The 116,435-nt window shown below is 45.8% G+C and overlaps 24 non-coding genes across 24 annotated transcripts; all 24 read right to left on the bottom strand.

The window, feature by feature from the left end:
• Nucleotides 1-4,854: 4,854 nt before the first annotated feature.
• TRNAL-CAG (transfer RNA leucine (anticodon CAG)) lies at nucleotides 4,855-4,937 on the bottom strand. The gene has a single exon. It is a non-coding gene; the product is annotated as a tRNA-Leu (tRNA).
• Nucleotides 4,938-6,068: 1,131 nt separating this feature from the next.
• Nucleotides 6,069-6,151, bottom strand: TRNAL-CAG (transfer RNA leucine (anticodon CAG)). Its single transcript has one exon. It is a non-coding gene; the product is annotated as a tRNA-Leu (tRNA).
• Nucleotides 6,152-8,497: 2,346 nt separating this feature from the next.
• TRNAL-CAG (transfer RNA leucine (anticodon CAG)) lies at nucleotides 8,498-8,580 on the bottom strand. Its single transcript has one exon. It is a non-coding gene; the product is annotated as a tRNA-Leu (tRNA).
• Nucleotides 8,581-14,565: 5,985 nt separating this feature from the next.
• On the bottom strand, nucleotides 14,566-14,648 carry TRNAL-CAG (transfer RNA leucine (anticodon CAG)). The gene has a single exon. It is a non-coding gene; the product is annotated as a tRNA-Leu (tRNA).
• Nucleotides 14,649-15,779: 1,131 nt separating this feature from the next.
• Nucleotides 15,780-15,862, bottom strand: TRNAL-CAG (transfer RNA leucine (anticodon CAG)). The gene has a single exon. It is a non-coding gene; the product is annotated as a tRNA-Leu (tRNA).
• A 3,562-nt stretch (nucleotides 15,863-19,424) lies between these two features.
• Nucleotides 19,425-19,507, bottom strand: TRNAL-CAG (transfer RNA leucine (anticodon CAG)). The gene has a single exon. It is a non-coding gene; the product is annotated as a tRNA-Leu (tRNA).
• Nucleotides 19,508-21,853: 2,346 nt separating this feature from the next.
• Nucleotides 21,854-21,936, bottom strand: TRNAL-CAG (transfer RNA leucine (anticodon CAG)). The gene has a single exon. It is a non-coding gene; the product is annotated as a tRNA-Leu (tRNA).
• A 1,131-nt stretch (nucleotides 21,937-23,067) lies between these two features.
• TRNAL-CAG (transfer RNA leucine (anticodon CAG)) lies at nucleotides 23,068-23,150 on the bottom strand. The gene has a single exon. It is a non-coding gene; the product is annotated as a tRNA-Leu (tRNA).
• A 2,346-nt stretch (nucleotides 23,151-25,496) lies between these two features.
• TRNAL-CAG (transfer RNA leucine (anticodon CAG)) lies at nucleotides 25,497-25,579 on the bottom strand. Its single transcript has one exon. It is a non-coding gene; the product is annotated as a tRNA-Leu (tRNA).
• Nucleotides 25,580-29,137: 3,558 nt separating this feature from the next.
• TRNAL-CAG (transfer RNA leucine (anticodon CAG)) lies at nucleotides 29,138-29,220 on the bottom strand. The gene has a single exon. It is a non-coding gene; the product is annotated as a tRNA-Leu (tRNA).
• Nucleotides 29,221-32,782: 3,562 nt separating this feature from the next.
• On the bottom strand, nucleotides 32,783-32,865 carry TRNAL-CAG (transfer RNA leucine (anticodon CAG)). Its single transcript has one exon. It is a non-coding gene; the product is annotated as a tRNA-Leu (tRNA).
• Nucleotides 32,866-33,999: 1,134 nt separating this feature from the next.
• TRNAL-CAG (transfer RNA leucine (anticodon CAG)) lies at nucleotides 34,000-34,082 on the bottom strand. Its single transcript has one exon. It is a non-coding gene; the product is annotated as a tRNA-Leu (tRNA).
• Nucleotides 34,083-38,853: 4,771 nt separating this feature from the next.
• On the bottom strand, nucleotides 38,854-38,936 carry TRNAL-CAG (transfer RNA leucine (anticodon CAG)). The gene has a single exon. It is a non-coding gene; the product is annotated as a tRNA-Leu (tRNA).
• A 2,348-nt stretch (nucleotides 38,937-41,284) lies between these two features.
• TRNAL-CAG (transfer RNA leucine (anticodon CAG)) lies at nucleotides 41,285-41,367 on the bottom strand. The gene has a single exon. It is a non-coding gene; the product is annotated as a tRNA-Leu (tRNA).
• Nucleotides 41,368-53,415: 12,048 nt separating this feature from the next.
• On the bottom strand, nucleotides 53,416-53,498 carry TRNAL-CAG (transfer RNA leucine (anticodon CAG)). The gene has a single exon. It is a non-coding gene; the product is annotated as a tRNA-Leu (tRNA).
• A 2,344-nt stretch (nucleotides 53,499-55,842) lies between these two features.
• Nucleotides 55,843-55,925, bottom strand: TRNAL-CAG (transfer RNA leucine (anticodon CAG)). Its single transcript has one exon. It is a non-coding gene; the product is annotated as a tRNA-Leu (tRNA).
• Nucleotides 55,926-66,763: 10,838 nt separating this feature from the next.
• Nucleotides 66,764-66,846, bottom strand: TRNAL-UAG (transfer RNA leucine (anticodon UAG)). The gene has a single exon. It is a non-coding gene; the product is annotated as a tRNA-Leu (tRNA).
• Nucleotides 66,847-86,179: 19,333 nt separating this feature from the next.
• Nucleotides 86,180-86,262, bottom strand: TRNAL-CAG (transfer RNA leucine (anticodon CAG)). Its single transcript has one exon. It is a non-coding gene; the product is annotated as a tRNA-Leu (tRNA).
• A 5,975-nt stretch (nucleotides 86,263-92,237) lies between these two features.
• TRNAL-CAG (transfer RNA leucine (anticodon CAG)) lies at nucleotides 92,238-92,320 on the bottom strand. Its single transcript has one exon. It is a non-coding gene; the product is annotated as a tRNA-Leu (tRNA).
• Nucleotides 92,321-97,090: 4,770 nt separating this feature from the next.
• Nucleotides 97,091-97,173, bottom strand: TRNAL-GAG (transfer RNA leucine (anticodon GAG)). The gene has a single exon. It is a non-coding gene; the product is annotated as a tRNA-Leu (tRNA).
• Nucleotides 97,174-99,521: 2,348 nt separating this feature from the next.
• TRNAL-UAG (transfer RNA leucine (anticodon UAG)) lies at nucleotides 99,522-99,604 on the bottom strand. Its single transcript has one exon. It is a non-coding gene; the product is annotated as a tRNA-Leu (tRNA).
• Nucleotides 99,605-110,454: 10,850 nt separating this feature from the next.
• TRNAL-CAG (transfer RNA leucine (anticodon CAG)) lies at nucleotides 110,455-110,537 on the bottom strand. The gene has a single exon. It is a non-coding gene; the product is annotated as a tRNA-Leu (tRNA).
• Nucleotides 110,538-111,668: 1,131 nt separating this feature from the next.
• On the bottom strand, nucleotides 111,669-111,751 carry TRNAL-CAG (transfer RNA leucine (anticodon CAG)). The gene has a single exon. It is a non-coding gene; the product is annotated as a tRNA-Leu (tRNA).
• Nucleotides 111,752-115,312: 3,561 nt separating this feature from the next.
• On the bottom strand, nucleotides 115,313-115,395 carry TRNAL-CAG (transfer RNA leucine (anticodon CAG)). The gene has a single exon. It is a non-coding gene; the product is annotated as a tRNA-Leu (tRNA).
• Nucleotides 115,396-116,435: the final 1,040 nt, after the last annotated feature.

Raw genomic sequence — 116,435 nt, 5'->3', positions numbered from 1 at the left:
TCGCAAAAGACACTTGTCAGAAGGGGGATTCAAACCCACGCCTCCAACGGAGACTGCGCCCTGAACGCAGCGCCTTAGACCACTCGGCCATCCTGACACTCTTGACACTGCACTGATGGCTCAATTTCCAGCTTATAAACCAAAATGAGTGCCATGTACTGAGTGAATGTTGTTTAATGTCCTCTGTATTTTCAATTCCAGACCTTCCTGCTCAGGGAAACAGTGGGATCTGAAGCTGATGAAGGAGAGAGGATGGATCATTCTGACAGTGAATCCGGTGGTGACTGCTACTAATTCTCAATCATCGACTACTTGGGGTGTGGACATGCAGAAGTTTGAGCCAGTGCACATGGCCGGTGGTGACTGCTACTAATTCTCAATCATCTACTACAAGGGGTGTGGACATGCAGAATTTGGATCCAGTTCAAGATTCAGATCAGGAGGTGCCTGGCTCCATACCAATCAACTCAGTGCCTCTGAGACAAGGACTTGAACGGTACAGTTTGAGTCCTCGACCGCCATGCTCAACGCGGCTGCAAGGATTCGGGGTGGATTGACTGAATGTGGCATTTCTTGTTGTGTACTATTCTTGTATACTGGATTAGTATAGTATCTTTTTTTGAGCAGCTATGTTTGTTTTGTATTGGTTAAGGAGAAATGTTGTGTTCGTCATGGGCACGCCTATGATGCACACCAAGGGAGGTAGGGAGTGTTAGTCTCCCCCGAGTTTTGGAGTTGGATGGTAGGCGCGGTGACGTGGAACCGGAGAGAATAAAAGGTCAGGGAAGGTGTTCCTCGTGGCCAATGACTCTATATTATTCTCTGTGTATTTATTAAAACTTATCTGCGAAACAGGCACCGTGTGTGCACGATGCAACACACCCCTCCCATGCCCTGAATACAGAAGTTAAAAACCAGCTGTGATTGGGATGCAGGGGACCCTGGTGCCACTGAACCTTCTGCACTGTGAACCTGCTGAACTATTAACAGCTGCGCTCTTGATATGTAGGGTCGAAACCTTTATCTCTGCCCCTCTATCACGATTTGTTGAAGATGCTGTGATTTCCCGCTTTACCGATTTACTGCGATTTAGCCAACTTCAGGAAATTAGTACAAGCAACGGACAATAGATCTTATCGATAATTTACAGAAACTGTTGACATTGTTTTTGATTTGAGTGCTTGGAAAAAAAAAGTCCAAAAATGTATCCACCTCGCAAAAGACACTTGTCAGAAGTGGGATTCGAACCCACGTCTCCAAAGGAGACTGCGACCTGAACGCAGTGCCTTAGACCACTTGCCATCCTTACACTCTTAACACTGCACTGATGGCTCAATTTCCAGCTTATAAACCAAAATGAGTGCCATGTACTGAGTGAATTTTGTTTAATGTCCTCTGTATTTTCAATTCCAGACCTTCCTGCTCAGGGAAACAGTGGGATCTGAAGCTGATGAAGGAGAGAGTGACAGTGAATCCGGTGGTGACTGCTACTAATACGCAATCATCGACTACGTGGGGTGTGGACATGCAGAAGTTTGAGCCAGTGCACATGGCCGGTGGTGACTGCTACTAATTCTCAATCATCTACTACAAGGGGTGTGGACATGCAGAATTTGGAGCCAGTTCAAGATTCAGATCAGGAGGTGCCTGGCTCCATACCAATCAACTCAGTGCCTCTGAGACAAGGACTTGAACAGTACAGTTTGAGTCCTCGACCGCCATGCTCAACGCGGCTGCAAGGATTCGGGGTGGATTGACTGAATGTGTAATTTATTGTTGTGTACTATTCTTGTATACTGGATTAGTATAGTATCTTTTTTTTGAGCAGCTATGTTTGTTTTGTATTGGTTAAGGAGAAATGTTGTGTTCGTCATGGGCACGCCTATGATGCACACCAAGGGAGGTAGGGAGTGTTAGTCTCCCCAACTTTTGGAGTTGGATGGTAGGCGCGGTGACGTGGAACCGGAGAGAATAAAAGGTCAGGGAAGGTGTTCCTCGTGGCCAATGACTCTATATTATTCTCTGTGTATTTATTAAAACTTATCTGCGAAAGAGGCACCGTGTGTGCACGATGCAACACACCCCTCCCATGCCCTGAATACAGAAGTTAAAAACCAGCTGTGATTGGGACGCAGGGGACCCTGGTACCACTGAACCTTCTGCACTGTGAACCTGCTGAACTATTGACAGCTGCGCTCTTGATATGTAGGGTCGAAACCTTTATCTCTGCCCCTCTATCACGATTTGTTGAAGATGCTGTGATTTCCCGCTTTACCGATTTACTGCGATTTAGCCAGCTTCAGGAAATTAGTGCAAGCAACGGACAATAGATCTTATCGATAATTTACAGAAACTGTTGACATTGTTTTTGATACGGGTGCTTGGAAAAAAAAAGTAAAAAAATGTATCCACCTCGCAAAAGAGACTTGTCAGAAGTGGTATTCGAACCCACACCTCCAAAGGAGCCTGCGATCTGAACGCAGCGCCTTAGACCACTCGGCCATCCTGACACTCTTAACACTGCACTTGTGGCTCAATTTCCAGCTTATAAACCAAAATGAGTGCCATATACTGAGTGAATTTTGTTTAATGTCCTCTGTATTTTCAATTCCAGACCTTCCTGCTCAGGGAAACAGTGGGATCTGAAGCTGATGAAGGAGAGAGGATGGATCATCATGACAGTGAATCCGGTGGTGACTGCTACTAATTCGCAATCATCGACTACTTGCGGTGTGGACATGCAGAAGTTTGAGCCAGTGCACATGGCCGGTGGTGACTGCTACTAATTCTCAATCATCTACTACAAGGGGTGTGGACATGCAGAATTTGGAGCCAGTTCAAGATTCAGATCAGGAGGTGCCTGGCTCCATACCAATCAACTCAGTGCCTCTGAGACAAGGACTTGAACGGTACTGTTTGAGTCCTCGACCGCCATGCTCAACGCGGCTGCAAGGATTCGGGGTGGATTGACTGAATGTGGCATTTCTTGTTGTGTACTATTCTTGTATACTGGATTAGTATAGTATCTTTTTTTTGAGCAGCTATGTTTGTTTTGTATTGGTTAAGGAGAAATGTTGTGTTCGTCATGGGCACGCCTATGATGCACACCAAGGGAGGTAGGGAGTGTTAGTCTCCCCCAACTTTTGGAGTTCGATGGTAGGCGTGGTGACGTGGAACCGGAGAGAATAAAAGGTCAGGGAAGGTGTTCCTCGAGGCCAATGACTCTATATTATTCTCTGTGTATTTATTAAAACTTATCTACGAAACAGGCACCGTGTGTGCACGATGCAAAACACCCCTCCCATGCCCTGAATACAGAAGTTAAAAACCAGCTGTGATTGGGACGCAGGGGACCCTGGTGCCACTGAACCTTCTGCACTGTGAACCTGCTGAACTATTGACAGCTGCGCTCTTGATATGTAGGGTCGAAACCTTTATCTCTGACCCTCTATAACGATTTGTTGAAGATGCTGTGATTTCCCGCTTTACCGATTTACTGCGATTTAGCCAACTTCAGGAAATTAGTGCAAGCAACGGACAATAGATCTTTTCGATAATTTACAGAAACTGTTGACATTGTTTTTGATGCGGGTGCTTGGAAAAAAAAAGTCCAAAAATGTATCCACCTCGCAAAAGACACTTGTCAGAAGGGGGATTCAAACCCACGTCTCCAAAGGAGACTGCGACCTGAACGCAGCGCCTTAGACCACTCACCATCCTGACACTCTTAACACTGCACTGATGGCTAAATTTCCAGCTTATAAACCAAAATGAGTGCCATGTACTGAGTGAATTTCGTTTAATGTCCTCTGTATTTTCAATTCCAGACCTTCCTGCTCAGGGAAACAGTGGGATCTGAAGCTGATGAAGGAGAGAGGATGGATCATCCTGACAGTGAATCCGGTGGTGACTGCTACTAATTCGCAATCATCGACTACTTGGGGTGTGGACATGCAGAAGTTTGAGCCAGTGCACATGGCCGGTGGTGACTGCTACTAATTCTCAATCATCTACTACAAGGGGTGTGGACATGCAGAATTTGGAGCCAGTTCAAGATTCAGATCAGGAGGTGCCTGGCTCCATACCAATCAACTCAGTGCCTCTGAGACAAGGACTTGAACGGTACAGTTTGAGTCCTCGACCGCCATGCTCAACGCGGCTGCAAGGATTCGGGGTGGATTGACTGAATGTGGCATTTCTTGTTGTGTACTATTCTTGTATACTGGATTAGTATAGTATCTTTTTTTTTAGCAGCTATGTTTGTTTTGTATTGGTTAAGGAGAAATGTTGTGTTCGTCATGGGCACGCCTATGATGCACACCAAGGGAGGTAGGGAGTGTTAGTCTCCCCCAACTTTTGGAGTTGGATGGTAGGCGCGGTGACGTGGAACCGGAGAGAATAAAAGGTCAGGGAAGGTGTTCCTCGTGGCCAATGACTCTATATTATTCTCTGTGTATTTATTAAAACTTATCTGCGAAAGAGGCACCGTGTGTGCACGATGCAACACACCCCTCCCATGCCCTGAATACAGAAGTTAAAAACCAGCTGTGATTGGGACACAGGGGACCCTGGTGCCACTGAACCTTCTGCACTGTGAACCTGCTGAACTATTGACAGCTGCGCTCTTGATATGTAGGGTCGAAACCTTTATCTCTGCCCCTCTATCACGATTTGTTGAAGATGCTGTGATTTCCCGCTTTACCGATTTACTGCGATTTAGCCAACTTCAGGAAATTAGTGCAAGCAACGGACAATAGATCTTATCGATAATTTACAGAAACTGTTGACATTGTTTTTGATACGGGTGCTTGGAAAAAAAAAGTCAAAAAATTTATCCACCTCGCAAAAGACACTTGTCAAAAGTGGGATTCGAACCCACGCCTCCAAAGGAGACTGCGACCTGAACGCAGCGCCTTAGACCACTCGGCCATCCTGACACTTGTAACACTGCACTGATGGCTCAATTTCCAGCTTATAAACCAAAATGAGTGCCATGTACAGAGTGAATGTTATTTAATGTCCTCTGTATTTTCAATTCCAAACCTTCCTGCTCAGGGAAACAGTGGGATCTGAAGCTGATGAAGGAGAGAGGATGGATCATCCTGACAGTGGATCCGGTGGTGACTGCTACTAATTCTCAATCATCTACTACATGGGGTGTGGACTTGCAGAATTTTGAGCCAGTGCATATGGCCGGTGGTGACTGCTACTAATTCTCAATCATCTACTACAGGGGGTGTGGACATGCAGAATTTGGAGCCAGTTCAAGATTCAGATCAGGAGGTGCCTGGCTCCATACCAATCAACTCAGTGCCTCTGAGACAAGGACTTGAACGGTACAGTTTGAGTCCTCGACCGCCATGCTCAACGCGGCTGCAAGGATTCGGGGTGGATTGACTGAATGTGGTATTTATTGTTGTGTACTATTCTTGTATACTGGTTTAGTATAGTATCTTTTTTTTGAGCAGCTGTGTTTGTTTTGTATTGGTTAAGGAGAAATGTTGTGTTCGTCATGGGCACGCCTATGATGCACACCAAGGGAGGTAGGGAGTGTTAGTCTCCCCCGAGTTTTGGAGTTGGATGGTAGGCGCGGTGACGTGGAACCGGAGAGAATAAAAGGTCAGGGAAGGTGTTCCTCGTGGCCAATGACTCTATATTATTCTCTGTGTATTTATTAAAACTTATCTGCGAAACAGGCACCGTGTGTGCACGATGCAACACACCCCTCCCATGCCCTGAATACAGAAGTTAAAAACCAGCTGTGATTGGGACGCAGGGGACCCTGGTGCCACTGAACCTTCTGCACTGTGAACCTGCTGAACTATTGACAGCTGCGCTCTTGATATGTAGGGTCGAAATCTTTATCTCTGCCTCTCTATTACGATTTGTTGAAGATGCTGTGATTTCCCGCTTTACCGATTTACTGCGATTTAGCCAACTTCAGGAAATTAGTGCAAGCAACGGACAATAGATCTTATCGATAATTTACAGAAACTGTTGACATTGTTTTTGATACGGGTGCTTGGAAAAAAAAAGTAAAAAAATGTATCCACCTCGCAAAAGACACTTGTCAGAAGTGGGATTCGAACCCACGCCACCAAAGGAGACTGCGACCTGAACGCAGCGCCTTAGACCACTCGGCCATCCTGACACTCTTGACATTGCACTGATGGCTCAATTTCCAGCTTATAAACCAAAATGAGTGCCATGTACTGAGTGAATTTCGTTTAATGTCCTCTGTATTTTCAATTCCAGACCTTCCTGCTCATTGAAACAGTGGGATATGAAGCTGATGAAGGAGAGAGGATGGATCATCCTGACAGTGAATCCGGTGGTGACTGCTACTAATTCGCAATCATCGACTACTTGGGGTGTGGACATGCAGAAGTTTGAACCAGTGCACATGGCCGGTGGTGACTGCTACCAATTCTCAATCATCTACTACAAGGGGTGTGGACATGCAGAATTTGGAGCCAGTTCAAGATTCAGATCAGGAGGTGCCTGGCTCCATACCAATCAACTCAGTGCCTCTGAGACAAGGACTTGAACGGTACAGTTTGAGTCCTCGACCGCCATGCTCAACGCGGCTGCAAGGATTCGGGGTGGATTGACTGAATGTGGCATTTCTTGTTGTGTACTATTCTTGTATACTGGATTAGTATAGTATCTTTTTTTTGAGCAGCTATGTTTGTTTTGTATTGGTTAAGGAGAAATCTTGTGTTCGTCATGGGCACGCCTATGATGCACACCAAGGGAGGTAGGGAGTGTTAGTCTCCCCCAACTTTTGGAGTTGGATGGTAGGCGCGGTGACGTGGAACCGGAGAGAATAAAAGGTCAGGGAAGGTGTTCCTCGTGGCCAATGACTCTATATTATTCTCTGTGTATTTATTAAAACTTATCTGCGAAAGAGGCACCGTGTGTGCACGATGCAACACACCCCTCCCATGCCCTGAATACAGAAGTTAAAAACCAGCTGTGATTGGGACGCAGGGGACCCTGGTGCCACTGAACCTTCTGCACTGTGAACCTGCTGAACTATTGACAGCTGCGCTCTTGATATGTAGGGTCGAAACCTTTATCTCTGCCCCTCTATCACGATTTGTTGAAGATGCTGTGATTTCCCGCTTTACCGATTTACTGCGATTTAGCCAACTTCAGGAAATTAGTGCAAGCAACGGACAATAGATCTTATCGATAATTTACAGAAACTGTTGACATTGTTTTTGATACGGGTGCTTGGAAAAAAAAAGTCCAAAAATGTATCCACCTCGCAAAAGTCACTTGTCAGAAGTGGTATTCGAACCCACGCCTCCAAAGGAGACTGCGACCTGAACGCAGTGACTTAGACCACTCGGCCATCCTGACACTCTTAACACTGCACTGATGGCTCAATTTCCAGCTTATAAACCAAAATGAGTGCCATGTACTGAGTGAATTTTGTTTAATGTCCTCTGTATTTTCAATTCCAGACCTTCCTGCTCAGGGAAACAGTGGGATCTGAAGCTGATGAAGGAGAGAGGATGGATCATCATGACAGTGAATCCGGTGGTGACTGCTACTAATTCGCAATCATCGACTACTTGGGGTGTGGACATGCAGAAGTTTGAGCCAGTGCACATGGCCGGTGGTGACTGCTACTAATTCTCAATCATCTACTACAAGGGGTGTGGACATGCAGAATTTGGAGCCAGTTCAAGATTCAGATCAGGAGGTGCCTGGCTCCATACCAATCAACTCAGTGCCTCTGAGACAAGGACTTGAACGGTACAGTTTGAGATCCTCGACCGCCATGCTCAACGCGGCTGCAAGGATTCGGGGTGGATTGACTGAATGTGGCATTTCTTGTTGTGTACTATTCTTGTATACTGGATTAGTATAGTATCTTTTTTTTGAGCAGCTATGTTTGTTTTGTATTGGTTAAGGAGAAATGTTGTGTTCGTCATGGGCACGCCTATGATGCACACCAAGGGAGGTAGGGAGTGTTAGTCTCCCCCAACTTTTGGAGTTGGATGGTAGGCGCGGTGACGTGGAACCGGAGAGAATAAAAGGTCAGGGAAGGTGTTCCTCGAGGCCAATGACTCTATATTATTCTCTGTGTATTTATTAAAACTAATCTGCGAAACAGGCACCGTGTGTGCACGATGCAACACACCCCTCCCATGCCCTAAATACAGAAGTTAAAAACCAGCTGTGATTGGGACGCAGGGGACCCTGGTGCCACTGAACCTTCTGCACTGTGAACCTGCTGAACTATTGACAGCTGCCTTCTTGATATGTAGGGTCGAAACCTTTATCTCTGCCCCTCTATCACGATTTGTTGAAGATGCTGTGATTTCCCGCTTTACCGATTTACTGCGATTTAGCCAACTTCAGGAAATTAGTGCAAGCAACGGACAATAGATCTTATCGATAATTTACAGAAACTGTTGACATTGTTTTTGATACGGGTGCTTGGAAAACAAAAGTCAAAAAATGTATCCACCTCGCAAAAGACACTTGTCAGAAGTGGGAATCGAACCCACGCCTCCAAAGGAGACTGCGACCTGAACGCAGCGCCTTAGACCACTCGGCCATCCTGACACTCTTAACACTGCACTGATGGCTCAATTTCCAGCTTATAAACCAAAATGAGTGCCATGTACTGAGTGAATGTTGTTTAATGTCCTCTGTATTTTCAATTCCAGACCTTCCTGCTCAGGGAAACAGTGGGATCTGAAGCTGATGAAGGAGAGAGGATGGATCATCCTGACAGTGAATCCGGTGGTGACTTCTACTAATTCTCAATCATCAACTACATGGGGTGTTGACATGCAGAAGTTTGAGCCAGTGCACATGGCCGGTGGTGACTGCTACTAATTCTCAATCATCTACTACAAGGGGTGTGGACATGCAGAATTTGGAGCCAGTTCAAGATTCAGATCAGGAGGTGCCTGGCTCCATACCAATCAACTCAGTGCCTCTGAGACAAGGACTTGAACGGTACAGTTTGAGTCCTCGACCGCCATGCTCAACGCGGCTGCAAGGATTCGGGGTGGATTGACTGAATGTGGCATTTCTTGTTGTGTACTATTCTTGTATACTGGATTAGTATAGTATCTTTTTTTTGAGCAGCTATGTTTGTTTTGTATTGGTTAAGGAGAAATGTTGTGTTCGTCATGGGCACGCCTATGATGCACACCAAGGGAGGTAGGGAGTGTTAGTCTCCCCCGAGTTTTGGAGTTGGATGCTAGGCGCTGTGACGTGGAACCGGAGAGAATAAAAGGTCAGGGAAGGTGTTCCTCGTGGCCAATGACTCTATATTATTCTCTGTGTATTTATTAAAACTTATTTGCGAAACAGGCACTGTGTGTGCACGATGCAACACACCCCTCCCATGCCCAGAATAAAGAAGTTAAAAACCAGCTGTGATTGGGATGCAGGGGACCCTGGTGCCACTGAACCTTCTGCACTGTGAACCTGCTGAACTATTGACGGCTGTGCTTTTGATATGTAGGGTCGAAACCTTTATCTCGGCCCCTCTATCACGATTTGTTGAAGATGCTGTGATTTCCTGCTTTACCGATTTACTGCGATTTAGCCAACTTCAGGCAATTAGTGCAAGCAACGGACAATAGATCTTATCGATAATTTACAGAAACTGTTGACATTGTTTTTGATAAGGGTGCTTGGAAAAAAAAGTCCAAAAATGAATCCACCTCGTAAAGACACTTGTTAGAAGAGGAGTTTGAACACACGTCTCCAAGGGAGACTGTGACCTGAATGCAGCACCTTAGACCACCCGGCCATCCTGACACTCTTGACACCAGATTGATGGCTCAATTTCCAGCTTATAAACCAAAATGAGTGCCATGTACTGAGTGAATGTTATTTAATGTCCTCTGTATTTTCAATTCCAGACCTTCCTGCTCAGGGAAACAGTGGGATCTGAAGCTGATGAAGGAGAGAGGATGGATCATCCTGACAGTGGACCCTGTGGTGACTGCTACAAATTCTCAATCATCTACTACATGGGGTGTGGACTTGCAGAATTTTGAGCCAGTGCATATGGCCGGTGGTGACTGCTACTAATTCTCAATCATCTACTACAGGGGGTGTGGACATGCAGAATTTGAAGCCAGTTCAAGATTCAGATCAGGAGGTGCCTGGCTCCATACCAATCAACTCAGTGCCTCTAAGACAAGGACTTGAACGGTACAGTTTGAGTCCTCGACCGCCATGCTCAACGTGGCTGCAAGGATTCGGGGTGGATTGACTGAATGTGGTATTTATTGTTGTGTACTATTCTTGTATACTGGATTAGTATAGTATCTTTTTTTTGAGCAGCAATGTTTGTTTTGTATTGGTTAAGGAGAAATGTTGTATTCGTCATGGGCACGCCCATGATGCACACCAAGGGAGGTAGGGAGTGTTAGTCTCCCCTGAGTTTTGGAGTTGGATGTTAGGTGCGGTGATGTAGAATCGGAGAGAATAAAAGGTAGGGGAAGGTGTTCCTAGTGGCCAAAGACTCCATATTATTCTTTGTGTATTTATTAAAACTTCTCTGCAAAACAGGCACTGTGTGTGCACGACGCAACACCCCCACCCCTCCCATCCCATGAATACAGAAGTTAAAAACCAGCTCTGATTGGGATGCAGGGGACCCTGGTGCCACTGAACCTTCTGCACTGTGAACCTGCTGAACTATTGACAGCTGCGCTTTTGATATGTAGGGTCGAAACCTTTATCTCTGCCCCTCTATCACGATTTGTTGAAGATGCTGTGATTTCCTGCTTTACCGATTTACTGCGATTTAGCCAACTTCAGGCAATTAGTGCAAGCAACGGAAAATAGATCTTATCGATAATTTACAGAAACTGTTGACATTGTTTTTGATACGGTGCTTGGGAAAAAAAAGTCCAAAAATGCATCCACCTCGCAAAATACACTTGTCAGAAGTGGGATATGAATCCACACCTCCAAGGGAGGCTGCGACCTGAACGCAGCGCCTTAGACCACTCGGCCATCCTGACACTCTACACACCTCGCTCAGGGCTCAATTTCGAGCGTATAAACCAAAATGAGTGCCATGTACTGAGTGAATGTTGTTTAATGTCCTCTGTATTTTCAATTCCAGACCTTCCTGCTCAGGGAAACAGTGGGATCTGAAGCTGATGAAGGAGAGAGGATGGATCATCCTGACAGTGGATCCGGTGGTGACTGCTACTAATTCTCAATCATCTACTACATGGGGTGTGGACATGCTGAATTTTGAGCCAGTGCACATGGCCGGTGGTGACTGCTACTAATTCTCAATCATCTACTACAGGGGGTGTGGACATGCAGAATTTGGAGCCAGTTCAAGATTCAGATCAGGAGGTGCCTGGCTCCATACCAATCAACTCAGTGCCTCTGAGACAAGGACTTGAACGGTACAGTTTGAGTCCTCGACCGCCATGCTCAACGCGGCTGCAAGGATTCGGGGTGGATTGACTGAATGTGGCATTTCTTGTTGTGTACTATTCTTGTATACTGGATTAGTATAGTATCTTTTTTTTGAGCAGCTATGTTTGTTTTGTATTGGTTAAGGAGAAATGTTGTGTTCGTCATGGGCACGCCTATGATGCACACCAAGGGAGGTAGGGAGTGTTAGTCTCCCCCGAGTTTTGGAGTTGGATGGTAGGCGCGGTGACGTGGAACCGGAGAGAATAAAAGGTCAGGGAAGGTGTTCCTCGTGGCCAATGACTCTATATTATTCTCTGTGTATTTATTAAAACTTAATGCGAAACAGGCACCGAGTGTGCACGATGCAACAAACCCCTCCCATGCCCTGAATACAGAAGTTAAAAACCAGCTGTGATTGGGACGCAGGGGACCCTGGTGCCACTGAACCTTCTGCACTGTGAACCTGCTGAACTATTGACAGCTGCGCTCTTGATATGTAGGGTCGAAACCTTTATCTCTGCCCCTCTATCACGATTTGTTGAAGATGCTGTGATTTCCCGCTTTACCGATTTACTGCGATTTAGCCAACTTCAGAAAATTAGTGCAAGCAACGGACAATAGATCTTATAGATAATTTACAGAAACTGTTGACATTGTTTTTGATACGGGTGCTTGGAAAAAAAAAGTCCAAAAATGTATCCACCTCGCAAAAGACACTTGTCAGAAGTGGGATTCGAACCCACGCCTCCAAAGGAGACTGCGACCTGAACGCAGCGCCTTAGACCACTCGCCATCCTGACACTCTTAACACTGCACTGATGGCTCAATTTCCAGCTTATAAACCAAAATGAGTGCCATGTACTGAGTGAATTTTGTTTAATGTCCTCTGTATTTTCAATTCCAGACCTTCCTGCTCAGGGAAACAGTGGGATCTGAAGCTGATGAAGGAGAGAGGATGGATCATCCTGACAGTGAATCCGGTGGTGACTGCTACTAATTCGCAATCATCGACTACTTGGGGTGTGGACATGCAGAAGTTTGAGCCAGTGCACATGGCCGGTGGTGACTGCTACTAATTCTCAATCATCTACTACAAGGGGTGTGGACATGCAGAATTTGGAGCCAGTTCAAGATTCAGATCAGGAGGTGCCTGGCTCCATACCAATCAACTCAGTGCCTCTGAGACAAGGACTTGAACGGTACAGTTTGAGTCCTCGACCGCCATGCTCAACGCGGCTGCAAGGATTCAGGGTGGATTGACTGAATGTGGCATTTCTTTTTGTGTACTATTCTTGTATACTGGATTAGTATAGTATCTTTTTTTTGAGCAGCTATGTTTGTTTTGTATTGGTTAAGGAGAAATGTTGTGTTCGTCATGGGCACGCCTATTATGCACACCAAGGGAGGTAGGGAGTATTAGTCTCCCCAACTTTTGGAGTTGGATGGTAGGCGCGGTGACGTGGAACCGGAGAGAATAAAAGGTCAGGGAAGGTGTTCCTCGTGGCCAATGACTCTATATTATTCTCTGTGTATTTATTAAAACTTATCTGCGAAACAGGCACCGTGTGTGCACGATGCAACACACCCCTCCCATGCCCTGAATACAGAAGTTAAAAACCAGCTGTGATTGGGACGCAGGGGACCCTGGTGCCACTGAACCTTCTGCACTGTGAACCTGCTGAACTATTGACAGCTGCGCTCTTGATATGTAGGGTCGAAACCTTTATCTCTGCCCCTCTATCACGATTTGTTGAAGATGCTGTGATTTCCCGCTTTACCGATTTACTGCGATTTAGCCAACTTCAGGAAATTAGTGCAAGCAACGGACAATAGATCTTATTGATAATTTACAGAAACTGTTGACATTGTTTTTGATACGGGTGCTTGGAAAAAAAAAGTCCAAAAATGTATCCACCTCGCAAAAGACACTTGTCAGAAGTAGGATTCGAACCCACGCCTCCAAAGGAGACTGCGACCTGAACGCAGTGCTTTAGACCACTCGGCCATCCTGACACTATTAACACTGCACTGATGGCTCAATTTCCAGCTTATAAACCAAAATGAGTGCCATGTACTGAGTGAATTTTGTTTAATGTCCTCTGTATTTTCAATTCCAGACCTTCCTGCTCAGGGAAACAGTGGGATCTGAAGCTGATGAAGGAGAGAGGATGGATCATCCTGACAGTGAATCCGGTGGTGACTGCTACTAATTCGCAATCATCGACTACTTGGGGTGTGGACATGCAGAAGTTTGAGCCAGTGCACATGGCCGGTGGTGACTGCTACTAATTCTCAATCATCTACTACAAGGGGTGTGGACATGCAGAATTTGGAGCCAGTTCAAGATTCAGATCAGGAGGTGCCTGGCTCCATACCAATCAACTCAGTGCCTTTGAGACAAGGACTTGAACGGTACAGTTTGAGTCCTCGACTGCCATGCTCAACGCAGCTGCAAGGATTCGGGGTGGATTGACTGAATGTGGCATTTCTTGTTGTGTACTATTCTTGTATACTGGATTAGTATAGTATCTTTTTTTTGAGCAGCTATGTTTGTTTTGTATTGGTTAAGGAGAAATGTTGTGTTCGTCATGGGCACGCCTATGATGCACACCAAGGGAGGTAGGGAGTGTTAGTCTCCCCCAACTTTTGAAGTTGGATGGTAGGCGCAGTGACGTGGAACCGGAGAGAATAAAAGGTAAGGGAAGGTGTTCCTCGTGGCCAATGACTCTATATTATTCTCTGTGTATTTATTAAAACTTATCTGCAAAACAGGCACCGTGTGTGCACGATGCAACACACCCCTCCCATGCCCTGAATACAGAAGTTAAAAACCAGCTGTGATTGGGACGCAGGGGACCCTGGTGCCACTGAACCTTCTGCACTGTGAACCTGCTGAACTATTGACAGCTGCGCTCTTGATATGTAGGGTCGAAACCTTTATCTCTGCCCCTCTATCACGATTTGTTGAAGATGCTGTGATTTCCCGCTTTACCGATTTACTGCGATTTAGCCAACTTCAGGAAATTAGTGCAAGCAACGGACAATAGATCTTATCGATAATTTACAGAAACTGTTGACATTGTTTTTGATACGGGTGCTTGGAAAAAAAAAGTCCAAAAATGTATCCACCTCGCAAAAGACACTTGTCAGAAGTGGGATTCGAACCCACGCCTCCAAAGGAGACTGCGACCTGAACGCAGCGCCTTAGACCACTCGGCCATCCTGACACTTGTAACACTGCACTGATGGCTCAATTTCCAGCTTATAAACCAAAATGAGTGCCATGTACTGAGTGAATGTTATTTAATGTCCTCTGTATTTTCAATTCCAGACCTTCCTGCTCAGGGAAACAGTGGGATCTGAAGCTGATGAAGGAGAGAGGATGGATCATCCTGACAGTGGATCCGGTGGTGACTGCTACTAATTCTCAATCATCTACTACATGGGGTGTGGACTTGCAGAATTTTGAGCCAGTGCATATGGCCGGTGGTGACTGCTACTAATTCTCAATCATCTACTACAGGGGGTGTGGACATGCAGAATTTGGAGCCAGTTCAAGATTCAGATCAGGAGGTGCCTGGCTCCATACCAATCAACTCAGTGCCTCTGAGACAAGGACTTGAACGGTACAGTTTGAGTCCTCGACCGCCATGCTCAACGCGGCTGCAAGGATTCGGGGTGGATTGACTGAATGTGGTATTTATTGTTGTGTACTATTCTTGTATACTGGTTTAGTATAGTATCTTTTTTTTGAGCAGCTATGTTTGTTTTGTATTGGTTAAGGAGAAATGTTGTGTTCGTCATGGGCACGCCTATGATGCACACCAAGGGAGGTAGGTAGTGTTAGTCTCCCCCGAGTTTTGGAGTTGGATGGTAGGCGCGGTGACGTGGAACCGGAGAGAATAAAAGGTCAGGGAAGGTGTTCCTCGTGGCCAATGACTCTATATTATTCTCTGTGTATTTAATAAAACTTATCTGCGAAACAGGCACCGTGTGTGCACGATGCAACACACCCCTCCCATGCCCTGAATACAGAAGTTAAAAACCAGTTGTGATTGGGACGCAGGGGACCCTGGTGCCACTGAACCTTCTGCACTGTGAACCTGCTGAACTATTGACAGCTGCGCTCTTGATATGTAGGGTCGAAACCTTTATCTCTGCCCCTCTATCACGATTTGTTGAAGATGCTGTGATTTCCCGCTTTACCGATTTACTGCGATTTAGCCAACTTCAGGAAATTAGTGCAAGCAACGGACAATAGATCTTATCGATAATTTACAGAAACTGTTGACATTGTTTTTGATACAGGTGCTTGGAAAAAAAAAGTCCAAAAATGTATCCACCTCGCAAATGACACTTGTCAGAAGTGGGATTCGAACCCACGCCTCCAAAGGAGACTGCGACCTGAACGCAGCACCTTAGACCACTCGGCCATCCTGACACTCTTGACACCGCACTGATGGCTCAATTTCCAGCTTATAAACCAAAATGAGTGCCATGTACTGAGTGAATGTTGTTTAATGTCCTCTGTATTTTTAATTCCAGACCTTCCTGCTCAGGGAAACAGTGGCATCTGAAGCTGATGAAGGAGAGAGGATGGATCATCCTGACAGTGGATCCGGTGGTGACTGCTACTAATTCTCAATCATCTACTACATGGGGTGTGGACTTGCAGAATTTTGAGCCAGTGCATATGGCCAGTGGTGACTGCTACTAATTCTCAATCATCTACTACAGGGGGTGTGGACATGCAGAATTTGGAGCCAGTTCAAGATTCAGATCAGGAGGTGCCTGGCTCCATACCAATCAACTCAGTGCCTCTGAGACAAGGACTTGAACGGTACAGTTTGAGTCCTCGACCGCCATGCTCAACGCGGCTGCAAGGATTCGGGGTGGATTGACTGAATGTGGTATTTATTGTTGTGTACTATTCTTGTATACTGGATTAGTATAGTATCTTTTTTTTGAGCAGCTATGTTTGTTTTTTACTGGTTAAGGAGAAATGTTGTGTTCATCATGGGCACGCCCATGATGCACACCAAGGGAGGTAGGGAGTGTTAGTCTCCCCCGAGTTTTGGAGTTGGATGGTAGGTGCGGTGATGTGGAATCGGAGAGAATAAAAGGTAGGGGAAGGTGTTCCTCGTGGCTAAAGACTCCATATTATTCTTTGTGTATTTATTCAAACTTCTCTGCAAAACAGGCACTGTGTGTGCAAGACGCAACTTCCCCACCCCTCCGATCCCCTGAATACAGAATTTAAAAACCAGCTGTGATTGGGACGCAGGGGACCCTGGTGCCACTAAACCTTCGGCACTGTGAACGTGCTGAACTATTGACAGCTGCGCTTTTGATATGTACGGTCGAAACCTTTATCTCGGCCCCTCTACCACGATTTGTTAAAGATGCTGTGATTTCCTGCTTTACCGATTTATTGCGATTTAGCCAACTTCAGGCAATTAGTGCAAGCAACGGAAAATAGATCTTATCGATAATTTACAGAAACTGTTGACATTGTTTTTGATACGGTGCTTGGGAAAAAAAAGTCCAAAAATGTATCCACCTCGCAAAATACACTTGTCAGAAGTGGGATTTGAACCCACAACTCCAAGGGAGGCTGCGACTTGAACGCAGCACCTTAGACCACTCAGCCATCCTGACACTCTTCACACCTCCCTCATGGCTCAATTTCGAGCGTATAAACCAAAATGAGTGCCATGTACCGAGTGAATGTTGTTTAATGTGCTCTGTATTTTCAATTCCAGACCTTCCTGCTCAGGGAAACAGTGGGATCTGAAGCTGATGAAGGAGAGAGGATGGATCATATTGACAGTGGATCCGGTGGTGACTGCTACTAATTCTCAATCATCTACTACATGGGGTGTGGACATGCTGAATTTTGAGCCAGTGCACATGGCCGGTGGTGACTGCTACTAATTCTCAATCATCTACTACAGGGGGAGTGGACATGCAGAATTTGGAGCCAGTTCAAGATTCAGATCAGGAGGTGCCTGGCTCCATACCAATCAACTCAGTGCCTCTGAGACAAGGACTTGAACGGTACAGTTTGAGTCCTCGACCGCCATGCTCAACGCGGCTGCAAGGATTCGGGGTGGATTGACTGAATGTGGCATTTCTTGTTGTGTACTATTCTTGTATACTGGTTTAGTATAGTATCTTTTTTTTGAGCAGCTATGTTTGTTTTGTATTGGTTAAGGAGAAATGTTGTGTTCGTCATGGGCACGCCTATGATGCACACCAAGGGAGGTAGGGAGTGTTAGTTTCCCCCGAGTTTTGGAGTTGGATGGTAGGTGCGGTGACATGGAACCGGAGAGAATAAAAGGTCAGGGAAGGTGTTCCTCGTGGCCAATGACTCTATATTATTCTCTGTGTATTTATTAAAACTTATCTGTGAAACAGGCACTGTGTGTGCACGATGCAACACACCCCTCCCATGCCCTGAATACAGAAGTTAAAAACCAGCTGTGATTGGGATGCAGGGGACCCTGGTGCCACTGAACGTTCTGCCCTGTGAACCTGCTGAACTATTGACAGCTGTGCTTTTGATATGTAGGGTCGAAACCTTTATGTCGGCCCCTCTATCACGATTTGTTGAAGATGCTGTGATTTCCTGCTTTACCGATTTACTGCGATTTAGCCAACTTCAGGCAATTAGTGCAAGCAACGGACAATAGATCTTATCGATAATTTACAGAAACAGTTGACATTGTTTTTGATAAGGGTGCTTGAAAAAAAAAAGTCCAAAAATGTATCCACCTCGCAAAAGACACTGGTCAGAAGTGGGGTTGGAACCCACATTTCCAAGGGAGACTGTGACCTGACTGCAGCACCTTAGACCACCTGGCCATCCTGACACTCTTGACACCAGACTGGTGGCTCAATTTCCAGCTTATAAACCAAAATGAGTGCCATGTACTGAGAGAATGTTATTTAATGTTCTCTGTATTTTCAATTCCAGACCTTCCTGCTCAGGGAAACAGTGGGATCTGAAGCTGATAAAGGAGAGAGGATGGATCATCCTGACAGTGGACCCTGTGGTGACTGCTACTAATTCTCAATCATCTACTACATGGGGTGTGGACTTGCAGAATTTTGAGCCAGTGCATATGGCTGGTGGTGACTGCTACTAATTCTCAATCATCTACTACAGGGGGTGTGGACATGCAGAATTTGGAGCCAGTTCAAGATTCAGATCAGGAGGTGCCTGGCTCCATACCAATCAACTCAGTGCCTCTGAGACAAGGACTTGAACGGTACAGTTTGAGTCCTCGACCGCCATGCTCAACGCGGCTGCAAGGATTCGGGGTGGATTGACTGAATGTGGTATTTATTGTTGTGTACTATTCTTGTATACTGGATTAGTATAGTATCTTTTTTTTGAGCAGCTATGTTTGTTTTGTATTGGATAAGGAGAAATGTTGTGTTTGTCATGGTCACGCCCATGATGCACACCAAGGGAGGTAGGGAGTGTTAGTCTCCCCCGAGTTTTGGAGTTGGATGGTAGGTGCGGTGATGTGGAATCGGAGAGAATAAAAGGTAGGGGAAGGTGTTCCTCGTGGCCGAAGACTCCATATTATTCTTTGTGTATTTATTAAAACGTCTCTGCAAAACAGGCACTGTGTGTGCACGATGCAACACACCCCTCCCATGCCCTGAATACAGAAGTTAAAAACCAGCTGTGATTGGGACGCAGGGGACCCTGGTGCCACTGAACCTTCTGCACTGTGAACCTGCTGAACTATTGACAGCTGCGCTCTTGATATGTAGGGTCGAAACCTTTATCTCTGCCCCTCTATCACAATTTGTTGAAGATGCTGTGATTTCCCGCTTTACCGATTTACTGCGATTTAGCCAACTTCAGGAAATTAGTGCAAGCAACGGACAATAGATCTTATCGATAATTTACAGAAACTGTTGACATTGTTTTTGATACGGGTGCTTGGAAAAAAAAAGTCCAAAAATGTATCCACCTCGCAAAAGACACTTGTCAGAAGTGGGATTCGAACCCACGCCTCCAAAGGAGACTGCAACCTGAACGCAGCGCCTTAGACCACTCGGCCATCCTGACACTCTTGACACTGCCCTGATGGCTCAATTTCCAGCTTATAAACCAAAATGAGTGCCATGTACTGAGTGAATGTTGTTTAATGTCCTCTGTATTTTCAATTCCAGACCTTCCTGCTCAGGGAAACAGTGGGATCTGAAGCTGATGAAGGAGAGAGGATGGATCATCCTGACAGTGAATCCGGTGGTGACTGCTACTAATTCGCAATCATCGACTACTTGGGGTGTGGACATGCAGAAGTTTGAGCCAGTGCACATGGCCGGTGGTGACTGCTACTAATTCTCAATCATCTACTACAAGGGGTGTGGACATGCAGAATTTGGAGCCAGTTCAAGATTCAGATCAGGAGGTGCCTGGCTCCATACCAATCAACTCAGTGCCTCTGAGACAAGGACTTGAACGGTACAGTTTGAGTCCTCGACCGCCATGCTCAACGCGGCTGCAAGGATTCGGGGTGGATTGACTGAATGTGGCATTTCTTGTTGTGTACTATTCTTGTATACTGGATTAGTATAGTATCTTTTTTTTGAGCAGCTATGTTTGTTTTGTATTGGTTAAGGAGAAATGTTGTGTTCGTCATGGGCACGCCTATGATGCACACCAAGGGAGGTAGGGAGTGTTAGTCTCCCCCGAGTTTTGGAGTTGGATGGTAGGTGCGGTGACATGGAACCGGAGAGAATAAAAGGTCAGGGAAGGTGTTCCTCGTGGCCAATGACTCTATATTATTCTCTGTGTATTTATTCAAACTTATTTGCGAAACAGGCACTTTGTGTGCACAATGCAACAAACCCCTCCCATGCCCTGAATACAGAAGTTAAAAACCAGCTGTGATTGGGACGCAGGGGACCCTGGTGCCACTGAACCTTCTGCACTGTGAACCTGCTGAACTATTGACAGCTGTGCTTTTGATATGTAGGGTCGAAACCTTTATCTCGGCCCCTCTATCACGATTTGTTGAAGATGCTGTGATTTCCTGCTTTACCGATTTACTGCGATTTAGCAAACTTCAGGCAATTAGTGCAAGCAACGGACAATAGATCTTATCGATAATTTACAGAAACTGTTGACATTGTTTTTGATAAGGGTGCTTGGAAAAAAAAAAGTCCAAAAATGTATCCACCTCGCAAAAGACACTTGTGAGAAGTGGGGTTTGAACCCATGTCTCCAAGGGAGACTGTGACCTGAACGCAGCACCTTAGACCACCCGGCCATCCTGACACTCTTGACACCAGACTGATGGCTCAATTTCCAGCTTATAAACCAAAATGAGTGACATGTACTGAGTGAATGTTATTTAATGTCCTCTGTATTTTCAATTCCAGACCTTCCTGCTCAGGGAAACAGTGGGATCTGAAGCTGATGAAGGAGAGAGGATGGATCATCCTGACAGTGAATCCGGTGGTGACTGCTACTAATTCTCAATCATCTACTACATGGGGTGTGGACATGCTGAATTTTGAGCCAGTGCACATGGCCGGTGGTGACTGCTACTAATTCTCAATCATCTACTACAAGGGGTGTGGACATGCAGAATTTGGAGCCAGTTCAAGATTCAGATCAGGAGGTGCCTGGCTCCATACCAATCAACCCAGTGCCTCTGAGACAAGGACTTGAACGGTACAGTTTGAGTCCTCGACCGCCATGCTCAACGCGGCTGCAAGGATTCGGGGTGGATTGACTGAATGTGGCATTTCTTGTTGTGTACTATTCTTGTATACTGGTTTAGTATAGTATCTTTTTTTTGAGCAGCTATGTTTGTTTTGTATTGGTTAAGGAGAAATGTTGTGTTCGTCATGGGCACTCCTATGATGCACACCAAGGGAGGTAGGGAGTGTTAGTCTCCCCCGAGTTTTGGAGTTGGATGGTAGGCGCGGTGACGTGGAACCGGAGAGAATAAAAGGTCAGGGAAGGTGTTCCTCGTGGCCAATGACTCTATATTATTCTCTGTGTATTTATTAAAACTTATCTGCGAAACAGGCACCGTGTGTGCACGATGCAACACACCCCTCCCATGCCCTGAATACAGAAGTTAAAAACCAGCTGTGATTGGGACGCAGGGGACCCTGGTGCCACTGAACCTTCTGCACTGTGAACCTGCTGAACTATTGACAGCTGCGCTCTTGATATGTAGGGTCGAAACCTTTATCTCTGCCCCTCTATCACGATTTGTTGAAGATGCTGTGATTTCCCGCTTTACTGATTTACTGCGATTTAGCCAACTTCAGGAAATTAGTGCAAGCAACGGACAAAAGATCTTATCGATAATTTACAGAAACTGTTGACATTGTTTTTGATACGGGTGCTTGTGAAAAAAAAGTCAAAAAATGTGTCCGCCTCGCAAAAGACACTTGTCAGAAGTGGGATTCGAACCCACGCCTCCAAAGGAGACTGCGATCTGAACGCAGCGCCTTAGACCACTCGGCCATCCTGACACTTGTACCACTGCACTGATGGCTCAATTTCCAGCTTATAAACCAAAATGAGTGCCATGTACTGAGTGAATGTTATTTAATGTCCTCTGTATTTTCAATTCCAGACCTTCCTGCTCAGGGAAACAGTGGGATCTGAAGCTGATGAAGGAGAGAGGATGGATCATCCTGACAGTGGATCCGGTGGTGACTGCTACTAATTCTCAATCATCTACTACATGGGGTGTGGACTTGCAGAATTTTGAGCCTGTGCATATGGCCGGTGGTGACTGCTACTAATTCTCAATCATCTACTACAGGGGGTGTGGACATGCAGAATTTGGAGCCAGTTCAAGATTCAGATCAGGAGGTGCCTGGCTCCATACCAATCAACTCCGTGCCTCTGAGACAAGGACTTGAACGGTACAGTTTGAGTCCTCGACAGCCATGCTCAACGCGGCTGCAAGGATTCGGGCTGGATTGACTGAATGTGGCATTTCTTGTTGTGTACTATTCTTGTATACTGGTTTAGTATAGTATCTTTTTTTTGAGCAGCTATGTTTGTTTTGTATTGGTTAAGGAGAAATGTTGTGTTCGTCATGGGCACACCTATGATGCACACCAAGGGAGGTAGGGAGTGTTAGTCTCCCCCGAGTTTTGGAGTTGGATGGTAGGCGCGGTGACGTGGAACCGGAGAGAATAAAAGGTCAGGGAAGGTGTTCCTCGTGGCCAATGACTCTATATTATTCTCTGTGTATTTATTAAAACTTATCTGCGAAACAGGCACTGTGTGTGCACGATGCAACACACCCCTCCCATGCCCTGAATACAGAAGTTAAAAACCAGCTGTGATTGGGACGCAGGGGACCCTGGTGCCACTGAACCTTCTGCACTGTGAACCTGCTGAACTATTGACAGCTGCGCTCTTGATATGTAGGGTCGAAACCTTTATCTCTGCCCCTCTATCATGATTTGTTGAAGATGCTGTGATTTCCCGCTTTACCGATTTACTGCGATTTAGCCAACTTCAGGAAATTAGTGCAAGCAACGGACAATAGATCTTATCGATAATTTACAGAAACTGTTGACATTGTTTTTGATACGGGTGCTTGGAAAAAAAAAGTCCAAAAATGTATCCACCTCGCAAAAGACACTTGTCAGAAGTGGGATTCGAACCCACGCTTCCAAAGGAGACTGCGACCTGAACGCAGCGCCTTAGACCACTCGGCCATCCTGACACTCTTGACACTGCACTGATGGCTCAATTTCCAGCTTATAAACCAAAATGAGTGCCATGTACTGAGTGAATGTTGTTTAATGTCCTCTGTATTTTCAATTCCAGACCTTCCTGCTCAGGGAAACAGTGGGATCTGAAGCTGATGAAGGAGAGAGGATGGATCATCCTGACAGTGAATCCGGTAGTGACTGCTACTAATTCGCAGTCATCGACTACTTGGGGTGTGGACATGCAGAAGTTTGAGCCAGTGCACATGGCCGGTGGTGACTGCTACTAATTCTCAATCATCTACTACAAGGGGTGTGGACATGCAGAATTTGGAGCCAGTTCAAGATTCAGATCAGGAGGTGCCTGGCTCCATACCAATCAACTCAGTGCCTCTGAGACAAGGACTTGAACGGTACAGTTTGAGTCCTCGACCGCCATGCTCAACGCGGCTGCAAGGATTCGGGGTGGATTGACTGAATGTGGCATTTCTTGTTGTGTACTATTCTTGTATACTGGATTAGTATAATATCTTTTTTTTGAGCAGCTATATTTGTTTTGTATTGGTTAAGGAGAAATGTTGTGTTCGTCATGGGCACGCCTATGATGCACACCAAGGGAGGTAGGGAGTGTTAGTCTCCCCCGAGTTTTGGAGTTGGATGGTAGGCGCGGTGACGTGGAACCGGAGAGAATAAAAGGTCAGGGAAGGTGTTCCTCGTGGCCAATGACTCTATATTATTCTCTGTGTATTTATTAAAACTTATCTGCGAAACAGGCACCGTGTGTGCACGATGCAACACACCCCTCCCATGCCTTGAATACAGAAGTTAAAAACCAGCTGTGATTGGGACGCAGGGGACCCTGGTGCCACTGAACCTTCTGCACTGTGAACCTGCTGAACTATTGACAGCTGCGCTCTTGATATGTAGGGTCGAAACCTTTATCTCTGCCCCTCTATCACGATTTGTTGAAGATGCTGTGATTTCCCGCTTTACCGATTTACTGCGATTTAGCCAACTTCAGGAAATTAGTGCAAGCAACGGACAATAGATCTTATCGATAATTTACAGAAACTGTTGACATTGTTTTTGATACGGGTGCTTGGAAAAAAAAAGTCCAAAAATGTATCCACCTCGCAAAAGACACTTGTCAGAAGTGGGATTCGAACCCACGCCTCGAAAGGAGACTGAGACCTGAACGCAGCGCCTTAGACCACTTGGCCATCCTGACACTCTTCACACTGCACTGATGGCTCAATTTCCAGCTTATAAACCAAAATGAGTGCCATGTACTGAGTGAATGTTGTTTAATGTCCTCTGTATTTTCAATTCCAGACCTTCCTGCTCAGGCAAACAGTGGGATCTGAAGCTGATGAAGGAGAGAGGATGGATCATCCTGACAGTGAATCCGGTGGTGACTGCTACTAATTCTCAATCATCGACTACATGGGGTGTGGACATGCTGAATTTTGAGCCAGTGCACATGGCCGGTGGTGACTGCTACTAATTCTCAATCATCTACTACAAGGGGTGTGGACATGAAGAATTTGGAGCCAGTTCAAGATTCAGATCAAGAGGTGCCTGGCTCCATACCAATCAACTCAGTGACTCTGAGACAAGGACTTGAACGGTACAGTTTGAGTCCTTGACCGCCATGCTCAACGCGGCTGCAAGGATTCGGGGTGGATTGACTGAATGTGGCATTTCTTGTTGTGTACTATTCTTGTATACTGGATTAGTATAGTATCTTTTTTTTGAGCAGCTATGTTTGCTTTGTATTGGTTAAGGAGAAATGTTGTGTTCGTAATGGGCACGCCTATGATGCACACCAAGGGAGGTAGGGAGTGTTAGTCTCCCCTGAGTTTTGGAGTTGGATGGTAGGCGCGGTGACGTGGAACCGGAGAGAATAAAAGGTCAGGGAAGGTGTTCCTCGTGGCCAATGACTCTATATTATTCTCTGTGTATTTATTAAAACTTATCTGCGAAACAGGCACCGTGTGTGCACGATGCAACACACCCCTCCCATGCCCTGAATACAGAAGTTAAAAACCAACTGTGATTGGGACGCAGGGGACCCTGGTGCCACTGAACCTTCTGCACTGTGAACCTGCTGAACTATTGACAGCTGCGCTCTTGATATGTAGGGTCGAAACCTTTATCTCTGCCCCTCTATCACGATTTGTTGAAGATGCTGTGATTTCCCGCTTTACCGATTTACTGCGATTTAGCCAACTTCAGGAAATTAGTGCAAGCAACGGACAATAGATCTTATCGATAATTTACAGAAACTGTTGACATTGTTTTTGATAAGGGTGCTTGGAAAAAAAAAAGTCCAAAAATGTATCCACCTCGCAAAAGACACTTGTCAGAAGTGGGATTCGAACCCACGCCTCCAAAGGAGACTGCAACCTGAACGCAGCGCCTTACACCACTCGGCCATCCTGACACTCTTGACACTGCACTGATGGCTCAATTTCCAGCTTATAAACCAAAATGAGTGCCATGTACTGAGTGAATGTTGTTTAATGTCCTCTGTATTTTCAATTCCAGACCTTCCTGCTCAGGGAAACAGTGGGATCTGAAGCTGATGAAGGAGAGAGGATGGATCATCCTGACAGTGAATCCGGTAGTGACTGCTACTAATTCGCAGTCATTGACTACTTGGGATGTGGACATGCAGAAGTTTGAGCCAGTGCACATGGCCGGTGGTGACTGCTACTAATTCTCAATCATCTACTACAAGGGGTGTGGACATGCAGAATTTGGAGCCAGTTCAAGATTCAGATCAGGAGGTGCCTGGCTCCATACCAATCAACTCAGTGCCTCTGAGACAAGTACTTGAACGCTACAGTTTGAGTCCTCGACCACCATGCTCAACGCGGCTGCAAGGATTCGGGGTGGATTGACTGAATGTGGCATTTCTTGTTGTGTACTATTCTTGTATACTGGATTAGTATAGTATCTTTTTTTTGAGCAGCTATATTTGTTTTGTATTGGTTAAGGAGAAATGTTGTGTTCGTCATGGGCACGCCTATGATGCACACCAAGGGAGGTAGGGAGTGTTAGTCTCCCCCGAGTTTTGGAGTTGGATGGTAGGCGCGGTGACGTGGAACCGGAGAGAATAAAAGGTCAGGGAAGGTGTTCCTCGTGGCCAATGACTCTATATTATTCTCTGTGTATTTATTAAAACTTATCTGCGAAACAGGCACCGTGTGTGCACGATGCAACACACCCCTCCCATGCCCTGAATACAGAAGTTAAAAACCAGCTGTGATTGGGACGCAGGGGACCCTGGTGCCACTGAACCTTCTGCACTGTGAACCTGCTGAACTATTGACAGCTGCGCTCTTGATATGTAGGGTCGAAACCTTTATCTCTGCCCCTCTATCACGATTTGTTGAAGATGCTGTGATTTCCCGCTTTACCGATTTACTGCGATTTAGCCAACTTCAGGAAATTAGTGCAAGCAACGGACAATAGATCTTATCGATAATTTACAGAAACTGTTGACATTGTTTTTGATACGGGTGCTTGGAAAAAAAAAGTCCAAAAATGTATCCACCTCGCAAAAGACACTTGTCAGAAGTGGGATTCGAACCCACGCCTCGAAAGGAGACTGAGACCTGAACGCAGCACCTTAGACCACTTGGCCATCCTGACACTCTTGACACTGCACTGATGGCTCAATTTCCAGCTTATAAACCAAAATGAGTGCCATGTACTGAGTGAATGTTGTTTAATGTCCTCTGTATTTTCAATTCCAGACCTTCCTGCTCAGGCAAACAGTGGGATCTGAAGCTGATGAAGGAGAGAGGATGGATCATCCTGACAGTGAATCCGGTGGTGACTGCTACTAATTCTCAATCATCGACTACATGGGGTGTGGACATGCTGAATTTTGAGCCAGTGCACATGGCCGGTGGTGACTGCTACTAATTCTCAATCATCTACTACAAGGGGTGTGGACATGAAGAATTTGGAGCCAGTTCAAGATTCAGATCAAGAGGTGCCTGGCTCCATACCAATCAACTCAGTGCCTCTGAGACAAGGACTTGAACGGTACAGTTTGAGTCCTTGACCGCCATGCTCAACGCGGCTGCAAGGATTCGGGGTGGATTGACTGAATGTGGCATTTCTTGTTGTGTACTATTCTTGTATACTGGATTAGTATAGTATCTTTTTTTTGAGCAGCTATGTTTGTTTTGTATTGGTTAAGGAGAAATGTTGTGTTCGTAATGGGCACGCCTATGATGCACACCAAGGGAGGTAGGGAGTGTTAGTCTCCCCTGAGTTTTGGAGTTGGATGGTAGGCGCGGTGACGTGGAACCAGAGAGAATAAAAGGTCAGGGAAGGTGTTCCTCGTGGCCAATGACTCTATATTATTCTCTGTGTATTTATTAAAACTTATCTGCGAAACAGGCACCGTGTGTGCACGATGCAACACACCCCTCCCATGCCCTGAATACAGAAGTTAAAAACCAACTGTGATTGGGACGCAGGGGACCCTGGTGCCACTGAACCTTCTGCACTGTGAACCTGCTGAACTATTGACAGCTGCGCTCTTGATATGTAGGGTCGAAACCTTTATCTCTGCCCCTCTATCACGATTTGTTGAAGATGCTGTGATTTCCCGCTTTACCGATTTACTGCGATTTAGCCAACTTCAGGAAATTAGTGCAAGCAACGGACAATAGATCTTATCGATAATTTACAGAAACTGTTGACATTGTTTTTGATACGGGTGCTTGGAAAAAAAAAAGTCCAAAAATGTATCCACCTCGCAAAAGACACTTGTCAGAAGTGGGATTCGAACCCACGCCTCCAAAGGAGACTGCAACCTGAACACAGAGCCTTAGTCCACTCGCCCATCCTGACACTCTTGACACTGCACTGATGGCTCAATTTCCAGCTTATAAACCAAAATGAGTGCCATGTACTGAGTGAATGTTGTTTAATGTCCTCTGTATTTTCAATTCCAGACCTTCCTGCTCAGGGAAACAGTGGGATCTGAAGCTGATGAAGGAGAGAGGATGGATCATCCTGACAGTGAATCCGGTGGTGACTGCTACTAATTCGCAGTCATCGACTACTTGGGGTGTGGACATGCAGAAGTTTGAGCCAGTGCACATGGCCGGTGGTGACTGCTACTAATTCTCAATAATCTACTACAAGGGGTGTGGACATGCAGAATTTGGAGCCAGTTCAAGATTCAGATCAGGAGGTGCCTGGCTCCATACCAATCAACTCAGTGCCTCTGAGACAAGGACTTGAACGGTACAGTTTGAGTCCTCGACCGCCATGCTCAACGCGGCTGCAAGGATTCGGGGTGGATTGACTGAATGTGGCATTTCTTGTTGTGTACTATTCTTGTATACTGGATTAGTATAGTATCTTTTTTTTGAGCAGCTATGTTTGTTTTGTATTGGTTAAGGAGAAATGTTGTGTTCGTCATGGGCACGCCTATGATGCACACCAAGGGAGGTAGGGAGTGTTAGTCTCCCCCGAGTTTTGGAGTTGGATGGTAGGCGCGGTGACGTGGAACCGGAGAGAATAAAAGGTCAGGGAAGGTGTTCCTCGTGGCCAATGACTCTATATTATTCTCTGTGTATTTATTAAAACTTATCGGCGAAACAGGCACCGTGTGTGCACGATGCAACACACCCCTCCCATGCCCTGAATACAGAAGTTAAAAACCAGCTGTGATTGGGACACAGGGGACCCTGGTGCCACTGAACCTTCTGCACTGTGATCCTGCTGAACTATTGACAGCAGTGCTTTTGATATGTAGGGTCGAAACCTTTATCTCGGCCCCTCTATCACGATTTGTTGAAGATGCTGTGATTTCCTGCTTTACCGATTTACTGCGATTTAGCCAACTTCAGGCAATTAGTGCAAGCAACGGAAAATAGATCTTATCGATAATTTACAGAAACTGTTGACATTGTTTTGATACGGTGCTTGGGAAAAAAAATTCCAAAAATGTATCCACCTCGCAAAATACACTTGTCAGAAGTGGGATTTGAACCCACACCTCCAAGGGAGGCTGCGACCTGAACGCAGCACCTTAGACCACTCGGCCATCCTGACACTCTTGACACTGCACTGATGGCTCAATTTCCAGCTTAGAAACCAAAATGAGTGCCATGTACTGAGTGAATGTTGTTTAATGTCCTCTGTATTTTCAATTCCAGACCTTCCTGCTCAGGGAAACAGTGGGATCTGAAGCTGATGAAGGAGAGAGGATGGATCATCCTGACAGTGGATCCGATGGTGACTGCTACTAATTCTCAATCATCTACTACATGGGGTGTGGACATGCTGAATTTTGAGCCAGTGCACATGGCCGGTGGTGACTGCTACTAATTCTCAATCATCTACTACAGGGGGTGTGGACATGCAGAATTTGGAGCCAGTTCAAGATTCAGATCAGGAGGTGCCTGGCTCCATACCAATCAACTCAGTGCCTCTGAGACAAGGACTTGAACGGTACAGTTTGAGTCCTCGACTGCCATGCTCAACGCGGCTGCAAGGATTCAGGGTGGATTGACTGAATGTGGCATTTCTTGTTGTGTACTATTCTTGTATACTGGTTTAGTATAGTATCTTTTTTTTGAGCAGCTATGTTTGTTTTGTATTGGTTAAGGAGAAATGTTGTGTTCGTCATGGGCACGCCTATGATGCACACCAAGGGAGGTAGGGAGTGTTAGTCTCCCCCAAGTTTTGGAGTTGGATGGTAGGCGCGGTGACGTGGAACCGGAGAGAATAAAAGGTCATGGAAGGTGTTCCTCGTGGCCAATGACTCTATATTATTCTCTGTGTATTTATTAAAACTTATCTGCGAAATAGGCACCATGTGTGCACGATGCAACACACCCCTCCCGTGCCCTGAATACAGAAGTTAAAAACCAGCTGTGATTGGGACGCAGGGGACCCTGGTGCCAATGAACCTTCTGCACTGTGAACCTGCTGAACTATTGACAGCTGTGCTTTTGATATGTAGGGTCGAAACCTTTATCTCGGCCCCTCTATCACGATTTGTTGAAGATGCTGTGATTTCCTGCTTTACCGATTTACTGCGATTTAGCCAACTTCAGGCAATTAGTGCAAGCAACGGACAATAGATCTTATCGATAATTTACAGAAACTGTTCACATTGTTTTTGATAAGGGTGCTTGGAAAAAAAAAGTCCAAAAATGTATCCAGGTCGCAAAAGACACTTGTCAGAGGAGGGGTTTGAACCCACATCTCCAAGGGAGATTGTGACCTGAATGGAGCACCTTGGACCACGCGGCCATCCTGACACTCTTGACACCAGACTGATGGCTCAATTTCCAGCTTATAAACCAAAATGAGTGCCATGTACTGAGTGAATGTTATTTAATGTCCTCTGTATTTTCAATTCCAGACCTTCCTGCTCAGGGAAACAGTGGGATCTGAAGCTGATGAAGGAGAGAGGATGGATCATCCTGACAGTGGACCCTGTGGTGACTGCTACTAATTCTCAATCATCTACTACATGGGGTGTGGACTTGCAGAATTTTGAGCCAGTGCATATGGCCGGTGGTGACTGCTACTAATTCTCAATCATCTACTACAGGGGGTGTGGACATGCAGAATTTGGAGCCAGTTCAAGATTCAGATCAGGAGGTGCCTGGCTCCATACCAATCAACTCAGTGCCTCTGAGACAAGGACTTGAACTGTACAGTTTGAGTCCTCGACCGCCATGCTCTACGCGGCTGCAAGGATTCGGGGTGGATTGACTGAATGTGGTATTTATTGTTGTGTACTATTCTTGTATACTGGATTAGTATAGTATCTTTTTTTTGAGCAGCTATGTTTGTTTTGTATTGGTTAAGGCGAAATGTTGTGTTCGTCATGGGCACGCCCATGATGCACACCAAGGGAGGTAGGGAGTGTTAGTCTCCCCCGAGTTTTGGAGTTGGATGGTAGGTGCGGTGATGTGGAATCAGAGAGAATAAAAGGTAGGGGAAGGTGTTCCTCGTGGCTAAAGACTCCATATTATTCTTTGTGTATTTATTAAAACCTCTCTGCAAAACAGGCACTGTGTGTGCACGACGCAACACCCCCACCCCTCCCATCCCCTGAATACAGAAGTTAAAAACCAGCTGTGATTGGGACGCAGGGGACCCTGGTGCCACTGAACCTTCTGCACTGTGAACCTGCTGAACTATTGACTGCTGCGCTTTTGATATGTAGGGTCGAAACCTTTATCTTGGCCCCTCTATCACGATTTGTTGAAGATGCTGTGATTTCCTGCTTTACCGATTTACTGCGATTTAGCCAACTTCAGGCAATTAGTGCAAGCAACGGAAAATAGATCTTATCGATAATTTACAGAAACTGTTGACATTGTTTTTGATACGGTGCTTGGGAAAAAAAAGTACAAAAATGTATCCACCTCGCAAAATACACTTGTCAGAAGTGGGATTTGAACCCACACCTTCAAGGGAGGCTGTGACCTGAACGCAGCACCTTAGACCACTCGGCCATCCTGACACTCTTCACACCTCCCTCATGGCTCAATTTCGAGCATATAAACCAAAATGAGTGCCATGTACTGAGTGAATGTTGTTTAATGTCCTCTGTATTTTCAATTCCAGACCTTCCTGCTCAGGGAAACAGTGGGATCTGAAGCTGATGAAGGAGAGAGGATGGATCATCCTGACAGTAAATCCGGTGGTGACTGCTACTAATTCTCAATCATCGACTACATGGGGTGTGGACATGCTGAATTTTGAGCCAGTGCACATGGTCGGTGGTGACTGCTACTAATTCTCAATCATCTACTACAGGGGGTGTGGACATGCAGAATTTGGAGCCAGTTCAAGATTCAGATCAGGAGGTGCCTGGCTCCAAACCAATCAACTCAGTGCCTCTGAGACAAGGACTTGAACGGTACAGTTTGAGTCCTCGACCGCCATGCTCAACGCGGCTGCAAGGATTCGGGGTGGATTGACTGAATGTGGCATTTCTTGTTGTGTGTTATTCTTGTATACTGGATTAGTATAGTATCTTTTTTTTGAGCAGCTATGTTTGTTTTGTATTGGTTAAGGAGAAATGTTGTGTTCGTCATGGGCACGCCTATGATGCACACCAAGGGAGGTAGGGAGTGTTAGTCTCCCCGAGTTTTGGAGTTGGATGGTAGGCGCGGTGACGTGGAACCGGAGAGAATAAAAGGTCAGGGAAGGTGTTCCTCGTGGCCAATGACTCTATATTATTCTCTGTATATTTATTAAAACTTATCTGCGAAACAGGCACCGTGTGTGCACGATGCAACACACCCCTCCCATGCCCTGAATACAGAAGTTAAAAACCAGCTGTGATTGGGACGCAGGGGACCATGGTGCCACTGAACCTTCTGCACTGTGAACCTGCTGAACTATTGACAGCTGCGCTCTTGATATGTAGGGTCGAAACCTTCATCTCTGCCCCTCTATCACGATTTGTTGAAGATGCTGTGATTTCCCGCTTTACCGATTTACTGCGATTTAGCCAACTTCAGGAAATTAGTGCAAGCAACGGACAATAGATCTTATTGATAATTTACAGAAACTGTTGACATTGTTTTTGATGCGGGTGCTTGGAAAAAAAAGAGTCCAAAAATATATCCACCTCGCAAAAGACACTTGTCAGAAGTGGGATTCGAACCCACGCCTCCAAAGGAGACTGCGACCTGAACGCAGCGCCTTAGACCACTCGGCAATCCTGACACTCTTGACACTGCACTGATGGCTCAATTTACAGCTTATAAACCAAAATGAGTGCCATGTACTGAGTGAATGTTGTTTAATGTCCTCTGTATTTTCAATTCCAGACCTTCCTGCTCAGGGAAACAGTGGGATCTGAAGCTGATGAAGGAGAGAGGATGGATCATCCTGACAGTGGATCCGGTGGTGACTGCTACTAATTCTCAATCATCTATTACATGGGGTGTGGACATGCTCAATTTTGAGCCAGTGCACATGGCCGGTGGTGACTGCTACTAATTCTCAATCATCTACTACAGGGGGTGTGGACATGCAGAATTTGGAGCCAGTTCAAGATTCAGATCAGGAGGTGCCTGGCTCCATACCAATCAACTCAGTGCCTCTGAGACAAGGACTTGAACGGTACAGTTTGAGTCCTCGACCGCCATGCTCAACGCGGCTGCAAGGATTCGGGGTGGATTGAATGAATGTGGCATTTCTTGTTGTGTACTATTCTTGTATACTGGTTTAGTATAGTATCTTTTTTTTTAGCAGCTATGTTTGATTTGTATTGGTTAAGGAGAAATGTTGTGTTCGTCATGGGCACGCCCATGATGCACACCAAGGGAGGTAGGGAGTGTTAGTCTCCCCCGAGTTTTGGAGTTGGATGGTAGGTGCGGTGATGTGGAATCGGAGAGAATAAAAGGTAGGGGAAGGTGTTCCTCGTGGCCAAAGACTCCATATTATTCTTTGTGTATTTATTAAAACTTCTCTGCAAAACAGGCACTGTGTGTGCACGACGCAACACCCCCACCCCTCCCATCCCCTGAATACAGAAGTTAAAAACCAGGTCTGATTGGGACGCAGGGGACCCTGGTGCCACTGAACCTTCTGCACTGTGAACCTGCTGAACTATTGACAGCTGCGCTTTTGATATGTAGGGTCGAAACCTTTATCTCGGCCCCTCTATCACGATTTGTTGAAGATGCTGTGATTTCCTGCTTTACCGATTTACTGCGATTTAGCCAACTTCAGGCAATTAGTGCAAGCAACGGAAAATAGATCTTATCGATAATTTACAGAAACTGTTGACATTGTTTTTGATACGGTGCTAGGGAAAAAAAAGTCCAAAAATGTATCCACCTCGTAAAATACACTTGTCAGAAGTGGGATTTGAACCCACACCTCCAAGGGAGGCTGCGACCTGAACGCAGCGCCTTAGACCACTCGGCCATCCTGACACTCTTCACACTTTGCTCATGGCTCAATTTCGAGCATATAAACCAAAATGAGTGCCATGTACTGAGTGAATGTTATTTAATGTCCTCTGTATTTTCAATTCCAGACCTTCCTGCTCAGGGAAACAGTGGGATCTGAAGCTGATGAAGGAGAGGATGGATCATCCTGACAGTGGATCCGGTGGTGACTGCTACTAATTCTCAATCATCTACTACATGGGGTGTGGACATGCTGAATTTTGAGCCAGTGCACATGGCCGGTGGTGACAGCTACTAATTCTCAATCATCTACTACAGGGGGTGTGGACATGCAGAATTTGGAGCCAGTTCAAGATTCAGATCAGGAGGTGCCTGGCTCCATACCAATCAACTCAGTGCCTCTGAGACAAGGACTTGAACGGTACAGTTTGAGTCCTCGACCGCCATGCTCAACGCGGCTGCACGGATTCGGTGTGGATTGACTGAATGTGGCATTTCTTGTTGTGTACTATTCTTGTATACTGGTTTAGTATAGTATCTTTTTTTTTAGCAGCTATGTTTGTTTTGTATTGGTTAAGGAGAAATGTTGTGTTCGTCATGGGCACGCCTATGATGCACACCAAGGGAGGTAGGGAGTGTTAGTCTCCCCCGAGTTTTGGAGTTGGATGGTAGGCGCGGTGACGTGGAACCGGAGAGAATAAAAGGTCAGGGAAGGTGTTCCTCGTGGCCAATGACTCTATATTATTCTCTGTGTATTTATTAAAACTTATTTGCGAAACAGGCACTGTGTGTGCACGATGCAACACACCCCTCCCATGCCCAGAATACAGAAGTTAAAAACCAGCTGTGATTGGGACGCAGGCGACCCTGGTGCCACTGAACCTTCTGCACTGTGAACCTGCTGAACTATGGACAGCTGTGCATTTGATATGTAGGGTCGAAACCTTTATCTCGGCCCCTCTATCACGATTTGTTGAAGATGCTGTGATTTCCTGCTTTACCGATTTACTGCGATTTAGCCAACTTCAGGCAATTAGTGCAAGCAACGGACAATAGATCTTATCGATAATTTACAGAAACTGTTAACATTGTTTTTGATAAGGGTGCTTGGAAAAAAAAGTCCAAAAATGTATCCACCTCGCAAAGACACTTGTCAGAAGAGGGGTTTGAACCCATGTCTCCAAGGGAGACTGTGACCTGAATGCAGCACCTTAGACCACCCGGCCATCCTGACACTCTTGACACCAGACTGATGGCTCAATTTCCAGCTTATAAACCAAACTGAGTGCCATGTACTGAGTGAATGTTATTTAATGTCCTCTGTATTTTCATTTCCAGACCTTCCTGCTCAGGGAAACAGTGGGATCTGAAGCTGATGAAGGAGAGAGGATGGATCATCCTGACAGTGGACCCTGTGGTGACTGCTACTAATTCTCAATCATCTACTACATGGGGTGTGGACTTGCAGAATTTTGAGCCAGTGCATATGGCCGGTGGTGACTGCTACTAATTCTCAATCATCTACTACAGGGGGTGTGGACATGCAGAATTTGGAGCCAGTTCAAGATTCAGATCAGGAGGTGCCTGGCTCCATACCAATCAACTCAGTGCCTCTGAGACAAGGACTTGAACGGTACAGTTTGAGTCCTCGACCGCCATGCTCAACGCGGCTGCAAGGATTCGGGGTGGATTGACTGAATGTGGTATTTATTGTTGTGTACTATTTTTGTATACTGGTTTAGTATAGTATCTTTTTTTTGAGCAGCTATGTTTGTTTTGTATTGGTTAAGGAGAAATGTTGTGTTCGTCATGGGCACGCCCATGATGCACACCAAGGGAGGTAGGGAGTGTTAGTCTCCCCCGAGTTTTGGAGTTGGATGGTAGGTGCGGTGATGTGGAATCGGAGAGAATAAAAGGTAGGGGAAGGTGTTCCTCGTGGCCAAAGACTCCATATTATTCTTTGTGTATTTATTAAAACTTCTCTGCAAAACAGGCACTGTGTGTGCACGACGCAACACCCCCACCCCTCCCATCCCCTGAATACAGAAGCTAAAAACCAGGTCTGATTGGGACGCAGGGGACCCTGGTGCCACTGAACCTTCTGCACTGTGAACCTGCTGAACTATTGACAGCTGCGCTTTTGATATGTAGGGTCGAAACCTTTATCTCGGCCCCTCTATCACGATTTGTTGAAGATGCTGTGATTTCCTGCTTTACCGATTTACTGCGATTTAGCCAACTTCAGGCAATTAGTGCAAGCAACGGAAAATAGATCTTATCGATAATTTACAGAAACTGTTGACATTGTTTTTGATACGGTGCTTGGGAAAAAAAAGTCCAAAAATGTATCCACCTCGCAAAATACACTTGCCAGAAGTGGGATTTGAACCCACACCTCCAAGGGAGGCTGCGACCTGAACGCAGCGCCTTAGACCTCTCGGCCATCCTGACACTCTTCACACTTTGCTCATGGCTCAATTTCGAGCGTATAAACCAAAATGAGTGCCATGTACTGAGTGAATGTTATTTAATGTCCTCTGTATTTTCAATTCCAGACCTTCCTGCTCAGGGAAACAGTGGGATCTGAAGCTGATGAAGGAGAGGATGGATCATCCTGACAGTGGATCCGGTGGTGACTGCTACTAATTCTCAATCATCTACTACATGGAGTGTGGACATGCTGAATTTTGAGCCAGTGCACATGGCCGGTGGTGACTGCTACTAATACTCAATCATCTACTACAGGGGGTGTGGACATGTAGAATTTGGAGCCAGTTCAAGATTCAGATCAGGAGGTGCCTGGCTCCATACCAATCAACTCAGTGCCTCTGAGACAAGGACTTGAACGGTACAGTTTGAGTCCTCGACCGCCATGCTCAACGCGGCTGCAAGGATTCGGGGTGTATTGACTGAATGTGGCATTTCTTGTTGTGTACTATTCTTGTATACTGGTTTAGTATAGTATCTTTTTTTTTAGCAGCTATGTTTGTTTTGTATTGGTTAAGGAGAAATGTTGTGTTCGTCATGGGCACGCCTATGATGCACACCAAGGGAGGTAGGGAGTGTTAGTCTCCCCCGAGTTTTGGAGTTGGATGGTAGGCGCGGTGACGTGGAACTGGAGAGAATAAAAGGTCAGGGAAGGTGTTCCTCGTGGCCAATGACTCTATATTATTCTCTGTGTATTTATTAAAACTTATTTGCGAAACAGGCACTGTGTGTGCACGATGCAACACACCCCTCCCATGCCCAGAATACAGAAGTTAAAAACCAGCTGTGATTGGGACTCAGGCGACCCTGGTGCCACTGAACCTTCTGCACTGTGAACCTGCTGAACTATGGACAGCTGTGCTTTTGATATGTAGGGTCGAAACCTTTATCTCGGCCCCTCTATCACGATTTGTTGAAGATGCTGTGATTTCCTGCTTTACCGATTTACTGCGATTTAGCCAACTTCAGGCAATTAGTGCAACCAACGGCCAATAGATCTTATCGATAATTTACAGAAACTCTTGACATTGTTTTTGATAAGGGTGCTTGGAAAAAAAAGTCCAAAAATGTATCCACCTCGCAAAGACACTTGTCAGAAGAGGGGTTTGAACCCACGTCTCCAAGGGAGACTGTGACCTGAATGCAGCACCTTAGACCACCCGGCCATCCTGACACTCTTGACACCAGACTGATGGCTCAATTTCCAGCTTATAAACCAAAATGAGTGCCATGTACTGAGTGAATGTTATTTAATGTCCTCTGTATTTTCATTTCCAGACCTTCCTGCTCAGGGAAACAGTGGGATCTGAAGCTGATGAAGGAGAGAGGATGGATCATCCTGACAGTGGACCCTGTGGTGACTGCTACTAATTCTCAATCATCTACTACATGGGGTGTGGACTTGCAGAATTTTGAGCCAGTGCATATGGCCGGTGGTGACTGCTACTAATTCTCAATCATCTACTACAGGGGGTGTGGACATGCAGAATTTGGAGCCAGTTCAAGATTCAGATCAGGAGGTGCCTGGCTCCATACCAATCAACTCAGTGCCTCTGAGACAAGGACTTGAACGGTACAGTTTGAGTCCTCGACCGCCATGCTCAACGCGGCTGCAAGGATTCGGGGTGGATTGACTGAATGTGGTATTTATTGTTGTGTACTATTCTTGTATACTGGATTAGTATAGTATCTTTTTTTTGAGCAGCTATGTTTGTTTTGTATTGGTTAAGGAGAAATGTTGTGTTCGTCATGGGCACGCCCATGATGCACACCAAGGGAGGTAGGGAGTGTTAGTCTCCCCCGAGTTTTGGAGTTGGATGGTAGGTGCGGTGATTTGGAATCGGAGAGAATAAAAGGTAGGGGAAGGTGTTCCTCGTGGCCAAAGACTCCATATTATTCTTTGTGTATTTATTAAAACTTCTCTGCAAAACAGGCACTGTGTGTGCACGACGCAACACCCCCACCCCTCCCATCCCCTGAATACAGAAGTTAAAAACCAGCTCTGATTGGGACGCAGGGGACCCTGGTGCCACTGAACCTTCTGCACTGTGAACCTGCTGAACTATTGACAGCTGCGCTTTTGATATGTAGGGTCGAAACCTTTATCTCGGCCCCTCTATCACGATTTGTTGAAGATGCTGTGATTTCCTGCTTTACCGATTTACTGCGATTTAGCCAACTTCAGGCAATTAGTGCAAGCAACGGAAAATAGATCTTATCGATAATTTACAGAAACTGTTGACATTGTTTTTGATACGGTGCTTGGGAAAAAAAAGTCCAAAAATGTATCCACCTCGCAAAATACACTTGTCAGAAGTGGGATTTGAACCCACACCTCCAAGGGAGGCTGCGACCTGAACGCAGCACCTTAGACCACTCGGCCATCCTGACACTCTTGACACTGCACTGATGGCTCAATTTCCAGCTTATAAACCAAAATGAGTGCCCTGTACTGAGTGAATGTTGTTTAATGTCCTCTGTATTTTCAATTCCAGACCTTCCTGCTCAGGGAAACAGTGGGATCTGAAGCTGATGAAGGAGAGAGGATGGATCATCCTGACAGTGAATCCGGTGGTGACTGCTACTAATTCGCAATCATCGACTACTTGGGGTGTGGACATGCAGAAGTTTGAGCCAGTGCACATGGCTGGTGGTGACTGCAACTAATTCTCAATCATCTACTACAAGGGGTGTGGACATGCAGAATTTGGAGCCAGTTCAAGATTCAGATCAGGAGGTGCCTGGCTCCATACCAATCAACTCAGTGCCTCTGAGACAAGGACTTGAACGGTACAGTTTGAGTCCTCGACCGCCATGCTCAACGCGGCTGCAAGGATTCGGGGTGGATTGACTGAATGTGGCATTTCTTGTTGTGTACTATTCTTGTATACTGGATTAGTATAGTATCTTTTTTTTGAGCAGCTATGTTTGTTTTGTATTGGTTAAGGAGAAATGTTGTGTTTGTCATGGGCACGCCTATGATGCACACCAAGGGAGGTAGGGAGTGTTAGTCTCCCCCGAGTTTTGGAGTTGGATGGTAGGCGCGGTGACGTGGAACCGGAGAGAATAAAAGGTCAGGGAAGGTGTTCCTCGTGGCCAATGACTCTATATTATTCTCTGTGTATTTATTAAAACTTATCTGCAAAACAGGCACCGTGTGTGCACAATGCAACACACCCCTCCCATGCCCTGAATACAGAAGTTAAAAACCAGCTGTGATTGGGACGCAGGGGACTCTGGTGCCACTGAACCTTCTGCACTGTGAACCTGCTGAACTATTGACAGATGCGGTCTTGATATGTAGGGTCGAAACCTTTATCTCTGCCCCTCTATCACGATTTGTTGAAGATGCTGCGATTTCCCGCTTTACCGATTTACTGCGATTTAGCCAACTTCAGGAAATTAGTGCAAGCAACGGTCAATAGATCTTATCGATAATTTACAGAAACTGTTGACATTGTTTTTGATACGGGTGCTTGGAAAAAAAAAGTCCAAAAATGTATCCACCTCGCAAAGACACTTGTCAGAAGAGGGGTTTGAACCCACATCTCCAAGGATGACTGTGACCTGAATGCAGCACCTTAGACCACCCGGCCATCCTGACACTCTTGACACCAGACTGATGGCTCAATTTCCAGCTTATAAACCAAAATGAGTGCCATGTACTGAGTGAATGTTATTTAATGTCCTCTGTATTTTCAATTCCAGACCTTCCTGCTCAGGGAAACAGTGGGATCTGAAGCTGATGAAGGAGAGAGGATGGATCATCCTGACAGTGGACCCTGTGGTGACTGCTACTAATTCTCAATCATCTACTACATGGGGTGTGGACTTGCAGAATTTTGAGCCAGTGCATATGGCCGGTGGTGACTGCTACTAATTCTCAATCATCTACTACAGGGGGTGTGGACATGCAGAATTTGGAGCCAGTTCAAGATTCAGATCAGGAGGTGCCTGGCTCCATACCAATCAACTCAGTGCCTCTGAGACAAGGACTTGAACGGTACAGTTTGAGACCTCGACCGCCATGCTCAACGCGGCTGCAAGGATTCGGGGTGGATTGACTGAATGTGGTATTTATTGTTGTGTACTATTCTTGTATACTGGATTAGTATAGTATCTTTTTTTTGAGCAGCTATGTTTGTTTTGTATTGGTTAAGGAGAAATGTTGTGTTCGTCACGGGCACGCCCATGATGCACACCAAGGGAGGTAGGGAGTGTTAGTCTCCCCCGAGTTTTGGAGTTGGATGGTAGGTGCGGTGATGTGGAATCGGAGAGAATAAAAGGTAGGGGAAGGTGTTCCTCGTGGCTAAAGACTCCATATTATTCTTTGTGTATTTATTAAAACTTCTCTGCAAAACAGGCACTGTGTGTGCACAACGCAACACCCCCACCCCTCCCATCCCCTGAATACAGAAGTTAAAAACCAGCTGTGATTGGGACGCAGGGGACCCTGGTGCCACTGAACCTTCTGCACTGTGAACCTGCTGAACTATTGACAGCTGCGCTTTTGATATGTAGGGTCGAAACCTTTATGTCGGCTCCTCTGTCACGATTTGTTGAAGATGCTGTGATTTCCTGCTTTACCGATTTACTGCGATTTAGCCAACTTCAGGAAATTAGTGCAAGCAACGGACAATAGATCTTATCGATAATTCACAGAAACTGTTGACATTGTTTTTGATAAGGGTGCTTGGGAAAAAAAAGTCCAAAAATGTATCCACCTCGCAAAAGACACTTGTCAGAAGTGGGATTCGAACCCACACCTCCAAAGGAGGCTGCGACCTGAACGCAGCGCCTTAGACCACTCGGCCATCCTGACACTCTTCACACTTTGCTCATGGCTCAATTTCGAGCGTATAAACCAAAATGAGTGCCATGTACTGAGTGAATGTTATTTAATGTCCTCTGTATTTTCAATTCCAGACCTTCCTGCTCAGGGAGCTTCAGTGGGATCTGAAGCTGATGAAGGAGAGGATGGATCATCCTGACAGTGGATCCGGTGGTGACTGCTACTAATTCTCAATCATCTACTACATGGGGTGTGGCCATGCTGAATTTTGAGCCAGTGCACATGGCCGGTGGTGACTGCTACTAATTCTCAATCATCTACTACAGGGGGTGTGGACATGTAGAATTTGGAGCCAGTTCAAGATTCAGATCAGGAGGTGCCTGGCTCCATACCAATCAACTCAGTGCCTCTGAGACAAGGACTTGAACGGTACAGTTTGAGTCCTCGACCGCCATGCTCAACGCGGCTGCAAGGATTCGGGGTGTATTGACTGAATGTGGCATTTCTTGTTGTGTACTATTCTTGTTTACTGGTTTAGTATAGTATCTTTTTTTTTAGCAGCTATGTTTGTTTTGTATTGGTTAAGGAGAAATGTTGTGTTCGTCATGGGCACGCCTATGATGCACACCAAGGGAGGTAGGGAGTGTTAGTCTCCCCCGAGTTTTGGAGTTGGATGGTAGGCGCGGTGACGTGGAACCGGAGAGAATAAAAGGTCAGGGAAGGTGTTCCTCGTGGCCAATGACTCTATATTATTCTCTGTGTATTTATTAAAACTTATTTGCGAAACAGGCACTGTGTGTGCACGATGCAACACACCCCTCCCATGCCCAGAATACAGAAGTTAAAAACCAGCTGTGATTGGGACGCAGGCGACCCTGGTGCCACTGAACCTTCTGCACTGTGAACCTGCTGAACTATGGACAGCTGTGCTTTTGATATGTAGGGTCGAAACCTTTATCTCGGCCCCTCTATCACGATTTGTTGAAGATGCTGTGATTTCCTGCTTTACCGATTTACTGCGATTTAGCCAACTTCAGGCAATTAGTGCAACCAACGGACAATAGATCTTATCGATAATTTACAGAAACTGTTGACATTGTTTTTGATAAGGGTGCTTGGAAAAAAAAGTCCAAAAATGTATCCACCTTGCAAAGACACTTGTCAGAAGAGGGGTTTGAACCCACGTCTCCAATGGAGACTGTGACCTGAATGCAGCACCTTAGACCACCCGGCCATCCTGACACTCTTGACACCAGACTGATGGCTCAATTTCCAGCTTATAAACCAAAATGAGTGCCATGTACTGAGTGAATGTTATTTAATGTCCTCTGTATTTTCATTTCCAGACCTTCCTGCTCAGGGAAACAGTGGGATCTGAAGCTGATGAAGGAGAGAGGATGGATCATCCTGACAGTGGACCCTGTGGTGACTGCTACTAATTCTCAATCATCTACTACATGGGGTGTGGACATGCTGAATTTTGAGCCAGTGCACATGGCCGGTGGTGACTGCTACTAATTCTCAATCATCTACTACAGGGGGTGTGGACATGCAGAATTTGGAGCCAGTTCAAGATTCAGATCAGGAGGTGCCTGGCTCCATACCAATCAACTCAGTGCCTCTGAGACAAGGACTTGAACGGTACAGTTTGAGTCCTCGACCGCCATGCTCAACGCGGCTGCAAGGATTCGGGGTGGATTGACTGAATGTGGCATTTTTTGTTTTGTACTTTTCTTGTATACTGGATTAGTATAGTATCTTTTTTTTAAGCAGCTATGTTTGTTTTGTATTGGTTAAGGAGAAATGTTGTGTTCGTCATGGGCACGCCTATGATGCACACCAAGGGAGGTAGGAAGTGTTAGTCTCCCCCGAGTTTTGGAGTTGGATGGTAGGCGCGGTGACGTGGAACCGGAGAGAATAAAAGGTCAGGGAAGGTGTTCCTCGTGGCCAATGACTCTATATTATTCTCTGTGTATTTATTAAAACTTATCTGCAAAACAGGCACCGTGTGTGCACGATGCAACACACCCCTCCCATGCCCTGAATACAGAAGTTAAAAACCAGCTGTGATTGGGACGCAGGGGACTCTGGTGCCACTGAACCTTCTGCACTGTGAACCTGCTGAACTATTGACAGATGCGGTCTTGATATGTAGGGTCGAAACCTTTATCTCTGCCCCTCTATCACGATTTGTTGAAGATGCTGCGATTTCCCGCTTTACCGATTTACTGCGATTTAGCCAACTTCAGGAAATTAGTGCAAGCAACGGACAATAGATCTTATCGATAATTTACAGAAACTGTTGACATTGTTTTTGATACGGGTGCTTGGAAAAAAAAAGTCCAAAAATGTATCCACCTCGCAAAAGACACTTGTCAGAAGTGGGATTCGAACCCACACCTCCAAAAGAGACTGTGACCTGAACGCAGCGCCTTAGACCACTCGGCCATCCTGACACTCTTGACACTGCACTGATGGCTCAATTTCCAGCTTATAAACCAAAATGAGTGCCATGTACTGAGTGAATGTTGTTTAATGTCCTCTGTATTTTCAATTCCAGACCTTCCTGCTCAGGGAAACAGTGGGATCTGAAGCTGATGAAGGAGAGAGGATGGATCATCCTGACAGTGGATCCGGTGGTGACTGCTACTAATTCTCAATCATCTACTACATGGGGTGTGGACATGCTGAATTTTGAGCCAGTGCACATGGCCGGTGGTGACTGCTACTAATTCTCAATCATCTACTACAGGGGGTGTGGACATGCAGAATTTGGAGCCAGTTCAAGATTCAGATCAGGAGGTGCCTGGCTCCATACCAATCAACTCAGTGCCTCTGAGACAAGGACTTGAACGGTACAGTTTGAGTCCTCGACCGCCATGCTCAACGCGGCTGCAAGGATTCGGGGTGGATTGACTGAATGTGGCATTTCTTGTTGTGTACTATTCTTGTATACTGGTTTAGTATAGTATCTTTTTTTTTAGCAGCTATGTTTGTTTTGTATTGGTTAAGGAGAAATGTTGTGTTCGTCATGGGCACGCCTATGATGCACACCAAGGGAGGTAGGGAGTGTTAGTCTCCCGCGAGTTTTGTAGTTGGATGGTAGGCGAGGTGACGTGGAACCGGAGAGAATAAAAGGTCAGGGAAGGTGTTCCTCATGGCCAATGACTCTATATTATTCTCTGTGTATTTATTAAAACTTATTTGCGAAACAGGCACTGTGTGTGCACAATGCAACACACCCCTCCCATGCCCAGAATACAGAAGTTAAAAACCAGCTGTGATTGGGACGCAGGGGACCCTGGTGCCACTGAACCTTCTGCACTGTGAACCTGCTGAACTATTGACATCTGCGCTTTTGATATGTAGGGTCGAAACCTTTATCTCGGCCCCTCTATCACGATTTGTTGAAGATGCTGTGATTTCCTGCTTTACCGATTTACTGCGATTTAGCCAACTTCAGGCAATTAGTGCAAGCAACGGAAAATAGATCTTATCGATAATTTACAGAAACTGTTGACATTGTTTTTGATACGGTGCTTGGGAAAAAAAAGTCCAAAAATGTATCCACCTTGCAAAATACACTTGTCAGAAGTGGGATTTAAACCCACACCTCCAAGGGAGGCTGCGACCTGAACGCAGCGCCTTAGACCACTCGGCCATCCTGACACTCTGCACACCTTGCTCATGGCTCAATTTCGAGCGTATAAACCAAAATGAGTGCCATGTACTGAGTGAATGTTGTTTAATGTCCTCTGTATTTTCAATTCCAGACCTTCCTGCTCAGGGAAACAGTGGGATCTGAAGCTGATGAAGGAGAGAGGATGGATCATCCTGACAGTGAATCCGGTGGTGACTGCTACTAATTCTCAATCATCGACTACATGGGGTGTGGACATGCAGAAGTTTGAGCCAGTGCACATGGCCGGTGGTGACTGCTACTAATTCTCAATCATCTACTACAAGGGGTGTGGACATGCAGAATTTGGAGCCAGTTCAAGATTCAGATCAGGAGGTGCCTGGCTCCATACTAATCAACTCAGTGCCTCTGAGACAAGGACTTGAACGGTACAGTTTGAGTCCTCGACCGCCATGCTCAACGCGGCTGCAAGGATTCGGGGTGGATTGACTGAATGTGGCATTTCTTGTTGTGTACTATTCTTGTATACTGGATTAGTATAGTATCTTTTTTTTGAGCAGCTATGTTTGTTTTGTATTGGTTAAGGAGAAATGTTGTGTTCGTCATGGGCACGCCTATGATGCACACCAAGGCAGGTAGGGAGTGTTAGTCTCCCCTGAGTTTTGGAGTTGGATGGTAGGCGCGGTGACGTGGAACCGGAGAGAATAAAAGGTCAGGGAAGGGGTTCCTCGTGGCCAATGACTCTATATTATTCTCTGTGTATTTATTAAAACTTATCTGCGAAACAGGCACCGTGTGTGCACGATGCAACACACCCCTCTCATGCCCTGAATACAGAAGTTAAAAACCAGCTATGATTGGGACGCAGGTGACCCTGGTGCCACTGAACCTTCTGCACTGTGAACCTGCTGAACTATTGACAGCTGCGCTCTTGATATGTAGGGTCGAAACCTTTATCTCTGCCCCTCTATCACGATTTGTTGAAGATGCTGTGATTTACCGCTTTACTGATTTACTGCGATTTAGCCAACTTCAGGAAATTAGTGCAAGCAACGGACAATAGATCTTATCGATAATTTACAGAAACTGTTGACATTGTTTTTGATACAGGTGCTTGGAAAAAAAAAGTCCAAAAATGTATCCACCTCGCAAAAGAAACTTGTCAGAAGTGGGATTCAAATCCACGCCTCCAAAGGAGACTGCAACCTGAAAGCAGCGCCTTAGACCACTCGGCCATCCTGACACTCTTGACACTGCACTGATGGCTCAATTTCCAGCTTCTAAACCAAAATGAGTGCCATGTACTGAGTGAATGTTGTTTAATGTCCTCTGTATTTTCAATTCCAGACCTTCCTGTTCAGGGAAACAGTGGGATCTGAAGCTGATGAAGGAGAGAGGATGGATCATCCTGACAGTGAATCCGGTGGTGACTGCTACTAATTCTCAATCATCGACTACTTGGGGTGTGGACTTGCAGAATTTTGAGCCAGTGCATATGGCCGGTGGTGACTGCTACTAATTCTCAATCATCTACTACAGGGGGTGTGGACATGCAGAATTTGGAGCCAGTTCAAGATTCAGATCAGGAGGTGGCTGGCTCCATACCAATCAACTCAGTGCCTCTGAGACAAGGACTTGAACGGTACAGTTTGAGTCCTCGACCGCCATGCTCAACGCGGCTGCAAGGATTCGGGGTGGATTGACTGAATGTGGTATTTATTGTTGTGTACTATTCTTGTATACTGGATTAGTATAGTATCTTTTTTTTGAGCAGCTATGTTTGTTTTGTATTGGTTAAGGAGAAATGTTGTGTTCGTCATGGGCACGCCCATGATGCACACCAAGGGAGGTAGGGAGTGTTAGTCTCCCCCGAGTTTTGGAGTTGGATGGTAGGTGCGGTGATGTGGAATCGGAGAGAATAAAAGGTAGGGGAAGGTGTTCCTCGTGGCCAAAGACTCCATATTATTCTTTGTGTATTTATTAAAACTTCTCTGCAAAACAGGCACTCTGTGTGCACGACGCAACACCCCCACCCCTCCCATCCCCTGAATACAGAAGTTAAAAACCAGCTCTGATTGGGACGCTGGGGACCCTGGTGCCACTGAACCTTCTGCACTGTGAACCTGCTGAACTATTGACAGCTGCGCTTTGATGTGTAGGGTCGAAACCTTTATCTCGGCCCCTCTATCACGATTTGTTGAAGATGCTGTGATTTCCTGCTTTACCGATTTACTGCGATTTAGCCAACTTCAGGCAATTAGTGCAAGCAACGGAAAATAGATCTTATCGATAATTTACAGAAACTGTTGACATTGTTTTTGATACGGTGCTTTGGAAAAAAAAGTCAAAAAATGTATCCACCTTGCAAAATACACTTGTCAGAAGTGGGATTTAAACCCACACCTCCAAGGGAGGCTGCGACCTGAACGCAGCGCCTTAGACCACTCGGCCATCCCGACACTCTGCACACCTCGCTCATGGCTCAATTTCGAGCGTATAAACCAAAATGACTGCCATGTACTGAGTGAATGTTGTTTAATGTCCTCTGTATTTTCAATTCCAGACCTTCCTGCTCAGGGAAACAGTGGGATCTGAAGCTGATGAAGGAGAGAGGATGGATCATCCTGACAGTGAATCCGGTGGTGACTGCTACTAATTCTCAATCATCGACTACATGGGGTGTGGACATGCAGAAGTTTGAGCCAGTGCACATGGCCGGTGGTGACTGCTACTAATTCTCAATCATCTACTACAAGGGGTGTGGACATGCAGAATTTGGAGCCAGTTCAAGATTCAGATCAGGAGGTGCCTGGCTCCATACCAATCAACTCAGTGCCTCTGAGACAAGGACTTGAACGGTACAGTTTGAGTCCTCGACCGCCATGCTCAACGCGGCTGCAAGGATTCGGGGTGGATTGACTGAATGTGGCATTTCTTGTTGTGTACTATTCTTGTATACTGGATTAGTATAGTATCTTTTTTTTGAGCAGCTATGTTTGTTTTGTATTGGTTAAGGAGAAATGTTGTGTTCGTCATGGGCACGCCTATGATGCACACCAAGGGAGGTAGGGAGTGTTAGTCTCCCCTGAGTTTTGGAGTTGAATGGTAGGCGCGGTGACGTGGAACCGGAGAGAATAAAAGGTCAGGGAAGGTGTTCCTCGTGGCCAATGACTCTATATTATTCTCTGTGTATTTAATAAAACTTATCTGCGAAACAGGCACCGTGTGTGCACGATCCAACACACCCCTCTCATGCCCTGAATACAGAAGTTAAAAACCAGCTATGATTGGGACGCAGGGGACCCTGGTGCCACTGAACCTTCTGCACTGTGAACCTGCTGAACTATTGACAGCTGCGCTCTTGATATGTAGGGTCGAAACCTTTATCTCTGCCCCTCTATCACGATTTGTTGAAGATGCTGTGATTTCCCGCTTTACTGATTTACTGCGATTTAGCCAACTTCAGGAAATTAGTGCAAGCAACGGACAATAGATCTTATCGATAATTTACAGAAACTGTTGACATTGTTTTTGATACGGGTGCTTGGAAAAAAAAGTCAAAAAATGTATCCACCTCGCAAAAGACACTTGTCAGAAGTGGGATTCAAATCCACGCCTCCAAAGGAGACTGCAACCTGAACGCAGCGCCTTAGACCACCCGGCCATCCTGACACTGCACTGATGGCTCAATTTCCAGCTTATAAACCAAAATGAGTGCCATGTACTGAGTGAATGTTGTTTAATGTCCTCTGTATTTTCAATTCCAGACCTTCCTGCTCAGGGAAACAGTGGGATCTGAAGCTGATGAAGGAGAGAGGATGGATCATCCTGACAGTGAATCCGGTGGTGACTGCTACTAATTCGCAATCATCGACTACTTGGGGTGTGGACATGCAGAAGTTTGAGCCAGTGCACATGGCCGGTGGTGACTGCTACTAATTCTCAATCATCTACTACAAGGGGTGTGGACATGCAGAATTTGGAGCCAGTTCAAGATTCAGATCAGGAGGTGCCTGGCTCCATACCAATCAACTCAGTGCCTCTGAGACAAGGACTTGAACGGTACAGTTTGAGTCCTCGACCGCCATGCTCAACGCGGCTGCAAGGATTCGGGGTGGATTGACTGAATGTGGCATTTCTTGTTGTGTACTATTCTTGTATACTGGTTTAGTATAGTATCTTTTTTTTTAGCAGCTATGTTTGTTTTGTATTGATTAAGGAGAAATGTTGTGTTCGTCATGGGCACGCCTATGATGCACACCAAGGGAGGTAGGGAGTGTTAGTCTCCCCCGAGTTTTGGAGTTGGATGGTAGGCGCGGTGACGTGGAACCGGAGAGAATAAAAGGTCAGGGAAGGTGTTCCTCGTGGCCAATGACTCTATATTATTCTCTGTGTATTTATTAAAACTTATTTGCGAAACAGGCACTGTGTGTGCACGATGCAACACACCCCTCCCATGCCCAGAATACAGAAATTAAAAACCAGCTGTGATTGGGACGCAGGGGACCCTGGTGCCACTGAACCTTCTGCACTGTGAACCTGCTGAACTATGGACAGCTGTGCTTTTGATATGTAGGGTCGAAACCTTTATCTCGGCCCCTCTATCACGATTTGTTGAAGATGCTGTGATTTCCTGCTTTACCGATTTACTGCGATTTAGCCAACTTCAGGCAATTAGTGCAACCAACGGACAATAGATCTTATCGATAATTTACAGAAACTGTTGACATTGTTTTTGATAAGGGTGCTTGGAAAAAAAAGTCAAAAAATGTATCCACCTCGCAAAGACACTTGTCAGAAGAGGGGTTTGAACCCACATCTCCAAGGGAGACTGTGATCTGAATGCAGCACCTTAGACCACCCGGCAATCCTGACACTCTTGACACCAGACTGATGGCTCAATTTCCAGCTTATAAACCAAAATGAGTGCCATGTACTGAGTGAATGTTATTTAATGTCCTCTGTATTTTCAATTCCAGACCTTCCTGCTCAGGGAAACAGTGGGATCTGAAGCTGATGAAGGAGAGTGGATGGATCATCCTGACAGTGGACCCTGTGGTGACTGCTACTAATTCTCAATCATGTACTACATGGGGTGTGGACTTGCAGAATTTTGAGCCAGTGCATATGGCCGGTGGTGACTGCTACTAATTCTCAATCATCTACTACAGGGGGTGTGGACATGCAGAATTTGGAGCCAGTTCAAGATTCAGATCAGGAGGTGCCTGGCTCCATACCAATCAACTCAGTGCCCCTGAGACAAGGACTTGAACGGTACAGTTTGAGTCCTCGACCGCCATGCTCAAGGCGGCTGCAAGGATTCGGGGTGGATTGACTGAATGTGGTATTTATTGTTGTGTACTATTTTTGTATACTGGTTTAGTATAGTATCTTTTTTTTGAGCAGCTATGTTTGTTTTGTATTGGTTAAGGAGAAATGTTGTGTTCGTCATGGGCACGCCCATGATGCACACCAAGGGAGGTAGGGAGTGTTAGTCTCCCCCGAGTTTTGGAGTTGGATGGTAGGTGCGGTGATGTGGAATCGGAGAGAATAAAAGGTAGGGGAAGGTGTTCCTCGTGGCCAAAGACTCCATATTATTCTTTGTGTATTTATTAAAACTTCTCTGCAAAACAGGCACTGTGTGTGCACGACGCAACACCCCCACCCCTCCCATCCCCTGAATACAGAAGTTAAAAACCAGGTCTGATTGGGACGCAGGGGACCCTGGTGCCACTGAACCTTCTGCACTGTGAACCTGCTGAACTATTGACAGCTGCGCTTTTGATATGTAGGGTCGAAACCTTTATCTCGGCCCCTCTATCACGATTTGTTGAAGATGCTGTGATTTCCTGCTTTACCGATTTACTGCGATTTAGCCAACTTCAGGCAATTAGTGCAAGCAACGGAAAATAGATCTTATCGATAATTTACAGAAACTGTTGACATTGTTTTTGATACGGTGCTTGGGAAAAAAAAGTCCAAAAATGTATCCACCTCGCAAAATACACTTGCCAGAAGTGAGATTTGAACCCACACCTCCAAGGGAGGCTGCGACCTGAACGCAGCGCCTTAGACCACTCGGCCATCCTGACACTCTTCACACTTTGCTCATGGCTCAATTTCGAGCGTATAAACCAAAATGAGTGCCATGTACTGAGTGAATGTTATTTAATGTCCTCTGTATTTTCAATTCCAGACCTTCCTGCTCAGGGAAACAGTGGGATCTGAAGCTGATGAAGGAGAGGATGGATCATCCTGACAGTGGATCCGGTGGTGACTGCTACTAATTCTCAATCATCTACTACATGGAGTGTGGACATGCTGAATTTTGAGCCAGTGCACATGGCCGGTGGTGACTGCTACTAATTCTCAATCATCTACTACAGGGGGTGTGGACATATAGAATTTGGAGCCAGTTCAAGATTCAGATCAGGAGGTGCCTGGCTCCATACCAATCAACTCAGTGCCTCTGAGACAAGGACTTGAACGGTACAGTTTGAGTCCTCGACCGCCATGCTCAACGCGGCTGCAAGGATTCGGGGTGTATTGACTGAATGTGGCATTTCTTGTTGTGTACTATTCTTGTATACTGGTTTAGTATAGTATCTTTTTTTTTAGCAGCTATGTTTGTTTTGTATTGGTTAAGGAGAAATGTTGTGTTCGTCATGGGCACGCCTATGATGCACACCAAGGGAGGTAGGGAGTGTTAGTCTCCCCCGAGTTTTGGAGTTGGATGGTAGGCGCGGTGACGTGGAACTGGAGAGAATAAAAGGTCAGGGAAGGTGTTCCTCGTGGCCAATGACTCTATATTATTCTCTGTGTATTTATTAAAACTTATCTGCAAAACAGGCACCGTGTGTGCACAATGCAACACACCCCTCCCATGCCCTGAATACAGAAGTTAAAAACCAGCTGTGATTGGGACGCAGGGGACTCTGGTGCCACTGAACCTTCTGCACTGTGAACCTGCTGAACTATTGACAGATGCGGTCTTGATATGTAGGGTCGAAACCTTTATCTCTGCCCCTCTATCACGATTTGTTGAAGATGCTGCGATTTCCCGCTTTACCGATTTACTGCGATTTAGCCAACTTCAGGAAATTAGTGCAAGCAACGGTCAATAGATCTTATCGATAATTTACAGAAACTGTTGACATTGTTTTTGATACGGGTGCTTGGAAAAAAAAAGTCCAAAAATGTATCCACCTCGCAAAGACACTTGTCAGAAGAGGGGTTTGAACCCACATCTCCAAGGGTGACTGTGACCTGAATGCAGCACCTTAGACCACCCGGCCATCCTGACACTCTTGACACCAGACTGATGGCTCAATTTCGAGCTTATAAACCAAAATGAGTGCCATGTACTGAGTGAATGTTATTTAATGTCCTCTGTATTTTCAATTCCAGACCTTCCTGCTCAGGGAAACAGTGGGATCTGAAGCTGATGAAGGAGAGAGGATGGATCATCCTGACAGTGGACCCTGTGGTGACTGCTACTAATTCTCAATCATCTACTACATGGGGTGTGGACTTGCAGAATTTTGAGCCAGTGCATATGGCCGGTGGTGACTGCTACTAATTCTCAATCATCTACTACAGGGGGTGTGGATATGCAGAATTTGGAGCCAGTTCAAGATTCAGATCAGGAGGTGCCTGGCTCCATACCAATCAACTCAGTGCCTCTGAGACAAGGACTTGAACGGTACAGTTTGAGACTTCGACCGCCATGCTCAACGCGGCTGCAAGGATTCGGGGTGGATTGACTGAATGTGGTATTTATTGTTGTGTACTATTCTTGTATACTGGATTAGTATAGTATCTTTTTTTTGAGCAGCTATGTTTGTTTTGTATTGGTTAAGGAGAAATGTTGTGTTCGTCACGGGCACGCCCATGATGCACACCAAGGGAGGTAGGGAGTGTTAGTCTCCCCCGAGTTTTGGAGTTGGATGGTAGGTGCGGTGATGTGGAATCGGAGAGAATAAAAGGTAGGGGAAGGTGTTTCTCGTGGCTAAAGACTCCATATTATTCTTTGTGTATTTATTAAAACTTCTCTGCAAAACAGGCACTGTGTGTGCACAACGCAACACCCCCACCCCTCCCATCCCCTGAATACAGAAGTTAAAAACCAGCTGTGATTGGGACGCAGGGGACCCTGGTGCCACTGAACCTTCTGCACTGTGAACCTGCTGAACTATTGACAGCTGCGCTTTTGATATGTAGGGTCGAAACCTTTATGTCGGCTCCTCTGTCACGATTTGTTGAAGATGCTGTGATTTCCTGCTTTACCGATTTACTGCGATTTAGCCAACTTCAGGAAATTAGTGCAAGCAACGGACAATAGATCTTATCGATAATTCACAGAAACTGTTGACATTGTTTTTGATAAGGGTGCTTGGAAAAAAAAAGTCCAAAAATGTATCCACCTCGCAAAAGACACTTGTCAGAAGTGGGATTCGAACCCACACCTCCAAGGGAGGCTGCGACCTGAACGCAGCGCCTTAGACCACTCGGCCATCCTGACACTCTTCACACTTTGCTCATGGCTCAATTTCGAGCGTATAAACCAAAATGAGTGCCATGTACTGAGTGAATGTTATTTAATGTCCTCTGTATTTTCAATTCCAGACCTTCCTGCTCAGGGAAACAGTGGGATCTGAAGCTGATGAAGGAGAGGATGGATCATCCTGACAGTGGATCCGGTGGTGACTGCTACTAATTCTCAATCATCTACTACATGGGGTGTGGCCATGCTGAATTTTGAGCCAGTGCACATGGCCGGTGGTGACTGCTACTAATTCTCAATCATCTACTACAGGGGGTGTGGACATGTAGAATTTGGAGCCAGTTCAAGATTCAGATCAGGAGGTGCCTGGCTCCATACCAATCAACTCAGTGCCTCTGAGACAAGGACTTGAACGGTACAGTTTGAGTCCTCGACCGCCATGCTCAACGCGGCTGCAAGGATTCGGGGTGTATTGACTGAATGTGGCATTTCTTGTTGTGTACTATTCTTGTATACTGGTTTAGTATAGTATCTTTTTTTTTAGCAGCTATGTTTGTTTTGTATTGGTTAAGGAGAAATGTTGTGTTCGTCATGGGCACGCCTATGATGCACACCAAGGGAGGTAGGGAGTGTTAGTCTCCCCCGAGTTTTGGAGTTGGATGGTAGGCGCGGTGACGTGGAACCGGAGAGAATAAAAGGTCAGGGAAGGTGTTCCTCGTGGCCAATGACTCTATATTATTCTCTGTGTATTTATTATAACTTATTTGCGAAACAGGCACTGTGTGTGCACGATGCAACACACCCCTCCCATGCCCAGAATACAGAAGTTAAAAACCAGCTGTGATTGGGACGCAGGCGACCCTGGTGCCACTGAACCTTCTGCACTGTGAACCTGCTGAACTATGGACAGCTGTGCTTTTGATATGTAGGGTCGAAACCTTTATCTCGGCCCCTCTATCACGATTTGTTGAAGATGCTGTGATTTCCTGCTTTACCGATTTACTGCGATTTAGCCAACTTCAGGCAATTAGTGCAACCAACGGACAATAGATCTTATCGATAATTTACAGAAACTGTTGACATTGTTTTTGATAAGGGTGCTTGGAAAAAAAAGTCCAAAAATGTATCCACCTCGCAAAGACACTTGTCAGAAGAGGGGTTTGAACCCACGTCTCCAAGGGAGACTGTGACCTGAATGCAGCACCTTAGACCACCCGGCCATCCTGACACTCTTGATACCAGACTGATGGCTCAATTTTCAGCTTATAAACCAAAATGAGTGCCATGTACTGAGTGAATGTTATTTAATGTCCTCTGTATTTTCATTTCCAGACCTTCCTGCTCAGGGAAACAGTGGGATCTGAAGCTGATGAAGGAGAGAGGATGGATCATCCTGACAGTGGACCCTGTGGTGACTGCTACTAATTCTCAATCATCTACTACATGGGGTGTGGACTTGCAGAATTTTGAGCCAGTGCATATGGCCGGTGGTGACTGCTACTAATTCTCAATCATCTACTACAGGGGGTGTGGACATGCAGAATTTGGAGCCAGTTCAAGATTCAGATCAGGAGGTGCCTGGCTCCATACCAATCAACTCAGTCCCTCTGAGACAAGGACTTGAACGGTACAGTTTGAGTCCTCGACCGCCATGCTCAACGCGGCTGCAAGGATTCGGGGTGGATTGACTGAATGTGGTATTTATTGTTGTGTACTATTTTTGTATACTAGATTAGTATAGTATCTTTTTTTTGAGCAGCTATGCTTGTTTTGTATTGGTTAAGGAGAAATGTTGTGTTAGTCATGGGCACGCCCATGATGCACACCAAGGGAGGTAGGGAGTGTTAGTCTCCCCCGAGTTTTGGAGTTGGATTGTAGGTGCGGTGATGTGGAATCGGAGAGAATAAAAGGTAGGGGAAGGTGTTCCTCGTGGCCAAAGACTCCATATTATTCTTTGTGTATTTATTAAAACTTCTCTGCAAAACAGGCACTGTGTGTGCACGACGCAACACCCCCACCCCTCCAATCCCCTGAATACAGAAGTTAAAAACCAGGTCTGATTGGGACGCAGAGGACCCTGGTGCCACTGAACTTTCTGCACTGTGAACCTGCTGAACTATTGACAGCTGCGCTTTTGATATGTAGGGTCGAAACCTTTATCTCGGCCCCTCTATCACGATTTGTTGAAGATGCTGTGATTTCCTGCTTTACCGATTTACTGCGATTTAGCCAACTTCAGGCAATTAGTGCAAGCAACGGAAAATAGATCTTATCGATAATTTACAGAAACTGTTGACATTGTTTTTGATACGGTGCTTGGGGAAAAAAAGTCCAAGAATGTATCCACCTCGCAAAATACACTTGTCAGAAGTGGGATTTGAACCCACACCTCCAAGGGAGGCTGCGACCTGAACGCAGCGCCTTAGACCACTTGGCCATCCTGACACTCTTCACACTTCGCTCATGGCTCAATTTCGAGCGTATAAACCAAAATGAGTGCCATGTACTGAGTGAATGTTATTTAGTGTCCTCTGTATTTTCAATTCCAGACCTTCCTGCTCAGGGAAACAGTGGGATCTGAAGCTGATGAAGGAGAGAGGATGGATCATGCTGACAGTGGATCCGGTGGTGACTGCTACTAATTCTCAATCATCTATTACATGGGGTGTGGACATGCTGAATTTTGAGCCAGTGCACATGGCCGGTGGTGACTGCTACTAATTCTCAATCATCTACTACAGGCGGTGTGGACATGCAGAATTTGAAGCCAGTTCAAGATTCAGATCAGGAGGTGCCTGACTCCATACCAATCAACTCAGTACCTCTGAGACAAGGACTTGAACGGTACAGTTTGAGTCCTCGACCGCCATGCTCAACGCGGCTGCAAGGATTCGGGGTGTATTGACTGAATGTGGCATTTCTTGTTGTGTACTATTCTTGTATACTGGTTTAGTATAGTATCTTTTTTTTTAGCAGCTATGTTTGTTTTGTATTGGTTAAGGAGAAATGTTGTGTTCGTCATGGGCACGCCTATGATGCACACCAAGGGAGGTAGGGAGTGTTAGTCTCCCCCGAGTTTTGGAGTTGGATGGTAGGCGCGGTGACGTGGAACCGGAGAGAATAAAAGGTCAGGGAAGGTGTTCCTCGTGGCCAATGACTCTATATTATTCCATGTGTATTTATTAAAACTTATTTGCGAAACAGGCACTGTGTGTGCACGATGCAACACACCCCTCCCATGTCCAGAATACAGAAGTTAAAAACCAGCTGTGATTGGGACGCAGGGGACCCTGGTGCCACTGAACCTTCTGCACTGTGAACCTGCTGAACTATGGACAGCTGTGCTTTTGATATGTAGGGTCGAAACCTTTATCTCGGCACCTCTATCACGATTTGTTGAAGATGCTGTGATTTCCTGCTTTACCGATTTACTGCGATTTAGCCAACTTCAGGCAATTAGTGCAACCAACGGACAATAGATCTTATCGATAATTTACAGAAACTGTTGACATTGTTTTTGATAAGGGTGCTTGGAAAAAAAAGTCAAAAAATGTATCCACCTCGCAAAGACACTTGTCAGAAGAGGGGTTCGAACCCACATCTCCAAGTGTGACTGTGACCTGAATGCAGCACCTTAGACCACCCGGCCATCCTGACACTCTTGACACCAGACTGATGGCTCAATTTCCAGCTTATAAACCAAAATGAGTGCCATGTACTCAGTGAATGTTATTTAATGTCCTCTGTATTTTCAATTCCAGACCTTCCTGCTCAGGGAAACAGTGGGATCTGAAGCTGATGAAGGAGAGAGGATGGATCATCCTGACAGTGGACCCTGTGGTGACTGCTACTAATTCTCAATCATCTACTACATGGGGTGTGGACTTGCAGAATTTTGAGCCAGTGCATATGGCCGGTGGTGACTGCTACTAATTCTCAATCATCTACTACAGGGGGTGTGGACATGCAGAATTTGGAGCCAGTTCAAGATTCAGATCAGGAGGTGCCTGGCTCCATACCAATCAACTCAGTGCCTCTGAGACAAGGACTTGAACGGTACAGTTTGAGTCCTCGACCGCCATGCTCAACGCGGCTGCAAGGATTCGGGGTGTATTGACTGAATGTGGTATTTATTGTTGTGTACTATTCTTGTATACTGGATTAGTATAGTATCTTTTTTTTGAGCAGCTATGTTTGTTTTGTATTGGTTAAGGAGAAATGTGTTCGTCATGGGCACGCCCATGATGCACACCAAGGGAGGTAGGGAGTGTTAGTCTCCCCCGAGTTTTGGAGTTGGATGGTAGGTGCCGTGATTTGGAATCGGAGAGAATAAAAGGTAGGGGAAGGTGTTCCTCGTGGCCAAAGACTCCATATTATTCTTTGTGTATTTATTAAAACTTCTCTGCAAAACAGGCACTGTGTGTGCACGACGCAACACACCGACCCCTCCCATCCCCTGAATACAGAAGTTAAAAACCAGCTCTGATTGGGACGCAGGGGACCTTGGTGCCACTGAACCTTCTGCACTGTGAATCTGCTGAACTATTGACAGCTGCGCTTTTGATATGTAGGGTCGAAACCTTTATCTCGGCCCCTCTATCACGATATGTTGAAGATGCTGTGATTTCCTGCTTTACCGATTTACTGCTATTTAGCCAACTTCAGGCAATTAGTGCAAGCAACGGAAAATAGATCTTATCGATAATTTACAGAAACTGTTGACATTGTTTTTGATAAGGGTGCTTGGAAAAAAAAGTCACAAAATGTATCCACCTCGCAAAGACACTTGTCAGAAGAGGGGTTTGAACCCACATCTCCAAGGGTGACTGTGACCTGAATGCAGCACCTTAGACCACCCGGCCATCCTCACACTCTTGACACCAGACTGATGGCTCAATTTCCAGCTTATAAACCAAAATGAGTGCCATGTACTGAGTGAATGTTATTTAATGTCCTCTGTATTTTCAATTCCAGACCTTCCTGCTCAGGGAAACAGTGGGATCTGAAGCTGATGAAGGAGAGAGGATGGATCATCCTGACAGTGGACCCTGTGGTGACTGCTACTAATTCTCAATCATCTACTACATGGGGTGTGGACTTGCAGAATTTTGAGCCAGTGCATATGGCCGGTGGTGACTGCTACTAATTCTCAATCATCTACTACAGGGGGTGTGGACATGCAGAATTTGGAGCCAGTTCAAGATTCAGATCAGGAGGTGCCTGGCTCCATACCAATCAACTCAGTGCCTCTGAGACAAGGACTTGAACGGTACAGTTTGAGTCCTCGACCGCCATGCTCAACGCGGCTGCAAGGATTCGGGGTGTATTGACTGAATGTGGTATTTATTGTTGTGTACTATTCTTGTATACTGGATTAGTATAGTATCTTTTTTTTGAGCAGCTATGTTTGTTTTGTATTGGTTAAGGAGAAATGTGTTCGTCATGGGCACGCCCATGATGCACACCAAGGGAGGTAGGGAGTGTTAGTCTCCCCCGAGTTTTGGAGTTGGATGGTAGGTGCCGTGATTTGGAATCGGAGAGAATAAAAGGTAGGGGAAGGTGTTCCTCGTGGCCAAAGACTCCATATTATTCTTTGTGTATTTATTAAAACTTCTCTGCAAAACAGGCACTGTGTGTGCACGACGCAACACCCCCACCCCTCCCATCCCCTGAATACAGAAGTTAAAAACCAGCTCTGATTGGGACGCAGGGGACCCTGGTGCCACTGAACCTTCTGCACTGTGAATCTGCTGAACTATTGACAGCTGCGCTTTTGATATGTAGGGTCGAAACCTTTATCTCGGCCCCTCTATCACGATTTGTTGAAGATGCTGTGATTTCCTGCTTTACCGATTTACTGCGATTTAGCCAACTTCAGGCAATTAGTGCAAGCAACGGAAAATAGATCTTATCGATAATTTACAGAAACTGTTGACATTGTTTTTGATACGGTGCTTGGGAAAAAAAAGTCCAAAAATGTATCCACCTCGCAAAATACACTTGTCAGAAGTGGGATTTGAACCCACACCTCCAAGGGAAGCTGCGACCTGAACGCAGCGCCTTAGACCACTCAGCCATCCTGACACTCTTGACACTGCACTGATGGCTCAATTTTCAGCTTATAAACCAAAATGAGTGCCCTGTACTGAGTGAATGTTGTTTAATGTCCTCTGTATTTTCAATTCCAGACCTTCCTGCTCAGGGAAACAGTGGGATCTGAAGCTGATGAAGGAGAGAGGATGGATCATCCTGACAGTGAATCCGGTGGTGACTGCTACTAATTCGCAATCATCGACTACTTGGGGTGTGGACATGCAGAAGTTTGAGCCAGTGCACATGGCTGGTGGTGACTGCAACTAATTCTCAATCATCTACTACAAGGGGTGTGGACATGCAGAATTTGGAGCCAGTTTAAGATTCAGATCAGGAGGTGCCTGGCTCCATACCAATCAACTCAGTGCCTCTGAGACAAGGACTTGAATGGTACAGTTTGAGTCCTCGACCGCCATGCTCAACGCGGCTGCAAGGATTCGGGGTGGATTGACTGAATGTGGCATTTCTTGTTGTGTACTATTCTTGTATACTGGATTAGTATAGTATCTTTTTTTTGAGCAGCTATGTTTGTTTTGTATTGGTTAAGGAGAAATGTTGTGTTCGTCATGGGCACACCTATGATGCACACCAAGGGAGGTAGGGAGTGTTAGTCTCCCCCGAGTTTTGGAGTTGGATGGTAGGCGCGGTGACGTGGAACCGGAGAGAATAAAAGGTCAGGGAAGGTGTTCCTCGTGGCCAATGACTCTATATTATTCTCTGTGTATTTATTCAAACTTATCTGCAAAACAGGCACCGTGTGTGAACGATGCAACACACCCCTCCCATGCCCTGAATACAGAAGTTAAAAACCAGCTGTGATTGGGACGCAGGGGACTCTGGTGCCACTGAACCTTCTGCACTGTGAACCTGCTGAACTATTGACAGATGCGCTCTTGATATGTAGGGTCGAAACCTTTATCTCTGCCCCTCTATCACGATTTGTTGAAGATGCTGTGATTTCCCGCTTTACCGATTTACTGCGATTTAGCCAACTTCAGGAAATTAGTGCAAGCAACGGACAATAGATCTTATCGATAATTTACAGAAACTGTTGACATTGTTTTTGATACGGGTGCTTGGAAAAAAAAAGTCCAAAAATGTATCCACCTCGCAAAAGACACTTGTCAGAAGTGGGATTCGAGCCCACGCCTCCAAAGGAGACTGCGACCTGAACTCAGCGCCTTAGACCACTCGGCCATCCTGATACTCTTGACACTGCACTGATGGCTCAATTTCCAGCTTATAAACCAAAATGAGTGCCATGTACTGAGTGAATGTTGTTTAATGTCCTCTGTATTTTCAATTCCAGACCTTCCTGCTCAGGGAAACAGTGGGATCTGAAGCTGATGAAGGAGAGAGGATGGATCATCCTGACAGTGAATCCGGTGGTGACTGCTAGTAATTCTCAATCATCAACTACTTGGGGTGTGGACATGCAGAAGTTTGAGCCTGTGCACATGGCCGGTGGTGACTGCTACTAATTCTCAATCATCTACTACAAGGGGTGTGGACATGCAGAATTTGGAGCCAGTTCAAGATTCAGATCAGGAGGTGCCTGGCTCCATACCAATCAACTCAGTGCCTCTGAGACAAGGACTTGAACGGTACAGTTTGAGTCCTCGACCGCCATGCTCAACGCGGCTGCAAGGATTCTGGGTTGATTGACTGAATGTGGAATTTCTTGTTTTGTACTATTCTTGTATACTGGATTAGTATAGTATCTTTTTTTTAAGCAGCTATGTTTGTTTTGTATTGGTTAAGGAGAAATGTTGTGTTCGTCATTGGCACGCCTATGATGCACACCAAGGGAGGTAGGGAGTGTTAGTCTCCCCCGAGTTTTGGAGTTGGATGGTAGGCGCGGTGACGTGGAAACGGAGAGAATAAAAGGCCAGGGAAGGTGTTCCTCGTGGCCAATGACTCTATATTATTCTCTGTGTATTTATTAAAACTTATCTGCGAAACAGGCACCATGTGTGCACGATGCAACACACCCCTCCCATGCCCTGAATACAGAAGTTAAAAACCAGCTGTGATTGGGACGCAGGGGACCCTGGTGCCACTGAACCTTCTGCACTGTGAACCTGCTGAACTATGGACAGCTGCGCTCTTGATATGTAGGGTCGAAACCTTTATCTCTGCCCCTCTATCATGATTTGTTGAAGATGCTGTGATTTCCCGCTTTACCGATTTACTGCGATTTAGCCAACTTCAGGCAATTAGTGCAAGCAACGGACAATAGATCTTATCGATAATTTACAGAAACTGTTGACATTGTTTTTGATAAGGGTGCTTGGAAAAAAAAGTCCAAAAATGTATCCACCTCGCAAAGACACTTGTCAGAAAAGGGGCTTGATCCCACGTCTCCAAGAGAGACTGTGACCTGAATACAGCACCTTAGACCACCCGGCCATCCTGACACTCTCGACACCAGACTGATGGCTCAATTTCCAGCTTATAAACCAAAATGAGTGCCATGTACTGAGTGAATGTAATTTAATGTCCTCTGTATTTTCAATTCCAGACCTTCCTGCTCAGGGAAACAGTGGGATCTGAAGCTGATGAAGGAGAGAGGATGGATCATCCTGACAGTGGACCCTGTGGTGACTGCTACTAATTCTCAATCATCTACTACATGGGGTGTGGACTTGCAGAATTTTGAGCCAGTGCATATGGCCGGTGGTGACTGCTACTAATTCTCAATCATCTACTACAGGGGGTGTGGACATGCAGAATTTGGAGCCAGTTCAAGATTCAGATCAGGAGGTGCCTGGCTCCATACCAATCAACTCAGTGCCTCTGAGACAAGGACTTGAACGGTACAGTTTGAGTCCTCGACCGCCATGCTCAACGCGGCTGCAAGGATTCGGGGTGTATTGACTGAATGTGGTATTTATTGTTGTGTACTATTCTTGTATACTGGATTAGTATAGTATCTTTTTTTTGAGCAGCTATGTTTGTTTTGTATTGGTTAAGGAGAAATGTGTTCGTCATGGGCACGCCCATGATGCACACCAAGGGAGGTAGGGAGTGTTAGTCTCCCCCGAGTTTTGGAGTTGGATGGTAGGTGCCGTGATTTGGAATCGGAGAGAATAAAAGGTAGGGGAAGGTGTTCCTCGTGGCCAAAGACTCCATATTATTCTTTGTGTATTTATTAAAACTTCTCTGCAAAACAGGCACTGTGTGTGCACGACGCAACACCCCCACCCCTCCCATCCCCTGAATACAGAAGTTAAAAACCAGCTCTGATTGGGACGCAGGGGACCCTGGTGCCACTGAACCTTCTGCACTGTGAATCTGCTGAACTATTGACAGCTGCGCTTTTGATATGTAGGGTCGAAACCTTTATCTCGGCCCCTCTATCACGATTTGTTGAAGATGCTGTGATTTCCTGCTTTACCGATTTACTGCGATTTAGCCAACTTCAGGCAATTAGTGCAAGCAACGGAAAATAGATCTTATCGATAATTTACAGAAACTGTTGACATTGTTTTTGATACGGTGCTTGGGAAAAAAAAGTCCAAAAATGTATCCACCTCGCAAAATACACTTGTCAGAAGTGGGATTTGAACCCACACCTCCAAGGGAAGCTGCGACCTGAACGCAGCGCCTTAGACCACTCAGCCATCCTGACACTCTTGACACTGCACTGATGGCTCAATTTTCAGCTTATAAACCAAAATGAGTGCCCTGTACTGAGTGAATGTTGTTTAATGTCCTCTGTATTTTCAATTCCAGACCTTCCTGCTCAGGGAAACAGTGGGATCTGAAGCTGATGAAGGAGAGAGGATGGATCATCCTGACAGTGAATCCGGTGGTGACTGCTACTAATTCGCAATCATCGACTACTTGGGGTGTGGACATGCAGAAGTTTGAGCCAGTGCACATGGCTGGTGGTGACTGCAACTAATTCTCAATCATCTACTACAAGGGGTGTGGACATGCAGAATTTGGAGCCAGTTCAAGATTCAGATCAGGAGGTGCCTGGCTCCATACCAATCAACTCAGTGCCTCTGAGACAAGGACTTGAATGGTACAGTTTGAGTCCTCGACCGCCATGCTCAACGCGGCTGCAAGGATTCGGGGTGGATTGACTGAATGTGGCATTTCTTGTTGTGTACTATTCTTGTATACTGGATTAGTATAGTATCTTTTTTTTGAGCAGCTATGTTTGTTTTGTATTGGTTAAGGAGAAATGTTGTGTTCGTCATGGGCACACCTATGATGCACACCAAGGGAGGTAGGGAGTGTTAGTCTCCCCCGAGTTTTGGAGTTGGATGGTAGGCGCGGTGACGTGGAACCGGAGAGAATAAAAGGTCAGGGAAGGTGTTCCTCGTGGCCAATGACTCTATATTATTCTCTGTGTATTTATTCAAACTTATCTGCAAAACAGGCACCGTGTGTGAACGATGCAACACACCCCTCCCATGCCCTGAATACAGAAGTTAAAAACCAGCTGTGATTGGGACGCAGGGGACTCTGGTGCCACTGAACCTTCTGCACTGTGAACCTGCTGAACTATTGACAGATGCGCTCTTGATATGTAGGGTCGAAACCTTTATCTCTGCCCCTCTATCACGATTTGTTGAAGATGCTGTGATTTCCCGCTTTACCGATTTACTGCGATTTAGCCAACTTCAGGAAATTAGTGCAAGCAACGGACAATAGATCTTATCGATAATTTACAGAAACTGTTGACATTGTTTTTGATACGGGTGCTTGGAAAAAAAAAGTCCAAAAATGTATCCACCTCGCAAAAGACACTTGTCAGAAGTGGGATTCGAGCCCACGCCTCCAAAGGAGACTGCGACCTGAACTCAGCGCCTTAGACCACTCGGCCATCCTGATACTCTTGACACTGCACTGATGGCTCAATTTCCAGCTTATAAACCAAAATGAGTGCCATGTACTGAGTGAATGTTGTTTAATGTCCTCTGTATTTTCAATTCCAGACCTTCCTGCTCAGGGAAACAGTGGGATCTGAAGCTGATGAAGGAGAGAGGATGGATCATCCTGACAGTGAATCCGGTGGTGACTGCTAGTAATTCTCAATCATCAACTACTTGGGGTGAGGACATGCAGAAGTTTGAGCCTGTGCACATGGCCGGTGGTGACTGCTACTAATTCTCAATCATCTACTACAAGGGGTGTGGACATGCAGAATTTGGAGCCAGTTCAAGATTCAGATCAGGAGGTGCCTGGCTCCATACCAATCAACTCAGTGCCTCTGAGACAAGGACTTGAACGGTACAGTTTGAGTCCTCGACCGCCATGCTCAACGCGGCTGCAAGGATTCTGGGTTGATTGACTGAATGTGGAATTTCTTGTTTTGTACTATTCTTGTATACTGGATTAGTATAGTATCTTTTTTTTAAGCAGCTATGTTTGTTTTGTATTGGTTAAGGAGAAATGTTGTGTTCGTCATTGGCACGCCTATGATGCACACCAAGGGAGGTAGGGAGTGTTAGTCTCCCCCGAGTTTTGGAGTTGGATGGTAGGCGCGGTGACGTGGAAACGGAGAGAATAAAAGGCCAGGGAAGGTGTTCCTCGTGGCCAATGACTCTATATTATTCTCTGTGTATTTATTAAAACTTATCTGCGAAACAGGCACCATGTGTGCACGATGCAACACACCCCTCCCATGCCCTGAATACAGAAGTTAAAAACCAGCTGTGATTGGGACGCAGGGGACCCTGGTGCCACTGAACCTTCTGCACTGTGAACCTGCTGAACTATGGACAGCTGCGCTCTTGATATGTAGGGTCGAAACCTTTATCTCTGCCCCTCTATCATGATTTGTTGAAGATGCTGTGATTTCCCGCTTTACCGATTTACTGCGATTTAGCCAACTTCAGGCAATTAGTGCAAGCAACGGACAATAGATCTTATCGATAATTTACAGAAACTGTTGACATTGTTTTTGATAAGGGTGCTTGGAAAAAAAAGTCCAAAAATGTATCCACCTCGCAAAGACACTTGTCAGAAAAGGGGCTTGATCCCACGTCTCCAAGAGAGACTGTGACCTGAATACAGCACCTTAGACCACCCGGCCATCCTGACACTCTCGACACCAGACTGATGGCTCAATTTCCAGCTTATAAACCAAAATGAGTGCCATGTACTGAGTGAATGTAATTTAATGTCCTCTGTATTTTCAATTCCAGACCTTCCTGCTCAGGGAAACAGTGGGATCTGAAGCTGATGAAGGAGAGAGGATGGATCATCCTGACAGTGGACCCTGTGGTGACTGCTACTAATTCTCAATCATCTACTACATGGGGTGTGGACTTGCAGAATTTTGAGCCAGTGCATATGGCCGGTGGTGACTGCTACTAATTCTCAATCATCTACTACAGGGGGTGTGGACATGCAGAATTTGGAGCCAGTTCAAGATTCAGATCAGGAGGTGGCTGGCTCCATACCAATCAACTCAGTGCCTCTGAGACAAGGACTTGAACGGTACAGTTTGAGTCCTCGACCGCCATGCTCAACGCGGCTGCAAGGATTCGGGGTGGATTGACTGAATGTGGTATTTATTGTTGTGTACTATTCTTGTATACTGGATTAGTATAGTATCTTTTTTTTGAGCAGCTATGTTTGTTTTGTATTGGTTAAGGAGAAATGTTGTGTTCGTCATGGGCACGCCCATGATGCACACCAAGGGAGGTAGGGAGTGTTAGTCTCCCCCGAGTTTTGGAGTTGGATGGTAGGTGCGGTGATGTGGAATCGGAGAGAATAAAAGGTAGGGGAAGGTGTTCCTCGTGGCCAAAGACTCCATATTATTCTTTGTGTATTTATTAAAACTTCTCTGCAAAACAGGCACTCTGTGTGCACGAAGCAACACCCCCACCCCTCCCATCCCCTGAATACAGAAGTTAAAAACCAGCTCTGATTGGGACGCTGGGGACCCTGGTGCCACTGAACCTTCTGCACTGTGAACCTGCTGAACTATTGACAGCTGCGCTTTGATATGTAGGGTCGAAACCTTTATCTCGGCCCCTCTATCACGATTTGTTGAAGATGCTGTGATTTCCTGCTTTACCGATTTACTGCGATTTAGCCAACTTCAGGCAATTAGTGCAAGCAACGGAAAATAGATCTTATCGATAATTTACAGAAACTGTTGACATTGTTTTTGATACGGTGCTTTGGAAAAAAAAGTCAAAAAATGTATCCACCTTGCAAAATACACTTGTCAGAAGTGGGATTTAAACCCACACCTCCAAGGGAGGCTGCGACCTAAACGCAGCGCCTTAGACCACTCGGCCATCCCGACACTCTGCACACCTCGCTCATGGCTCAATTTCGAGCGTATAAACCAAAATGACTGCCATGTACTGAGTGAATGTTGTTTAATGTCCTCTGTGTTTTCAATTCCAGACCTTCCTGCTCAGGGAAACAGTGGGATCTGAAGCTGATGAAGGAGAGAGGATGGATCATCCTGACAGTGAATCCGGTGGTGACTGCTACTAATTCTCAATCATCGACTACATGGGGTGTGGACATGCAGAAGTTTGAGCCAGTGCACATGGCCGGTGGTGACTGCTACTAATTCTCAATCATCTACTACAAGGGGTGTGGACATGCGGAATTTGGAGCCAGTTCAAGATTCAGATCAGGAGGTGCCTGGCTCCATACCAATCAACTCAGTGCCTCTGAGACAAGGACTTGAACGGTACAGTTTGAGTCCTCGACCGCCATGCTCAACGCGGCTGCAAGGATTCGGGGTGGATTGACTGAATGTGGCATTTCTTGTTGTGTACTATTCTTGTATACTGGATTAGTATAGTATCTTTTTTTTGAGCAGCTATGTTTGTTTTGTATTGGTTAAGGAGAAATGTTGTGTTCGTCATGGGCACGCCTATGATGCACACCAAGGGAGGTAGGGAGTGTTAGTCTCCCCCGAGTTTTGGAGTTGAATGGTAGGCGCGGTGACGTGGAACTGGAGAGAATAAAAGGTCAGGGAAGGTGTTCCTCGTGGCCAATGACTCTATATTATTCTCTGTGTATTTATTAAAACTTATTTGCGAAACAGGCACCGTGTGTGCACGATGCAACACACCCCTCCCATGCCCAGAATACAGAAGTTAAAAACCAGCTGTGATTGGGATGCAGGGGACCCTGGTGCCACTGAACCTTCTGCACTGTGAACTTGCTGAACTATTGACGGCTGTGCTTTTGATATGTAGGGTCGAAACCTTTATCTCGGCCCCTCTATCACGATTTGTTGAAGATGCTGTGATTTCCTGCTTTACCGATTTACTGCGATTTAGCCAACTTCAGGCAATTAGTGCAAGCAACGGACAATAGATCTTATCGATAATTTACAGAAACTGTTGACCATGTTTTTGATAAGGGTGCTTGGAAAAAAAAGTCCAAAAATGTATCCACCTCGTAAAGACACTTGTTAGAAGAGGGGTTTGAACCCACGTCTCCAAGGGAGACTGTGACCTGAATGCAGCACCTTAGACCACCCGGCCATCCTGACACTCTTCACACCAGACTGATGGCTCAATTTCCAGCTTATAAACCAAAATGAGTGCCATGTACTGAGTGAATGTTATTTAATGTCCTCTGTATTTTCAATTCCAGACCTTCCTGCTCAGGGAAACAGTGGGATCTGAAGCTGATGAAGGAGAGAGGATGGATCATCCTGACAGTGGACCCTGTGGTGACTGCTACTAATTCTCAATCATCTACTACATGGGGTGTGGACTTGCAGAATTTTGAGCCAGTGCATATGGCCGGTGGTGACTGCTACTAATTCTCAATCATCTACTACAGGGGGTGTGGACATGCAGAATTTGAAGCCAGTTCAAGATTCAGATCAGGAGGTGCCTGGCTCCATACCAATCAACTCAGTGCCTCTGAGACAAGGACTTGAACAGTACAGTTTGAGTCCTCGACCGCCATGCTCAACGCGGCTGCAAGGATTCGGGGTGGATTGACTGAATGTGGTATTTATTGTTGTGTACTATTCTTGTATACTGGATTAGTATAGTATCTTTTTTTTGAGCAGCTATGTTTGTTTTGTATTGGTTAAGGAGAAATGTTGTGTTCGTCATGGGCACGCTCATGATGCACACCAAGGGAGGTAGGGAGTGTTAGTCTCCCCCGAGTTTTGGAGTTGGATGTTAGGTGCAGTGATGTGGAATCGGAGAGAATAAAAGGTAGGGGAAGGTGTTCCTCGTGGCCAAAGACTCCATATTATTCTTTGTGTATTTATTAAAACTTCTCTGCAAAACAGGCACTGTGTGTGCACGACGCAACACCCCCACCCCTCCCATCCCCTGAATACAGAAGTTAAAAACAAGCTCTGATTGGGACGCAGGGGACCCTGGTGCCACTGAACCTTCTGCACTGTGAACCTGCTGAACTATTGACAGCTGCGCTTTTGATATGTAGGGTCGAAACCTTTATCTCGGCCCCTCTATCACGATTTGTTGAAGATGCTGTGATTTCCTGCTTTACCGATTTACTGCGATTTAGCCAACTTCAGGCAATTAGTGCAAGCAACGGAAAATAGATCTTATCGATAATTTACAGAAACTGTTGACATTGTTTTTGATACGGTGCTTGGGAAAAAAAAGTCCAAAAATGTATCCACCTCGCAAAATATACTTGTCAGAAGTGGGATATGAATCCACACCTCCAAAGGAGACTGCGACCTAAACGCAGCGCCTTAGACCACTCGGCCATCATGACACTCTTCACACCTCGCTCAGGGCTCAATTTCGAGCGTATAAACCAAAATGAGTGCCATGTACTGAGTCAATGTTGTTTAATGTCCTCTGTATTTTCAATTCCAGACCCTCCTGCTCAGGGAAACAGTGGGATCTGAAGCTGATGAAGGAGAGAGGATGGATCATCCTGACAGTGAATCCGGTGGTGACTGCTACTAATTCTCAATCATCGACTACATGGGGTGTGGACATGCAGAAGTTTGAGCCAGTGCACATGGCCGGTGGTGACTGCTACTAATTCTCAATCATCTACTACAAGGGGGTTGGACATGCAGAATTTGGAGCCAGTTCAAGATTCAGATCAGGAGGTGCCTGGCTCCATACCAATCAACTCAGTGCCTCTGAGACAAGGACTTGAACGGTACAGTTTGAGTCCTCGACCGCCATGCTCAACGCGGCTGCAAGGATTCGGGGTGGATTGACTGAATGTGGCATTTCTTGTTGTGTACTATTCTTGTATACTGGATTAGTATAGTATCTTTTTTTTGAGCAGCTATGTTTGTTTTGTATTGGTTAAGGAGAAATGTTGTGTTCGTCATGGGCACGCCTATGATGCACACCAAGGGAGGTAGAGAGTGTTAGTCTCCCCCGAGTTTTGGAGTTGGATGGTAGGCGCGGTGACGTGGAACCGGAGAGAATAAAAGGTCAGGGAAGGTGTTCCTCGTGGCCAATGACTCTATATTATTCTCTGTGTATTTATTAAAACTTATCTGCGAAACAGGCACTGTGTGTGCACGATGCAACACACCCCTCCCATGCCCTGAATACAGAAGTTAAAAACCAGCTGTGATTGGGACGCAGGGGACCCTGGTGCCACTGAACCTTCTGCACTGTTAACCTGCTGAACTATTGACAGCTGCGCTCTTGATATGTAGGGTCGAAACCTTTATCTCTGCCCCTCTATCACGATTTGTTGAAGATCCTGTGATTTCCAGCTTTACCGATTTACTGCGATTTAGCCAACTTCAGGAAATTAGTGCAAGCAACGGACAATAGATCTTATCGATAATTTACAGAAACTGTTGACATTGTTTTTGATACGGGTGCTTGGAAAAAAAAAGTCCAAAAATGTATCCACCTCGCAAAAGACACTTGTCAGAAGGAGAATTCGAACCCACGCCTCCAAAGGAGACTGCGACCTGAACGCAGCGCCTTAGATCACTCAGCCATCCTGACACTCTTGACACTGCACTGATGGCTCAATTTCCAGCTTATAAACCAAAATGAGTGCCATGTACTGAGTGAATGTTGTTTAATGTCCTCTGTATTTTCAATTCCAGACCTTCCTGCTCAGGAAAACAGTGGGATCTGAAGCTGATGAAGGAGAGAGGATGGATCATTCTGACAGTGAATCCGGTGGTGACTGCTTCTAATTCTCAATCATCGACTACTTGGGGTGTGGACATGCAGAAGTTTGAGCCAGTGCACATGGCCGGTGGTGACTGCTACTAATTCTCAATCATCTACTACAAGGGGTGTGGACATGCAGAATTTGGAGCCAGTTAAAGATTCAGATCAGGAGGTGCCTGGCTCCATACCAATCAACTCAGTGCCTCTGAGACAAGGACTTGAACGGTACAGTTTGAGTCCTCGACCGCCATGCTCAACGCGGCTGCAAGGATTCGGGGTGGATTGACTGAATGTGGTATTTCTTGTTGTGTACTATTCTTGTATACTGGATTAGTATAGTATCTTTTTTTTGAGCAGCTATGTTTGTTTTGTATTGGTTAAGGAGAAATGTTGTGTTCGTCATGGGCACGCCTATGATGCACACCAATGGAGGTAGGGAGTGTTAGTCTCCCCCGAGTTTTGGAGTTGGATGGTAGGCGCGGTGACGTGGAACCGGAGAGAATAAAAGGTCAGGGAAGGTGTTCCTCGTGGCCAATGACTCTATATTATTCTCTGTGTATTTATTAAAACTTATCTGCGAAACAGGCACCGTGTGTGCACGATGCAACACACCCCTCCCATGCCCTGAATACAGAAGTTAAAAACCAGCTGTGATTGGGACGCAGGGGACCCTGGTGCCACTGAACCTTCTGCACTGTTAACCTGCTGAACTATTGACAGCTGCGCTCTTGATATGTAGGGTCGAAACCTTTATCTCTGCCCCTCTATCACGATTTGTTGAAGATGCTGTGATTTCCCGCTTTACCGATTTACTGCGATTTAGCCAACTTCAGGAAATTAGTGCAAGCAAAGGACAATAGATCTTATCGATAATTTACAGAAACTGTTGACATTGTTTTTGATACGGGTGCTTGGAAAAAAAAAGTCCAAAAATGTATCCACCTCGCAAAAGACACTTGTCAGAAGGAGGATTCGAACCCACGCCACCAAAGGAGACTGCGATCTGAACGCAGCGACTTAGACCACTCGGCCATCCTGACACTCTTGACATTGCACTGATGGCTCAATTTCCAGCTTATAAACCAAAATGAGTGCCATGTACTGCGTGAATTTTGTTTAATGTCCTCTGTATTTTCAATTCCAGACCCTCCTGCTCAGGGAAACAGTGGGATCTGAAGCTGATGAAGGAGAGAGGATGGATCATCCTGACAGTGAATCCGGTGGTGACTGCTACTAATTCGCAATCATTGACTACTTGGGGTGTGGACATGCAGAAGTTTGAGCCAGTGCACATGGCCGTTGGTGACTGCTACTAATTCTCAATCATCTACTACAAGGGGTTTGGACATGCAGAATTTGGAGCCAGTTCAAGATTCAGATCAGGAGGTGCCTGGCTCCATACCAATCAACTCAGTGCCTCTGAGACAAGGACTTGAACGGTACAGTTTGAGTCCTCGACCGCCATGCTCAACGCGGCTGCAAGGATTCGGGGTGGATTGACTGAATGTGGCATTTCTTGTTGTGTACTATTCTTGTATACTGTTTTAGTATAGTATCTTTTTTTTGAGCAGCTATGTTTGTTTTGTATTGGTTAAGGAGAAATGTTGTGTTCGTCATGGGCACGCCTATGATGCACACCAAGGGAGGTAGGGAGTGTTAGTCTCCCCCGAGTTTTGGAGTTGGATGGTAGGCGCGGTGACGTGGAACTGGAGAGAATAAAAGGTCAGGGAAGGTGTTCCTCGTGGCCAATGACTCTATATTATTCTCTGTGTATTTATTAAAACTTATTTGCGAAACAGGCACTGTGAGTGCACGATGCAACACACCCCTCCCATGCCCAGAATACAGAAGTTAAAAACCAGCTGTGATTGGGATGCAGGGGACCCTGGTGCCACTGAACCTTCTGCACTGTGAACTTGCTGAACTATTGACGGCTGTGCTTTTGATATGTAGGGTCGAAACCTTTATCTCTGCCCCTCTATCACGATTTGTTGAAGATGCTGTGATTTCCTGCTTTACCGATTTACTGCGATTTAGCCAACTTCAGGCAATTAGTGCAAGCAACGGACAATAGATCTTATCGATAATTTACAGAAACTGTTGACATTGTTTTTGATAAGGGTGCTTGGGAAAAAAAGGCCAAAAATGTATCCACCTCGTAAAGACACTTGTTAGGAGAGGGGTTTGAACCCACGTCTCCAAGGGAGACTGTGACCTGAATGCAGCACCTTAGACCACCCGGCCATCCTGACACTCTTGACACCAGACTGATGGCTCAATTTCCAGCTTATAAACCAAAATGAGTGCCATGTACTGAGTGAATGTTATTTAATGTCCTCTGTATTTTCAATTCCAGACCTTCCTGCTCAGGGAAACAGTGGGATCTGAAGCTGATGAAGGAGAGAGGATGGATCATCCTGACAGTGGACCCTGTGGTGACTGCTACTAATTCTCAATCATCTACTACATGGGGTGTGGACTTGCAGAATTTTGAGCCAGTGCATATGGCCGGTGGTGACTGCTACTAATTCTCAATCATCTACTACAGGGGGTGTGGACATGCAGAATTTGAAGCCAGTTCAAGATTCAGATCAGGAGGTGCCTGGCTCCATACCAATCAACTCAGTGCCTCTGAGACAAGGACTTGAACGGTACAGTTTGAGTCCTCGACCGCCATGCTCAACGCGGCTGCAAGGATTCGGGGTGGATTGACTGAATGTGGTATTTATTGTTGTGTACTATTCTTGAATACTGGATTAGTATAGTATCTTTTTTTGAGCAGCTATGTTTGTTTTGTATTGGTTAAGGAGAAATGTTGTGTTCGTCATGGGCACGCCCATGATGCACACCAAGGGAGGTAGGGAGTGTTAGTCTCCCCCGAGTTTTGGAGTTGGATGTTAGGTGCGGTGATGTGGAATCGGAGAGAATAAAAGGTAGGGGAAGGTGTTCCTCGTGGCCAAAGACTCCATATTATTCTTTGTGTATTTATTAAAACTTCTCTGCAAAAAAGGCACTGTGTGTGCACGACGCAACACCCCACCCCTCCCATCCCCTGAATACAGAAGTTAAAAACCAGCTGTGATTGGGACGCAGGGGACCCTGGTGCCACTGAACCTTCTGCACTGTGAACCTGCTGAACTATTGACAGCTGCGCTTTTGATATGTAGGGTCGAAACCTTTATCTCGGCCCCTCTATCACGATTTGTTGAAGATGCTGTGATTTCCTGCTTTACCGATTTATTGCGATTTAGCCAAGTTCAGGCAATTAGTGCAAGCAACGGAAAATAGATCTTATCGATAATTTACAGAAACTGTTGACATTGTTTTTGATACGGTGCTTGGGAAAAAAAAGTCCAAAAATGTATCCACCTCGCAAAATACACTTGTCGGAAGTGGGATTTGAACCCACAACTCCAAGGGAGGCTGCAACCTGAACGCAGCGCCTTAGACCACACAGCCATCCTGACACTCTTCACATCTCCCTCATGGCTCAATTTCGAGCGTATAAACCAAAATGAGTGCCATGAACTGAGTGAATGTTGTTTAATGTCCTCTGTATTTTCAATTCCAGACCTTCCTGCTCAGGGAAACAGGGGGATCTGAAGCTGATGAAGGAGAGAGGATGGATCATCCTGACAGTGAATCCGGTGGTGACTGCTACTAATTCTCAATCATCGACTACATGGGGTGTGGACATGCAGAAGTTTGAGCCAGTGCACCTGGCCGGTGGTGACTGCTACTAATTCTCAATCATCTACTACAAGTGGTGTGGACATGCAGAATTTAGAGCCAGTTCAAGATTCAGATCAGGAGGTGCCTGGCTCCATACCAATCAACTCAGTGCCTCTGAGACAAGGACTTGAACGGTACAGTTTGAGTCCTCGACCGCCATGCTCAACGCGGCTGCAAGGATTCGGGGTGGATTGACTGAATGTGGCATTTCTTGTTGTGTACTATTCTTGAATACTGGATTAGTATAGTATATTTTTTTTGAGCAGCTATGTTTGTTTTGTATTGGCTAAGGAGAAATGTTGTGTTCGTCATGGGCACGCCTATGATGCACACCAAGGGAGGTAGGGAGTGTTAGTCTCCCCCGAGTTTTGGAGTTGGATGGTAGGCACGGTGACGTGGAACCGGAGAGAATAAAAGGTCAGGGAAGGTGTTCCTCGTGGCCAATGACTCTATATTATTCTCTGTGTATTTATTAAAACTTATCTGCGAAACAGGCACCGTGTGTGCACGATGCAACACACCCCTCCCATGCCCTGAATACAGAAGTTAAAAACCAGCTGTGATTGGGACGCAGGGGACCCTGGTGCCACTGAACCTTCTGCACTGTGAACCTGCTGAACTATTGACAGCTGCGCTCTTGATATGTAGGGTCGAAACCTTTATCTCTGCCCCTCTATCACGATTTGTTGAAGATGCTGTGATTTCCCGCTTTACCGATTTACTGCGATTTAGCCAACTTCAGGAAATTAGTGCAAGCAACGGACAATAGATCTTATCGATAATTTACAGAAACTGTTGACATTGTTTTTGATACGGGTGCTTGGAAAAAAAAAGTCCAAAAATGTATCCACCTCGCAAAAGACACTTGTCAGAAGTGGGATTCGAACCCACGCCTCCAAAGGAGACTGCGACCTGAACGCAGCGCCTTAGACCACTTGCCATACTGACACTCTTAACACTGCACTGATGGCTCAATTTCCAGCTTATAAACCAAAATGAGTGCCATGTACTGAGTGAATTTTGTTTAATGTCCTCTGTATTTTCAATTCCAGACCCTCCTGCTCAGGGAAACAGTGGGATCTGAAGCTGATGAAGGAGAGAGGATGGATCATCCTGACAGTGAATCCGGTGGTGACTGCTACTAATTCGCAATCATCGACTACTTGGGGTGTGGACATGCAGAAGTTTGAGCCAGTGCACATGGCCGGTGGTGACTGCTACTAATTCTCAATCATCTACTACAAGGGGTGTGGACATGCAGAATTTGGAGCCAGTTCAAGATTCAGATCAGGAGGTGCCTGGGTCCATACCAATCAACTCAGTGCCTCTGAGACAAGGACTTGAACGGTACAGTTTGAGTCCTCGACCGCCATGCTCAACGCGGCTGCAAGGATTCGGGGTGGATTGACTGAATGTGGTATTTCTTGTTGTGTACTATTCTTGTATACTGGAATAGTATAGTATCTTTTTTTTGAGCAGCTATGTTTGTTTTGTATTGTTTAAGGAGAAATGTTGTGTTCGTCATGGGCACGCCTATGATACACACCAAGGGAGGTAGGGAGTGTTAGTCTCCCCCGAGTTTTGGAGTTGGATGGTAGGCGCGGTGACGTGGAACCGGAGAGAATAAAAGGTCAGGGAAGGTGTTCCTCGTGGCCAATGACTCTATATTATTCTCTGTGTATTTATTAAAACTTATCTGCGAAACAGGCACCGTGTGTGCACGATGCAACACACCCCTCCCATGCCCTGAATACAGAAGTTAAAAACCAGCTGTGATTGGGACGCAGGGGACCCTGGTGCCACTGAACCTTCTGCACTGTGAACCTGCTGAACTATTGACAGCTGCGCTCTTGATATGTAGGGTCGAAACCTTTATCTCTGCCCCTCTATCACGATTTGTTGAAGATGCTGTGATTTCCCGCTTTACCGATTTACTGCGATTTAGCCAACTTCAGGAAATTAGTGCAAGCAACGGACAATAGATCTTATCGATAATTTACAGAAACTGTTGACATTGTTTTTGATACGGGTGCTTGGAAAAAAAAAGTCCAAAAATGTATCCACCTCGCAAAAGACACTTGTCAGAAGTGGGATTCGAACCCACGCCTCCAAAGGAGACTGCGACCTGAACGCAGCGCCTTAGACCACTTGCCATCCTGACACTCTTAACACTGCACTGATGGCTCAATTTCCAGCTTATAAACCAAAATGAGTGCCATGTACTGAGTGAATTTTGTTTAATGTCCTCTGTATTTTCAATTCCAGACCCTCCTGCTCAGGGAAACAGTGGGATCTGAAGCTGATGAAGGAGAGAGGATGGATCATCCTGACAGTGAATCCGGTGGTGACTGCTACTAATTCGCAATCATTGACTACTTGGGGTGTGGACATGCAGAAGTTTGAGCCAGTGCACATGGCCGGTGGTGACTGCTACTAATTCTCAATCATCTACTACAAGGGGTGTGGACATGCAGAATTTGGAGCCAGTTCAAGATTCAGATCAGGAGGTGCCTGGCTCCATACCAATCAACTCAGTGCCTCTGAGACAAGGACTTGAACGGTACAGTTTGAGTCCTCGACCGCCATGCTCAACGCGGCTGCAAGGATTCGGGGTGGATTGACTGAATGTGGTATTTCTTGTTGTGTACTATTCTTGTATACTGTTTTAGTATAGTATCTTTTTTTTGAGCAGCTATGTTTGTTTTGTATTGGTTAAGGAGAAATGTTGTGTTCGTCATGGGCAAGCCTATGATGCACACCAAGGGAGGTAGGGAGTGTTAGTCTCCCCCAACTTTTGGAGTTGGATGGTAGGCGCGGTGACGTGGAACCGGAGAGAATAAAAGGTCAGGGAAGGTGTTCCTCGTGGCCAATGACTCTATATTATTCTCTTTGTATTTATTAAAACTTATCTGCGATAGAGGCACTGTGTGTGCACGATGCAACACACCCCTCCCATGCCCTGAATACAGAAGTTAAAAACCAGCTGTGATTGGGACGCAGGGGACCCTGGTGCCACTGAACCTTCTGCACTGTGAACCTGCTGAACTATTGACAGCTGCGCTCTTGATATGTAGGGTCGAAACCTTTATCTCTGCCCCTCTATCACGATTTGTTGAAGATGCTGTGATTTGCCGCTTTACCGATTTACTGCGATTTAGCCAACTTCAGGAAATTAGTGCAAGCAACGGACAATAGATCTTATCGATAATTTACAGAAACTGTTGACATTGTTTTTGATACGGGTGCTTGGAAAAAAAAAGTCAAAAAATGTATCCACCTCGCAAAAGACACTTGTCAGAAGTGGTATTCGAACCCACGCCTCCAAAAGAGACTGCGACCTGAACGCAGCGCCTAGACCACTCGGCCATCCTGACACTCTAGACACTGTATTGATGGTACAATTTACAGCTTATAAACCAAAATGAGTGCCATGTACTGAGTGAATGTTGTTTAATGTCCTCTGTATTTTCAATTCCAGACCTTCCTGCTCAGGGAAACAGTGGGATCTGAAGCTGATGAAGGAGAGAGGATGGATCATCCTGACAGTGGATCCTGTGGTGACTGCTACTAATTCTCAATCATCTACTACATGGGGTGTGGACATGCTGAATTTTGAGCCAGTGCACATGGCCGGTGGTGACTGCTACTAATTCTCAATCATCTACTACAAGGGGTGTGGACATGCAGAATTTAGAGCCAGTTCAAGATTCAGATCAGGAGGTGCCTGGCTCCATACCAATCAACTCAGTGCCTCTCAGACAAGGACTTGAACGGTACAGTTTGAGTCCTCGACCGCCATGCTCAACGTGGCTGCAAGGATTCGGGGTGGATTGACTGAATGTGGCATTTCTTGTTGTGTACTATTCTTGAATACTGGATTAGTATAGTATCTTTTTTTTGAGCAGCTATGTTTGTTTTGTATTGGTTAAGGAGAAATGTTGTGTTCGTCATGGGCACGCCTATGATGCACACCAAGGGAGGTAGGGAGTGTTAGTCTCCCCCGAGTTTTGGATTTGGATGGTAGGCGCGGTGACGTGGAACCGGAGAGAATAAAAGGTCAGGGAAGGTGTTCCTCGTGGCCAATGACTCTATATTACTCTCTGTGTATTTATTAAAACTTATCTGCGAAACAGGCACCGTGTGTGCACGATGCAACACACCCCTCCCATGCCCTGAATACAGAAGTTAAAAACCAGCTGTGATTGGGACGCAGGGGACCATGGTGCCACTGAACCTTCTGCACTGTGAACCTGCTGAACTATTGACAGCTGCGCTCTTGATATGTAGGGTCGAAACCTTTATCTCTGCCCCTCTATCACGATTTGTTGAAGATGCTGTGATTTCCCGCTTTACCGATTTACTGCGATTTAGCCAACTTCAGGAAATTAGTGCAAGCAACGGACAATAGATCTTATCGATAATTTACAGAAACTGTTGACATTGTTTTTGATACGGGTGCTTGGAAAAAAAAAGTCCAAAAATGTATCCACCTCGCAAAAGACACTTGTTAGAAGTGGGATTTGAACCCACGCCTCTAAAGGAAATTGCGACCTGAACGCAGCGCCTTAGACCACTCGGCCATCCTGACACTCTTGACACTGCACTGATGGCTCAATTTCCAGCTTATAAACCAAAATGAGAGCCATGTACTGAGTGAATGTTGTTTAATGTCCTCTGTATTTTCAATTCCAGACCTTCCTGCTCAGGGAAACAGTGGGATCTGAAGCTGATGAAGGAGAGAGGATGGATCATCCTGACAGTGGATCCGGTGGTGACTGCTACTAATTCTCAATCATCTACTACATGGGGTGTGGACATGCTGAATTTTGAGCCAGTGCACATGGCCGGTGGTGACTGCTACTAATTCTCAATCATCTACTACAGGGGGTGTGGACATGCAGAATTTGGAGCCAGTTCAAGATTCAGATCAGGAGGTGCCTGGCTCCATACCAATCAACTCAGTGCCTCTGAGACAAGGACTTGAAGGTTACAGTTTGAGTCCTCGACTGCCATGCTCAACGCGGCTGCAAGGATTCGGGGTGGATTGACTGAATGTGGCATTTCTTGTTGTGTACTATTCTTGTATACTGGTTTAGTATAGTATCTTTTTTTTTAGCAGCTATGTTTGTTTTGTATTGGTTAAGGAGAAATGTTGTGTTCGTCATGGGCACGCCTATGATGCACACCAAGGGAGGTAGGGAGTGTTAGTCTCCCCCGAGTTTTGGAGTTGGATGGTAGACGCGGTGACGTGGAACTGGAGAGAATAAAAGGTCAGGGAAGGTGTTCCTCGTGGCCAATGACTCTATATTATTCTCTGTGTATTTATTAAAACTTATTTGCGAAACAGGCACTGTGTGTGCACGATGCAACACACCCCTCCCATGCCCAGAATACAGAAGTTAAAAACCAGCTGTGATTGGGATGCAGGGGACCCTGGTGCCACTGAACCTTCTGCACTGTGAACTTGCTGAACTATTGACGGCTGTGCTTTTGATATGTAGGGTCGAAACCTTTATCTCTGCCCCTCTATCACGATTTGTTGAAGATGCTGTGATTTCCTGCTTTACCGATTTACTGCGATTTAGCCAACTTCAGGCAATTAGTGCAAGCAACGGACAATAGATCTTATCGATAATTTACAGAAACTGTTGACATTGTTTTTGATAAGGGTGCTTGGGAAAAAAAGGCCAAAAATGTATCCACCTCGTAAAGACACTTGTTAGAAGAGGGGTTTGAACCCACGTCTCCAAGGGAGACTGTGACCTGAATGCAGCACCTTAGACCACCCGGCCATCCTGACACTCTTGACACCAGACTGATGGCTCAATTTCCAGCTTATAAACCAAAATGAGTGCCATGTACTGAGTGAATGTTATTTAATGTCCTCTGTATTTTCAATTCCAGACCTTCCTGCTCAGGGAAACAGTGGGATCTGAAGCTGATGAAGGAGAGAGGATGGATCATCCTGACAGTGGACCCTGTGGTGACTGCTACTAATTCTCAATCATCTACTACATGGGGTGTGGACTTGCAGAATTTTGAGCCAGTGCATATGGCCGGTGGTGACTGCTACTAATTCTCAATCATCTACTACAGGGGGTGTGGACATGCAGAATTTGAAGCCAGTTCAAGATTCAGATCAGGAGGTGCCTGGCTCCATACCAATCAACTCAGTGCCTCTGAGACAAGGACTTGAACGGTACAGTTTGAGTCCTCGACCGCCATGCTCAACGCGGCTGCAAGGATTCGGGGTGGATTGACTGAATGTGGTATTTATTGTTGTGTACTATTCTTGTATACTGGATTAGTATAGTATCTTTTTTTGAGCAGCTATGTTTGTTTTGTATTGGTTAAGGAGAAATGTTGTGTTCGTCATGGGCACGCCCATGATGCACACCAAGGGAGGTAGGGAGTGTTAGTCTCCCCCGAGTTTTGGAGTTGGATGTTAGGTGCGGTGATGTGGAATCGGAGAGAATAAAAGGTAGGGGAAGGTGTTCCTCGTGGCCAAAGACTCCATATTATTCTTTGTGTATTTATTAAAACTTCTCTGCAAAACAGGCACTGTGTGTGCACGACGCAACACCCCACCCCTCCCATCCCCTGAATACAGAAGTTAAAAACCAGCTGTGATTGGGACGCAGGGGACCCTGGTGCCACTGAACCTTCTGCACTGTGAACCTGCTGAACTATTGACAGCTGCGCTTTTGATATGTAGGGTCGAAACCTTTATCTCGGCCCCTCTATCACGATTTGTTGAAGATGCTGTGATTTCCTGCTTTACCGATTTATTGCGATTTAGCCAAGTTCAGGCAATTAGTGCAAGCAACGGAAAATAGATCTTATCGATAATTTACAGAAACTGTTGACATTGTTTTTGATACGGTGCTTGGGAAAAAAAAGTCCAAAAATGTATCCACCTCGCAAAATATACTTGTCAGAAGTGGGATTTGAACCCACAACTCCAAGGGAGGCTGCAACCTGAACGCAGCGCCTTAGACCACTCAGCCATCCTGACACTCTTCACATCTCCCTCATGGCTCAATTTCGAGCGTATAAACCAAAATGAGTGCCATGAACTGAGTGAATGTTGTTTAATGTCCTCTGTATTTTCAATTCCAGACCTTCCTGCTCAGGGAAACAGGGGGATCTGAAGCTGATGAAGGAGAGAGGATGGATCATCCTGACAGTGAATCCGGTGGTGACTGCTACTAATTCTCAATCATCGACTACATGGGGTGTGGACATGCAGAAGTTTGAGCCAGTGCACCTGGCCGGTGGTGACTGCTACTAATTCTCAATCATCTACTACAAGGGGTGTGGACATGCAGAATTTAGAGCCAGTTCAAGATTCAGATCAGGAGGTGCCTGGCTCCATACCAATCAACTCAGTGCCTCTGAGACAAGGACTTGAACGGTACAGTTTGAGTCCTCGACCGCCATGCTCAACGCGGCTGCAAGGATTCGGGGTGGATTGACTGAATGTGGCATTTCTTGTTGTGTACTATTCTTGAATACTGGATTAGTATAGTATATTTTTTTTGAGCAGCTATGTTTGTTTTGTATTGGCTAAGGAGAAATGTTGTGTTCGTCATGGGCACGCCTATGATGCACACCAAGGGAGGTAGGGAGTGTTAGTCTCCCCCGAGTTTTGGAGTTGGATGGTAGGCGCGGTGACGTGGAACCGGAGAGAATAAAAGGTCAGGGAAGGTGTTCCTCGTGGCCAATGACTCTATATTATTCTCTGTGTATTTATTAAAACTTATCTGCGAAACAGGCACCGTGTGTGCACGATGCAACACACCCCTCCCATGCCCTGAATACAGAAGTTAAAAACCAGCTGTGATTGGGACGCAGGGGACCCTGGTGCCACTGAACCTTCTGCACTGTGAACCTGCTGAACTATTGACAGCTGCGCTCTTGATATGTAGGGTCGAAACCTTTATCTCTGCCCCTCTATCACGATTTGTTGAAGATGCTGTGATTTCCCGCTTTACCGATTTACTGCGATTTAGCCAACTTCAGGAAATTAGTGCAAGCAACGGACAATAGATCTTATCGATAATTTACAGAAACTGTTGACATTGTTTTTGATACGGGTGCTTGGAAAAAAAAAGTCCAAAAATGTATCCACCTCGCAAAAGACACTTGTCAGAAGTGGGATTCGAACCCACGCCTCCAAAGGAGACTGCAACCTGAACGCAGCGCCTTAGACCACTTGCCATACTGACACTCTTAACACTGCACTGATGGCTCAATTTCCAGCTTATAAACCAAAATGAGTGCCATGTACTGAGTGAATTTTGTTTAATGTCCTCTGTATTTTCAATTCCAGACCCTCCTGCTCAGGGAAACAGTGGGATCTGAAGCTGATGAAGGAGAGAGGATGGATCATCCTGACAGTGAATCCGGTGGTGACTGCTACTAATTCGCAATCATCGACTACTTGGGGTGTGGACATGCAGAAGTTTGAGCCAGTGCACATGGCCGGTGGTGACTGCTACTAATTCTCAATCATCTACTACAAGGGGTGTGGACATGCAGAATTTGGAGCCAGTTCAAGATTCAGATCAGGAGGTGCCTGGCTCCATACCAATCAACTCAGTGCCTCTGAGACAAGGACTTGAACGGTACAGTTTGAGTCCTCGACCGCCATGCTCAACGCGGCTGCAAGGATTCGGGGTGGATTGACTGAATGTGGTATTTCTTGTTGTGTACTATTCTTGTATACTGGAATAGTATAGTATCTTTTTTTTGAGCAGCTATGTTTGTTTTGTATTGTTTAAGGAGAAATGTTGTGTTCGTCATGGGCACGCCTATGATACACACCAAGGGAGGTAGGGAGTGTTAGTCTCCCCCGAGTTTTGGAGTTGGATGGTAGGCGCGGTGACGTGGAACCGGAGAGAATAAAAGGTCAGGGAAGGTGTTCCTCGTGGCCAATGACTCTATATTATTCTCTGTGTATTTATTAAAACTTATCTGCGAAACAGGCACCGTGTGTGCACGATGCAACACACCCCTCCCATGCCCTGAATACAGAAGTTAAAAACCAGCTGTGATTGGGACGCAGGGGACCCTGGTGCCACTGAACCTTCTGCACTGTGAACCTGCTGAACTATTGACAGCTGCGCTCTTGATATGTAGGGTCGAAACCTTTATCTCTGCCCCTCTATCACGATTTGTTGAAGATGCTGTGATTTCCCGCTTTACCGATTTACTGCGATTTAGCCAACTTCAGGAAATTAGTGCAAGCAACGGACAATAGATCTTATCGATAATTTACAGAAACTGTTGACATTGTTTTTGATACGGGTGCTTGGAAGAAAAAAGTCCAAAAATGTATCCACCTCGCAAAAGACACTTGTCAGAAGTGGGATTCGAACCCACGCCTCCAAAGGAGACTGCGACCTGAACGCAGCGCCTTAGACCACTTGCCATCCTGACACTCTTAACACTGCACTGATGGCTCAATTTCCAGCTTATAAACCAAAATGAGTGCCATGTACTGAGTGAATTTTGTTTAATGTCCTCTGTATTTTCAATTCCAGACCCTCCTGCTCAGGGAAACAGTGGGATCTGAAGCTGATGAAGGAGAGAGGATGGATCATCCTGACAGTGAATCCGGTGGTGACTGCTACTAATTCGCAATCATTGACTACTTGGGGTGTGGACATGCAGAAGTTTGAGCCAGTGCACATGGCCGGTGGTGACTGCTACTAATTCTCAATCATCTACTACAAGGGGTGTGGACATGCAGAATTTGGAGCCAGTTCAAGATTCAGATCAGGAGGTGCCTGGCTCCATACCAATCAACTCAGTGCCTCTGAGACAAGGACTTGAACGGTACAGTTTGAGTCCTCGACCGCCATGCTCAACGCGGCTGCAAGGATTCGGGGTGGATTGACTGAATGTGGCATTTCTTGTTGTGTACTATTCTTGTATACTGGATTAGTATAGTATCTTTTTTTTTAGCAGCTATGTTTGTTTTGTATTGGTTAAGGAGAAATGTTGTGTTCGTCATGGGCACGCCTATGATGCACACCAAGGGAGGTAGGGAGTGTTAGTCTCCCCAACTTTTGGAGTTGGATGGTAGGCGCGGTGACGTGGAACCGGAGAGAATAAAAGGTCAGGGAAGGTGTTCCTCGTGGCCAATGACTCTATATTATTCTCTGTGTATTTATTAAAACTTATCTGCGATAGAGGCACCGTGTGTGCACGATGCAACACACCCCTCCCATGCCCTGAATACAGAAGTTAAAAACCAGCTGTGATTGGGACGCAGGGGACCCTGGTGCCACTGAACCTTCTGCACTGTGAACCTGCTGAACTATTGACAGCTGCGCTCTTGATATGTAGGGTCGAAACCTTTATCTCTGCCCCTCTATCACGATTTGTTGAAGATGCTGTGATTTCCCGCTTTACCGATTTACTGCGATTTAGCCAACTTCAGGAAATTAGTGCAAGCAACGGACAATAGATCTTATCGATAATTTACAGAAACTGTTGACATTGTTTTTGATACGGGTGCTTGGAAAAAAAAAGTCAAAAAATGTATCCACCTCGCAAAAGACACTTGTCAGAAGTGGTATTCGAACCCACGGCTCCAAAAGAGACTGCGACCTGAACGCAGCGCCTAGACCACTCGGCCATCCTGACACTCTAGACACTGCACTGATGGCTCAATTTCCAGCTTATAAACCAAAATGAGTGCCATGTACTGAGTGAATGTTGTTTAATGTCCTCTGTATTTTCAATTCCAGACCTTCCTGCTCAGGGAAACAGTGGGATCTGAAGCTGATGAAGGAGAGAGGATGGATCATCCTGACAGTGGATCCTGTGGTGACTGCTACTAATTCTCAATCATCTACTACATGGGGTGTGGACATGCTGAATTTTGAGCCAGTGCACATGACCGGTGGTGACTGCTACTAATTCTCAATCATCTACTACAGGGGGTGTGGACATGCAGAATTTGGAGCCAGTTCAAGATTCAGATCAGGAGGTGCCTGGCTCCATATCAATCAACTCAGTGCCTCTGAGACAAGGACTTGAACGGTACAGTTTGAGTCCTCGACCGCCATGCTCAACGCGGCTGCAAGGATTTGGGGTGGATTGACTGAATGTGGCATTTCTTGTTGTGTACTATTCTTGTAAACTGGTTTAGTATGGTATCTTTCTTTTGAGCAGCTATGTTTGTTTTGTATTGGTTAAGGAGAAATGTTGTGTTCGTCATGGGCACGCCTATGATGCACACCAAGGGAGGTAGGGAGTGCTAGTCTCCCCCGAGTTTTGGAGTTGGATGGTAGGCGCGGTGACGTGGAACTGGAGAGAATAAAAGGTCAGGGAAGGTGTTCCTCGTGGCCAATGACTCTATATTATTCTCTGTGTATTTATTAAAACTTATCAGCGAAACAGGCACCGTGTGTGCACGATGCAACACACCCCTCCCATGCCCTGAATACAGAAGTTAAAAACCAGCTGTGATTGGGATGCAGGGGACCCTGGTGCCACTGAACCTTCTGCACTGTGAACCTGCTGAACTATTGACAGCTGTGCTTTTGATATGTAGGGTCGAAACCTTTATCTCTGCCCCTCTATCACGATTTGTTGAAGATGCTGTGATTTCCCGCTTTACCGATTTACTGCGATTTAGCCAACTTCAGGAAATTAGTGCAAGCAACGGACAATAGATCTTATCGATAATTTACAGAAACTGTTGACATTGTTTTTGATACGGGTGCTTGGAAAAAAAAAGTCCACAAATGTATCCACCTCGCAAAAGACACTTGTCAGAAGTGGGATTTGAACCCACGCCTCCAAAGGAGACTGCGACCTGAACGCAGCGCCTTAGACCACTCGGCCATGCTGACACTCTTGACACTGCACTGATGGCTCAATTTCCAGCTTATAAACCAAAATGAGTGCCATGTACTGAGTGAATGTTGTTTAATGTCCTCTGTATTTTCAATTCCAGACCTTCCTGCTCAGGGAAACAGTGGGATCTGAAGCTGATGAAGGAGAGAGGATGGATCATCCTGACAGTGGATCCGGTGGTGACTGCTACTAATTCTCAATCATCTACTACATGGGGTGTGGACATGCTGAATTTTGAGCCAGTGCACATGGCCGGTGGTGACTGCTACTAATTCTCAATCATCTACAACGGGGGGTGTGGACTTGCAGAATTTGTAGCCAGTTCAAGATTCAGATCAGGAGGTGCCTGGCTCCATACCAATCAACTCAGTGCCTCTGAGACAAGGACTTGAACGGTACAGTTTGAGTCCTCGACCGCCATGCTCAACGCGGCTGCAAGGATTCGGGGTGGATTGACTGAATGTGGCATTTCTTGTTGTGTACTATTCTTGTATACTAGTATCTTTTTTTTTAGCAGCTATGTTTGTTTTGTATTGGTTAAGGAGAAATGTTGTGTTCGTCATGGGCACGCCTATGATGCACACCAAGGGAGGTAGGGAGTGTTAGTCTCCCCCGAGTTTTGGAGTTGGATGGTAGACGCAGTGACGTGGAACTGGAGAGAATAAAAGGTCAGGGAAGGTGTTCCTCTTGGCCAATGACTCTATATTATTCTCTGTGTATTTATTAAAACTTATTTGCGAAACAGGCACTGTGTGTGCACGATGCAACACACCCCTCCCATGCCCAGAATACAGAAGTTAAAAACCAGCTGTGATTGGGATGCTGGGGACCCTGGTGCCACTGAACCTTCTGCACTGTGAACTTGCTGAACTATTGACGGCTGTGCTTTTGATATGTAGTGTCGAAACCTTTATCTCTGCCCCTCTATCACGATTTGTTGAAGATGCTGTGATTTCCTGCTTTACCGATTTACTGCGATTTAGCCAACTTCAGGAAATTAGTGCAAGCAACGGACAATAGATCTTATCGATAATTTACAGAAACTGTTGACATTGTTTTTGATAAGGGTGCTTGGAAAAAAAAGTCCAAAAATGTATCCACCTCGTAAATACACTTGTTAGAAGAGGGGTTTGAACCCACGTCTCCAAGGGAGACTGTGACCTCAATGCAGCACCTTAGACCACCCGGCCATCCTGACACTCCTGACACCAGACTGATCCCTCAATTTCCAGCTTATAAACCAAAATGAGTGCCATGTACTGAGTGAATGTTATTTAATGTCCTCTGTATTTTCAATTCCAGACCTTCCTGCTCAGGGAAACAGTGGGATCTGAAGCTGATGAAGGAGAGAGGATGGATCATCCTGACAGTGGACCCTGTGGTGACTGCTACTAATTCTCAATCATCTACTACATGGGGTGTGGACTTGCAGAATTTTGAGCCAGTGCATATGGCCGGTGGTGACTGCTACTAATTCTCAATCATCTACTACAGGGGGTGTGGACATGCAGAATTTGAAGCCAGTTCAAGATTCAGATCAGGAGGTGCCTGGCTCCATACCAATCAACTCAGTGACTCTGAGACAAGGACTTGAACGGTACAGTTTGAGTCCTCGACCGCCATGCTCAACGCGGCTGCAAGGATTCGGGGTGGATTGACTGAATGTGGTATTTATTGTTGTGTACTATTCTAGTATACTGGATTAGTATAGTATCTTTTTTTTGAGCAGCTATGTTTGTTTTGTATTGGTTAAGGAGAAATGTTGTGTTCGTCATGGGCACGCCCATCATGCACACCAAGGGAGGTAGGGAGTGTTAGTCTCCCCGAGTTTTGGAGTTGGATGTTAGGTGCGTTGATGTGGAATCGGAGAGAATAAAAGGTAGGGGAAGGTGTTCCTCGTGGCCAAAGACTCCATATTATTCTTTGTGTATTTATTAAAACTTCTCTGCAAAACAGGCACTGTGTGTGCACGACGCAACACCCCCACCCCTCCCATCCCCTGAATACAGAAGTTAAAAACCAGCTCTGATTGGGACGCAGGGGACCCTGGTGCCACTGAACCTTCTGCACTGTGAACCTGCTGAACTATTGACAGCTGCGCTTTTGATATGTAGGGTCGAAACCTTTATCTCGGCCCCTCTATCACGATTTGTTGAAGATGCTGTGATTTCCTGCTTTACCGATTTACTGCGATTTAGCCAACTTCAGGCAATTAGTGCAAGCAACGGAAAATAGATCTTATCGATAATTTACAGAAACTGTTGACATTGTTTTTGATACGGTGCTTGGGAAAAAAAAGTCCAAAATGTATCCACCTCTCAAAATACACTTGTCAGAAGTGGGATATGAATCCACACCTCCAAGGGAGGCTGCGACCTGAACGCAGCGCCTTAGACCACTCAGCCATCCTGACACTCTTCACACCTCGCTCAGGGCTCAATTTCGAGCGTATAAACCAAAATGAGTGCCATGTACTGAGTCAATGTTGTTTAATGTCCTCTGTATTTTCAAGTCCAGACCTTCCTGCTCAGGGAAACAGTGGGATCTGAAGCTGATGAAGGAGAGAGGATGGATCATCCTGACAGTGAATCCGGTGGTGACTGCTACTAATTCTCAATCATCGACTACATGGGGTGTGGACATGCAGAAGTTTGAGCCAGTGCACATGGCCGGTGGTGACTGCTACTAATTCTCAATCATCTACTACAAGGGGGTTGGACATGCAGAATTTGGAGCCAGTTCAAGATTCAGATCAGGAGGTGCCTGGCTCCATACCAATCAACTCAGTGCCTCTGAGACAAGGACTTGAACGGTACAGTTTGAGTCCTCGACCGCCATGCTCAACACGGCTGTAAGGATTCGGGGTGGATTGACTGAATGTGGCATTTCTTGTTGTGTACTATTCTTGTATACTGGATTAGTATAGTATCTTTTTTTTGAGCAGCTATGTTTGTTTTGTATTGGTTAAGGAGAAATGTTGTGTTCGTCATGGGCACGCCTATGATGCACACCAAGGGAGGTAGGGAGTGTTAGTCTCCCCCGAGTTTTGGAGTTGGATGGTAGGCGCGGTGACGTGGAACCGGAGAGAATAAAAGGTCAGGGAAGGTGTTCCTCGTGGCCAATGACTCTATATTATTCTCTGTGTATTTATTAAAACTTATCTGCGAAACAGGCACCGTGTGTGCACGATGCAACACACCCCTCCCATGCCCTGAATACAGAAGTTAAAAACCAGCTGTGATTGGGACGCAGGGGACCCTGGTGCCACTGAACCTTCTGCACTGTGAACCTGCTGAACTATTGACAGCTGCGCTCTTGATATGTAGGGTCGAAACCTTTATCTCTGCCCCTCTATCACGATTTGTTGAAGATGCTGTGATTTCCCGCTTTACCGATTTACTGCGATTTAGCCAACTTCAGGAAATTAGTGCAAGCAACGGACAATAGATCTTATCGATAATTTACAGAAACTGTTGACATTGTTTTTGATACGGGTGCTTGGAAAAAAGAAGTCCAAAAATGTATCCACCTCGCAAAAGACACTTGCCAGAAGGGGGATTCAAACCCACGCCTCCAAAATAGACTGCGAACTGAACGCAGCGCCTTAGACCACTCGGCCATCCTGACACTCTTGACACTGCACTGATGGCTCAATTTCCAGCTTATAAACCAAAATGAGTGCCATGTACTGAGTGAATGTTGTTTAATGTCCTCTGTATTTTCAATTCCAGACCTTCCTGCTCAGGGAAACAGTGGGATCTGAAGCTGATGAAGGAGAGAGGATGGATCATTCTGACAGTGAATCCGGTGGTGACTGCTACTAATTCTCAATCATCGACTACTTGGGGTGTGGACATGCAGAAGTTTGAGCCAGTGCACATGGCCGGTGGTGACTGCTACTAATTCTCAATCATCTACTACAAGGGGTGTGGACATGCAGAATTTGGAGCCAGTTCAAGATTCAGATCAGGAGGTGCCTGGCTCCATACCAATCAACTCAGTGCCTCTGAGACAAGGACTTGAATGGTACAGTTTGAGTCCTCGACCGCCATGCTCAACGCGGCTGCAAGGATTCGGGGTGGATTGACTGAATGTGGCATTTCTTGTTGTGTACTATTCTTGTATACTGGATTAGTATAGTATCTTTTTTTTGAGCAGCTATGTTTGTTTTGTATTGGTTAAGGAGAAATGTTGTGTTCGTCATGGGCACGCCTATGATGCACACCAAGGGAGGTAGGGAGTGTTAGTCTCCCCCAAGTTTTGGAGTTGAATGGTAGGCGTGGTGACGTGGAACCGGAGAGAATAAAAGGTCAGGGAAGGTGTTCCTCGAGGCCAATGACTCTATATTATTCTCTGTGTATTTATTAAAACTTATCTGCGAAACAGGCACCGTGTGTGCACGATGCAAAACACCCCTCCCATGCCCTGAATACAGAAGTTAAAAACCAGCTGTGATTGGGACGCAGGGGACCCTGGTGCCACTGAACCTTCTGCACTGTGAACCTGCTGAACTATTGACAGCTGCGCTCTTGATATGTAGGGTCGAAACCTTTATCTCTGCCCCTCTATCACGATTTGTTGAAGATGCTGTGATTTCCCGCTTTACTGATTTACTGCGATTTAGCCAACTTCAGGAAATTAGTGCAAGCAACGGACAATAGATCTTATCGATAATTTAGAGAAACTGTTGACATTGTTTTTGATACAGGTGCTTGGAAAAAAAAAGTCCAAAAATGTATCCACCTAGCAAAAGACACTTGTCAGAAGTGGGATTCGAACCCACGCCTCCAAAGGAGACTGCGACCTGAACGCAGCGCCTTAGAACACTCGCCATCCTGACACTCTTATCACTGCACTGATGGCTCAATTTCCAGCTTATAAACCAAAATGAGTGCCATGTACTGAGTGAATTTTGTTTAATGTCCTCTGTATTTTCAATTCCAGACCTTCCTGCTCAGGGAAACAGTGGGATCTGAAGCTGATGAAGGAGAGAGGATGGATCATCCTGACAGTGAATCCGGTGGTGACTGCTACTAATTCGCAATCATCGACTACTTGGGGTGTGGACATGCAGAAGTTTGAGCCAGTGCACATGGCCGGTGGTGACTGCTACTAATTCTCAATCATCTACTACAAGGGGTGTGGACATGCAGAATTTGGAGCCAGTTCAAGATTCAGATCAGGAGGTGCCTGGCTCCATACCAATCAACTCAGTGCCTCTGAGACAAGGACTTGAACGGTACAGTTTGAGTCCTCGACCGCCATGCTCAACGCGGCTGCAAGGATTCGGGGTGGATTGACTGAATGTGGCATTTCTTGTTATGTACTATTCTTGTATACTGGATTAGTATAGTATCTTTTTTTTGAGCAGCTATGTTTGTTTTGTATTGGTTAAGGAGAAATGTTGTGTTCGTCATGGGCACGCCTATGATGCACACCAAGGGAGGTAGGGAGTGTTAGTCTCCCCCAACTTTTGGAGTTGGATGGTAGGCGCGGTGACGTGGAACCGGAGAGAATAAAAGGTCAGGGAAGGTGTTCCTCATGGCCAATGACTCTATATTATTCTCTGTGTATTTATTAAAACTTATCTGCGAAAGAGGCACCGTGTGTGCACGATGCAACACACCCCTCCCATGCCCTGAATACAGAAGTTAAAAACCAGCTGTGATTGGGACGCAGGGGACCCTGGTGCCACTGAACCTTCTGCACTGTGAACCTGCTGAACTATTGACAGCTGCGCTCTTGATATGTAGGGTCGAAACCTTTATCTCTGCCCCTCTATCACGATTTGTTGAAGATGCTGTGATTTCCCACTTTACAGATTTACTGCGATTTAGCCAACTTCAGGAAATTAGTGCAAGCAACGGACAATAGATCTTATCGATAATTTACAGAAACTGTTGACATTGTTTTTGATACGGGTGCTTGGAAAAAAAAAGTCCAAAAATGTATCCACCTCGCAAAAGACACTTGTCAGAAGTGGTATTCGAACCCACGCCTCCAAAGGAGACTGCGACCTGAACGCAGCGCCTTAGACCACTCGGCCATCCTGACACTCTTAACACTGCTCTGATGGCTTAATTTCCAGCTTATAAACCAAAATGAGTGCCTGTACTGAGTGAATTTTGTTTAATGTCCTCTGTATTTTCAATTCCAGACCTTCCTGCTCAGGGAAACAGTGGGATCTGAAGCTGATGAAGGAGAGAGGATGGATCATCATGACAGAGAATCCGGTGGTGACTGCTACTAATTCGCAATCATCGACTACTTGGGGTGTGGACATGCAGAAGTTTGAGCCAGTGCACATGGCCGGTGGTGACTGCTACTAATTCTCAATCATCTACTACAAGGGGTGTGGACATGCAGAATTTGGAGCCAGTTCAATATTCAGATCAGGAGGTGCCTGGCTCCATACCAATCAACTCAGTGCCTCTGAGACAAGAACTTGAACGGTACAGTTTGAGTCCTCGACCGCCATGCTCAACGCGGCTGCAAGGATTCGGGGTGGATTGACTGAATGTGGCATTTCTTGTTGTGTACTATTCTTGTATACTGGATTAGTATAGTATCTTTTTTTTGAGCAGCTATGTTTGTTTTGTATTGGTTAAGGAGAAATGTTGTGTTCGTCATGGGCACGCCTATGATGCACACCAAGGGAGGTAGGGAGTGTTAGTCTCCCCCAACTTTTGGAGTTGGATGGTAGGCGCGGTGACGTGGAACCGGAGAGAATAAAAGGTCAGGGAAGGTGTTCCTCGTGGCCAATGACTCTATATTATTCTCTGTGTATTTATTAAAACTTATCTGCGAAACAGGCACCGTGTGTGCACGATGCAACACACCCCTCCCATGCCCTGAATACAGAAGTTAAAAACCAGCTGTGATTGGGACGCAGGGGACCCTGGTGCCACTGAACCTTCTGCACTGTGAACCTGCTGAACTATTGACAGCTGCGCTCTTGATATGTAGGGTCGAAACCTTTATCTCTGCCCCTCTATCACGATTTGTTGAAGATGCTGTGATTTCCCGCTTTACCGATTTACTGCGATTTAGCCAACTTCAGGAAATTAGTGCAAGCAACGGACAATAGATCTTATCGATAATTTACAGAAACTGTTGACATTGTTTTTGATACGGGTGCTTGGAAAAAAGAAGTCCAAAAATGTATCCACCTCGCAAAAGACACTTGCCAGAAGGGGGATTCAAACCCACGCCTCCAAAATAGACTGCGAACTGAACGCAGCGCCTTAGACCACTCGGCCATCCTGACACTCTTGACTCTGCACTGATGGCTCAATTTCCAGCTTATAAACCAAAATGAGTGCCATGTACTGAGTGAATGTTGTTTAATGTCCTCTGTATTTTCAATTCCAGACCTTCCTGCTCAGGGAAACAGTGGGATCTGAAGCTGATGAAGGAGAGAGGATGGATCATTCTGACAGTGAATCCGGTGGTGACTGCTACTAATTCTCAATCATCGACTACTTGGGGTGTGGACATGCAGAAGTTTGAGCCAGTGCACATGGCCGGTGGTGACTGCTACTAATTCTCAATCATCTACTACAAGGGGTGTGGACATGCAGAATTTGGAGCCAGTTCAAGATTCAGATCAGGAGGTGCCTGGCTCCATACCAATCAACTCAGTGCCTCTGAGACAAGGACTTGAATGGTACAGTTTGAGTCCTCGACCGCCATGCTCAACGCGGCTGCAAGGATTCGGGGTGGATTGACTGAATGTGGCATTTCTTGTTGTGTACTATTCTTGTATACTGGATTAGTATAGTATCTTTTTTTTGAGCAGCTATGTTTGTTTTGTATTGGTTAAGGAGAAATGTTGTGTTCGTCATGGGCACGCCTATGATGCACACCAAGGGAGGTAGGGAGTGTTAGTCTCCCCCAAGTTTTGGAGTTGAATGGTAGGCGTGGTGACGTGGAACCGGAGAGAATAAAAGGTCAGGGAAGGTGTTCCTCGAGGCCAATGACTCTATATTATTCTCTGTGTATTTATTAAAACTTATCTGCGAAACAGGCACCGTGTGTGCACGATGCAAAACACCCCTCCCATGCCCTGAATACAGAAGTTAAAAACCAGCTGTGATTGGGACGCAGGGGACCCTGGTGCCACTGAACCTTCTGCACTGTGAACCTGCTGAACTATTGACAGCTGCGCTCTTGATATGTAGGGTCGAAACCTTTATCTCTGCCCCTCTATCACGATTTGTTGAAGATGCTGTGATTTCCCGCTTTACTGATTTACTGCGATTTAGCCAACTTCAGGAAATTAGTGCAAGCAACGGACAATAGATCTTATCGATAATTTAGAGAAACTGTTGACATTGTTTTTGATACAGGTGCTTGGAAAAAAAAAGTCCAAAAATGTATCCACCTAGCAAAAGACACTTGTCAGAAGTGGGATTCGAACCCACGCCTCCAAAGGAGACTGCGACCTGAACGCAGCGCCTTAGAACACTCGCCATCCTGACACTCTTATCACTGCACTGATGGCTCAATTTCCAGCTTATAAACCAAAATGAGTGCCATGTACTGAGTGAATTTTGTTTAATGTCCTCTGTATTTTCAATTCCAGACCTTCCTGCTCAGGGAAACAGTGGGATCTGAAGCTGATGAAGGAGAGAGGATGGATCATCCTGACAGTGAATCCGGTGGTGACTGCTACTAATTCGCAATCATCGACTACTTGGGGTGTGGACATGCAGAAGTTTGAGCCAGTGCACATGGCCGGTGGTGACTGCTACTAATTCTCAATCATCTACTACAAGGGGTGTGGACATGCAGAATTTGGAGCCAGTTCAAGATTCAGATCAGGAGGTGCCTGGCTCCATACCAATCAACTCAGTGCCTCTGAGACAAGGACTTGAACGGTACAGTTTGAGTCCTCGACCGCCATGCTCAACGCGGCTGCAAGGATTCGGGGTGGATTGACTGAATGTGGCATTTCTTGTTATGTACTATTCTTGTATACTGGATTAGTATAGTATCTTTTTTTTGAGCAGCTATGTTTGTTTTGTATTGGTTAAGGAGAAATGTTGTGTTCGTCATGGGCACGCCTATGATGCACACCAAGGGAGGTAGGGAGTGTTAGTCTCCCCCAACTTTTGGAGTTGGATGGTAGGCGCGGTGACGTGGAACCGGAGAGAATAAAAGGTCAGGGAAGGTGTTCCTCATGGCCAATGACTCTATATTATTCTCTGTGTATTTATTAAAACTTATCTGCGAAAGAGGCACCGTGTGTGCACGATGCAACACACCCCTCCCATGCCCTGAATACAGAAGTTAAAAACCAGCTGTGATTGGGACGCAGGGGACCCTGGTGCCACTGAACCTTCTGCACTGTGAACCTGCTGAACTATTGACAGCTGCGCTCTTGATATGTAGGGTCGAAACCTTTATCTCTGCCCCTCTATCACGATTTGTTGAAGATGCTGTGATTTCCCACTTTACAGATTTACTGCGATTTAGCCAACTTCAGGAAATTAGTGCAAGCAACGGACAATAGATCTTATCGATAATTTACAGAAACTGTTGACATTGTTTTTGATACGGGTGCTTGGAAAAAAAAAGTCCAAAAATGTATCCACCTCGCAAAAGACACTTGTCAGAAGTGGTATTCGAACCCACGCCTCCAAAGGAGACTGTGACCTGAACGCAGCGCCTTAGACCACTCGGCCATCCTGACACTCTTAACACTGCTCTGATGGCTTAATTTCCAGCTTATAAACCAAAATGAGTGCCTGTACTGAGTGAATTTTGTTTAATGTCCTCTGTATTTTCAATTCCAGACCTTCCTGCTCAGGGAAACAGTGGGATCTGAAGCTGATGAAGGAGAGAGGATGGATCATCATGACAGAGAATCCGGTGGTGACTGCTACTAATTCGCAATCATCGACTACTTGGGGTGTGGACATGCAGAAGTTTGAGCCAGTGCACATGGCCGGTGGTGACTGCTACTAATTCTCAATCATCTACTACAAGGGGTGTGGACATGCAGAATTTGGAGCCAGTTCAATATTCAGATCAGGAGGTGCCTGGCTCCATACCAATCAACTCAGTGCCTCTGAGACAAGAACTTGAACGGTACAGTTTGAGTCCTCGACCGCCATGCTCAACGCGGCTGCAAGGATTCGGGGTGGATTGACTGAATGTGGCATTTCTTGTTGTGTACTATTCTTGTATACTGGATTAGTATAGTATCTTTTTTTTGAGCAGCTATGTTTGTTTTGTATTGGTTAAGGAGAAATGTTGTGTTCGTCATGGGCACGCCTATGATGCACACCAAGGGAGGTAGGGAGTGTTAGTCTCCCCCGAGTTTTGGAGTTGGATGGTAGGCGCGTTGACGTGGAACCAGAGAGAATAAAAGGCCAGGGAAGGTGTTCCTCGTGGCCAATGACTCTATATTATTCTCTGTGTATTTATTAAAACTTATCTGCGAAATAGGCACCATGTCTGCACGATGCAACACACCCCTCCCATGCCCTGAATACAGAAGTTAAAAACCAGCTGTGATTGGGACGCAGGGGACCCTGGTGCCACTGAACCTTCTGCACTGTGAACCTGCTGAACTATTGACAGCTGCGCTCTTGATATGTAGGGTCAAAACCTTTATCTCTGCTCCTCTATCACGATTTGTTGAAGATGCTGTGATTTCCCGCTTTACCGATTTACTGCGATTTAGCCAACTTCAGGAAATTAGTGCAATCAACGGACAATAGATCTTATCGATAATTTACAGAAACTGTTGACATTGTTTTTGATACGGGTGCTTGGAAAAAAAAAGTCAAAAAATGTATCCACCTCGCAAAAGACACTTGTCAGAAGTGGGATTCGAACTCACGCCTCCAAATGAGACTGCGACCTCAACGCAGTGCCTTAGACCACTCGGCCATCCTGACACGCGTGACACTGCACTGATGGCTCAATTTCCAGCTTATAAACCAAAATGAGTGCCATGTACTGAGTGAATGTTGTTTAATGTCCTCTGTATTTTCAATTCCAGACCTTCCTGCTCAGGGAAACAGTGGGATCTGAAGCTGATGAAGGAGAGAGGATGGATCATCCTGACAGTGGATCCGGTGGTGACTGCTAATAATTCTCAATCATTTACTACATGGGGTGTGGACATGCTGAATTTTAAGCCAGTGCACATGGCCGGTGGTGACTGCTACTAATTCTCAATCATCTACTACAGGGGGTGTGGACATGCAGAATTTGGAGCCAGTTCAAGATTCAGATCAGGAGGTGCCTGGCTCCATACCAATCAACTCAGTGCCTCTGAGACAAGGACTTGAACGGTACAGATTGAGTCCTCGACTGCCATGCTCAACGCGGCTGCAAGGATTCAGGGTGGATTGACTGAATGTGGCATTTCTTGTTGTGTACTATTCTTGTATACTGGTTTAGTATAGTATCCTTTTTTTGAGCAGCTATGTTTGTTTTGTATTGGTTAAGGAGAAATGTTGTGTTCGTCATGGGCACGCCTATGATGCACACCAAGGGAGGTAGGGAGTGTTAGTCTCCCCCAAGTTTTGGAGTTGGATGGTAGGCGCGGTGACGTGGAACCGGAGATAATAAAAGGTCATGGAAGGTGTTCCTCGTGGCCAATGACTCTATATTATTCTCTGTGTATTTATTAAAACTTATTTGCGAAACAGGCACTGTGTGTGCACGATGCAACACACCCCTCCCGTGCCCTGAATACAGAAGTTAAAAAACAGCTGTGATTGGGACGCAGGGGACCCTGGTGCCACTGAACCTTCTGCACTGTGAACCTGCTGAACTATTGACAGCTGTGCTTTTGATATGTAGGGTCGAAACCTTTATCTCGGCCCCTCTATCACGATTTGTTGAAGATGCTGTGATTTCCTGCTTTACCGATTTACTGCGATGTAGCCAACTTCAGGCAATTAGTGCAAGCAACGGACAATAGATCTTATCGATAATTTACAGAAACTGTTGACATTGTTTTTGATAAGGGTGCTTGGAAAAAAAAAGTCCAAAAATGTATCCAGCTCGCAAAAGACACTTGTCAGAAGAGGGGTTTGAACCCACACCTCCAAGGGAGACTGTGACCTGAATGGAGCACCTTGGACCACCCGGCCATCCTGACACTCTTGACACCAGACTGATGGCTCAATTTCCAGCTTATAAACCAAAATGAGTGCCATGTACTGAGTGAAAGTTATTTAATGTCCTCTGTATTTTCAATTCCAGACCTTCCTGCTCAGGGAAACAGTGGGATCTGAAGCTGATGAAGGAGAGAGGATGGATCATCCTGACAGTGGACCCTGTGGTGACTGCTACTAATTCTCAATCATCTACTACATGGGGTGTGGACTTGCAGAATTTTGAGCCAGTGCATATGGCCGGTGGTGACTGCTACTAATTCTCAATCATCTACTACAGGGGGTGTGGACATGCAGAATTTGGAGCCAGTTCAAGATTCAGATCAGGAGGTGCCTGGCTCCATACCAATCAACTCAGTGCCTCTGAGACAAGGACTTGAACGGTACAGTTTGAGTCCTCGACCGCCATGCTCAATGCGGCTGCAAGGATTCGGGGTGGATTGACTGAATGTGGTATTTATTGTTGTGTACTATTCTTGTATACTGGATTAGTATAGTATCTTTTTTTTGAGCAGCTATGTTTGTTTTGTATTGGTTAAGGAGAAATGTTGTGTTCGTCATGGGCACGCCCATGATGCACACCAAGGGAGGTAGGGAGTGTTAGTCTCCCCCGAGTTTTGGAGTTGGATGGTAGGTGCGGTGATGTGGAATCGGAGAGAATAAAAGGTAGGGGAAGGTGTTCCTCGTGGCTAAAGACTCCATATTATTCTTTGTGTATTTATTAAAACTTCTCTGCAAAACAGGCACTGTGTTTGCACGACGCAACACCCCCACCCCTCCCATCCCCTGAATACAGAAGTTAAAAACCAGCTGTGATTGGGACGCAGGGGACCCTGGTGCCACTGAACCTTCTGCACTGTGAACCTGCTGAACTATTGACAGCTGCGCTTTTGATATGTAGGGTCGAAACCTTTATCTCGGCCCCTCTATCACGATTTGTTGAAGATGCTGTGATTTCCTGCTTTACCGATTTACTGCGATTTAGACAACTTCAGGAAATTAGTGCAAGCAACGGAAAATAGATCTTATCGATAATTTACAGAAACTGTTGACATTGTTTTTGATACGGTGCTTGGGAAAAAAAAGTCCAAAAATGTATCCACCTCGCAAAAGACACTTGTCAGAAGTGGGATTCGAACCCACGCCTCCAAAGGAGACTGCGACCTAAACGCAACGCCTTAGACCACTCGGCCATCCTGACACTCTTGACACTGCACTGATGGCTCAATTTCCAGCTTATAAACCAAAATGAGTGCCATGTACTGAGTGAATGTTGTTTAATGTCCTCTGTATTTTCAATTCCAGACCTTCCTGCTCAGGGAAACAGTGGGATCTGAAGCTGATGAAGGAGAGAGGATGGATCATCCTGACAGTGGATCCGGTGGTGACTGCTACTAATTCTCAATCATCTACTACATGGGGTGTGGACATGCTGAATTTTGAGCCAGTGCACATGGCCGGTGGTGACTGCTACTAATTCTCAATCATCTACTACAAGGGGGGTGGACATGCAGAATTTGGAGCCAGTTCAAGATTCAGATCAGGAGGTGCCTGGCTCCATACCAATCAACTCAGTGCCTCTGAGACAAGGACTTGAACGGTACATTTTGAGTCCTCGACCGCCATGCTCAACGCGGCTGCAAGGATTCGGGGTGGATTGACTGAATGTGGCATTTCTTGTTGTGTACTATTCTTGTATACTGGATTAGTATAGTATCTTTTTTTTGAGCAGCTATGTTTGTTTTGTATTGGTTAAGGAGAAATGTTGTGTTCGTCATGGGCACGCCTATGATGCACACCAAGGGAGGTAGGGAGTGCTAGTCTCCCCCGAGTTTTGGAGTTGGATGGTAGGCGCGGTGACGTGGAACTGGAGAGAATAAAAGGTCTGGGAAGGTGTTCCTCGTGGCCAATGACTCTATATTATTCTCTGTGTATTTATTAAACCTTATCTGCGAAACAGGCACCGTGTGTGCACAATGCAACACACCCCTCCCATGCCCTGAATACAGAAGTTAAAAACCAGCTGTGATTGGGACGCAGGGGACCCTGGTGCCACTGAACCTTCTGCACTGTGATCCTGCTGAACTATTGACAGCTGCGCTCTTGATATGTAGGGTCAAAACCTTTATCTCTGCTCCTCTATCACGATTTGTTGAAGATGCTGTGATTTCACGCTTTACCGATTTACTGCGATTTAGCCAACTTCAGGAAATTAGTGCAAGCAACGGACAATAGATCTTATCGATAATTTACAGAAACTGTTGACATTGTTTTTGATATGGGTGCTTGGAAAAAAAAAGTCAAAAAATGTATCCACCTCGCAAAAGACACTTGTCAGAAGTGGGATTCGAACCCACACCACGAAAGGAGACTGCAACCTGAACGCTGCGCCTTAGACCACTTAGCCATCCTGACACTCTTGACACTGCACTGAAAGCTCAATTTCCAGCTTATAAACCAAAATGAGTGCCATGTACTGAGTGAATGTTGTTTAATGTCCTCTGTATTTTCAATTCCAGACCTTCCTGCTCAGGGAAACAGTGGGATCTGAAGCTGATGAAGGAGAGAGGATGGATCATCCTGAGAGTGGATCCGGTGGTGATTGCTACTAATTCTCAATCATCTACTACATGGGGTGTGGACATGCTGAATTTTGAGCCAGTGCACATGGCCGGTGGTGACTGCTACTAATTCTCAATCATCTACTTCAGGGGGTGTGGACATGCAGAATTTGGAGCCAGTTCAAGATTCAGATCAGGAGGTGCCTGGCTCCATACCAATCAACTCAGTGCCTCTGAGACAAGGACTTGAACGGTACAGTTTGAGTCCTCGACCGCCATGCTCAACGCGGCTGCAAGGATTCGGGGTGGATTGACTGAATGTGGCATTTCTTGATGTGTACTATTCTTGTATACTGGATTAGTATAGTATCTTTTTTTTGAGCAGCTATGTTTGTTTTTTATTGGTTAAGGAGAAATGTTGTGTTTGTCATGGGCACGCCAATGATGCACACCAAGGGAGGTAGGGAGTGTTAGTCTCCCCCGAGTTTTGGAGTTGGATGGTAGGCGCGGTGACGTGGAACCGGAGAGAATAAAAGGCCAGGGAAGGTGTTCCTCGTGGCCAATGACTCTATATTATTCTCTGTGTATTTATTAAAACTTATCTGCGAAATAGGCACCATGTGTGCACGATGCAACACACCCCCTCCCATGCCCTGAATACAGAAGTTAAAAACCAGCTGTGATTGGGACGCAGGGGACCCTGGTGCCACTGAACCTTCTGCACTGTGAACCTGCTGAACTATTGACAGCTGCGCTCTTGATATGTAGGGTCAAAACCTTTATCTCTGCTCCTCTATCACGATTTGTTGAAGATGCTGTGATTTCCCGCTTTACTGATTTACTGCGATTTAGCCAACTTCAGGAAATTAGTGCAAGCAACGGACAATAGATCTTATCGATAATTTACAGAAACTGTTGACATTGTTTTTGATACGGGTGCTTGGAAAAAAAAAGTCAAAAAATTTATCCACCTCGCAAAAGACACTTGTCAGAAGTGGGATTCGAACCCACGCCTCCAAATGAGACTGCAACCTGAACGCAGTGCCTTAGACCACTCGGCCATCCTGACACTCGTGACACTGCACTGATGGCTCAATTTCCAGCTTATAAACCAAAATGAGTGCCATGTACTGAGTGAATGTTGTTTAATGTCCTCTGTATTTTCAATTCCAGACCTTCCTGCTCAGGGAAACAGTGGGATCTGAAGCTGATGAAGGAGAGAGGATGGATCATCCTGACAGTGGATCCGGTGGTGACTGCTACTAATTCTCAATCATCTACTACATGGGGTGTGGACATGCTGAATTTTGAGCCAGTGCACATGGCCGGTGGTGACTGCTACTAATTCTCAATCATCTACTACAGGGGGTGTGGACATGTAGAATTTGGAGCCAGTTCAAGATTCAGATCAGGAGGTGCCGGGCTCCATACCAATCAACTCAGTGCCTCTGAGACAAGGACTTGAACGGTACAGATTGAGTCCTCGACTGCCATGCTCAACGTGGCTGCAAGGATTCAGGGTGGATTGACTGAATGTGGCATTTCTTGTTGTGTACTATTCTTGTATACTGGTTTAGTATAGTATCTTTTTTTTGAGCAGCTATGTTTGTTTTGTATTGGTTAAGGAGAAATGTTGTGTTTGTCATGGGCACGCCTATGATGCACACCAAGGGAGGTAGGGAGTGTTAGTCTCCCCCAAGTTTTGGAGTTGGATGGTAGGCGCGGTGACGTGGAACCGGAGAGAATAAAAGGTCATGGAAGGTGTTCCTCGTGGCCAATGACTCTATATTATTCTCTGTGTATTTATTAAAACTTATTTGCGAAACAGGCACTGTGTGTGCACGATGCAACACACCCCTCCCGTGCCCTGAATACAGAAGTTAAAAACCAGCTGTGATTGGGACGCAGGGGACCCTGGTGCCACTGAACCTTCTGCACTGTGAACCTGCTGAACTATTGACAGCTGTGCTTTTGATATGTAGGGTCGAAACCTTTATCTCGGCCCCTCTATCACGATTTGTTGAAGATGCTGTGATTTCCTGCTTTACCGATTTACTGCGATTTAGCCAACTTCAGGCAATTAGTGCAAGCAACGGACAATAGATCTTATCGATAATTTACAGAAACTGTTGACATTGTTTTTGATAAGGGTGCTTGGAAAAAAAAAGTCCAAAAATGTATCCAGCTCGCAAAAGACACTTGTCAGAAGAGGGATTTAAACCCACATCTCCAAGGGAGACTGTGACCTGAATGGAGCACCTTGGACCACCCGGCCATCCTGACACTCTTGACACCAGACTGATGGCTCAATTTCCAGCTTATAAACCAAAATGAGTGCCATGTACTGAGTGAATGTTATTTAATGTCCTCTGTATTTTCAATTCCAGACCTTCCTGCTCAGGGAAACAGTGGGATCTGAAGCTGATGAAGGAGAGAGGATGGATCATCCTGACAGTGGACCCTGTGGTGACTGCTACTAATTCTCAATCATCTACTACATGGGGTGTGGACTTGCAGAATTTTGAGCCAGTGCATATGGCCGGTGGTGACTGCTACTAATTCTCAATCATCTACTACAGGGGGTGTGGACATGCAGAATTTGGAGCCAGTTCAAGATTCAGATCAGGAGGTGCCTGGCTCCATACCAATCAACTCAGTGCCTCTGAGACAAGGACTTGAACGGTACAGTTTGAGACCTCGACCGCCATGCTCAACGCGGCTGCAAGGATTCGGGGTGGATTGACTGAATGTGGTATTTATTGTTGTGTACTATTCTTGTATACTGGATTAGTATAGTATCTTTTTTTTGAGCAGCTATGTTTGTTTTGTATTGGTTAAGGAGAAATGTTGTGTTCGTCATGGGCACGCCCATGATGCACACCAAGGGAGGTAGGGAGTGTTAGTCTCCCCCGAGTTTTGGAGTTGGATGGTAGGTGCGGTGATGTGGAATCGGAGAGAATAAAAGGTAGGGGAAGGTGTTCCTCGTGGCTAAAGACTCCATATTATTCTTTGTGTATTTATTAAAACTTCTCTGCAAAACAGGCACTGTGTGTGCACGACGCAACACCCCCACCCCTCCCATCCCCTGAATACAGAAGTTAAAAACCAGCTGTGATTGGGACGCAGGGGACCCTGGTGCCACTGAACCTTCTGCACTGTGAACCTGCTGAACTATTGACAGCTGTGCTTTTGATATGTAGGGTCGAAACCTTTATCTCGGCCCCTCTATCACGATTTGTTGAAGATGCTGTGATTTCCTGCTTTACCGATTTACTGCGATTTAGCCAACTTCAGGCAATTAGTGCAAGCAACGGAAAATAGATCTTATCGATAATTTACAGAAACTGTTGACATTGTTTTTGATACGGTGCTTGGGAAAAAAAAGTCCAAAAATGTATCCACCTCGCAAAATACACTTGTCAGAAGTGGGATTTGAACCCACATCTCCAAAGGAGGCTGCGACCTGAACGCAGCAACTTAGACCACTCGGCCATCCTGACACTCTTCACACCTCCCTCATGGCTCAATTTCGAGCGTATAAACCAAAATGAGTGCCATGTACTGAGTGAATGTTGTTTAATGTCCTCTGTATTTTCAATTCCAGACCTTCCTGCTCAGGGAAACAGTGGGATCTGAAGCTGATGAAGGAGAGAGGATGGATCATCCTGACAGTGAATCCGGTGGTGACTGCTACTAATTCTCAATCATCGACTACATGGGGTGTGGACATGCTGAATTTTGAGCCAGTGCACATGGCCGGTGGTGACTGCTACTAATTCTCAATCATCTACTACAAGGGGTGGGGACATGAAGAATTTGGAGCCAGTTCAAGATTCAGATCAAGAGGTGCCTGGCTCCATACCAATCAACTCAGTGCCTCTGAGACAAGGACTTCAACGGTACAGTTTGAGTCCTCGACCGCCATGCTCAACGCGGCTGCAAGGATTCGGGGTGGATTGACTGAATGTGGCATTTCTTGTTGTGTACTATTCTTGTATACTGGATTAGTATAGTATCTTTTTTTTGAGCAGCTATGTTTGTTTTGTATTGGTTAATGAGAAATGTTGTGTTCGTCATGGGCACGCCTATGATGCACACCAAGGGAGGTAGGGAGTGTTAGTCTCCCCCGAGTTTTGGAGTTGGATGGTAGTGCGGTGACGTGGAACCGGAGAGAATAAAAGGTCAGGGAAGGTGTTCCTCGTGGCCAATGACTCTATATTATTCTCTGTGTATTTATTAAAACTTATCTGCGAAACAGGCACCGTGTGTGCACGATGCAACACACCCCTCCCATGCCCTGAATACAGAAGTTAAAAATCAGCTGTGATTGGGACGCAGGGGACCCTGGTGCCACTGAACCTTCTGCACTGTGATCCTGCTGAACTATTGACAGCTGCGCTCTTGATATGTAGGGTCGAAACCTTTATCTCTGCCCCTCTATCACGATTTGGTGAAGATGCTGTGATTTCCCGCTTTACCGATTTACTGCGATTTAGCCAACTTCAGGAAATTAGTGCAAGCAACGGACAATAGATCTTATCGATAATTTACAGAAACTGTTGACATTGTTTTTGATACGGGTGCTTGGAAAAAACAAGTCCAAAAATGTATCCACCTCGCAAAAGACACTTGTCAGAAGTGGGATTCGAACCCACACCTCAAAAGGAGACTGTGACCTGAACGCATCGCCTTAGACCACTTGGCCATCCTGACACTCTTGACACTGCACTGATGGCTCAATTTCCAGCTTATAAACCAAAATGAGTGCCATGTACTGAGTGAATGTTGTTTAATGTCCTCTGTATTTTCAATTCCAGACCTTCCTGCTCAGGGAAACAGTGGGATCTGAAGCTGATGAAGGAGAGAGGATGGATCATCCTGACAGTGGATCCGGTGGTGATTGCTACTAATTCTCAATCATCTACTACATGGGGTGTGGACATGCTGAATTTTGAGCCAGTGCACATGGCCGGTGGTGACTGCTACTAATTCTCAATCATCTACTACAGGGGGTGTGGACATGCAGAATTTGGAGCCAGTTCAAGATTCAGATCAGGAGGTGCCTGGCTCCATACCAATCAACTCAGTGCCTCTGAGACAAGGACTTGAACGGTACAGTTTGAGTCCTCGACCGCCATGCTCAACGCGGCTGCAAGGAGTCGGGGTGGATTGACTGAATGTGGCATTTCTTGATGTGTACTATTCTTGTATACTGCATTAGTATAGTATCTTTTTTTTGAGCAGCTATGTTTGTTTTGTATTGGTTAAGGAGAAATGTTGTGTTCGTCATGGGCACGCCTATGATGCACACCAAGGGAGGTAGGGAGTGTTAGTCTCCCCCGAGTTTTGGAGTTGGATGGTAGGCGCGGTGACGTGGAACCGGAGAGAATAAAAGGCCAGGGAAGGTGTTCCTCGTGGCCAATGACTCTATATTATTCTCTGTGTATTTATTAAAACTTATCTGCGAAATAGGCACCATGTGTGCACAATGCAACACACCCCTCCCATGCCCTGAATACAGAAGTTAAAAACCAGCTGTGATTGGGACGCAGGGGACCCTGGTGCCACTGAACCTTCTGCACTGTGAACCTGCTGAACTATTGACAGCTGCGCTCTTGATATGTAGGGTCAAACCCTTTATCTCTGCTCCTCTATCACGATTTGTTGAAGATGCTGTGATTTCCCGCTTTACCGATTTACTGCGATTTAGCCAACTTCAGGAAATTAGTGCAAGCAACGGACAATAGATCTTATCGATAATTTACAGAAACTGTTGACATTGTTTTTGATACGGGTGCTTGGAAAAAAAAAGTCAAAAAATGTATCCACCTCGCAAAAGACACTTGTCAGAAGTGGGATTCGAACCCACGCCTCCAAATGAGACTGCAACCTGAACGCAGTGCCTTAGACCACTCGGCCATCCTGACACTCATGACACTGCACTGATGGCTCAATTTCCAGCTTATAAACCAAAATGAGTGCCATGTACTGAGTGAATGCTGTTTAATGTCCTCTGTATTTTCAATTCCAGACCTTCCTGCTCAGGGAAACAGTGGGATCTGAAGCTGATGAAGGAGAGAGGATGGATCATCCTGACAGTGGATCCGGTGGTGACTGCTACTAATTCTCAATCATCTACTACATGGGGTGTGGACATGCTGAATTTTGAGCCAGTGCACATGGCCGGTGGTGACTGCTACTAATTCTCAATCATCTACTACAGGGGGTGTGGACATGCAGAATTTGGAGCCAGTTCAAGATTCAGATCAGGAGGTGCCTGGCTCCATACCAATCAACTCAGTGCCTCTGAGACAAGGACTTGAACGGTACAGATTGAGTCCTCGACTGCCATGCTCAACGCGGCTGCAAGGATTCAGGGTGGATTGACTGAATGTGGCATTTCTTGTTGTGTACTATTCTTGTATACTGGTTTAGTATAGTATCTTTTTTTTGAGCAGCTATGTTTGTTTTGTATTGGTTAAGGAGAAATGTTGTGTTCGTCATGGGCACGCCTATGATGCACACCAAGGGAGGTAGGGAGTGTTAGTCTCCCCCAAGTTTTGGAGTTGGATGGTAGGCGCGGTGACGTGGAACCGGAGAGAATAAAAGGTCATGGAAGGTGTTCCTCGTGGCCAATGACTCTATATTATTCTCTGTGTATTTATTAAAACTTATTTGCGAAACAGGCACTGTGTGTGCACGATGCAACACACCCCTCCCGTGCCCTGAATACAGAAGTTAAAAACCAGCTGTGATTGGGACGCAGGGGACCCTGGTGCCACTGAACCTTCTGCACTGTGAACCTGCTGAACTATTGACAGCTGTGCTTTTGATATGTAGGGTCGAAACCTTTATCTCGGCCCCTCTATCACGATTTGTTGAAGATGCTGTGATTTCCTGCTTTACCGATTTACTGCGATGTAGCCAACTTCAGGCAATTAGTGCAAGCAACGGACAATAGATCTTATCGATAATTTACAGAAACTGTTGACATTGTTTTTGATAAAGGTGCTTGGAAAAAAAAAGTCCAAAAATGTATCCAGCTCGCAAAAGACACTTGTCAGAAGAGGGGTTTGAACCCACATCTCCAAGGGAGACTGTGACCTGAATGGAGCACCTTGGACCACCCGGCCATCCTGACACTCTTGACACCAGACTGATGGCTCAATTTGCAGCTTATAAACCAAAATGAGTGCCATGTACTGAGTGAATGTTATTTAATGTCCTCTGTATTTTCAATTCCAGACCTTCCTGCTCAGGGAAACAGTGGGATCTGAAGCTGATGAAGGAGAGAGGATGGATCATCCTGACAGTGGACCCTGTGGTGACTGCTACTAATTCTCAATCATCTACTACATGGGGTGTGGACTTGCAGAATTTTGAGCCAGTGCATATGGCCGGTGGTGACTGCTACTAATTCTCAATCATCTACTACAGGGGGTGTGGACATGCAGAATTTGGAGCCAGTTCAAGATTCAGATCAGGAGGTGCCTGGCTCCATACCAATCAACTCAGTGCCTCTGAGACAAGGACTTGAACGGTACAGTTTGACACCTCGACCGCCATGCTCAACGCGGCTGCAAGGATTCGGGGTGGATTGACTGAATGTGGTATTTATTGTTGTGTACTATTCTTGTATACTGGATTAGTATAGTATCTTTTTTTTGAGCAGCTATGTTTGTTTTGTATTGGTTAAGGAGAAATGTTGTGTTCGTCATGGGCACGCCCATGATGCACACCAAGGGAGGTAGGGAGTGTTAGTCTCCCCCGAGTTTTGGAGTTGGATGGTAGGTGCGGTGATGTGGAATCGGAGAGAATAAAAGGTAGGGGAAGTTGTTCCTCGTGGCTAAAGACTCCATATTATTCTTTGTGTATTTATTAAAACTTCTCTGCAAAACAGGCACTGTGTGTGCACGACGCAACACCCCCACCCCTCCCATCCCCTGAATACAGAAGTTAAAAACCAACTGTGATTGGGACGCAGGGGACCCTGGTGCCACTGAACCTTCTGCACTGTGAACCTGCTGAACTATTGACAGCTGTGCTTTTGATATGTAGGGTCGAAACCTTTATCTCGGCCCCTCTATCACGATTTGTTGAAGATGCTGTGATTTCCTGCTTTACCGATTTACTGCGATTTAGCCAACTTCAGGCAATTAGTGCAAGCAACGGAAAATAGATCTTATCGATAATTTACAGAAACTGTTGACATTGTTTTTGATACGGTGCTTGGGAAAAAAAAGTCCAAAAATGTATCCACCTTGCAATATACACTTGTCAGAAGTGGGATTTGAACCCACACCTCCAAAGGAGGCTGCGACCTGAACACAGCAACTTAGACCACTCGGCCATCCTGACACTCTTCACACCTCCCTCATGGCTCAATTTCGAGCGTATAAACCAAAATGAGTGCTATGTACTGAGTGAATGTTGTTTAATGTCCTCTGTATTTTCAATTCCAGACCTTCCTGCTCAGGGAAACAGTGGGATCTGAAGCTGATGAAGGAGAGAGGATGGATCATCCTGACAGTGAATCCGGTGGTGACTGCTACTAATTCTCAATCATCGACTACATGGGGTGTGGACATGCTGAATTTTGAGCCAGTGCACATGGCCGGTGGTGACTGCTACTAATTCTCAATCATCTACTACAAGGGGTGTGGACATGAAGAATTTGGAGCCAGTTCAAGATTCAGATCAAGAGGTGCCTGGCTCCATACCAATCAACTCAGTGCCTCTGAGACAAGGACTTCAACGGTACAGTTTGAGTCCTCGACCGCCATGCTCAACGCGGCTGCAAGGATTCGGGGTGGATTGACTGAATGTGGCATTTCTTGTTGTGTACTATTCTTGTATACTGGATTAGTATAGTATCTTTTTTTTGAGCAGCTATGTTTGTTTTGTATTGGTTAAGGAGAAATGTTGTGTTCGTCATGGGCACGCCTATGATGCACACCAAGGGAGGTAGGGAGTGTTAGTCTCCCCTGAGTTTTGGAGTTGGATGGTAGGCGCGGTGACGTGGAACCGGAGAGAATAAAAGGTCAGGGAAGGTGTTCCTCGTGGCCAATGACTCTATATTATTCTCTGTGTATTTATTAAAACTTATTTGCGAAACAGGCACCGTGTGGGCACGATGCAACACACCCCTCCCATGCCCTGAATACAGAAGTTAAAAACCAACTGTGATTGGGACGCAGGGGACCCTGGTGCCACTGAACCTTCTGCACTGTGAACCTGCTGAACTATTGACAGCTGCGCTCTTGATATGTAGGGTCGAAACCTTTATCTCTGCCCCTCTATCACGATTTGTTGAAGATGCTGTGATTTCCCGCTTTACCGATTTACTGCGATTTAGCCAACTTCAGGAAATTAGTGCAAGCAACGGACAATAGATCTTATCGATAATTTACAGAAACTGTTGACATTGTTTTTGATACGGGTGCTTGGAAAAAAAAAAGGCCAAAAATGTATCCACCGCGCAAAAGACACTTGTCAGAAGTGGGATTTGAACCCACGCCTCCAAAGGAGACTGCAACCTGAACGCAGCGCCTTAGACCACTCGGCCATCCTGACACTCTTGACACTACACTGATGGCTCAATTTCCAGCTTATAAACCAAAATGAGTGCCATGTACTGAGTGAATGTTGTTTAATGTCCTCTGTATTTTCAATTCCAGACCTTCCTGCTCAGGGAAACAGTGGGATCTGAAGCTGATGAAGGAGAGAGGATGGATAATCCTGACAGTGGATCCGGTGGTGACTGCTACTAATTCTCAATCATCTACTACATGGGGTGTGGACATGCTGAATTTTGAGCCAGTGCACATGGCCGGTGGTGACTGCTACTAATTCTCAATCATCTACTACAGGGGGTGTGGACATGCAGAATTTGGAGCCAGTTCAAGATTCAGATAAGGAGGTGCCTGGCTCCATACCAATCAACTCAGTGCCTCTGAGACAAGGACTTGAACGGTACAGTTTGAGTCCTCGACCGCCATGCTCAACGCGGCTGCAAGGATTCGGGGTGGATTGACTGAATGTGGCATTTCTTGTTGTGTACTATTCTTGTATACTGGATTAGTATAGTATCTTTTTTTTGAGCAGCTATGTTTGTTTTGTATTGGTTAAGGAGAAATGTTGTGTTCGTCATGGGCACGCCTATGATGCACACCAAGGGAGGTAGGGAGTGTTAGTCTCCCCCGAGTTTTGGAGTTGGATAGTAGGCGCGGTGACGTGGAACCGGAGAGAATAAAAGGCCAGGGAAGGTGTTCCTCGTGGCCAATGACTCTATATTATTCTCTGTGTATTTATTAAAACTTATCTGCGAAATAGGCACCATGTGTGCACGATGCAACACACCCCTCCCAGGCCCTGAATACAGAAGTTAAAAACCAGCTGTGATTGGGACGCAGGGGACCCTGGTGCCACTGAACCTTCTGCACTGTGAACCTGCTGAACTATTGACAGCTGCGCTCTTGATATGTAGGGTCAAAACCTTTATCTCTGCTCCTCTATCACTATTTGTTGAAGATGCTGTGATTTCCCGCTTTACCGATTTACTGCGATTTAGCCAACTTCAGGAAATTAGTGCAAGCAACGGACAATAGATCTTATCGATAATTTACAGAAACTGTTGACATTGTTTTTGATACGGGTGCTTGGAAAAAAAAAGTCAAAATATGTATCCACCTCGCTAAAGACACTTGTCAGAAGTGGGATTCGAACCCACGCCTCCAAATGAGACTGCGACCTGAACGCAGTGCCTTAGACCACTCGGCCATCCTGACACTCGTGACACTGCACTGATGGCTCAATTTCCAGCTTATAAACCAAAATGAGTGCCATGTACTGAGTGAATGTTGTTTAATGTCCTCTGTATTTTCAATTCCAGACCTTCCTGCTCAGGGAAACAGTGGGATCTGAAGCTGATGAAGGAGAGAGGATGGATCATCCTGACAGTGGATCCGGTGGTGACTGCTACTAATTCTCAATCATCTACTACATGGGGTGTGGACATGCTGAATTTTGAGCCAGTGCACATGGCCGGTGGTGACTGCTACTAATTCTCAATCATCTACTACAAGGGGTGTGGACATGCAGAATTTGGAGCCAGTTCAAGATTCAGATCAGGAGGTGCCTGGCTCCATACCAATCAACTCAGTGCCTCTGAGACAAGGACTTGAACGGTACAGTTTGAGTCCTCGACCGCCATGCTCAACGCGGCTGCAAGGATTCGGGGTGGATTGACTGAATGTGGCATTTCTTGTTGTGTACTATTCTTGTATACTGGATTAGTATAGTATCTTTTTTTTGAGCAGCTATGTTTGTTTTGTATTGGTTAAGGAGAAATGTTGTGTTCGTCATGGGCACGCCTATGATGCACACCAAGGGAGGTAGGGAGTGTTAGTCTCCCCCGAGTTTTGGAGTTGGATGGTAGTGCGGTGACGTGGAACCGGAGAGAATAAAAGGTCAGGGAAGGTGTTCCTCGTGGCCAATGACTCTATATTATTCTCTGTGTATTTATTAAAACTTATCTGTGAAACAGGCACCGTGTGTGCACGATGCAACACACCCCTCCCATGCCCTGAATACAGAAGTTAAAAACCAGCTGTGATTGGGACGCAGGGGACCCTGGTGCCACTGAACCTTCTGCACTGTGATCCTGCTGAACTATTGACAGCTGCGCTCTTGATATGTAGGGTCGAAACCTTTATCTCTGCCCCTCTATCACGATTTGTTGAAGATGCTGTGATTTCCCGCTTTACCGATTTATTGCGATTTAGCCAACTTCAGGAAATTAGTGCAAGCAACGGACAATAGATCTTATCGATAATTTACAGAAACTGTTGACATTGTTTTTGATACGGGTGCTTGGAAAAAAAAAGTCCAAAAATTTATCCACCTCGCAAAAGACACTTGTCAGAAGTGGGATTCGAACCCACACCTCGAAAGGAGACTGCGACTTGAACGCATCGCCTTAGACCACTGGGCCATCCTGACACTATTGACACTGCACTGATGGCTCAATTTCCAGCTTATAAACCAAAATGAGTGCCATGTACTGAGTGAATGTTGTTTAATGTCCTCTGTATTTTCAATTCCAGACCTTCCTGCTCAGGGAAACAGTGAGATCTGAAGCTGATGAAGGAGAGAGGATGGATCATGATGACAGTAAATCCGGTGGTGACTGCTACTAATTCTCAATCATCTACTACATGGGGTGTGGACATGCTGAATTTTGAGCCAGTGCACATGGCCGGTGGTGACTGCTACTAATTCTCAATCATCTACTACAGGGGGTGTGGACATGCAGAATTTGGAGCCAGTTCAAGATTCAGATCAGGAGGTGCCTGGCTCCATACCAATCAACTCAGTGCCTCTGAGACAAGGACTTGGACGGTACAGTTTGAGTCCTCGACCGCCATGCTCAACGCGGCTGCAAGGATTCGGGGTGGATTGACTGAATGTGGCATTTCTTGTTGTGTACTATTCTTGTATACTGGTTTAGTATAGTATCTTTTTTTTGAGCAGCTATGTTTGTTTTGTATTGGTTAAGGAGAAATGTTGTGTTCGTCATGGGCACGCCTATGATGCACACCAAGGGAGGTAGGGAGTGTTAGTCTCCCCCGAGTTTTGGAGTTGGATGGTAGGCGCAGTGACGTGGAACCGGAGAGAATAAAAGGTCAGGGAAGGTGTTCCTCGTGGCCAATGACTCTATATTATTCTCTGTGTATTTATTAAAACTTATTTGCGAAACAGGCACTGTGTGTGCACGATGCAACACACCCCTCCCATGCCCTGAATACAGAAGTTAAAAACCAGCTGTGATTGGGACGCAGGGGACCCTGGTGCCACTGAACCTTCTGCACTGTGAACCTGCTGAACTATTGACAGCTGTGCTTTTAATATGTAGGGTCGAAACCTTTATCTCGGCCCCTCTATCACGATTTGTTGAAGATGCTGTGATTTCCTGCTTTACCGATTTACTGCGATTTAGCCAACTTCAGGCAATTAGTGCAAGCAACGGACAATAGATCTTATCGATAATTTACAGAAACTGTTGACATTGTTTTTGATAAGGGTGCTTTGAAAAAAAAAGTCCAAAAATGTATCCACCTCGCAAAAGACACATGTCAGAAGAGGGGTTTGAACCCAGGTCTCCAAGGGAGACTGTGATCTGAATACAGCACCTTAGACCAGCCGGCCATCCTGACACTCTTGACACTAGACTGACGGCTCAATTTCCAGCATATAAACCAAAATGAGTACCATGTACTGAATGAATGTTATTTAATGTCCTCTGTATTTTCAATTCCAGACCTTCCTGCTCAGGGAAACAGTGGGATCTGAAGCTGATGAAGGAGAGATGATGGATCATCCTGACAGTGGACCCTGTGGTGACTGCTACTAATTCTCAATCATCTACTACATGGGGTGCGGACTTGCAGAATTTTGAGCCAGTGCATATGGCCGGTGGTGACTGCTACTAATTCTCAATCATCTACTACAGGGGGTGTGGACATGCAGAATTTGGAGCCAGTTCAAGATTCAGATCAGGAGGCTCCTGGCTCCATACCAATCAACTCAGTGCCTCTGAGACAAGGACTTGAACGGTACAGTTTGAGTCCTCGACCGCCATGCTCAACGCGGCTGCAAGGATTCGGGGTGGATTGACTGAATGTGGTATTTCTTGTTGTGTACTATTCTTGTATACTGGATTAGTATAGTATCTTTTTTTTGAGCAGCTATGTTTGTTTTGTATTGGTTAAGGAGAAATGTTGTGTTCGTCATGGGCACGCCTATGATGCACACCAAGGGAGGTAGGGAGTGTTAGTCTCCCCCGAGTTTTAGAGTTGGATGGTAGGTGCGGTGATGTGGAATCGGAGAGAATAAAAGGTAGGGGAAGGTGTTCCTCGTGGCTAAAGACTCCATATTATTCTTTGTGTATTTATTAAAACTTCTCTGCAAAACAGGCACTGTGTGTGCACCACGCAACACCCCCACCCCTCCCATCCCCTGAATACAGAAGTTAAAAACCAGCTGTGATTGGGACGCAGGGGACCCTGGTGCCACTGAACCTTCTGCACTGTGAACCTGCTGAACTATTGACAGCTGCGCTTTTGATATGTAGGGTCGAAACCTTTATCTCGGCCCCTCTATCACGATTTGTTGAAGATGCTGTGATTTCCTGCTTTACCGATTTACTGCGATTTAGCCAACTTCAGGCAATTAGTGCAAGCAACGGAAAATAGATCTTATCGATAATTTACAGAAACTGTTGACAATGTTTTTGATACAGTGCTTGTGAAAAAAAAGTCCAAAAATGTATCCACCTCGCAAAACACACTTGTCAGAAGTGGGATTTGAACCCACACCTCCAAGGGAGGCTGCGACCTGAACGCAGCGCCTTAGACCACTCGGCCATCCTGACACTCTTCACACCTCCCACATGGCTCAATTTCGAGCGTATAAACCAAAATGAGAGCCATGTACTAAGTGAATGTTGTTTAATGTCCTCTGTATTTCAATTCCAGACCTTCCTGCTCAGGGAAACAGTGGGATCTGAAGCTGATGAAGGAGAGAGGATGGATCATCCTGACAGTGAATCCGGTGGTGACTGCTACTAATTCGCAATCATCGACTACTTGGGGTGTGGACATGCAGAAGTTTGAGCCAGTGCACATGGCCGGTGGTGACTGCTACTAATTCTCAATCATCTACTACAAGGGGTGTGGACATGCAGAATTTGGAGCCAGTTCAAGATTCAGATCAGGAGGTGCCTGGCTCCATACCAATCAACTCAGTGCCTCTGAGACAAGGACTTGAACGGTACAGTTTGAGTCCTCGACCGCCATGCTCAACGCGGCTGCAAGGATTCTGGGTGGATTGACTGAATGTGGCATTTCTTGTTGTGTACTATTCTTGTATACTGGTTTAGTATAGTATCTTTTTTTTGAGCAGCTATGTTTGTTTTGTATTGGTTAAGGAGAAAGGTTGTGTTCGTCATGGGCACGCCTATGATGCACACCAAGGGAGGTAGGGAGTGTTAGTCTCCCCCGAGTTTTGGAGTTGGATGGTAGGCGCGGTGACGTGGAACCGGAGAGAATAAAAGGTCAGGGAAGGTGTTCCTCTTGGCCAATGACTCTATATTATTCTCTGTGTATTTATTAAAACTTATTTGCGAAACAGGCACTGTGTGTGCACGATGCAACACACCCCTCCCATGCCCTGAATACACAAGTTAAAAACCAGCTGTGATTGGGATGCAGGGGACCCTGGTGCCACTGAACCTTCTGCACTGTGAACCTGCTGAACTATTGACAGCTGTGCTTTTGATATGTAGGGTCGAAACCTTTATCTCGGCCCCTCTATCACGATTTGTTGAAGATGCTGTGATTTCCTGCTTTACCGATTTACTGCGATTTAGCCAACTTCAGGCAATTAGTGCAAGCAACGGACAATAGATCTTAT

Source organism: Pleurodeles waltl, unplaced genomic scaffold (genome assembly GCF_031143425.1).
Source record: "Pleurodeles waltl isolate 20211129_DDA unplaced genomic scaffold, aPleWal1.hap1.20221129 scaffold_39, whole genome shotgun sequence".
In the NCBI taxonomy this organism is placed as follows: domain Eukaryota; kingdom Metazoa; phylum Chordata; class Amphibia; order Caudata; family Salamandridae; genus Pleurodeles; species Pleurodeles waltl.
This window is presented reverse-complemented; position numbering and strand designations above follow the sequence as displayed.